General features: G+C 44.9%; 5 protein-coding genes across 20 annotated transcripts in view; 4 read left to right on the top strand and 1 right to left on the bottom strand.

Moving 5' to 3' along the window:
* Positions 1-2,665, top strand: part of LOC128697303 (uncharacterized) — a 69,682-nt gene extending 67,017 nt beyond the window's left edge. Inside the window, exon 7 of one of the 2 annotated variants that reach the window (XM_070104161.1) lies at positions 605-2,665. In XM_070104161.1, the coding sequence (XP_069960262.1) occupies positions 605-752 (148 nt within the window). In that variant the 3' untranslated portion in view covers positions 753-2,665. The remainder of the gene's footprint in view (positions 1-604) is intronic. The other variant, XM_053788935.2, reaches the window with a different exon arrangement.
* Positions 2,666-17,141: 14,476 nt separating this feature from the next.
* Positions 17,142-106,319, top strand: LOC128697257 (uncharacterized). 6 transcript variants are annotated; one of them, XM_070104163.1, is made up of 3 exons: positions 85,833-85,965; positions 100,822-100,949; positions 103,055-103,300. In XM_070104163.1, the coding sequence occupies exons 2-3, from the start codon at positions 100,839-100,841 to the stop codon at positions 103,298-103,300; spliced, it is 357 nt and encodes a 118-aa protein (XP_069960264.1). In that variant the 5' UTR covers positions 85,833-85,965; positions 100,822-100,838. The 6 variants fall into 6 exon arrangements, 5 of the variants coding, with proteins under 5 accessions (XP_069960264.1, XP_069960263.1, XP_069960265.1 ...); XM_070104162.1 differs by having other exon boundaries at positions 85,928-86,012; XM_070104164.1 differs by lacking the exon at positions 85,833-85,965 and adding an exon at positions 85,967-86,012 and having other exon boundaries at positions 100,831-100,949.
* Positions 23,772-78,606, bottom strand: LOC128697302 (uncharacterized). 3 transcript variants are annotated; one of them, XM_070104159.1, is made up of 8 exons: positions 78,484-78,606; positions 51,896-52,080; positions 42,321-42,489; positions 40,578-40,778; positions 38,308-38,552; positions 36,021-36,227; positions 29,761-29,953; positions 23,772-28,813 (listed from the first exon to the last, which is right to left on the bottom strand). In XM_070104159.1, exons 2-8 carry the CDS (start codon positions 52,008-52,010, stop codon positions 28,660-28,662), a joined length of 1,284 nt encoding a protein of 427 aa, XP_069960260.1. In that variant the 5' UTR covers positions 52,011-52,080; positions 78,484-78,606; the 3' UTR covers positions 23,772-28,659. The 3 variants fall into 3 exon arrangements, with proteins under 3 accessions (XP_069960260.1, XP_069960259.1, XP_069960261.1); XM_070104158.1 differs by lacking the exon at positions 78,484-78,606 and adding an exon at positions 60,923-62,401; XM_070104160.1 differs by lacking the exons at positions 36,021-36,227; positions 78,484-78,606 and adding an exon at positions 60,923-62,403.
* LOC128697256 (general transcription factor 3C polypeptide 6) lies at positions 103,499-106,319 on the top strand. The gene has a single exon (XM_053788884.2). It carries the CDS (start codon positions 103,499-103,501, stop codon positions 104,075-104,077), a length of 579 nt encoding a protein of 192 aa, XP_053644859.1. The 3' UTR covers positions 104,078-106,319.
* Positions 106,320-129,903: 23,584 nt separating this feature from the next.
* LOC128697225 (pre-mRNA cleavage complex 2 protein Pcf11) overlaps positions 129,904-131,606 on the top strand; it is a 171,365-nt gene continuing 169,662 nt past the window's right edge. For 7 of the 8 annotated variants that reach the window (XM_053788816.2, XM_053788815.2, XM_053788812.2 and 4 more), the window contains exon 1: positions 129,904-130,173. In XM_053788816.2, coding sequence (XP_053644791.2) covers positions 130,006-130,173 — 168 coding nt within the window. In that variant the 5' untranslated portion in view covers positions 129,904-130,005. The remainder of the gene's footprint in view (positions 130,174-131,606) is intronic. The other variant, XM_053788814.2, reaches the window with a different exon arrangement.

Genomic DNA, 131,606 nt, shown 5'->3' with positions numbered 1-131,606 from the left:
AGTTAATAAAAGTATTAGTCAGAGGGCTGAAGAGGGGTTGTTGAGGTGGTTTGGTCATTTAGAGTGAATGGAACAAAGTAGAATGACTTGGAGAGCATATAAACCTGTAGGGGAAGGAAGGCGGGGTAGGGATCGTCCTCAAAAAGGTTGGAGGGAGGGGGTAAAGGAGGTGTTGTGGGCGAGGGGTTTGGACTTTCAGAAAGCGTGCATGAGCGTGTTATATAGGAGTGAATGGAGACGAATGGCTTTTTGGAACCTGACGATCTGTTGGAGTGTGAGCAGGGTAATTTTTCGTGAAGGGATTCGGGGAAACTGGTTAGCCGGACTTGAGTCCTGGAGGTGGGAAGTACAATGCCTGCACTTTAAAGGGGTTTGGTATATTGGCTGTTTGGAGTGATATCTAAACTGTTGTATCTGGGCACCTCTTCAAAAACAGTGATTATGTGTGAATAATGATGAAAGTGTATCTTTTTTGGGTCACCCTGCCTCGGTGGGAGACGGCCGTCCTGTTGAAAAGAAAAGTGAAACTTATGTACATCCTGTATGCATATTTATATAGTCTCTTATACTCTCTATTACAATGATGTACGTTTTCTTCCCACAGGCACATGGAGCTGTGGGAGACAGTATTGTTATCTTTAATCGCTATTGTGGGGGTTGTGGGTGGGATAACCTCCACAGTCACAGCTATCATTGAAATCATCAACCCAGACTCCCTCAGCACCTCTTGCTTCTCAAATTTCAATCTATAGTAAATTAAAGAAATTAGGTTAAGCAATGCTCGTTAGGAAACAGGACAAGTGTTTCCTGACGCTGATCTTAGTTATATGATGACCCACAGCTGGAGCTTTTGGTCATCTGACAGAGACCTTCCACTGTTAAAGAGATTGTTTTTTTAAAAAATGCATATAATACCCACACGTGTGGTAATGAAAGATGGCCAGGATGTCAGCATAGTTGCTGATCCCCCTTACATGTGTTGTATAGCTTATCTGAGTATTATAGTACCATCCATATGTTTTATATATGTGATCCCTTACTAGGCCTAGTGACTGTGTGATGTCACGTGATGCGCATGTGTGCGCGAGTACCTCTGTAACTTCCTCAGTTCACGGTAATGAAAGAAGGCCAGGATGTCAGCATAGTTGCTGATCCCCCTTACATGTGTTGTATAGCTTATCTGAGTATTATAGTACCATCCATATGTTTTATATATGTGATCCCTTACTAGGCCTAGTGACTGTTTGTGTGATGTCACGTGATGCGCATGTGTGCGCGAGTACCTCTGTAACTTCCTCAGTTCACGGATAGGTCTACAAGAGGCAACACACGGCAGGTTGGGCTCCCTTATCACAGTCTGAAACTATATAGTGTTACCATCCAACAAGTGTGTATATCTTCAACCCTCGTTATCTCCTTTCGAACCCCACGACAAGGATACTAATGTTACGCCCCTGGTGAGGGTGAAAGGTAGCCTCATGAAGAATATTAGATCCAATGAAGAATCAAAAGGCACAACACCATGACTGGAACAATACACAAATATTTCCACGTACGAGACTGAACTTGTGACGACATTTCGGTCCGATTTGATCCATTAATTAATGGACCAAGTTGGAGCTAAACGTCGAAAGTTACAGTCTCCTACATGTGGGTAATTTGTATAAAATATTCAATAACACAATTCACAGTTTTGAGAGACTGGGCAACTTACGATACAGAATCCTTGTGAAAACCACTAATGTTGTAAATAGTGACTAAAATTATACACGAATGTTCAATATTTAAATAGGGACTAAAATTATACATGAATGCTGAGTATTTAATTAGGGATTAAAGGTATACATGAATGCTCAATATTTTAATAGGGACTAAAGGTATACATGAATGCTTAATGTTAACCCACGTGGATACTGTACCAGAGGAAGTTGATTGATCTGCATATTTCTACCCATCATGGACTATTGTCATATCTTGCGTAATTATGTACTGGAGTGCCATAAAATTAATACATAATGTACTGGAGTGCCATAAAATTAATACATAATGTACTGGAGTGCCATAAAATTAATACATAATGTACTGGAGTGCCATAAAATTAATACATAATGTACTGGAGTGCCATAAAATTAATACATAATGTACTGGAGTGCCATAAAATTAATACATAATGTACTGGAGTGCCATAAAATCAATGAATTCAAAGACAGCTTACCCAAATATGTTCAAGATATATCAGAGTATTTTATCCACAGTGGTTTATTACCATATATACCTCTGTAATGTTGAGGTACAGTCCCTGGACCCATTATGTACCTCTGTAATGTTGAGGTACAGTCCCTGGACCCATTATGTACCTCTGTAATGTTTAGGTACAGTCCCTGGACCCATTATGTACCTCTGTAATGTTGAGGTACAGTCCCTGTACCCATTATGTACCTCTGTAATGTTGAGGTACAGTCCCTGTACCCATTATGTACCTCTGTAATGTTGAGGTACAGTCCCTGTACCCATTATGTACCTCTGTAATGTTGAGGTACAGTCCCTATACCCATTATGTGCTTCTGTAATGTTGAGGTACAGTCCCTGGACCCATTATGTACCTCTGTAATGTTGAGGTACAGTCCCTATACCCATTATGTGCTTCTGTAATGTTGAGGTACAGTCCCTGGACCCATTATGTACCTCTGTAATGTTGAGGTACAGTCCCTGTACCCATTATGTACCTCTGTAATGTTGAGGTACAGTCCCTGTACCCATTATGTACCTCTGTAATGTTGAGGTACAGTCCCTGTACCCATTATGTACCTCTGTAATGTTGAGGTACAGTCCCTATACCCATTATGTACCTCTGTAATGTTGAGGTACAGTCCCTGTACCCATTATGTACCTCTGTAATGTTGAGGTACAGTCCCTGTACCCATTATGTACCTCTGTAATGTTGAGGTACAGTCCCTGTACCCATTATGTACCTCTGTAATGTTGAGGTACAGTCCCTATACCCATTATGTGCTTCTGTAATGTTGAGGTACAGTCCCTGGACCCATTATGTACCTCTGTAATGTTGAGGTACAGTCCCTATACCCATTATGTGCTTCTGTAATGTTGAGGTACAGTCCCTGGACCCATTATGTACCTCTGTAATGTTGAGGTACAGTCCCTGTACCCATTATGTACCTCTGTAATGTTGAGGTACAGTCCCTATACCCATTATGTACCTCTGTAATGTTGAGGTACAGTCCCTGTACCCATTATGTGCTTCTGCAATGTTGAGGTACAGTCCCTATACCCATTATGTACCTCTGTAATGTTGAGGTACAGTTCCTGTACCTATTGTGTGCTTCTGTAATGTTGAGGTACAGTCCCTGTACCCATTATGTACCTCTGTAATGTTGAGGTACAGTCTCTATACCCATTATGTACCTCTGTAATGTTGAGGTACAGTCCCTGTACCCATTATGTGCTTCTGTAATGTTGAGGTACAGTCCCTGTACCCATTATGTGCTTCTGTAATGTTGAGGTACAGTCCCTATACCCATTATGTACCTCTGTAATGTTGAGGTACAGTCCCTGTACCCATTATGTGCTTCTGTAATGTTGAGGTACAGTCCCTGTACCCATTATGTGCTTCTGTAATGTTGAGGTACAGTCTCTATACCCATTATGTACCTCTGTAATGTTGAGGTACAGTCCCTGTACCCATTATGTGCTTCTGTAATGTTGAGGTACAGTCCCTGTACCCATTGTGTGCTGTAATGTTGAGGTACAGACCCTGTACCCATTATGTACCTCTGTAATGTTGAGGTACAGTCCCTGTACCCATTGTGTGCTTCTGTAATGTTGAGGTACAGTCCCTGTACCCATTATGTACCTCTGTAATGTTGAGGTACAGTCCCTGTACCCATTGTATGCTTCTGTAATGTTGAGGTACAGTCCCTGTACCCATTATGTACCTCTGTAATGTTGAGGTACAGTCCCTGTACCCATTATGTACCTCTAATGTTGAGGTACAGTCCCTGTACCCATTATGTACCTCTGTTATGTTGAGGTACAGTCCCTGTACCCATTATGTACCTCTGTAATGTTGAAGTACAGTCCCTGTACCCATTATTTACCTCTGTAATGTTGAGGTACAGTCCCTGTACCCATTATTTGCTTCTGTAATGTTGAGGTACAGTCCCTGTACCCATTATGTGCCTCTGTAATGTTGAGGTACAGTCCCTGTACCCATTATGTACCTCTAATGTTGAGGTACAGTCCCTGTACCCATTATTTACCTCTGTAATGTTGAGGTACAGTCCCTGTACCCATTATTTGCTTCTGTAATGTTGAGGTACAGTCCCTGTACCCATTATGTACCTCTAATGTTGAGGTACAGTCCCTGTACCCATTATGTACCTCTAATGTTGAGGTACAGTCCCTGTACCCATTATTTACCTCTGTAATGCTGAGGTACAGTCCCTGTTCCCATTATGTACCTCTGTAATGTTGAGGTACATTCCCTGGACCCATTATGTTCCTCTGTAATGTTGAGGTACAGTCCCTGTACCCATTATGTACCCCTGTAATGTTGAGGTACAGTCCCTGTACCCATTATGTACCCCTGTAATGTTGAGGTACAGTCCCTGTACCCATTATGTACCCCTGTAATGTTGAGGTACAGTCCCTGTACCCATTATATACTTTGTAATGTTGAGGTACAGTCCCTGTACCCATTATGTACCCCTGTAATGTTGAGGTACAGTCCCTGTACCCATTATGTACCCCTGTAATGTTGAGGTACAGTCCCTGTACCCATTATGTACCCCTGTAATGTTGAGGTACAGTCCCTGTACCCATTATGTACCCCTGTAATGTTGAGGTACAGTCCCTGTACCCATTATGTTCTTCTGTAATGTTGAGGTACAGTCCCTGTACGCATTATGTACCCCTGTAATGTTGAGGTACAGTCCCTGTACCCATTATGTGCTTCTGCAATGTTGAGGTACAGTCCCTGTACCCATTATGTACCTCTGTAATGTTGAGGTACAGTCCCTGTACCCATTGTGTGCTGTAATGTTGAGGTACAGACCCTGTACCCATTATGTACCTCTGTAATGTTGAGGTACAGTCCCTGTACCCATTATGTACCTCTGTAATGTTGAGGTACAGTCCCTGTACCCATTGTGTGCTTCTGTAATGTTGAGGTACAGTCCCTGTACCCATTATGTACCTCTGTAATGTTGAGGTACAGTCCCTGTACCCATTATGTGCTGTAATGTTGAGGTACAGTCCCTGTACCCATTATGTACCCCTGTAATGTTGAGGTACAGTCCCTGTACCCATTATGTGCTTCTGCAATGTTGAGGTACAGTCCCTATACCCATTATGTACCTCTGTAATGTTGAGGTACAGTCCCTGTACCTATTGTGTGCTTCTGTAATGTTGAGGTACAGTCCCTGTACCCATTATGTGCTTCTGTAATGTTGAGGTACAGTCCCTATACCCATTATGTACCTGTAATGTTGAGGTACAGTCCCTGTACCCATTATGTGCTTCTGTAATGTTGAGGTACAGTCCCTGTACCCATTGTGTGCTGTAATGTTGAGGTACAGACCCTGTACCCATTATGTACCTCTGTAATGTTGAGGTACAGTCCCTGTACCCATTATGTACCTCTGTAATGTTGAGGTACAGTCCCTGTACCCATTGTGTGCTTCTGTAATGTTGAGGTACAGTCCCTGTACCCATTATGTACCTCTGTAATGTTGAGGTACAGTCCCTGTACCCATTATGTGCTGTAATGTTGAGGTACAGTCCCTGTACCCATTATGTACCCCTGTAATGTTGAGGTACAGTCCCTGTACCCATTATGTGCTTCTGCAATGTTGAGGTACAGTCCCTATACCCATTATGTACCTCTGTAATGTTGAGGTACAGTTCCTGTACCTATTGTGTGCTTCTGTAATGTTGAGGTACAGTCCCTGTACCCATTATGTACCTCTGTAATGTTGAGGTACAGTCCCTGTACCCATTATGTACCTCTGTAATGTTGAAGTATAGTCCCTGTACCCATTATTTACCTCTAATGTTGAGGTACAGTCCCTGTACCCATTATATACCTCTGTAATGTTGAGGTACAGTCCCTGTACCCATTATTTACCTCTGTAATGTTAAGGTACAGTCCCTGTACCCATTATGTACCTCTGTAATGTTGAGGTACAGTCCCTGTACCCATTATGTACCTCTGTAATGTTGAGGTACAGTCCCTGTACCCATTATGTACATCTGTAATGTTGAAGTACAGTCCCTGTACCCATTATGTACCTCTGTAATGTTGAGGTACAGTCCCTGTACCCATTATGTACCTCTAATGTTGAGGTACAGTCCCTGTACCCATTATGTACCTCTGTTATGTTGAGGTACAGTCCCTGTACCCATTATGTACCTCTAATGTTGAGGTACAGTTCCTGTACCCATTATGTACCTCTGTAATGTTGAGGTACAGTCCCTGTACCCATTATGTACCTCTAATGTTGAGGTACAGACCCTGTACCCATTATGTGCTTCTGTAATGTTGAGGTACAGTCCCTGTACCCATTATGTATCTCTGTAATGTTGAGGTACAGTCTCTGGACCCATTATGTGCTTCTGTAATGTTGAGGTACAGTCCCTGTACCCATTATGTGCTTCTGTAATGTTGAGGTACAGTCCCTGTACCCATTATGTGCTGTAATGTTGAGGTACAATCCCTGTACCCATTGTGTGCTTCTGTAATGTTGAGGTACAGTCCCTGTACCCATTATGTGCTTCTGTAATGTTGAGGTACAGTCCCTGTACCCATTATGTGCTGTAATGTTGAGGTACAGTCCCTGTACCCATTGTGTGCTTCTGTAATGTTGAGGTACAGTCCCTGGACCCATTATGTACCTCTGTAATGTTGAGGTACAGTCCCTGGACCCATTATGTGTTTCTGTAATGTTGAGGTATAGTCCCTGGACCCATTATGTACCTCTGTAATGTTGAGGTACAGTTCCTATACCCATTGTGTGCTTCTGTAATGTTGAGATACAGTCCCTGGACCCATTATGTACCCCTGTAATGTTGAGGTACTGTCCCTGTATTCATTATGTGCTGTAATGTTGAGGTACAGTCCCTGTACCCATTGTGTGCTGTAATCTTGAGGTACAGTCCCTGTACCCATTGTGTGCTTCTGTAATGTTGAGGTACAGTCCCTGTACCCATTGTGTGCTTCTGTAATGTTGAGGTACAGTCCCTGTACCCATTATGTACCTCTTTAATGTTGAGGTACAGTCCCTGGACCTATTATGTGCCTCTAATGTTGAGGTACAGTCCCTGGACCCATTATGTACCTCTGTAATGTTGAGATACGGTCCCTGTACCCATTGTGTGCTTCTGTAATGTTGAGGTACAGTCCCTGGACCCATTATGTTTTTCTGTAATGTTGAGGTATAGTCCCTGGACCCATTATGTACCTCTGTAATGTTGAGGTACAGTTCCTATACCCATTGTGTGCTTCTGTAATGTTGAGGTACAGTCCCTGGACCCATTATGTACCCCTGTAATGTTGAGGTACTGTCCCTGTATTCATTATGTGCTTCTGTAATGTTGAGGTACAGTCCCTGGACCCATTATTAACCTTAATATTTGTGACTACTGCCCACAGGACGGGTACGGTGTGTATATTATACATATTAAACTAAACTTCTGGGACTCTGCTGACGAGGATCCCACAAGAGGATCGAAATATACAGATCAATCAACCTCTTGCAGGAGATGCACAAATTAACATTAAGATCGACAACACTCTAATTACCAGACATAATGAGGGCGAATAATCACTCAGTTATTGCCATATTTTTTGACCTTGAGAAGGCATATGACAACTTGGAGGTATAATATTTTGGCCCAGGCCCACTCCTTAGGCCTCCGAGGCAATCTACCATCCTTCCTTAAGAACTTTTTAACTGACAGACATTTCCGTGTTCGGGTCAATAATGTTCTTTCCCCGGACTTCCTCCAAGCTGAAGGTGTCCCTCAGGGATGTGTTCTAAGCACAACACTTTTTCTCCTTGCTATAAATGATTTGGCCTCTGTTCTTCCACCCAATATTTGGTCATCACTCTATGTTGATGACTTCGCTATTGCTTGTGCAGGCGCTGACTGTCATCTTATTGCAGTTTCTCTCCAGCATGCGGTCGACCGTGTTTCCACTTGGGCCACCACACATGGGTTTAAATTTTCAAGTACCAAAACTCACCAAATTACTTTCACTAGACGCTCTGTTATCTCCGATCATCCTTTGTATCTCTATGGCTCCCGTATCCCCGAACGTGATACAGTCAGGTTTCTAGGCCTTCTCTTTGACCGTCGGTTATCCTGGAAACCTCACATAACCTCTCTGAAGGCAACTTGTCACAGCCGGCTAAACCTTCTTAAAACCCTTGCTCATATTTCCTGGGGAGCTGATCGTCGAACTCTGCTTCGCCTACATTCAGCCCTCGTTTTATCGAAACTCGATTATGGTGACCAGATTTATTCCGCGGCCTCTCCTGCTACTCTCTCTAGCCTTAACTCTATCCATCACCAAGGATTACGTTTGTGCCTTGGTGCTTTTCGCTCTTCCCCTGTTGAGAGCCTCTATACAGAAGCGAATGTTCCATCCTTGTCTGATCGCCGTGATGCCCATTGCCTTCGCTACTATGTACGCTCTCACGATCTACACAATCCTTCGCTGTATAGCCCTTGTGGCTTAGCGCTTCTTTTTGATTATAATAATAATACACAATCCTTCCATTTATAGAATGGTCACCGATATTAGTAGACATTCTTTATTCGTTCGCCGCCCCTGTTTGCTCCGTCCCTTTTCTCTTCGCCTACTTTCACTCTTGTCTTCCCTTCAGTTACCACCTTTATATGTTCATGTAGCATCTCACTTTTCCCTACCCCCCTGGGAAGTTCCAGCTGTTCGGGTCTGTTCTTTCTCACTCCCTTGCTCGAAAGCTCAACTGCCTACGGTGGCTTCCCGCTCTCTTTTTCTTGATCACTTCCACTCTCATTCTCATGCCACCGCTGTGTACACAGATGGCTCTAAGTCTTCAGACGGCGTCGGATTCGCAGCAGTGTTTCCGGACAGCGTCGTACGAGGGCATTTACTATCTTCAGCTAGCATTTTTACTGCTGAACTGTATGCCATTCTTGCAGCACTTATTCGTATCGCATCTATGCCTGTGTCATCATTTGTAGTAGTCTCAGACTCCCTTAGTGCTCTACAGGCTATACGAAAATTTGATACATCTCATCCCCTAGTTCTCCGTATCCAACTTTGGCTACGCCGTATCTCTACCAAACATAAAGATATTGTTTTTTGTTGGGTCCCTGGTCATGTCGACGTACAGGGCAATGAACAGGCAGACACTGCTGCGCGGTCAGCAGTATATGACCTACCAATTTCCTATCGAGGTGTTCCATTTCTAGACTATTTTGCTGCAATAGCTACCCACCTTCGCACCCGTTGGCAACAACGTTGGTCAACTCTGCTCGGTAACAAACTTCATTCTATTAAACCGAGCATAGGTTACTGGCCGTCTTCTTGTCATCAGTGCCGAGGTTGGGAGACCACTCTCTCCCGCCTTCGCATTGGCCACACTCGTCTTACTCATGGGTATCTCATGGAGAGGCACCCTGTTCCTCTCTGTGAGCAGTGTCAAGTTCCAGTATCGATTAGCCACATTCTGTTAGACTGCCCTCTCTATCAACGAGCACGCAGAATTTACCTCCAACGTCGTCTTCGTTCTCCTACTCTCTCTTTACCTTCCCTTCTTGCTGATGGACCCTCCTTTAATCCTGACTCTCTCATTGACTTCTTGACAACGACTGATTTACTCCACAAACTCTGATGATACTTTTCACACTCCCCTCAGCCCTTTCTGGTTCAGTCTCTTGCTGCCCTTTACCCTTTCACCATCCACTGCCCCGCTGTTATCCGTAACCTGTTGCTCATCCATCTCCCTTTTGCCACCTGATGCCCTCGCTTCCTTCCTGCCCTGCAGCGCTGTATAGTCCTTGTGGCTTAGCGCTTCTTTTTGATTATAATAATAATAATGCACCCGTTGGCAACAATGTTGTTGGTCAACTCTGCTTGGTAACAAACTTCATTCTATTAAACCGAGCATAGGTTACTGGCCGTCTTCTTGTCATCAGTGCCGAGGTTGGGAGACCACTCTCTCCTGCCTTCGCATTGGTCACACTCGTCTTACTCATGGGTATCTCATGGAGAGGCACCCTGTTCCTCTCTGTGAGCAGTGTCAAGTTCCAGTATCGATTAGCCACATTCTGTTAGACTGCCCTCTCTATCAACGAGCACGCAGAATTTACCTCCAACGTCGTCTTCGTTCTACTACTCTCTCTTTACCTTCCCTTCTTGCTGATGGACCCTCCTTTAATCCTGACTCTCTCATTGACTTCTTGACAACGACTGATTTACTCCACAAACTCTGATGATACTTTTCGCACTCCCCTCAGCCCTTTCTAGTTCAGTCTCTTGCTGCCCTTTACCCTTTCACCATCCACTGCTTCGCTGTTATCCGTAACCTATTACTCATCCATCTCCCTTTTGCCACCTGATGCCCTCGCTTCCTTCCTGCCCTGCAGCGCTGTATAGTCCTTGTGGCTTAGCGCTTCTTTTTGATTATAATAATAATAATCCCAGGTAACCCAGATGTTACTATGTCTATAATTCTCCAGGGAGTTAACTCTCTGTATATACTCCCAGGTAACCCAGATGTTACTATGTCTATAATTCTCCAGGGAGTTAATTCTCTGTATATACTCCCAGGTAACCCAGATGTTACTATGTCTATAATTCTCCAGGGAATTAACTCTCTGTATATACTCCCAGGTAACCCAGGAGTTACTATGTCTATAATTCTCCAGGGAATTAACTCTGTATATACTCCCAGGCAACCCAGATGTTACTATGTCTATAATTCTCCAGGGAGTTAACTCTCTGTATATACTCCCAGGTAACCCAGATGTTAATATGTCTATAATTCTCCAGGGAGTTAACTCTCTGTATATACTCCCAGGTAACCCAGATGTTACTATGTCTATAATTCTCCAGGGAGTTAACTCTCTGTATATACTCCCAGATAACCCAGATGTTACTATGTCTATAATTCTCCAGGGAGTTAACTCTCTGTATATACTCCCAGGTAACGCAGATGTTACTATGTCTATAATTCTCCAGTGAGTTAACTCTCTGTATATACTCCCAGGTAACCCAGATGTTAATATGTCTATAATTCTCCAGGGAGTTAACTCTCTGTCTATAGTCCCAGGTAACCCAGATGTTAATATGTCTATAATTCTCCAGGGAGTTAACTCTCTGTCTATAGTCCCAGGTAACCCAGATGTTAATATGTCTATAATTCTCCAGGGAGTTAACTCTCTGTATATAGTCCCAGGTAACGCAGATGTTAATATGTCTATAATTCTCCAGGGAGTTAACTCTCTGTATATACTCCCAGGTAATCCAGATGTTACTATGTCTATAATTCTCCAGTGAGTTAACTCTCTGTATATACTCCCAGGTAACCCAGATGTTAATGTGTCTATAATTCTCCAGGGAGTTAACTCTCTGTATATAGTCCCAGGTAACCCAGATGTTAATATGTCTATAATTCTCCAGTGAGTTAACTCTCTGTATATACTCCCAGGTAACCCAGATGTTAATATGTCTATAATTCTCCAGGGAGTTAACTCTCTGTATATAGTCCCAGGTAACCCAGATGTTAATATGTCTATAATTCTCCAGTGAGTTAACTCTGTATATACTCCCAGGTAACCCAGATGTTAATATGTCTATAATTCTCCAGGGAGTTAACTCTCTGTATATAGTCCCAGGTAACCCAGATGTTAATATGTCTATAATTCTCCAGTGAGTTAACTCTCTGTATATACTCCCAGGTAACCCAGATGTTAATATGTCTATAATTCTCCAGGGAGTTAACTCTCTGTATATAGTCCCAGGTAACCCAGATGTTAATATGTCTATAATTCTCCAGTGAGTTAACTCTCTGTATATACTCCCAGGTAACCCAGATGTTAATATGTCTATAATTCTCCAGGGAGTTAACTCTCTGTATATAGTCCCAGGTAACCCAGATGTTACTATGTTCTTATGTTCTAATGTCATAAGAACATAAGAATGGAGGAACACTGTAGAAGGCCTACTGGCCCATGCGAGGCAGGTCCTTATCAAAACAACCTCTACCTATGATGAGGACGGGTAGACGATGAAATCATGTGACTCCTGTGTTGTTGGGTTGGTGCTGCTTAAGTATCATGTATGCCATTGTTTTTGAAATTTTGTAGTTTCCAGTGTTGCGTTCTATAGTGTCGGTGACGGCGATTAGTGAGGCTTCTAGGCACCGTCGGCGTCTGAGGTCTGGTTCGGTGAGAACGAGTTGTGCCTCATTCCAGTTCATCAAATGCCCCGTGGAGTCTCTGTGGAGGACACAGGCGTACCTTACATCGTCTCTGTTAGAGGCATTTCGATGCTCATTCAGGCGGACTGCAAGATCTCTGTCTGTCTCGCCTACATATTTCTTGGGACAGAACCCACAGGGAATAGTGTAGACGCCTGCTGTAGAAGTTAGAGGTGTGGGGCTGCGTTTCGTAGTGAGGTCTTTGATAGATGATGTGTTTATGGTGGAAACGTTGATGTTACTCATAGCAAGTGCCCGGCGAGTATTCGTGGCAACATCGCCACATGGGAGTACTATGAACTGTTTAGGGGGCTGTTCCATGGGCGGTTTGTTGAGGATAGCTTGTGCCTTGAGTCTGCAATCTCGGATGAAGAAAGATGGGAACTGAAGACGTGTAAAGGCTTGTGTTATGTAAGTGCATTCTTCTTCTAGAAAACAAGGGCTGGAGATGCGAAGAGCTCTCAAGAAGAAGCCAATGAGGACTCCTCTCTTAGTGCGGGTGTCTTGGTGTGAATAAAAGCGTATAAGATCGTCCTTGTTGGTAGGTTTTCTATACACTTTGAAGAGAAGTTTGTCACTGTCGGGAGATCTGCACAGTAGAACGTCGAGGAAAGGAAGTTTGCCATCATTTTCGAGTTCAAGTGTAAACTTTATTGATGGTTCAACTGCATTGATCTTGTTGAGAAGGGCCTGGATATTGAGACGTCTCGGATAGAAAACTAATATATCATCAACGTATCTTAGCCAGGTAACGGTGTTGGGAATGAGGATGCTGAATTTCTCTGTCTCCAGGTTTTCCATGAAGAGGTTGGCAAGCACAGCACTGAGCGGGCTGCCCATTGCCATCCCAAAGCACTGTTTATAACAGTTGTCCTGATACTTGAAGAAGTTGAAATTAACACAAAGTTCCACTAGACTGATGAAATCTAGAAGAGGTATCTGGAGAGGCACCCTGTTCCTCTCTGTGAGCAGTGTCAAGTTCCAGTATCGATTAGCCACATTCTGTTAGACTGCCCTCTCTATCAACGAGCACGCAGAATTTACCTCCAACGTCGTCTTCGTTCTACTACTCTCTCTTTACCTTCCCTTCTTGCTGATGGACCCTCCTTTAATCCTGACTCTCTCATTGACTTCTTGACAACGACTGATTTACTCCACAAACTCTGATGATACTTTTCGCACTCCCCTCAGCCCTTTCTAGTTCAGTCTCTTGCTGCCCTTTACCCTTTCACCATCCACTGCCCCGCTGTTATCCGTAACCTATTACTCATCCATCTCCCTTTTGCCACCTGATGCCCTCGCTTCCTTCCTGCCCTGCAGCGCTGTATAGCCCTTGTGGCTTAGCGCTTCTTTTTGATTATAATAATAATAGAAGAGGTAAAGGGAGGTCGTGGTTTTCAGTGAGCCTCTGTCTTAGAGATATACACTCCACGGTGTATATACACTGACATATACACTCCTTGGTGTATATACACTGAGATATACACTCCACGGTGTATATACACAGATATACACTCCACGGTGTATATACACTGACATATACACTCCTCGATGTATATACACTGACATATACACTCCTTGGTGTATATACACTGAGATATACACTCCACGGTGTATATACACAGATATACACTCCACGGTGTATATACACTGACATATACACTCCTCGATGTATATACACTGACATATACACTCCTTGGTGTATATGCACTGAGATATACACTCCACGGTGTATATACACTGACATATACACTCCTCGATGTATATACACTGACATATACACTCCTTGGTGTATATGCACTGACATATACACTCCACGGTGTATATACACTGACATATGCACTCCTTGGTGTATATGCACTGACATATACACTCCACGGTGTATATACACTGACATATACACTCCTCGATGTATATACACTGAGATACACTCCTTGGTGTATATACTCTGAGATATACACTCCTCGGTGTATATACACTGACATATACACTCCACGGTGTATATACACTGACATATACACTCCTCGATGTATATACACTGACATATACACTCCTTGGTGTATATACACTGACATATACACTCCTCGATGTATATACACTGAGATACACTCCTTGGTGTATATACTCTGAGATATACACTCCTCGGTGTATATGTACTGAGATATACACTCCACGGTGTATATACACTGACATATACACTCCTCTGTGTATATACACTGAGATATACACTCCTCGATGTATATACACTGAGATACACTCCTTGGTGTATATACTCTGAGATATACACTCCTCCGTGTATATACTCTGAGATATACACTCCACGGTGTATATACTCTGAGATATACACTCCACGGTGTATATACACTGACATATAGACTTCTCGGTGTATATACTCTGAGATATACACTCCACGGTGTATATACTCTGAGATATACACTCCACGGTGTATATACTCTGAGATATACACTCCTCGGTGTGTATACACTGACATATACACTCCTTGGTGTATATACACTGACATATACACTCCTCGGTGTGTATACACTGACATATACACTCCTCGGTGTATATACACTGACATATACACTCCACGGTGTGTATACACTGACATATACACTCCTCGGTGTATATACACTGACATATACACTCCTCGGTGTATATACACTGAGATATACACTCCACGGTGTATATACACTGACATATACACTCCTCGGTGTATATACACTGACATATACACTCCTCGGTGTATATACACTGACATATACACTCCACGGTGTATATACACTGACATATACACTCCTCGGTGTATATACACTGACACATACACTCCTCGGTGTATATACACTGACATATACACTCCTCGGTGTATATACACTGACACATACACTCCTCGGTGTGTATACACTGACATATACACTCGGTGTATATACACTGAGATACTCCTTGGTGTATATACTCTGAGATATACACTCCTCGGTGTATATACACTGACATATACACTCCTTGGTGTATATACACTGAGATATACACTCCTCGATGTATATACATTGAGATACACTCCTTGGTGTATATACACTGCGACATACACTCCACGGTGTATATACACTGCGACATACACTCCACGGTGTATATACACTGCGACATACACTCCACGGTGTATATACACTGCGACATACACTCCACGGTGTATATACACTGCGACATACACTCCACGGTGTGTATACACTGACATATACACTCGGTGTATATATCTTCAGCCTTTAATGTATACAGTGTACAGTATTAGTATGTATTAATATTATGAATAACAATGTATATATAAAATTTGATCTGTGTAATGTAAAGGAATTTATATAATAAGGCAACAAGTAACATTTTTGTATTATAGGCAAAATGTATATTAATGTATGAGTTTTTGTTTTGTTGTATTTATTGTAATTTTTAATAAATGGCGGGATATTTTTTATTTATTTACTTGTTGTGTCTTTGTGGGAACACACACACGGGGCCAGGAGCTAGGACTCGACCCCTGCAACCACACACACACACGGGGCCAGGAGCTAGGACTCGACCCCTGCAACCACACACACACGGGGCCAAGAGCTAGGACTCGACCCCTGCAACCACACACAAGGGGCCAGGAGCTAGGACTCGACCCCTGCAACCACACACACACGGGGCCAGGAGCTAGGACTCGACCCCTGCAACCACACACACACGGGGCCAGGAGCTAGGACTCGACCCCTGCAACCACACACGGGGCCAGGAGCTAGGACTCGACCCCTGCAACCACACACACGGGGCCAGGAGCTAGGACTCGACCCCTGCAACCACACACACACGGGGCCAGGAGCTAGGACTCGACCCCTGCAACCACACACACACACGGGGCCAGGAGCTAGGACTTGACCCCTGCAACCACACACACACGGGGCCAGAAGCTAGGACTCGACCCCTGCAACCACACACACACGGGGCCAAGAGCTAGGACTCAACCCCTGCAACCACACACACGGGGCCAGGAGCTAGGACTCGACCCCTGCAACCACACACACACGGGGCCAGGAGCTAGGACTCGACCCCTGCAACCACACACACACACGGGGCCAGGAGCTAGGACTCGACCCCTGCAACCACACACACGGGGCCAGGAGCTAGGACTCGACCCCTGCAACCACACACACGGGGCCAGGAGCTAGGACTCGACCCCTGCAACCACACACACACGGGGCCAGGAGCTAGGACTTGACCCCTGCAACCACACACACACACACGGGCCAGGAGCTAGGACTCGACCCCTGCAACCACACACACATGGGGCCAGGAGCTAGGACTCGACCCCTGCAACCACACACACACACGGGGCCAGGAGCTAGGACTCGACCCCTGCAACCACACACACGGGGCCAGGAGCTAGGACTCGACCCCTGCAACCACACACACACACGGGGCCAGGAGCTAGGACTCGACTCCTGCAACCACACACACACACGGGGCCAGGAGCTAGGATTCGACCCCTGCAACCACACTCACACGGGGCCAGGAGCTAGGACTCGACCCCTGCAACCACACACACACACACGGGGCCAGGAGCTAGGACTCGACCCCTGCAACCACACACACGGGGCCAGGAGCTAGGACTCGACCCCTGCAACCACACACACACAGGGGGCCAGGAGCTAGGACTCGACCCCTGCAACCACACACACACACACACACGGGGCCAGGAGCTAGGATTCGACCCCTGCAACCACACTCACACGGGGCCAGGAGCTAGGACTCGACCCCTACAACCACACACACACACACACACACGGGGCCAGGAGCTAGGACTCGACCCCTGCAACCACACACACACACGGGGCCAGGAGCTAGGACTCGACCCCTGCAACCACACACACGGGGCCAGGAGCTAGGATTCGACCCCTGCAACCACACACACACGGGGCCAGGAGCTAGGACTCGACCCCTGCAACCATACACACACACACACACGGGGCCAGGAGCTAGGACTCGACCCCTGCAACCACACACACACACGGGGCCAGGAGCTAGGATTCGACCCCTGCAACCACACACACACACGGGGCCAGGAGCTAGGACTCGACCCCTGCAACCACACACACACGGGGCCAGGAGCTAGGACTCGACCCCTGCAACCACACACACACACACGGGGCCAGGAGCTAGGACTCGACCCCTGCAACCACACACACGCACACGGGGCCAGGAGCTAGGACTCGACCCCTGCAACCACACACACACACGGGGCCAGGAGCTAGGATTCGACCCCTGCAACCACACACACACACGGGGCAAGGAGCTAGGACTCGACCCCTGCAACCACACACACACACGGGGCCAGGAGCTAGGACTCGACCCCTACAACCACACACACACACACGGGGCCAGGAGCTAGGACTCGACCCCTGCAACCACACACACGGGGCCAGGAGCTAGGACTCGACCCCTGCAACCACACACACACACACACACGGGGCCAGGAGCTAGGACTCGACCCCTGCAACCACACACACAGGGCCAGGAGCTAGGATTCGACCCCTGCAACCACACTCACACGGGGCCAGGAGCTAATACTCGATCCCTACAACCACACACACACACACACGGGGCCAGGAGCTAGGACTCGACCCCTGCAACCACACACACGGGGCCAGGAGCTAGGATTCGACCCCTGCAACCACACACACACACGGGGCCAGGAGCTAGGACTCGACCCCTGCAACCACACACACACGGGGCCAGGAGCTAGGACTCGACCCCTGCAACCACACACACACACACGGGGCCAGGAGCTAGGACTCGACCCCTGCAACCACACACACACACACGGGGCCAGGAGCTAGGACTCGACCCCTGCAACCACACACACACACACGGGGCCAGGAGCTAGGATTCGACCCCTGCAACCACACACACACACGGGACCAGGAGGTAGGACTCGACCCCTGCAACCACACACACGGGGCCAGGAGCTAGGACTCGACCCCTGCAACCACACACACACACACATGGGGCTAGGACTCGACCCCTGCAACCACACACACACGAGGCCAGGAGCTAGGACTCGACCCCTGCAACCACACACACACACACACACACGAGGCCAGGAGCTAGGACTCGACCCCTGCAACCACACACACACACACACACACACAGGGCCAGGAGCTAGGACTCGACCCCTGCAACCACACACACACACACACACACACACACGGGGCCAGGAGTTAGGACTCGACCCCTGCAACCACACACACACACACGGGGCCAGGAGCTAGGACTCGACCCCTGCAACCACACACACACACACACACACACACGGGGCCAGGAGCTAGGACTCGACCCCTCCAACCACACACACACACACACAGGGCCAGGAGCTAGGACTCGACACACACACACATATGGGGGTCCCAAAACATGGAGAGCCAAGATGTTGGACGTGGTGCTGGAAAACCTCATGCACCAACATGTTAAGGACACTACCAGAGTGAGAGGGGAGGATGAACCAGCAAGATTGGACCTTGTGTTCACCCTGGGCAGTTCAGACATTGAGGACATCACATATGAGAGTCCCCTAGGAGCTAGCGACCACGTGGTTCTGTGCTTTGACTACATAGTAGAGTTGCAAGTGGAGAGAGTAACAGGCGATGAATGGGAAAAGCCTGACTATAAAAGAGGGGACTATGTAGGGTTGAGGAACTTCCTACAGGAGGTTCCGTGGGACAGAGAACTGGCAGGAAAGCCAGTAAACGAAATGATGGAATATGTAACAACAAAATGCAAGGATGCAGTGGAAAGGATTATTCCCAAGGGCAACAGAAACAATAGAAAGACCAGAACGAGAACCTGGTTTACCCGACGGTGTAAGGAGGCAAAAACGAAGTGCAATAGAGAATGGAAAAAGTACAGAAGGCAGAGAACACACGAAAATAGGGAGATCAGTCGTAGAGCCAGGAACGAGTATGCACAGGTAAGGAGAGAGGCCCAGCGACAGTATGAAAATGACATAACATCGAAAATCAAGACTGACCCGAAACTGTTGTATAGCCACATCAGGAGGAAGACAACAGTCAAAGACCAGGTGATCAGATTGAGGACAGAAGGTGGAGAACTCACAAGAAATGATCAGGAGGTATGTGAGGAACTAAACAGGAGATTTAAGGAAGTTTTTATAGTAGAGACAGGAAGGGCTGTGGGAAGACAGCACAGAAGGGAACATCAAGAGGGAATATACCAACAAGTGTTGGAGGACATACGAACAACCGAGGAGGAGGTGCAGAAGCTGCTAAGTGACCTTGATACCTCAAAAGCGATGGGACCGGACAACATCTCCCCATGGGTCCTAAGAGAAGGAGTAGAGAGATGCTGTGCGTGCCCCTAACCACAATCTTCAACACATCCCTTGAAACTGGGCAACTACCTGAGAAATGGAAGACAGCAATAGTCCCCATATTTAAGAAAGGAAACAGAAATGAGGCACTAAACTACAGACCTGTGTCTCTGACATGTATTGTGTGCAAAGTCATGGAGAAGATTATCAGGAGGAGAGTGGTGGAACACCTGGAACGGAACAAGATTATAAATGGAAACCAGCATGGGTTCATGGAAGGTAAATCCTGTGTCACAAACCTCCTGGAGTTTTATGACAAGGTAACAGAAGTAAGACACGAGAGAGAGGGGTGGGTTGATTGCGTTTTCCTAGACTGCAGGAATGCCTTTGACACAGTTCCCCACAAGAGATTAGTGCAGAAGCTGGAGGATCAGGCGCATATAACAAGGAGGGCACTGCAATGGATCAGGGAATACCTGACAGGGAGGCAGCAACGAGTCATGGTACATGATGAGGTATCACAGTGGGCGCCTGTGACGAGCGGGGTCCCACAGGGGTCAGTTCTAGGACCAGTGCTATTTTTGATATATGCGAACGACATGATGGAAGGAATAGACTCTGAGGTGTCCCTATTCACAGATGATGTGAAGTTGATGAGAAGAATTAAATCGGATGAGGATGAGGCAGGACTGCAAAGAGACCTGGACAGGCTGGACATGTGGTTCAGAAACTGGCTTCTCGAATTCAGTCCTGCCAAATGCAAAGTCATGAAGATTGGGGAGGGACAAAGAAGACCGCAGACAGAGTATAGGCTAGGTGGACAAAGATTACAGATCTCACTCAGGGAGAAAGACCTTGGGGTGACCATAACACCGAGCACGTCACTGGAGGCACACATCAACCAAATAACTGCTGCAGCATACGGGCGCCTGGCAAACCTGAGAATAGCGTTCCGATACCTTAATAAGGAATCGTTCAAGACACTGTACACTGTGTATGTTAGGCCCATACTGGAGTATGCAGCACCAATCTGGAACCCACACCTGGTCAAGCACGTCAAGAAGTTAGAGAAAGTACAAAGGTTTGCAACAAGGCTAGTCCCAGAGCTCAGGGGAATGTCGTACGAGGAAAGGTTGAGGGAAATCGGACTGACGACACTGGAGGGCAGAAGGGTCAGGGGAGACATGATAACGACATACAAGATACTGCGGGGAATAGACAAGGTGGACAGAGATAGGATGTTCCAGAGAGGGGACACAGAAACAAGGGGTCACAACTGGAAGCTGAAGACTCCGACGAGTCACAGGGACGTTAGGAAGTATTTCTTCAGTCATAGAGTCGTCAGGAAGTGGAATAGCCTAGCAAGTGAAGTAGTGGAGGCAGGAACCATACATAGTTTTAAGAAGAATTATGACAAAGCTCAGGAAGCAGAGAGGGAGAGACCTAGTAGCGATCAGTGAAGAGGCGGGGCCAGGAGCTGAGTCTCGAACCCTGCAACCACAATTAGGTGAGTACAATTAGGTGAGCACACACACACACACACACACGGTATATACCAACAAGTGTTGGATGACACACAACCGAGGAGGAGATGAAGAAACTGCTAATGACCTTGATACTTCAAAGGTGGTGGGACCTGACAACATCTCCCCGTGGGTGCTTAAAGAGGGAGCAGAGACACTGTGTGTGCCACTAACCACAATCTTCAACACATCCCTTGAAACTGGGCAACTACCTGAGGTATGGAAGACTGCAAATGTAGTCCACATTTTTAAGACAGGAAACAGAAACGAGGCACTAAACTATAGACCTGTGTCTCTGACGTTTATTGTGTGCAAAGTCATGGAGAAGATTATCAGGAGGAGAGTGGTGGAACACCTGGAACGGAACAAGATTACAAACGACAACCAGCACAGATTCATGGAAGGAAAATAATGTGTTGCAAACCTACTGGAGTTTTATGACAAGGTAACAGAAGTAAAACACGAGAGAGAGGGGTGGGTTGATTGCATTTTCTTGGACTGCAAGAAGGCCTTCGACACAGTTCCTCACAAGGGATTAGTGCAGAAGCTAGAGGATCAGGCACGTATAACAGGAAGGGTACCGCAGTGGATCAGAGAATACCTGACGGAGGCAACAACGAGTCATGGTACGTGATGAGGTATCACAGTGGGCGCCTGTAACTAGCAGGGTCCCACAGGGGTCAGTCCTAGGATAAGTGCTATTTTTGGTATATGTGAATGACATGATGGAAGGGATAGACTCAGAAGTGTCCCTGTTTGCAGATGATGTGAAGTTAATGAGAAGAATTAAATCAGATGAGGATCAGGCAGGACTACAAAGAACTGGACACCTGGTCCAGCAATTGGCTCCTCGAATTTAACCCTGCCAAATGCAAAGTCATGAAGATTGGGGAAGGGCACAGAAGACCGCAGAGTACAGTCTAGGTGACCAAAGACTGCAAACCTCACTCAAAGAGAAAGATCTTGGGGTGAGTATAACACCGAGCATGTCTCCGGAAGCACATATCAACCAGATAACTGCTGCAGCGTATGGGCGCCTGGCAAACCTGATAATAGCGTTCCGATACCTCAGTAAGGAATCGTTCAAGACTCTCTACACCATATTCGTCAGGCCCATAGTGGAGTATGCAACACCAGTTTGGAACCCACACCTGGTCAAGCAGTTAGAGAAAGTGCAAAGGTTTGTAACAAGGTTAGTTCCAGAGCTAAGGGGATTGACCGACGAAGAAAGGTTAAGGGAAATCGGCCTGACGACACTGGAGGACAGGAGGGTCAGGGGAGACATGATAACGACATAAAAAATACTGCCAGGAATTGACAAGGTGATATAGACAGGATGTGACACAGCAACAAGGGGTCACAGTTGGAAGTTGAAGACACAGATAAGTTACAGGGATGTTAGGAAGTATTTCTTTAGTCATAGAGTTGTCAGGAAGTGGAATAGTCTAGCAAGTGACGTAGTGGAGGCAGGAACCATACATAGTTTTAAGAAGAGGTATGATAAAGCTTATGGAGCAGGGAGAGTGACTCAGTAGCGACCAGTGAAGAGGCGGGGCCAGGAGCTGAGTCTCGACCCCTGCAAGCAGTTAGGTGAGTACACACTAAAATAGAATCTTGTATTTGTCTCCCTGGAGAGTTAGTGACATGGAAGGTTGATCCGAGGAGAGGGAGAGAAGCTCCAATACAGTGAATCAAGATCCCTTCAGCAGGCGCAATATATATCAGGTTGTTAATAAAGTAATTTACGTATTTTATAAAATGGGAAGAAAACTTGATTAATAATCAAAATTATCAGTGATGATATAACCTAAAATTATTAATTTTATTTAATCCTGTTTGAATTATATTTTGCGGATGCTGCGTTGCCACATCTCCCAGACTTGTCAATATTTATACTGATGAGAAGACGCACAAAGTAATTAAGTACAAACTACAGCAAAGGATTATATATTATAACTACAATAGTAATGTAATAGTAACACAGCAGTTGCAAAAGTAATTAAGATAATGAAGGAGATGAGAGGAAGAGCAACAACGGTGAGTCAACAAAGATGGCGACGGTGGTAACGTCACTCTGGTCATATTTTTATTAATTTAAGTCGTTATAAAGACTTAAATGAGGTCAATACTTTGTGTACATCTGCGTCAACACTGACAGCAACACTACGTCAGTCAACACAACAAGTGGACAATATAACAGGTCAGAAATATATCATTAATGATCCTTGGTGGGATTCTGTTCTCCAGGGAGGTTCCTTGATGCTGGTGAGGGGCTCTTGATCCAAGGAATTTTGATCCGTACTCCCCTTCCTTGGATCCATCCTGAATGTCTTCCATTTCTCTGAGACCCTGAATGACCCCGTACTGTTTTATCGCGTTCCCAGGAATGCAATAATAGGCCTGACGTAAATTATTATTATTATTATTATTATTATAATTATTATTATTTATTATTGTTAATTTATTAATTATTTATTAATTATCTATTATTATTATTACGTTCATTGTGAGCACTAAACCCATAGGGGTCATACACTGCCACGGGGAATGGAAGTCACTCAGGTTTGATCCAAGGAATTGGAGCAATGATCCAATTCCTTTGATCAAAAGCCCTCACCAGCATCAAGAAACCTTCTTGAGGGGAATCAGCACTATAACCCTTACGGGTTTGACCCTTCCAGGTCTTAAAATTAGTGTATAGCCCCTAGGGCTTTAGAGCTCCACCATGAATAACTTCCGTGTTGTAAATATCGTAAAATATAAAATAATAGACCAGTAGTAGGAGTTTAAAACCTATCTACTCCACAATTATCTGGAGAGTGAAGTAGTGGAGGCAGGATCAATACACAGCTTTAAGAAGAGGTACGATAAATGCTTAAGAGGCACCTAAGTTCTCCCGTCTGTTTATTTTTCACGATAGTTTACCTTGTACATAATTAACTGAGTCTCGACACCTGCAACCACAATTAGGTGAGGGGCTCTTGATCTAGGTCCCTCAAGGTAGGTTCCTTGATGCTGGTGAGGAGCTCTTGATCTAGGTCCCTCAAGGTAGGTTCCTTGATGCTGGTGAGGAGCTCTTGATCTAGGTCCCTCAAGGTAGGTTCCTTGATGCTGGTGAGGGGCTCTTGATCTAGGTCCCTCAAGGTAGGTTCCTTGATGCTGGTGAGGAGCTCTTGATCTAGATCCCTCAAGGTAGGTTCCTTGATGCTGGTGAGGAGCTCTTGATCTAGGTCCCTCAAGGTAGGTTCCTTGATGCTGGTGAGGGGCTCTTGATCTAGGTCCCTCAAGGTAGGTTCCTTGATGATGGTGAGGAGCTCTTGATCTAGGTCCCTCAAGGTAGGTTCCTTGATGCTGGTGAGGGGCTCTTGATCTAGGTCCCTCAAGGTAGGTTCCTTGATTCTGGTGAGGGGCTCTTGATCTAGGTCCCTCAAGGTAGGTTCCTTGATGCTGGTGAGGGGCTCTTGATCTAGGTCCCTCAATGTAGGTTCCTTGATGTTGGTGAGGGGCTCTTGATCTAGGGAATTGGATCTGTGCTCCAGTTCCCTGAATCGAGTCTAAATACCTTCCCCCCCAAAGGCGCTGTATAATCCTACGGATTATACAGGGGTCAGTGTTGGGCCCCCTGCTGTTCACAATCTACATAAACGACATAGATGAGGGCATAAAGAGCGACATCAGCAAGTTGGCCGATGACACCAAAATAGGCCGTCGAATTCATTCTGACGAGGACATTAGAGCACTCCAGGAAGATTTGAATAGACTGATGCAGTGGTCGGGGAAGTGGCAGATGCAGTTTAATATAGACAAATGCAAAGTTCTAAATGTTGGACAGGACAATAACCATGCCACATATAAACTAAATAATGTAGATCTTAATATTACGGATTGTGAAAAAGATTTAGGAGTTCTGGTTAGCAGTAATCTGAAACCAAGACAACAGTGCATAAGTATTCGCAATAAAGCTAATAGAATCCTTGGCTTCATATCAAGAAGCATAAATAATAGGAGTCCTCAGGTTGTTCTTCAACTCTATACATCCTTGGTTAGGCCTCATTTAGATTATGCTGCACAGTTTTGGTCACCGTATTACAGAATGGATGTAAATGCTCTGGAAAATGTACAAAGGAGGATGACAAAGTTGATCCCATGTATCAGAAACCTTCCCTATGAGGATAGACTGAGGGCCCTGAATCTGCACTCTCTAGAAAGACGTAGAATTATTGGGGATATGATTGAGGTGTATAAATGGAAGACAGGAATAAATAAAGGGGATGTAAATAGTGTGCTGAAAATATCTAGCCTAGACAGGACTCGCAGCAATGGTTTTAGGTTGGAAAAATTCAGATTCGGGAAGGATATAGGAAAGTACTGGTTTGGTAATAGAGTTGTGGATGAGTGGAACAAACTCCCGAGTATAGTTATAGAGGCCAGAACGTTGTGTAGCTTTAAAAATAGGTTGGATAAATACATGAGTGGATGTGGGTGGGTGTGAGTTGGACCTTGTGCTACCAGGTCGGTTGCCGTGTTCCTCCCTTAAGTCAATGTGACCTGACCTGACTAGGTTGGGTGCATTGGCTTAAGCCGGTAGGAGACTTGGACCTGCCTCGCATGGACCAGTAGGCCTGCTGCAGTGTTCGTTCTTATGTTCTTATGTTCAGCCTTGGAGTTAGTGTTGACAGCATCGTGTTGGAGGAGAATCTGGAGCAAAGGCAAGAAGACTGGCGGTTATATAGGCGTCAGTGGATAAGAACGTGTAGCAGACGAGGGCATAGTCACTGGTAGGCGGGATTCCCCAGTGGAAGTATATAGTATATATAGTTCTACTGTCTTCTAATTATGTCCTAGAATCTGTACTGATAAAGCCACTGGATGGCGAAACGTCTACAATAAAGATATCCAAATGTTGCACATGTGTCTTAACTTTCATATTGTCGGTATTTTATACGTTTCTTGCACAATTTCAAATTTGTGGAGCCACACACGCTAATAATTGTAATTACACGTTCTGTTAATTGGGAAGATCATTCACTGGCTCTAGGAGCAATAGTTACTACTGAGTTCTCCCAGCATCTTGGAATAAGTCAATGGCCCCCAGGGGCCCCTGAGCCACTTAGAATAAGTCATGCCTCCCCCATCCCCACGTTAAGATAGAGATAAGATTTGATCAAATTTTTAACATGTAGGTAGTGTTGAGAAGCCAGGATTACGCAAGAAAAGTCAGTGCGTCATCGAGGACTGTCTGTCTTATTTCCATTGTTGTCCTTCAATCTTGTTCTCCAGGATGCCACCCACACTGGTCAACTAACACCCAGGTACCTACTTACTGCTAGGTGAACACTGACAGCAGGTGTACGGAAACATGCCCAGTGTTTCACCCACGCTGGAGCTTGAACCACGGACACTCAGTGTGTGAGGCGAGAGCGTTACCAACCAAGCCACGGGACGCCATAATGTAAAAACCACTTAATAATAACTAAAACATTCGAAAACGCTAATGCTTAGAAAATGATTCTACTTATGAAAGGTAAGTTAGTAGCTGTCACAAGTCACGTGGGGGTGGAAATACTTAACTCAAGATCTTTCACACTCCCGTGCGTCGTCAGGAGCTATGCTGTGTGCAGCACTTGAGACATTGGAGGGAATTAATGTTGAGCTAAGCTAGGGGTGGATAAACCCAAACCAAATAATGGGGGGTATGGGAACTAAATAATGGGTATGGGAACCAAATAATGGGGGTATGGGAACTAAATCATGGGGGTATGGGACTCAGTCTCTGAACAATTTAAAAAATTTGTTATGTTAGAATAACCAGGTGTTGTGTTGCTAGCTATATGTCAAGTATAACCAAGATATTGACATCTTCTGGAGTCATAATGGTACCTAATAGGACTGGTGATAATTTCCACAGTCTGGTGAAGGAGGTATGGACATATATTGGGCAATTTATTGGGTGTCTATAATATTAAAATCGTCAAGAACACCTGACCTAAGGGAAGACGTTACTGGGTGGACTCATAAGATTGAAGATAGATAATTGGTTCACTAGGTACAGTGGTTGAAGGTTGAAGATAGACAATTGGTTCACTAGGTACAGTGGTTGAAGGTTGAAGATAGACTAATTGGTTCACTTGGTACAGTGGTTGAAGGTTGAAGATAGACAATTGGTTCACTTGGTACAGTGGTTGAAGGTTGAAGATAGACAATTGGTTCACTTGGTACAGTGGTTGAAGGTTGAAGATAGACAATTGGTTCACTTGGTACAGTGGTTGAAGGTTGAAGATAGACAATTGGTTCACTCGGTACAGTGGTTGAAGGTTGAAGATAGACAATTGGTTCACTTGGTACAGTGGTTGAAGGTTGAAGATAGACAATTGGTTCACTTGGTACAGTGGTTGAAGGTTGAAGATAGACAATTGGTTCACTTGGTACAGTGGTTGAAGGTTGAAGATAGACAATTGGTTCACTTGGTACAGTGGTTGAAGGTTGAAGATAGACAATTGGTTCACTCGGTACAGTGGTTGAAGGTTGAAGATAGACAATTGGTTCACTTGGTACAGTGGTTGAAGGTTGAAGATAGACAGTTGGTTCACTCGGTACAGTGGTTGAAGGTTGAAGATAGACAATTGGTTCACTCGGTACAGTGGTTGAAGGTTGAAGATAGACAATTGGTTCACTTGGTACAGTGGTTGAAGGTTGAAGACAGACAATTGGTTCACTTGGTACAGTGGTTGAGGGTTGAAGATAGACAATTGGTTCACTCGGTACAGTGGTTGAGGGTTGAAGATAGACAATTGGTTCACTCGGTACAGTGGTTGAGGGTTGAAGATAGACAATTGGTTCACTCGGTACAGTGGCTGAAGGTTGAAGATAGACAATTGGTTCACTCGGTACAGTGGCTGAAGGTCGTGAAACAAGATTCTTGGAATGAAGCTTCTACGATCTCGTAGATGGTGGACCAGAAGGTTGAAGATAGACAATTGGTTCACTCGGTACAGTGGTTGAGGGTTGAAGATAGACAATCGGTTCACTCGGTACAGTGGTTGAGGGTTGAAGATAGACAATCGGTTCACTCGGTACAGTGGTTGAGGGTTGAAGATAGACAATTGGTTCACTTGGTACAGTGGTTGAGGGTTGAAGATAGACAATTGGTTCACTTGGTACAGTGGCTGAAGGTCGTGAAACAAGATTCTTGGAATGAAGCTTCTACGATCTCGTAGATGGTGGACCAGAAGGTTGAAGATAGACAATCGGTTCACTCGGTACAGTGGTTGAGGGTTGAAGATAGACAATTGGTTCACTCGGTACAGTGGCTGAAGGTCGTGAAACAAGATTCTTGGAATGAAGCTTCTACGATCTCGTAGACGGCAGTTATGGTGGAACACACTCCACCGATCACTCCCACTATAATGATCTCCACCAAGAAGATCCTCTCCCACATGGCCATCGTCCTGTGCCAAATGTAACTATTAGTAACTTGTAGTCAAGACAACTAACACAACACAAGAGTTCAAAACGGATTCACGTATGTGTAAATTGTAGGTGTTTTATGAGTCCTTGACTTTAATATTAGTTCAGAAATGTTGTCCTCCTGCCTGTATATCCAGAGTGTGAGACAAAGACGGTGACATTGTAAGACAGACACAGACAGGGAGAGTGAGACAGCGGCAGACATGGTGAGACAGACACTGACAGGGAGAGTGAGACAGTGACAGACCAATGCGTTCCAGGCTGGTCCTCCCCCACCCATGTTTCCAGGGTCCACTGTGATTATCTGTCAGTCGTAATATAAACACAAACACTTACAGACACAGACAGGGAGAGTGAGACAGCGGCAGACAGGGTGAGACAGACACTGACAGGGAGAGTGAGACAGTGACAGACCAATGCATTCCAAGCTGGTCCTCCACTCACCTATGTTTCCAGGGTCCACTGTGATCATCTATCAGTCGCAATATAAACACAAACACTGACAGACACTGACAGACACACAAAGACCAATACATTCCAAGCTGGTCCTCCACCCACCTATGTTTACTGGGTCCACTGTGATCATCTATCAGTCGTAATATAAACACAAACACTGACAGACACAAACACTGACAGACACAAACACTGACAGACACACACAGACCAACACATTCCAAGCTGGTCCTCCACCCACCTATGTTTCCAGGGCCCACTGTGATCATCTATCAGTCGCAATATAAACACAAACACTGACAGACACTGGCAGACACACAAAGACCAATACATTCCAAGCTGGTCCTCCACCCACCTATGTTTACTGGGTCCACTGTGATCATCTATCAGTCGTAATATAAACACAAACACTGACAGACACAAACACTGACAGACACACACAGACCAACACATTCCAAGCTGGTCCTCCACCCACCTATGTTTCCAGGGTCCACTGTGATCATCTATCAGTCGCATGTACATGAGTGGAGGAAGTACGAAGGTACAGAGGGTAATCAGAGAACCACCAATCAGGTTGAGGATCAGACCGAAGTCAGGAATGGCCAAACAAATCAACATCTGCAGCAACACTGTGACAGATCGAACAACACACCGCCTCCAGTTGAAATCTGTGACGATGACAGGAAATGGTATATCTCATAATGGCTTAGATTATCATCGCCTCCGCGGCCCGATTTAAGACCAGAACTCTTTAATTAGAAAGGAAATATCGCGGAAATAATATTTAGAAATGTGGTGGAATATAGATAAGGGAATGCCGAATGCATGACAGAAATATTCGTAAGTCCAGCAGTAACAGCCTGGTTGATCAGACCCTGATCCACCATGAGGCCTGGTCTCAGACCGAGTCGCGGGGGCGTTGACCCCCGAAACCCTCTCCAGGTAAACTCCAGGTTAGTCTTATGGGAGTGCAGAATTGTACAGGGGTATGGCACCTCTGTGACATACCCCTGTGGGGTGCCCCTGTGACATACTCCTGTGGGATGCCTCTGTGGGATGCCCCTGTGGGATGCCCCTGTGACATACCCCTGTGGGATGCCCCTGTGACATACCCCTGTGGGATGCCCCTGTGACATACCCCTGTGGGATGCCTCTGTGACATACCCCTGTGGGATGCCCCTGTGACATACCCCTGTGGGATGCCTCTGTGGGGTGCCCCTGTGACATACCCCTGTGCGATGCCTCTGTGGGATGCCCCTGTGGGATGCCTCTGTGGGATGCCTCTGTGGGATGCCTCTGTGGGATGCCCCTGTGGGATGCCTCTGTGGGATGCCCCTGTGGGATGCCTCTGTGGGATGCCTCTGTGGGATGCCTCTGTGGGATGCCCCTGTGGGATGCCTCTGTGGGATGCCTCTGTGGGATGCCTCTGTGTGATGCCTCTGTGGGATGCCCCTGTGGGATGCCTCTGTGGGATGCCTCTGTGGGATGCCTCTGTGGGATGCCTCTGTGGGATGCCTCTGTGGGATGCCCCTGTGGGATGCCGCTGTGGGATGCCTCTGTGGGATGCCTCTGTGGGATGCCCCTGTGGGATGCCTCTGTGGGATGCCTCTGTGGGATGCCTCTGTGGGATGCCTCTGTGGGATACCCCTGTGGGATGCCCCTGTGACATACCCCTGTGGGGTGCCTCTGTGGGATGCCCCTGTGACATACCCCTGTGGGATGCCCCTGTGACATACCCCTGTGGGATGCCCCTGTGACATACCCCTGTGGGATGCCTCTGTGACATACCCCTGTGGGATGCCTCTGTGGGGTGCCCCTGTGACATACCCCTGTGGGATGTCTGTGGGATGCCCCTGTGGGATGCCTCTGTGGGATGCCTCTGTGGGATGCCTCTGTGGGATGCCTCTGTGGGATGCCTCTGTGGGATGCCTCTGTGGGATGCCCCTGTGGGATGCCCCTGTGGGATGCCTCTGTGGGATGCCTCTGTGGGATACCTCTGTGGGATGTCCCTGTGGGATGCCTCTGGGATGCCTCTGTGGGATGCCTCTGTGGGATGCCTCTGTGGGATGCCCCTGTGGGATGCCCCTGTGGGATGCCTCTGTGGGATGCCCCTGTGGGATGCCCCTGTGGGATGCCTCTGTGGGATGCCTCTGTGGGATGCCTCTGTGGGATGCCTCTGTGGGATGCCTCTGTGGGATGCCTCTGTGGGATGCCTCTGTGGGATGCCTCTGTGGGATGCCTCTGTGGGATGCCTCTGTGGGATGCCTCTGTGGGATGCCTCTGTGGGATGCCTCTGTGGGATGCCCCTGTGGGATGCCCCTGTGGGATGCCTCTGTGACATACCCCTGTGGGATGCCTCTGTGGGGTGCCCCTGTGACATACCCCTGTGGGATGTCTGTGGGATGCCCCTGTGGGATGCCTCTGTGGGATGCCTCTGTGGGATGCCTCTGTGGGATGCCTCTGTGGGATGCCTCTGTGGGATGCCTCTGTGGGATGCCTCTGTGGGATGCCTCTGTGGGATGCCTCTGTGGGATGCCTCTGTGGGATGCCTCTGTGGGATGCCCCTGTGGGATGCCCCTGTGGGATGCCTCTGTGACATACCCCTGTGGGATGCCTCTGTGGGGTGCCCCTGTGACATACCCCTGTGGGATGTCTGTGGGATGCCCCTGTGGGATGCCTCTGTGGGATGCCTCTGTGGGATGCCTCTGTGGGATGCCTCTGTGGGATGCCTCTGTGGGATGCCTCTGTGGGATGCCCCTGTGGGATGCCCCTGTGGGATGCCTCTGTGGGATGCCTCTGTGGGATACCTCTGTGGGATGTCCCTGTGGGATGCCTCTGGGATGCCTCTGTGGGATGCCTCTGTGGGATGCCTCTGTGGGATGCCCCTGTGGGATGCCCCTGTGGGATGCCTCTGTGGGATGCCCCTGTGGGATGCCCCTGTGGGATGCCTCTGTGGGATGCCTCTGTGGGATGCCTCTGTGGGATGCCTCTGTGGGATGCCTCTGTGGGATGCCTCTGTGGGATGCCTCTGTGGGATGTCTCTGTGGGATGCCTCTGTGGGATGCCTCTGTGGGATGCCTCTGTGGGATGCCTCTGTGGGATGCCTCTGTGGGATGCCCCTGTGGGATGCCCCTGTGGGATGCCTCTGTGGGATGCCTCTGTGGGATGCCTCTGTGGGATGCCTCTGTGGGATGCCCCTGTGGGATGCCTCTGTGGGATGCCTCTGTGGGATGCCCCTGTGGGATGCCCCTGTGGGATGCCTCTGTGGGATGCCTCTGTGGGATGCCTCTGTGGGATGCCTCTGTGGGATGCCCCTGTGGGATGCCCCTGTGGGATGCCTCTGTGGGATGCCTCTGTGGGATGCCTCTGTGGGATGCCCCTGTGGGATGCCTCTGTGGGATGCCTCTGTGGGATGCCCCTGTGGGATGCCCCTGTGGGATGCCTCTGTGGGATGCCTCTGTGGGATGCCTCTGTGGGATGCCTCTGTGGGATGCCCCTGTGGGATGCCCCTGTGGGATGCCTCTGTGGGATGCCTCTGTGGGATGCCCCTGTGGGATACCTCTGTGGGATGCCTCTGTGGGATGCCTCTGTGGGATGCCCCTGTGGGATACCTCTGTGGGATGCCCCTGTGGGATGCCCCTGTGGGATGCCTCTGTGGGATGCCTCTGTGGGATGCCTCTGTGGGATGCCTCTGTGGGATGCCTCTGTGGGATGCCTCTGTGGGATGCCCCTGTGGGATGCCTCTGTGGGATGCCTCTGTGGGATGCCTCTGTGGGATGCCTCTGTGGGATGCCTCTGTGGGATGCCTCTGTGGGATGCCTCTGTGGGATGCCTCTGTGGGATGCCTCTGTGGGATGCCTCTGTGGGATGCCTCTGTGGGATGCCTCTGTGGGATGCCTCTGTGGGATGCCTCTGTGGGATGCCTCTGTGGGATGCCTCTGTGGGATGCCTCTGTGGGATGCCTCTGTGGGATGCCTCTGTGGGATGCCTCTGTGGGATGCCTCTGTGGGATGCCTCTGTGGGATGCCTCTGTGGGATGCCTCTGTGGGATGCCTCTGTGGGATGCCTCTGTGGGATGCCTCTGTGGGATGCCTCTGTGGGATGCCTCTGTGGGATGCCTCTGTGGGATGCCTCTGTGGGATGCCTCTGTGGGATGCCTCTGTGGGATGCCTCTGTGGGATGCCTCTGTGGGATGCCTCTGTGGGATGCCTCTGTGGGATGCCTCTGTGGGATGCCTCTGTGGGATGCCTCTGTGGGATGCCTCTGTGGGATGCCTCTGTGGGATGCCTCTGTGGGATGCCTCTGTGGGATGCCTCTGTGGGATGCCTCTGTGGGATGCCCCTGTGGGATGCCTCTGTGGGATGCCTCTGTGGGATGCCTCTGTGGGATGCCTCTGTGGGATGCCCCTGTGGGATGCCTCTGTGGGATGCCTCTGTGGGATGCCTCTGTGGGATGCCTCTGTGGGATGCCTCTGTGGGATGCCTCTGTGGGATGCCTCTGTGGGATGCCCCTGTGGGATGCCTCTGTGGGATGCCTCTGTGGGATGCCTCTGTGGGATGCCTCTGTGGGATGCCTCTGTGGGATGCCTCTGTGGGATGCCTCTGTGGGATGCCCCTGTGGGATGCCTCTGTGGGATGCATCTGTGGGATGCCTCTGTGGGATGCCTCTGTGGGATGCCTCTGTGGGATGCCTCTGTGGGATGCCTCTGTGGGATGCCTCTGTGGGATGCCTCTGTGGGATGCCTCTGTGGGATGCCTCTGTGGGATGCCCCTGTGGGATGCCTCTGTGGGATGCCTCTGTGGGATGCCTCTGTGGGATGCCCCTGTGGGATGCCTCTGTGGGATGCCTCTGTGGGATGCCTCTGTGGGATGCCTCTGTGGGATGCCTCTGTGGGATGCCTCTGTGGGATGCCTCTGTGGGATGCCCCTGTGGGATGCCTCTGTGGGATGCCTCTGTGGGATGCCTCTGTGGGATGCCTCTGTGGGATGCCTCTGTGGGATGCCTCTGTGGGATGCCTCTGTGGGATGCCTCTGTGGGATGCCTCTGTGGGATGCCTCTGTGGGATGCCTCTGTGGGATGCCTCTGTGGGATGCCTCTGTGGGATGCCTCTGTGGGATGCCTCTGTGGGATGCCTCTGTGGGATGCCCCTGTGGGATGCCTCTGTGGGATGCCTCTGTGGGATGCCTCTGTGGGATGCCTCTGTGGGATGCCTCTGTGGGATGCCTCTGTGGGATGCCTCTGTGGGATGCCTCTGTGGGATGCCTCTGTGGGATGCCTCTGTGGGATGCCTCTGTGGGATGCCTCTGTGGGATGCCTCTGTGGGATGCCTCTGTGGGATGCCTCTGTGGGATGCCCCTGTGGGATGCCTCTGTGGGATGCCTCTGTGGGATGCCTCTGTGGGATGCCTCTGTGGGATGCCTCTGTGGGATGCCTCTGTGGGATGCCTCTGTGGGATGCCTCTGTGGGATGCCTCTGTGGGATGCCTCTGTGGGATACCTCTGTGGGATGCCTCTGTGGGATACCTCTGTGGGATGCCTCTGTGGGATGCCTCTGTGGGATGCCTCTGTGGGATGCCTCTGTGGGATGCCTCTGTGGGATGCCTCTGTGGGATGCCTCTGTGGGATGCCTCTGTGGGATGCCTCTGTGGGATGCCTCTGTGGGATGTGTTCAGGGGAGTTTGTCTGGTAGTCAAGGTATCTGTACAACACTTGGACATACCCGAAATAAATTATTGTTGTCTCGTCTGCCCCACCAATTCCTTTCACTATCTTGTATGTTGTAATTATATCTCCCTAACTCATCTCCGTTGTCATTACTGTGTGTTTATACTTGCCTAAGTTCCTTGACAACTTAGTCCTAACATACGCTTATATATATATATATATATATATATATATATATATATATATATATATATATATATATATATATATATATATATATATATATATATATATATATATATATATATATATATATATATATATATATCAATAACAGCACTGCGATTAACCAAGGACTCGAACCCATGCTGCTTTGGCCTGCCTCATGGTGGGCGAAAACTCACGACGCCTTAATCGACTGGTGTCATGAGTTTTCGCCCACCATGAGGCAGGCCAAAGCAGCATGGGTTCGAGTCCTTGGCTAGTCGCAGTGCTGTTAATGATATATATATATATATATATATATATATATATATATATATATATATATATATATATATATATATATATATATATATCGTGCCGAATATGTAAAACTGGTCAATTAGCAAGAACTCATTTAAAATTAAGTCCTTTCTAAAATTTTCTCTTATACGTTTAAAGATATATTTTTTTCATTAATGTTAATGTAATTTTTTTAAATTTTGCACCAAAAGAATCTTAGAAAACTTACCTGACCTTATTGTAACAAGAACAATTTACTTTAGCCTAGCCCAACTAAATATATTTTAGATTTGTTTACAATAATTTAATACTAAACAAACACAGTGAAATATATTTTTTTCGTTAGGTTCAGAATGATTTTGGCGAAATTATTGCATACACAAATTTTCACTTGTCCTATATGGCAAGATGAACGTTGCTATTTAAGCCAAGATCGCAAGTTCTGCCTATTCGGCACGACATATATATATATATATATATATATATATATATATATATATATATATATATATATATATATATATATATATATATATATATGTATATATGTGGTGGTAATAAGACTCACTGTGTGGAATATTAAGAACATCTTCAATAGTCTGAGAGACGGGGTTGCAAGAGATGATAAAAGTACATAATAAGTTGACAATCTGCAGAGCAATAGCGACGGTGACAGCTGCACTGGAGTCCACAGTCAGCAGGATGTTGTCCTTCACTTGGTCACCGTACATAATGTAGCCAGACAGCGCCACTGGCAGGTACATTGTCTGTATACCTGAAGACAGTCACTCTGTAGTTATTACATGAAGGTTCCACTAGAGGATGTAATATTTAGTATTATATTGATAAATTAGACATGTTTCGCCACGCAGTGGCTTCATCAGTCCTATGCAGAGAAGAATGGTGAAGCAGGACGGGATTATATAGGCAGTAAGAGGAAGTGGTGGTAGTACCTGGAGTTTACCTGGAGAGAGTTTCGGGGGTCAACGCCCCCGCGGCCCGGTCTGTGACCAGACCTCCTGGTGGATCAGAGCCTGATCAACCAGGCTGTTGCTGCTGGCTGCACGCAAACCAACGTACGAGCCACAGCCCGGCTGATCAGGAACTGACTTTAGGTGCTTGTCCAGTGCCAGCTTGAAGACTGCCAGGGGTCTGTTGGTAATCCCCCTTATGTGTGCTGGGAGGCAGTTGAACAGTCTCGGGCCCCTGACACTTATTGTATGGTCTCTTAACGTGCTAGTGACACCCCTGCTTTTCATTGGGGGGATGGTGCATCGTCTGCCAAGTCTTTTGCTTTCGTAGTGAGTGATTTTCGTGTGCAAGTTCGGTACTAGTCCCTCTAGGATTTTCCAGGTGTATATAATCATGTATCTCTCCCTCCTGCGTTCCAGGGAATACAGGTTTAGGAACCTCAAGCGCTCCCAATAATTGAGGTGTTTTATCTCCGTTATGCGCGCCGTGAAAGTTCTCTGTACATTTTCTAGGTCGGCAATTTCACCTGCCTTGAAAGGTGCTGTTAGAGTGCAGCAATATTCCAGCCTAGATAGAACAAGTGACCTGAAGAGTGTCATCATGGGCTTGGCCTCCCTAGTTTTGAAGGTTCTCATTATCCATCCTGTCATTTTTCTAGCAGATGCGATTGATACAATGTTATGGTCCTTGAAGGTGAGATCCTCCGACATGATCACTCCCAGGTCTTTGACGTTGGTGTTTCGCTTTATTTTGTGGCCAGAATTTGTTTTGTACTCTGATGAAGATTTAATTTCCTCATGTTTACCATATCTGAGTAATTGAAATTTCTCATCGTTGAACTTCATATTGTTTTCCGCAGCCCACTGAAAGATTTGGTTGATGTCCGTAGTAGTAGTAGTATTAATGAATAGTAGTAGAATGGTGAAGATCAGCAGTCTGAAGTAATCAGTCCCTCAGCCTGGAGCCGATGCAATCAGTCCATCAGTCTTTTCAAGATTGAGGGACTGATTACCGCAAACTCCTTCTGATCTTCACCATTCTTCTTCGTATAGGACTGATGAAGCCACTGTGTGGCGAAACGTTTCCACAATAGAGATACCCAACAGTTACACATGTGTCTAATTTATCAATTTCTCGGTTATTTGAATCATTTATTTATATTGTATTTATTGTATACATTAATAACTATACCAATATTGAATATTTGACTGACTAAATCGTGATAATACCATCGAAAACAAGCCATAGACCGGGTGGGGCTTGAACCCATGGAGAACAGACAGAAAACTCCAGGCCAGTTCGCTAACAACTCGGCCTGTGACCTTTATGACGTTTCAACTTGTCGGTTTTTTAAGCCATTTACATCAAAGTACTAATTTGCCGTAAGTTCAAACCACACCCATTCCGTGGTATGAAAGTCTAATGCAGCAGAACCCTGTCTATACAGCAGGTTATTGGCTGTATAGGCTACTGCTGTAAAGCGGGAATCGCTGTAAAGTGAAGCGCTGTAAAGCGGGACCTGCCTCTACTTCACCGACATGTTGACATTATTGTAGCGCAGACGTAGTTGTCACTGTGTAATAAAGAGCTATAGAAGGGAACAATAGACGGTGTATTGTACCATTTATAGACAATACATAAACAGCCTGGGTCAGCAACAGTCTGGTTGACCAGGTAAGCACCAGAGGAGCCTGGCCTACGGCCGGGCTGCGGGAGTACAACAGCTCTCGGAACTCATAAAAACTATAGCAGAAAGCTTATGACGACGTTTCGGTCCAGGACCGATAATTTGTGTAACTTTTATGTGTACGTGTACCTAGATAAACCTATTTACAAATGACAATGTAATCACTGTCCTAGGAATATAATCGTGGCAACCTCACCAGTAAATCCAATATAGATGCTCTTCCAGAAGAGGGACCTGTCTTCCATGTCGTTCTGGATGGTTGGGAAGACTGCTGCTCCTCCATAGGCGAAGAGAATGGAACCAAACCCCAGCGAGAAGGAGGAGACGGTGGGGTTGGGATACCTGGGGTGATCAGGGATGGACTCCTGTCCAGCGAAGATCTCTACGATGATCACCACCACAGCTGCTGCTGTTGCTGTCACTGCTAACACTGATGCTTGCCTGTGGTGGAGAGTGAGGTTAGGGAAGCTTGCCTGTGGTGGAGAGAGAGAAAGAGAGAGAGAGAGAGACTTGTCTCTGGTTCATTAACAGAAGGTAAAGCATGTTGGGGACTTGCTTGTATTGGGATGAAGGTCGTGAAGCATCACATTATTCTAAATTTGTATTTATTTTTCCCATCGTGTCGGTATTCTATTGTGAGACCTTTACCCACTCTACCTGAGGTATCCCAGCAAGTGAGCACGTCTCCTGTGTTATCCCAGTACTTAACAGAATAGGGAATAGCATATGAAGGTACAAATAAAAATGGGAACTATGGCTATAGTTTGCTTAATAACATAAAAGGGCTAGAATACAACCTCCCAATGGACATTTACATAATATAACAATTGACCTATGAGATTTATTGCCAGGGGAAAGGTAGATGTTATCAGTAACATGGACTGGTACTCAATCTTAATTCACTGACCAGCTGACCCGAGATTCCCAATGCGTGGTCCACTACACACGCGGCTGTCCAGAGTTCTCGCTCCCCAGACCTGTCACCAACAACCCCTTGCTCAGCTGTTCCCTGGCTAATAATCCTCTAAGCACCCCCTTCCCCATAAGGCGTAGACCACGTGTTACGACCTGACGCTGACATCTGACGCCAGTGACGAACAAACGAGCTGAGACTAAGCCGAAAAGGCGTGGCTCTGATATACGTTTGCCAAGGCAAGGTGTGAAAATTTGTCTGGGCTGCCTCCAAGTGAGTCGCCTACCCTGGCAAGCTCTGTTGACACCGAGCTCTGAGGTCGGTACCTCAGCCTCACAAGTGGCTTATAGGACAGATTTTCACAAATGATTGATGTTGCAAGAAACTCGCCTGCATGCACATTTAAAGGACTAACTTACTCGGTGTTGCAGCATATATCCTGATCTTCAACTTCCCTAAGCTTAGCCTTAGCCCCTTTGGACTTCCCCTCAGAAACCATGTGCAAACGGGAGCCTTAATTCCTGATATATTTAATCGATATTAGTGACCTGCCTGCACCTCAGAAATTCCTATATCCAAGGGGGTGTGTATCCCCTAGTACAACTATGCAGACATGGGCACTAGCTTCTAGATAGACAAGAGACACTGGTACGTACTGAGCATGCACTGCCAGCTGCACACAGGCTTACAGATCAACTCACTCACAATTTTCCCCAGACACTGGCCAGAAATCCTAAGAGAAAGTGGAGGTTTTGTCTTACTGTATGGACCTGATGGAGAAGGTCATCTACGATACATCGAGGTGCCTCTACCAGATTTCCCCAGGTCTCAAATGTGAAGACACGTGGGGGTGCCGTCTGCTGATCACGGCACGTGTTGTCCAGTTGGTGTCTGTCTAAAGAAGGGCACTCTCCTGTCTACGAGACCCGCGCCTCATCGTTCAAACTAGGGCTGCCAGTTCTCCCTAGCAACTTAACCTAGTGCTTGCCTACATGATCGGCCTATTACTACCTATGTTAAGGTCTTAGGTCTACATTATTATTATCTACAGTTGCCTCAATAATCCTACTATTAGTGTACTAACAGTAAAACTGCCTACTTCTTCCCTGAAAGGTAAATTTATAAATTAAATAGTACCTTCCATCCACATTCGACAATCCGGGAGAGAATGCTTTTGTTTGGGTTGGGTGTAAGGGCCCTCGAACTGTGTGTTTTTGTTTTTGGGTGGGTGTAAGGGCCATCGAACGGCGTGTTTTTCCCCGTTGGGACTTCTTGAACTGAATAAGTTCCAACACAAGGTGTGACCATATAATTAGGTCTCCCTAGAGACCTCACAAGCCCAGCTGAACTACATCACATTTCATTTTCCCTATCTCGTAGATATAATAATATTATGAACACACATAACCGGGGATTTTAGAATCATAAATAAGGTAGGATGAGAGAGAGAAGTAGTGTGGACCGTACCAGGCGCCTGGTCACCATCTGGAGAAGACCTGGGCCGGGACAAGACCGGCAAACCTACTACCGTAGGATGGATGATGTCAACTCACCAGAAGTCCTTGGGTGTGCCCAGCCAGGTGAAGGGAATAAGTGCCACACCGACGATGATAACCATTTGACACTTATTGAAGGCACAAGAGTCATCAGAGGTGGCGTACATCAGGAGGCTGGCCAACATCTCGCAGATGAGGATGATGAATACCGTAGCGCTTCCGAAGAGGTTGACTACCACTGTCACCATTGTGAGCTTCCTGTAACAAGAGTGGTGTTACAGTGAAAGGGTGACTACCACTGTCACCAGTGTGATCTTCCTGTAACAAGAGTGGTGTTACAGTGAAAGGTTGACTACCACTGTCACCAGTGTGACCTTCCTGTAACAAGAGTGGTGTTACAGTGAAAGGTTGACTACCACTGTCACCAGTGTGATCTTCCTGTAACAAGAGTGGTGTTACAGTGAAAGGTTGACTACCACTGTCACCAGTGTGATCTTCCTGTAACAAGAGTGTGGTGTTACAGTGAAAGGTTGACTACCACTGTCACCAGTGTGATCTTCCTGTAACAAGAGTGGTGTTACAGTGAAAGGTTGACTACCACTGTCACCAGTGTGATCTTCCTGTAACAAGAGTGGTGTTACAGTGAAAGGTTAACTACCACTGTCACCAGTGTGATCTTCCTGTAACAAGAGTGGTGTTACAGTGAAAGGTTGACTACCACTGTCACCAGTGTCATCTTCCTGTAACAAGAGTGGTGTTACAGTGAAAGGTTGACTACCACTGTCACCAGTGTGATCTTCCTGTAACAAGAGTGGTGTTACAGTGAAAGGTTGACTACCACTGTCACCAGTGTGATCTTCCTGTAACAAGAGTGGTGTTACAGTGAAAGGTTGACTACCACTGTCACCAGTGTGATCTTCCTGTAACAAGAGTGGTGTTACAGTGAAAGGTTGACTACCACTGTCACCAGTGTGATCTTCCTGTAACAAGAGTGGTGTTACAGTGAAAGGTTGACTACCACTGTCACCAGTGTGATCTTCCTGTAACAAGAGTGGTGTTACAGTGAAAGGTTGACTACCACTGTCACCAGTGTGATCTTCCTGTAACAAGAGTGGTGTTACAGTGAAAGGTTGACTACCACTGTCACCAGTGTGATCTTCCTGTAACAAGAGTGGTGTTACAGTGAAAGGTTGACTACCACTGTCACCAGTGTGATCTTCCTGTAACAAGAGTGGTGTTACAGTGAAAGGTTGACTACCACTGTCACCAGTGTCATCTTCCTCTAACACCAGCGTCATGTCTCTGGACTCATTCACTATGTATTTGATTAGTATCCAATACTTTTATTAATAGTTTCAATTTGCCACAAATATTGGTTGGTTCGTTAATGCATTTTAAAAGCTATCAACTATAGCGGGCCCAGTAGGCCTACGTAACACCAAGCAAGAAGACTTAAAATTGGGATTAAAATTCACCCAGCATATATACCCTGAGAAAAATACTTTCAAACCTCTCGATATATACATTATTTTTCCTTTACTGGGCTTAACAGTCATTGTCCTATAGAGAGGCATAGATAACCTGGGCAGAAATACTAGGCATTCTTTGAAGTTTTATTTTTATCTGCTTTTTACGTACTTATTGAAATAAATTATTATTATTGGTATTATTATAATTATTAAGACTCTTAAAGGATTGTAGCTACCCTTTCTTTGTATCGAATATTGTTGCTTCCCATTTCCCCAGGCACTATACGGCCCCTACAGGCTTAACGTATCTCCACGACTACAATAATCTCACCGTCCAGTGCTTCCCATGGATCTGTAAGCAATTTCCATGTAGGGCTGTCTGGCAGGTTCTTTGTACTCTGGCCAACGTTCCTCCAGGATCACATATGACCTGCCCAGCCTGATGGCTGCAAAACTCACACTGAAGCAGAACAACAGCATCATTGGGATGCCCAGCCAACCTGGAGGTGAGAATGACGAGTCAGACTGAAAGGAACTTTACATACAGAGTTTGGACAAAATATGAACATATGAACCCAAAGTATTTCTTTACTTACGCCAAATCAAAGTCGAGAACAACGTCCAGTATTGGGCCCTTACTTAAACAAGATGGGTCCTACACAGATGACAGCAAGGAAATGAGTTAGCTACTCAAGTCCCAGTATGACTCGGTTTTTAGCAAGCCGCTAACCAGACTGAGAGTCGAAGATCTAAATGAATTTTTTATGAGAGAGCCACAAAATTTGATTAACACAAGCCTATCCGATGTTATCCTGACGCCAAATGACTTCGAACAGGCGATAAATGACATGCCCATGCACTCTGCCCCAGGGCCAGACTCATGGAACTCTGTGTTCATCAAGAACTGCAAGAAGCCCCTATCACGAGCTTTTACCATCCTATGGAGAGGGAGCATGGACACGGGGGTCGTCCCACAGTTACTAAAAACAAGACATAGCCCCACTCCACAAAGGGGGCAGTAAAGCAATAGCAAAGAACTACAGACCGATAGCGTTAACATCCCATATCATAAAATCTTTGAAAGGGTCCTAAGAAGCAAGATCGCCACCCGTCTAGATACCCATCAATTACACAACCCAGGGCAACATGGGTTTAGAACAGGTCGCTCCTGTCTGTCCCAACTATTCGATCACTACGACAAGGTCCTAGATGCACTAGAAGACAAAAAGAATGCAGATGTAATATATACAGACTTTGCAAAAGCCTTCGACAAGTGTGACCATGGCGTAATAGCGCACAAAATGCGTGCTAAAGGAATAACAGGAAAAGTTGGTAGATGGATCTATAATTTCCTCACAAACAGAACATAAAGAGTAGTAGTCAACAAAGTCCGAGGCAGCTACGGTGAAAAGCTCTGTTCCACAAGGCACAGTACTCGCTCCAATCTTGTTTCTCATCATCATATCTGACACAGACAAGGATGTCAGCCACAGCACCGTGTCTTCCTTTGCAGATGACACCCGAATCTGCATGACAGTGACTTCCATTGCAGACACTGCAAGGCTCCAGGCGGACATCAACCAAATCTTTCAGTGGGCTGCAGAAAACAATATAAAGTTCAACGATGAGAAATTTCAATTACTCCGATATGATAAACGTGAGGAAATTAAAACTTCATCAGAGTATAAAACAAATTCTGGCCACAAAATAGAGCGAAACACCAACGTCAAAGACCTGGGAGTGATCATGTCGGAGGATCTCACCTTCAAGGACCATAACATTGTATCAATCGCATCTGCTAGAAAAATGACAGGATGGATAATGAGAACCTTCAAAACTAGGGATGCCAAGCCCATGATGACACTCTTCAGGTCACTTGTTCTATCTAGGCTGGAATATTGCTGCACACTAACAGCACCTTTCAAGGCAGGTGAAATTGCTGACCTAGAAAATGTACAGAGAACCTTCACGGCGTGCATAACGGAGATAAAACACCTCAATTACTGGGAGCGCTTGAGGTTCCTAAACCTGTATTCCCTGGAATGCAGGCGGGAGAGATACATGATTATATACAACTGGAAAATCCTAGAGGGACTAGTACCGAACTTGCACACGAAAATCACTCACAACGAAAGCAAAAGACTCGGCAGACGATGCAACATCGCCCCAATGAAAAGCAGGGGTGTCACTAGCACGTTAAGAGACCATACAATAAGCGTCAGGGGCCCGAGACTGTTCAACTGCCTCCCAGCATACATAAGGGGGATTACCAATAGACACCTGACAGTCTTCAAGCTGGCACTGGACAAGCACCTAAAGTCTGTACCTGACCAGCCGGGCTGTGGCTCGTACATTGGATTGCGTGCAGCCAGTAGTAACAGCCTGGTTGATCAGGCCCTGTTCCACCATGAGTCCTGGTCACAGACCGGGCCGCGGGGGCGTTGACCCCCGGAACTCTCTCCAGGTAAAATTAATGGTGTGAATTAGTACATTATCGTCTTAGAAGACAGCGCAAAATAGGACCGGTAACACATTTAAATTGATTATTTAGTCACTGGACAGTTCATTCAGCAAGTGTTTACGTTATTTTCTTCAGCCCCTGTAATAACAGGAACAGAGCTTCTCCCAGTATAGTTCCCCGAGATGACTTCTGCTAGAAGCGAGTTACCGGCGAATCAACCGAGATTTTTTCTTGTTGTGGTTTATAGGGCCTCTGACAGCTTACGCCGTATCTAGCCCTTACAGTGTTAACATTCCCAAATGCTAGTGTACTTACCTATTTGTAGTTTGGGGTAGTGTCTAAGCCTATAGCCCTGAATATTCCCGCGTACCTCTGCTTTCACCAGTTTCCTGCCTCTTGTGCCCTGTCGTACCTATTCATAAAACTGTGTCATCACTTACGTCTTTCCACTTATTGATTACCCTGAGGCTGAGTAACTCCTTCACATCCCCGTCACTTGCTTTTGTAGCATCCATTTGTCTAATTTTATGTTTGTTACTTATAAGGGGGATTACCAACAGACCCCTGGCAGTCTTCAAGCTGGCACTGGACAAGCACCTAAAGTCGGTTCCTGACCAGCCGGGCTGTGGCTCGTATGTTGGTTTGCATGCAGCCAGCAGCAACAGCCTCGTTGATCAGGCTCTGATCCACCAGGAGGCCTGGTCACAGACCGGGCCGCGGGGGCGTTGACCCCCGGAACTCTCTCCAGGTAAACTCCAGGTATATCCTTATACCTGATGCCTTGCTTGTAACTTGTCTTTACCTGGAGTTTACCTGGAGAGAGTTTCGGGGGTCAACGCCCCCGCGGCCCGGTCTGTGACCAGGCCTCCTGGTGGATCAGCGCCTGATCAACCAGGCTGTTGCTGCTGGCTGCACGCAAACCAACGTACGAGCCACAGCCCGGCTGATCAGGAACTGACTTTAGGTGCTTGTCCAGTGCCAGCTTGAAGACTGCCAGGGGTCTGTTGGTAATCCCCCTTATGTGTGCTGGGAGGCAGTTGAACAGTCTCGGGCCCCTGACACTTATTGTATGGTCTCTTTGCCTACATAATCGGTGCCATTTACCGGATACCTCACACAAACATCCCAAATTTCAGCGAGAAATTAAAGTCACTAATAACAAACAGACAAATGAATAAGCACCACCTTCTCTTAGCTGGAGACTTCAACATCAACCTTGGCTTACTAGATGATCAGCCTGTAACTGATTTCATCAACAATATGAACAATACACTTCTCATACCAACAATAACTAAACCAACCAGGCTCACTGAGACAAGTGCAACCATAATAGACCACATATGGACCAATATACTAGCCCCCCTTAAATCAGGGATAATCACAGACAGCACTACTGACCACTACCCTACCTTCCTTTTAACAAACATTAGTAAGCCACCACTCGAATACAACAAAGTTTCATTTAGACTCCATGATGAGGCCTCAATAAGGAAGTTCACAGCTGACCTAGAGACTGTTGACTGGCCTACAGAATTCTCCAAGGCCAATGGTATTGATGACTGGACAGACATTTTTCTTAACAAATTACTTAGACTATACAACAAACATTGTCCTATAAAAATGAAACAGATCACAAACAAACGGCTTGGTTGCCCATGGCTAACCAGCACCATTCTGAAATCCATTGACAAGAAACACCAATATGAAAAGCAATATAGACAGGGCTTAATACACAAAGATATTCTTAAACACTATTCATCAGTTCTCACCAAAGTAATAAAGAAAGCCAAACAACTATACTACTCCAGTAGATTCACAGACACTAGAGGAGATATAAAAAAGACCTGGAAAACACTCTCTCAGATTCTAGGGACCCACAAACTGAAAAAAAAACAAGAATATTGTCCTAACTAAACCTAATGAAACACCACTACATCCCACTGACAAGATAAACGACTTCTTCTCAACCATAGGATCTAATCTCGCCAATAAAATCCCACATACCAATGCCCATGCCGGGGACTACCTAAATGGGAATTTCCCAAATTCCTTCTATCTTGCACCAACTGAGCCCACGGAAGTCACCGAGATTATAAAGTCACTTAAAAATAACTCAGGGAATCTGTCTCATGTCCCACCATTACTGTACAAGCGAGCGGCCCATGTCCTTTCGCATGCTATACACTAGGAATTTTTATTGACTTAAGAAAAGCTTTTGACACAGTAGACCACGACATCCTACTCCACAAACTTGACCATTACGGTGTAAGAGGCCATGCGCTTGCTTATTTCAAATATTACCTTACTAATAGGTATCAGTATGTCACCATTAAAGACACAGCATCAACAATACGGCCACTTGATACTGGAGTTCCGCAGGGAAGTGTCCTTGGTCCCCTGCTCTTCCTCATATACATCAATGATCTTCCAAACGTATCCCAACACCTGAAACCCATTCTCTTTGCTGACGACACGACTTATGTCATCTCTCACCATAATCTTGCCACCCTCAACACCATTGTTAACGAGGAGCTGATCAAAATATCGACTTGGATGACAGTCAATAAACTTACGCTTAACACTGACAAAACCTACAACATTATGTTTGGTAGCAGAGCAGGAGATGCACAAATTAACATTAAGATCGACAATACTCTAATTACCAGACATAATGAGGGCAAATTCCTAGGCCTATACCTTGACAACAACCTGAATTTCAGCACCCATATCCAACACATAACCAAAAAAGTATCCAAAACGGTTGGGATCCTCTCCAAGATACTATACTACGTGCTGCAAAATGCCCTTCTCACGCTATACCACTCATTTATTTATCCATACCTCACCTATGCTATTTGTGCTTGGGGATCAACTGCAGCAACACACCTAAAGCCAATAATAACCCAACAAAAAGCTGCAGTGAGAATAATCACTAAATCCCATCCCTGGCAACACACCCCCTACTCTTCATAGATCTAAATTTACTCCCTGTTCAGTACATCCACACTTACTACTGTGCAATCTACATCTACAGGACCTTAAACTCCAATATCAACCTTGACCTAAAACGCTTTCTTGATAGTTGTGACAGAGCCCACAGGCATAACACCAGACACAAACATCTCTACGACATTCCCCGTGTCCGACTAAACCTTTACAAAAATTCAATGTATGTCAAAGGCCCTAAAATCTGGAACACCCTACCTGAGAACTCTAGAACTGCAGATACATTCATCACCTTCAAAACTACCATTAGAAAACATCTTATCTCCCTGATACACCCTGTCAACTAACTACACGAATACCACCTGGTGGTTCACACTTACACTCACTCACCCATTTGACCATTAACAGAAATATTAATCTCAATCTTAAAATAATGAATTCTGTGATACTCCAATACTGAAACTATGTACTGTGCCAAAACAAAAGCATTCACATTGCTAAACTCACAAACTAGTATTTAGTCACTTAGCCATAATACCAACTTACCTCATAATTTGTAATATTTTAAAATTAAGAATTAAACTAAATCTGCCCGAAATGCCTAGCCATGCTAGGTGTTCTAGTGGTACACTCTGTAATGCCTAGCCATGCTAGGTGTTCCAGTGGTACACTCTGTAATGCCTAGCCATGCTAGGTGTTCCAGTGGTACACTCTGTAATGCCTAGCCATGCTAGGTGTTCTAGTGGTACACTCTGTAATGCCTAGCCATGCTAGGTGTTCTAGTGGTACACTCTGTAATGCCTAGCCATGCTAGGTGTTCTAGTGGTACACTCTGTAATGCCTAGCCATGCTAGGTGTTCTAGTGGTACACTCTGTAATGCCTAGCCATGCTAGGTGTTCTAGTGGTACACTCTGTAATGCCTAGCCATGCTAAGTGTTCTAGTGGTACACTCTGTAATGCCTAGCCATGCTAGGTGTTCTAGTGGTACACTCTGTAATGCCTAGCCATGCTAAGTGTTCTAGTGGTACACTCTGTAATGCCTAGCCATGCTAGGTGTTCTAGTGGTACACTCTGTAATGCCTAGCCATGCTAGGTGTTCTAGTGGTACACTCTGTAATGCCTAGCCATGCTAGGTGTTCTAGTGGTACACTCTGTAATGCCCAGCCATGCTAGGTGTTCTAGTGGTACACTCTGTAATGCCTAGCCATGCTAGGTGTTCTAGTGGTACACTCTGTAATGCCCAGCCATGCTAGGTGTTCTAGTGGTACACTCTGTAATGCCTAGCCATGCTAGGTGTTCTAGTGGTACACTCTGTAATGCCCAGCCATGCTAGGTGTTCTAGTGGTACACTCTGTAATGCCTAGCCATGCTAGGTGTTCCAGTGGTACACTCTGTAATGCCTAGCCATGCTAGGTGTTCTAGTGGTACACTCTGTAATGCCCAGCCATGCTAGGTGTTCTAGTGGTACACTCTGTAATGCCTAGCCATGCTAGGTGTTCTAGTGGTACACTCTGTAATGCCCAGCCATGCTAGGTGTTCTAGTGGTACACTCTGTAATGCCTAGCCATGCTAGGTGTTCCAGTGGTACACTCTGTAATGCCTAGCCATGCTAGGTGTTCTAGTGGTACACTCTGTAATGCCCAGCCATGCTAGGTGTTCTAGTGGTACACTCTGTAATGCCCATCCATGCTAGGTGTTCTAGTGGTACACTCTGTAATGCCTAGCCATGCTAGGTGTTCTAGTGGTACACTCTGTAATGCCCAGCCATGCTAGGTGTTCTAGTGGTACACTCTGTAATGCCCAGCCATGCTAGGTGTTCTAGTGGTACACTCTGTAATGCCTAGCCATGCTAGGTGTTCTAGTGGTACACTCTGTAATGCCTAGCCATGCTAGGTGTTCTAGTGGTACACTCTGTAATGCCCAGCCATGCTAGGTGTTCTAGTGGTACACTCTGTAATGCCTAGCCATGCTAGGTGTTCCAGTGGTACACTCTGTAATGCCTAGCCATGCTAGGTGTTCTAGTGGTACACTCTGTAATGCCCATCCATGCTAGGTGTTCTAGTGGTACACTCTGTAATGCCTAGCCATGCTAGGTGTTCTAGTGGTACACTCTGTAATGCCCAGCCATGCTAGGTGTTCTAGTGGTACACTCTGTAATGCCCAGCCATGCTAGGTGTTCTAGTGGTACACTCTGTAATGCCCAGCCATGCTAGGTGTTCTAGTGGTACACTCTGTAATGCCTAGCCATGCTAGGTGTTCTAGTGGTACACTCTGTAATGCCTAGCCATGCTAGGTGTTCTAGTGGTACACTCTGTAATGCCTAGCCATGCTAGGTGTTCTAGTGGTACACTCTGTAATGCCTAGCCATGCTAGGTGTTCTAGTGGTACACTCTGTAATGCCTAGCCATGCTAGGTGTTCTAGTGGTACACTCTGTAATGCCTAGCCATGCTAGGTGTTCTAGTGGTACACTCTGTAATGCCTAGCCATGCTAGGTGTTCTAGTGGTACACTCTGTAATGCCTAGCCATGCTAGGTGTTCTAGTGGTACACTCTGTAATGCCTAGCCATGCTAGGTGTTCTAGTGGTACACTCTGTAATGCCTAGCCATGCTAGGTGTTCTAGTGGTACACTCTGTAATTCCCAGCCATGCTAGGTGTTCTAGTGGTACACTCTGTAATGCCCAGCCATGCTAGGTGTTCTAGTGGTACACTCTGTAATGCCCAGCCATGCTAGGTGTTCCAGTGGTACACTCTGTAATGCCTAGCCATGCTAGGTGTTCTAGTGGTACACTCTGTAATGCCCAGCCATGCTAGGTGTTCCAGTGGTACACTGTAATTATTATTTTACTACATGTAAACCACACAATAACCAAATTCTGTAAACTCAGCATTGTAATTCTTATAGAGAATAAACTTTGAATTTGAATTTGAATTACTACCTCAAAACTTGTGTGTATCTCGTACGTTGCTATCGTGTGAGTACTCACCTATTTGTGATTGCAGGGGGTCGATTCATAGCTCCTGGCTCCGCTTCTTCACTGATTGCTACTAGGTGCTCTCTCTCCCTGCTCCATGAGCTTTATCAAACATCGTTTTAAAACTATGTATGGTTCCTGCCTCCACTACGTCACTTGCTAGACTATTCCACTTCCTGACAACTCTATGACTAAAGAAATACTTCCTAACATCCCTTTAACTCATCTGAGTCTTCAACTTTCAATTGCGATTCCTTGTTTCTGTGTCACATCTCTGGAACATCCTGTCTCTGTCCACCTTGTCAATTCCTCGCAGTATTTTATACGTCGCTATCATGTCTCCCCTAATCTTCCTGTCCTCCAGTGTCGTGAGGCCGATTTCCCTTAACCTTTCTTTGTAGGACATTCCCCTTAGCTCTGGGACTAGTCTTGTTGCAAACCTTTGCACTTTCTTTAATTTCTTGACGTGCTTGACCAGGTGTGGGTTCCAAACTGGTGTTGCATACTCCGGTATGGACCTGATGTACACGGTGTACGGTCTTCAACGATTTCTTACTGAGGTATCGGAACGCTATTCTTAGGTTTGCCAGGCACCCATATGCTGCAGCAGTTATCTGGTTAATGTGCGCCTCAGGAGACATGCTCGGTGTTATACTCACCCCAAGATCTTTTTCCTTGAGTGAGGTTTGCAGTCTTTGGCCACCTAGCCTGTACTCTGTCTGCAGTCTTTTTTGCCCTTCCCCGATCTTCATGTCCTTCTGTGTGTGTGTGTGTGTGTGTGTGTGTGTGTGTGTGTACTCACCTAATTGTGGTTGCAGGGGTCGAGACTAAGCTCTTGGCCCCGCCTCTTCACTGATCGCTACTAGGTCCTCTCTCTGCTCCCTGAGCTTTGTCATACCTCGTCTTAGAGCTGTGTATGGTTCCTGCCTCCACAATATCATTTGCCAGACTATTTCACTTCCTGACAACTCTATATATATGACTGAAGAAATACTTCCTAACATCCCTGTAACTATCTGAGTCTTCAACTTCCAGTTGTGACCCCTTGTTTCTGTGTCCCGTCTCTGGAACATCCTGCCTCTGCCCACCTTATCTATTCCACGCAGGATTTTGTATGTCGTTATCATGTCTCCCCTCCCCTCCCCCTCCCCTGTGTGAGAGAGAGAGAGAGAGAGAGAGAGAGAGAGAGAGAGAGAGAGAGAGAGAGAGAGAGAGAGAGAGAGAGAGAGAGAGAGAGAGAGAGAGAGAGAGAGAGAGAGAGAGAGAGAGAGAGAGAGAGAGAGAGAGAGAGAGAGAGAGAGAGAGAGAGAGAGAGAGAGAGAGAGAGAGAGAGAGAGAGAGAGAGAGAGAGAGAGAGAGAGAGAGAGAGAGAGAGAGAGAACCCTATTAGAAATAAGTCACTGACTTTCTTAATTATGGTGGTGGGTTATATACACACATGTTACTTACGTGTGATAATTCGTGTAATGCAGTTATGTGTAACTGTACGTAAATAAACTTAGAGAGAAACTGTGTATAACGTACCCACGTCAACCAGCGCATTGGGCAGTGCCAGGAAGCCTGCCCCAGCCATCTGTGCCACCAGAAAGAATGCCGCTAAACCGTAGTGCATCCCTTTCTTCTTCGTTACTTCCTCCATGTTGCTGCCATCGCCGCCGCCGCCGCCACTGCCGCCGCTGCCACTGCCGCTGCCACCGCTGTCGCCAACACTAAACACAAAACATAAATAAACAATGTGTGTGGTGACAACCATTACGACAACTTAAGGCTGAGGGACTGACTACCTCAAATCTACGTTTTCGAGGGTGTTGGACTGATTACATGATCTTAACATCTATTTCTGCCTCCGCTGCATTCGACTGAAGACGCCTACTATGTAGGCGAAACATTTCGGAATACAGATACGCAACTGTTGCACATATGTGTTTATCAACTTAAGGAATCGTGTCTGGCGTCTAAGCTAAGTTTTCCTTTTTCAGTTACGAAAAATTATTTGTGAGGAGAGAGACAATAGTTAATATGAGGAGACTAATACACTACTGTACTAAGATATTAATACACAGGCGCCGTGGCCTGGCTGGCAAAGCTGTCACTTCGGACGCTGAGGGTCCGGGTCGCATCCTGGTAGACAAGATTGAGGGATCTTGAAGACAACCAGGGGTTTCAAAGACAGCCAGGGGTCTTGAAGACAGCCAGGAGTCCTGAAGACAGCCAGGGATCTATTGGTAATCCCCCTTATGTATGCTGGGAGGCAGTTGAACAGTCTTGGGCCCTTGACAATTATTGTTGTCTCTCAGTGTACTCGTGGCGTCCCTGCTTTTCATTGGGGGAATGTTCCATCTCCTGCCGAGTCTTTTGCTTTCATAAGCAGTGATTTTCGTGTGCAGATTTGGTACTAATCCCTCTAGGATTTTCCAAGTGTATATTATCATGTATATTTCTCGCCTGCGTTCCAGGGAATACAAATCAAGGGATTTCAACTGTTCCCAGTAATTTAGGTGTTTTATCCTACTTATGTGTACCCTGAAAGTTCTCTGTACATTCTCCAGGTCTGCAGTTTCACCTGCCTTGAAAGGGGCAGGTAGTATACAGCAATATTCCAGCCTAGAGAGAACAAGCTATTTGAAGAGAATCATCATGGGCTTGGCATCCCTAGTTTTGAAGGTTCTCATTATCCATCCTATCATTTTCCTAGCAGATGTGGTAGATACATTGTTGTGATATTTGAAAGTGAGATCCTCTGACATTATCACTCCCAGGTTCTTCACGTGAATTTTTCGCTCCATTGCGTAGTTGGAATATATTTTATACTCCGATCTAGTTTTTATTTCCTGGAGATTGCCATAGCAGAGTAATTTGTAATCGAAATTTATCTTCATTGAGCTTCGTATTGTTTTCTGCGGCCCATTTAAAGACTTGGTTAATATCCGCTTGAAGATTTGCAGTGTCTTCGATGTATGACACTGTCATGCAAATTCTAGTATCATCAGCAGAGGAAGACACAGTAGTGTGGCTGACATCTCAGTCTTTGTCAGTTATGAGGAACAGGATGGGAGGCAGTACTGTACCTTGTGGAACAGAGCTTCTCACAGTAGCCGCCACTGACTTCACTCTGTTGACTATTATTCTTTGTTCTGTTTGTTACAAGGTTATACATACATCTGCCCACTTTTCCTGTTATTCCTTTATCACGTATTTTGTGTGTTATTACATGATGATCGCACTTATCGAAGGCTTTACAAGGTCGTATTTTGTGTGTTATTACATGATGATCGCACTTATCGAAGGCTTTACAAGGTCTGTGTATACTATACCTGAATTTTGTTTATTCTCCAGTGCATCCAAGACCATGTCATAGTGGTCCAGTAGTTGTGAGAGGCAGGAGTGACCATCCAAGACCATGTCATAGTGGTCCAGTAGTTGTGAGAGGCAGGAGTGACCATCCAAGACCATGTCATAGTGATCCAGTAGTTGTGAGAGGCAGGAGTGACCATTCAAGACTATGTCATAGTGATCCAGTAAATGTGAGAGGCAGGAGTGACCATCCAAGACCATGTCATAGTGATCCAGTAGTTATGAGAGGCAGGAGTGACCATCCAAGACCATGTCATAGTGATCCAGTAGTTGTGAGAGGCAGGAGTGACCATCCAAGACCATGTCATAGTGGTCCAGTAGTTGTGAGAGGCAGGAGTGACCATCCAAGACCATGTCATAGTGATCCAGTAGTTGTGAGAGGCAGGAGTGACCATCCAAGACAATGTCATAGTGGTCCAGTAGTTGTGAGAGGCAGGAGTGACCATCCAAGACCATGTCATAGTGATCCAGTCGTTGTAAGAGGCAGGAGTGACCATCCAAGACCATGTCATAGTGATCCAGTAGTTGTGAGAGGCAGGAGTGACCATCCAAGACCATGTCATAGTGATCCAGTAGTTGTGAGAGGCAGGAGTGACCATTCAAGACCATGTCATAGTGATCCAGTAGTTGTGAGAGGCAGGAGTGACCATCCAAGACCATGTCATACTGATCCAGTAGTTGTGAGAGGCAGGAGTGACCATCCAAGACTATGTCATAGTGGTCCAGTAGTTGTGAGAGGCAGGAGTGACCATCCAAGACCATGTCATAGTGATCCAGTAGTTGTGAGAGGCAGGAGTGATCATCCAAGACCATGTCATAGTGATCCAGTGGTTGTGAGAGGCAGGAGTGACCATCCAAGACCATGTCATAGTGATCCAGTAGTTGTGAGAGGCAGGAGTGACCATCCAAGACCATGTCATAGTGGTCCAGTAGTTGTGAGAGGCAGGAGTGACCATCCAAGACCATGTCATAGTGATCCAGTAGTTGTGAGAGGCAGGAGTGACCATTCAAGACCATGTCATAGTGATCCAGTAGTTGTGAGAGGCAGGAGTGACCATCCAAGACCATGTCATACTGATCCAGTAGTTGTGAGAGGCAGGAGTGACCATCCAAGACTATGTCATAGTGGTCCAGTAGTTGTGAGAGGCAGGAGTGACCATCCAAGACCATGTCATAGTGATCCAGTAGTTGTGAGAGGCAGGAGTGATCATCCAAGACCATGTCATAGTGATCCAGTGGTTGTGATAGGCAGGAGTGACCATCCAAGACCATGTCATAGTGATCCAGTAGTTGTGAGAGGCAGGAGTGACCATCCAAGACCATGTCATAGTGGTCCAGTAGTTGTGAGAGGCAGGAGTGACCATCCAAGACCATGTCATAGTGATCCAGTAGTTGTGAGAGGCAGGAGCGACCATCCAAGACCATGTCATAGTGGTCCAGTAGTTGTGAGAGGCAGGAGTGACCATCCAAGACCATGTCATAGTGATCCAGTAGTTGTGAGAGGCAGGAGTGACCATCCAAGACCATGTCATAGTGGTTCAATAGTTGTGAGAGGCAGGAGTGACCATCTAAGACCATGTCATAGTGATCCAGTAGTTGTGAGCGGCAGGAGTGACCATCCAAGACTATGTCATAGTGATCCAGTAGTTGTGAGAGGCAGGAGTGACCATCCAAGACTATGTCATAGTGATCCAGTAGTTGTGAGAGGCAGGAGTGACCATCCAAGACCATGTCATAGTGATCCAGTAGTTATGAGAGGCAGGAGTGACCATCCAAGACTATGTCATAGTGATCCAGTAGTTGTGAGAGGCAGGAGTGACCATCCAAGACCATATCATAGTGATCCAGTAGTTGTGAGAGGCAGGAGTGACCATCCAAGACTGTCATAGTGATCCAGTAGTTGTGAGAGGCAGGAGTGACCATCCAAAACCATGTCATAGTTGTCCAGTAGTTGTGAGAGGCAGGAATGACCATCCAAGACTATGTCATAGTGATCCAGTAGTTGTGAGAGGCAGGAGTGACCATCCAAGACCATGTCATAGTGATCCAGTAGTTGTGAGAGGTAGGAGTGACCATCCAAGACCATGTCATAGTGGTCCAGTAGTTGTGAGAGGCAGGAGCGACCATCCAAGACCATGCCATAGTGGTCCAGTAGTTGTGAGAGGCAGGAGTGACCATCCAAGACCATGTCATAGTGATCCAGTAGTTTTGAGAGGCAGGAGTGACCATCCAAGACCATGTCATAGTGATCCAGTAGTTGTGAGAGGCAGGAGTGACCATCCAAGACCATGTCATAGTGGTCCAGTAGTTGTGAGAGGCAGGAGTGACCATCCAAGACCATGTCATAGTGATCCAGTAGTTGTGAGAGGCAGGAGTGACCATCCAAGACCATGTCATAGTGATCCAGTAGTTGTGAGAGGCAGGAGTGACCATCCAAGACCATATCATAGTGATCCAGTAGTTGTGAGAGGCAGGAGTGACCATCCAAGACCATGTCATAGTGGTCCAGTAGTTGTGAGAGGCAGGAGTGACCATCCAAGACCATGTCATAGTGATCAAGTAGTTGTGAGAGGCAGGAGTGACCATCCAAGACCATGTCATAGTGATCCAGTAGTTGTGAGAGGCAGGAGTGACCATCCAAGACCATGTCATAGTGGTCCAGTAGTTGTGAGAGGCAGGAGCGACCATCCAAGACCATGTCATAGTGATCCAGTAGTTGTGAGAGGCAGGAGTGACCATCCAAGACCATGTCATAGTGATCCAGTAGTTGTGAGAGGCAGGAGCGACCATCCAAAACCATATCATAGTGATCCAGTAGTTGTGAGAGGCAGGAGCGACTATCCAAGACCATGTCATAGTGGTCCAGTAGTTGTGAGAATCAGGAGTGACCATCCAAGACCATGTCATAGTGGTCCAGTAGTTGTGAGAGGCAGGAGTGACCATCCAAGACCATGTCATAGTGGTCCAGTAGTTGTGAGAGGCAGGAGTGACCATCCAAGACCATGTCATAGTGGTCCAGTAGTTGTGAGAGGCAGGAGTGACCATCCAAGACAATGTCATAGTGGTCCAGTAGTTGTGAGAGGCAGGAGTGACCATCCAAGACAATGTCATAGTGGTCCAGTAGTTGTGAGAGGCAGGAGTGACCATCCAAGACAATGTCATAGTGGTCCAGTAGTTGTGAGAGGCAGGAGTGACCATCCAAGACAATGTCATAGTGGTTCAGTAGTTGTGAGAGGCAGGAGCGACCATCCAAGACCATGTCATAGTGATCCAGTAGTTGTGAGAGGCAGGAGCGACCATCCAAAACCATATCATAGTGATCCAGTAGTTGTGAGAGGCAGGAGCGACTATCCAAGACCATGTCATAGTGGTCCAGTAGTTGTGAGAGGCAGGAGTGACCATCCAAGACCATGTCATAGTGGTCCAGTAGTTGTGAGAGGCAGGAGTGACCATCCAAGACCATGTCATAGTGGTCCAGTAGTTGTGAGAGGCAGGAGTGACCATCCAAGACCATGTCATAGTGGTCCAGTAGTTGTGAGAGGCAGGAGTGACCATCCAAGACAATGTCATAGTGGTCCAGTAGTTGTGAGAGGCAGGAGTGACCATCCAAGACAATGTCATAGTGGTCCAGTAGTTGTGAGAGGCAGGAGTGACCATCCAAGACAATGTCATAGTGGTCCAGTAGTTGTGAGAGGCAGGAGTGACCATCCAAGACCATGTCATAGTGGTCCAGTAGTTGTGAGAGGCAGGAGTGACCATCCAAGACCATGTTATGGTGATCCAGTAGTTGTGAGAGACAGGAGCGACCATCCAAGACCATGTTATGGTGATCCAGTAGTTGTGAGAGACAGGAGCGACCATCCAAGACCATGTCATGGTGATCCAGTAGTTGTGAGAGGCAGGAGTGACCATCCAAGACCATGTCATGGTGATCCAGTAGTTGTGAGAGGCAGGAGTGACCATCCAAGACCATGTCATGGTGATCCAGTAGTTGTGAGAGGCAGGAGTGACCATCCAAGACCATGTCATAGTGATCCAGTAGTTGTGAGAGGCAGGAGTGACCATCCAAGAGCATGTCATAGTGATCCAGTAGTTGTGAGAGGCAGGAGTGACCATGCAAGACCATGTCATAGTGATCCAGTAGTTGTGAGAGGCAGGAGTGACCATCCAAGACCATGTCATAGTGGTCCAGTAGTTGTGAGAGGCAGGAGTGACCATCCAAGACCATGTCATAGTGATCCAGTAGTTGTGAGAGACAGGAGCGACCATCCAAGACCATGTCATAGTGATCCAGTAGTTGTGAGAGGCAGGAGTGACCATCCAAGACCATGTCATAGTGATCCAGTAGTTGTAAGAGGCAGGAGTGACCATCCAAGACCATGTCATAGTGATCCAGTAGTTGTGAGAGGCAGGAGTGACCATCCAAGACCATGTCATAGTGATCCAGTAGTTGTGAGAGGCAGGAGTGACCATCCAAGACCATGTCATAGTGATCCAGTAGTTGTGAGAGGCAGGAGTGACCATCCAAGACCATGTCATAGTGATCCAGTAGTTGTGAGAGACAGGAGCGACCATCCAAGACCATGTTATAGTGGTCCAGTAGTTGTGAGAGGCAGGAGCGACCATCCAAGACCATGTCATAGTGATCCAGTAGTTGTGAGAGGCAGGAGTGACCATCCAAGACCATGTCATAGTGATCCAGTAGTTGTGAGAGGCAGGAGCGACCATCCAAAACCATATCATAGTGATCCAGTAGTTGTGAGAGGCAGGAGCGACTATCCAAGACCATGTCATAGTGGTCCAGTAGTTGTGAGAGGCAGGAGTGACCATCCAAGACCATGTCATAGTGGTCCAGTAGTTGTGAGAGGCAGGAGTGACCATCCAAGACCATGTCATAGTGATCCAGTAGTTGTGAGAGGCAGGAGTGACCATCCAAGACTATGTCATAGTGGTCCAGTAGTTGTGAGAGGCAGGAGTGACCATCCAAGACCATGTCATAGTGGTCCAGTAGTTGTGAGAGGCAAGAGTGACCATCCAAGACCATGTCATAGTGATCCAGTAGTTGTGAGAGGCAGGAGCGACTATCCAAGACCATGTCATAGTGGTCCAGTAGTTGTGAGAGGCAGGAGTGACCATCCAAGACCATGTCATAGTGGTCCAGTAGTTGTGAGAGGCAAGAGTGACCATCCAAGACCATGTCATAGTGATCCAGTAGTTGTGAGAGGCAGGAGTGACCATCCAAGACCATGTCATAGTGATCCAGTAGTTGTGAGAGACAGGACCGACCATCCAAGACCATGTCATAGTGATCCAGTAGTTGTGAGAGGCAGGAGTGACCATCCAAGACCATGTCATAGTGATCCAGTAGTTGTGAGAGACAGGAGCAACCATCCAAGACCATGTTATAGTGGTCCAGTAATTGGGACAGGCAGGAGTGGCCTGTTATAAACCCATGCCGCCCTGGTTGTGTAACTGTTGGGTGTCCAGATTGACGATCTTGCTTCCTAGAACCCTTTCAAAGATTTTTATGATGTGGGACGTTAGTGCTATCACTCTGTAACTCTTTGCAATTGCTTATCACCTTTGTGGAGCTGGGCTATGTTGTTTTTAGTGTGGGATGACTCCTGTGTCCATGACAGGTCACGTGACAGGTGCTTCTTGCATTTCTTCAAGAACACAGAGTTCCACAAGGCTTCTTGCAGTTCTTGAAGAACACAGAGTTCCACAAGGCTTCTTGCAGTTCTTGAAGAACACAAAGTTCCACAAGGCACCGGTGGCCCGGTGGCCTGGTGGCTAAAGCTCCCGCTTCACACACGGAGGGCCCGGGTTCGATTCCCGGCGGGTGGAAACATTCGACTCGTTTCCTTACACCTGTTGTCCTGTTCACCTAGCAGCAAATAGGTACCTGGGTGTTAGTCGACTGGTGTGGGTGGCATCCTGGGGGACAAGATTAAGGACCCCAATGGAAATAAGTTAGACAGTCCTCGATGACGCACTGACTTTCTTGGGTTATCCTGGGTGGCTAACCCTCCGGGGTTAAAAATCCGAACGAAATCTTATCTTATCTTATCTCTCTTGCAGTTATTCAAGAACACAGAGTTCCACAAGGCTTCTTGCAGTTCATGACGAACACAGAGTTCCATGAGTCTGGTCCTGGAACCAGACTCATGGAACATGGCCATCATTTTGTCACCAACTTTTCCAAAGTCCTGCAGAATTAGGTTATCAGAAATTCTTAAATTAGCCAAATTGTGAGTCTGGATCAAAACAAAAATAATTTAGATTATCCACCCTGAGTCTGGTTAATGATTATCCACCCTGAGTCTGGTTAATGATTATCCACCCTGAGTCTGGTTAATGATTATCCACCCTGAGTCTGGTTAATGATTATCCACCCTGAGTCTGGTTAATGATTATCCACCCTGAGTCTGGTTAATGATTATCCACCCTGAGTCTGGTTAATGATTATCCACCCTGAGTCTGGTTAATGATTATCCACCCTGAGTCTGGTTAATGATTATCCACCCTGAGTCTGGTTAATGATTATCCACCCTGAGTCTGGTTAATGATTATCCACCCTGAGTCTGGTTAATGATTATCCACCCTGAGTCTGGTTAATGATTATCCACCCTGAGTCTGGTTAATGATTATCCACCCTGAGTCTGGTTAATGATTATCCACCCTGAGTCTGGTTAATGATTATCCACCCTGAGTCTGGTTAATGATTATCCACCCTGAGTCTGGTTAATGATTATCCACCCTGAGTCTGGTTAATGATTATCCACCCTGAGTCTGGTTAATGATTATCCACCCTGAGTCTGGTTAATGATTATCCACCCTGAGTCTGGTTAATGATTATCCACCCTGAGTCTGGTTAATGATTATCCACCCTGAGTCTGGTTAATGATTATCCACCCTGAGTCTGGTTAATGATTATCCACCCTGAGTCTGGTTAATGATTATCCACCCTGAGTCTGGTTAATGATTATCCACCCTGAGTCTGGTTAATGATTATCCACCCTGAGTCTGGTTAATGATTATCCACCCTGAGTCTGGTTAATGATTATCCACCCTGAGTCTGGTTAATGATTATCCACCCTGAGTCTGGTTAATGATTCACTAAACGGAAGAGGAAAAAGAAGAGGAGAAAGAAGAAAAGAAGAGGAAGAGTTGAGAAAAATACGAGAATCAACTTACCCGCTGTTGGTAAAGATGCTGGAAACCGAACTCTTCTCAGACATTATCTTATTACTCTTGTAAAGTAATTATAATATTAAATGTAATTATCCTGGGATAATTATATTCAGTCTGTTAAAATAATTATATCCTGGGATAATTATATTCAGTCTGTTAAAATAATTATATCCTGGGATAATTATATTCAGTCTGTTAAAGTAATTATATCCTGGGATAATTATATTTAGTCTGTTAAAGTAATTATATCCTGGGATAATTATATTTAGTCTGTTGTTAATGGTATTATGGTGGAATTACAGCCGCTTTTGTTACTTTGAGTTATATGTAAATTGTTAGTTGTTGTTGTTGTTCACTTAGTCTGTGGTTCAGAGGTTCACTTTGGTGTTCAGAGGTTCACTTTTGTGTTCAGAGGTTCACTTTTGTGTTCAGAGGTTCACTTTGGTGTTCAGAGGTTCACTTTGGTGTTCAGAGGTTCAGTTTGGTGTTCAGAGGTTCACTTTGGTGTTCAGAGGTTCACTTTGGTGTTCAGAGGTTCACTTAGTCTGTGGTTCAGAGGTTCACTTAGTCTGTGGTTCAGAGGTTCACTTTGGTGTTTAGAGGTTCACTTTGGTGTTCAAAGGTTTACTTAGTCTATGGTTCAGAGGTTCACTTTGGTGTTTAGAGGTTCATTTTGGTGTTCAGAGGTTCATTTAGTCTGGTGTTTAGAGGCTTACTTTGGTGTTCAAAGGTTCACTTAGTATGGTGTTCAGACGTTCACTTAATGTGGTGTTCAGAGGTTCACTTAATGTGGTGTTCAGAGGTTCACTTAGTGTGGTGTTCAGAGGTTCACTTAGTGTGGTGTTCAGAGGTTCACTTAGTGGTGTTCAGAGGTTCACTTAGTGTGGTGCTCAGAGGTTCACTTAGTGTGGTGTTTAGAAGTTCACTTAGTGTGGTGTTCAGAGGTTCACTTAGTGTGGTGCTCAGAGGTTCGCTTAGTCTGTGGTTCAGAGGTTCACTTTAGTGTTTAGAGGTTCACTTTGGTATTCAAAGGTTCACTTTGGTGTTTAGAGGTTCACTTTGGTATTCAAAGGTTCACTTAGTGTGATGTTCAGAGGTTCACTTAGTGTGGTGTTCAGAGGTTCACTTAGTGTGGTGTTCAGAGGTTCACTTAGTGTGGTGTTCAGAGGTTCACTTAGTGTGGTGTTCAGAGGTTCACTTAGTGTGGTGCTCAGAGGTTCACTTAGTGTGGTGCTCAGAGGTTCACTTAGTGTGGTGCTCAGAGGTTCACTTAGTGTGGTGCTCAGAGGTTCACTTAGTGTGGTGCTCAGAGGTTCACTTAGTGTGGTGCTCAGAGGTTCACTTAGTGTGGTGCTCAGAGGTTCACTTAGTGTGGTGCTCAGAGGTTCACTTAGTGTTCCTGGGTGGAGTGTAAGTAAGCATCTCGTGATAGCGCAGACAGCTCTCTGGTGATGGTCGAGGCGGCTCTAGATAATACTGTAACCTCTCTTAAGATATCTGTCTCCCACCCACCCACACACACAGAATATGAGGGGGGCGGGTTTAGCCGGTACATTGGTCCGGGGCCCAGTTGTGGATCTCTGAAGGGGCCACATGCCCAAGAACGTTTTAATTTTTTCATTTGATTTTTTTTTTCTGGGGCCCCCAGGTCTCAGTAGTAGTACCAGTTCCTAGTAACCAGTTACCAGTAACCAGTGTACCAGTAGATGACTCACTACCAATCGTCTGCATGAATCACTGACTGATTATTCATATTGCTGCTCCTAGGTTCTCTACACATATGCTGCTATGTATGATAATTCTATGTAACTGTATTTGTGTATACCTGAATAAACTTACTTACTCACCATAGCAGGATTTCAAACACCCTCACCCGTAGGCACTATGGGTCAGTCGTAGTTAGGCAGCAGAGAGAGACAGGTCGGCTGTTGGCGCTTTCCATACTTCCCGTTATATATTATACGTACTACCAGCCTACGTGAGTATTTTTACCCATCCACGTATCGAAAACCCACATGACAAATGGTGGCAGCGGTGGGATTGAACTCTTGGATAGACAAGGTCCATCTGGCTAACCTTCCAGTAGGTTGTTTGTTCTGGAATAAAGGTATCAGTGGAGCAGGAAGCGATCTGAAATAGTTTTCACATTTAACTTCCTAAAGTCAATCACTGGGCGCCAAGTACCATCCTTCTTAGGTACTAGGATCAAGGGCGCATTCCAAGGTGAATTGCTAGGTGCAATAACTCTATCATCAAGCATTTGATTGATCAATTCTTCTGTGACAGCAACTTGTGAATGAGGCATTCTGTATGCAGGTATATAGATAGGTCTAGTACCAGGTTCAAGTGGAATACGATGAGACAATAAGTTCATTATACCCATCTTCTCACCTGGTAAGGCAATGGCTTTACGACGTTTGTTCAACAGAGTCAACAAACGCTTGACTTCATCTGGGAAGTCAGTGGGAGCTAAGTCTTTCTCCTCAACTGGTGGAACAGATTGATCCAGTGAAGTGGATGAGGTCTCCCCGGTAGAAAGAGCACCGACCCACTGGTCAGGTGACAACTCATCTTCTACCTGAACAGGGTAAGGATAGTGAACAAGGTCAACAAGATTGATATTTGCTCTGAGACGAACACTGTGACCAGAAGTGTTAGCTAGGAAGAAATGGATCTTACTATCTCTTACAACATGTAAGGATGGTTCAACAAATAGACCTTTTACTTTGCAGGAATCACTGTCAACTAGGACGTTATCACTATCTGGAACACTAGGAACAACAACAGACACTCTAGTGAGGGCACTAGCTGCGACAGAAACGTCTTTCTGCAGACGGCATGTGACATCAACAAGAGATGGCATTACTAGTTGCAAGTAATTGTTTTCCGACAAGGCGTCCCCTGTGGAGAAACTACTACTTGAACTAGCAGACATTGCAGGGATAGGCTCAGCACTCAAGGTAGTCAGAGCGTCCTCGGACACTTGAGGTAACTGGACACTATCTTGCAAGTCTGAAGTTCCAGGAACACAGACAGGAATGACAGGATCATCAGTGCCTGACCGCTTGGGTACGCTACTGGAAAATGCACTGTCCTCTAAGGACTTAATTCGAATGTCGTACTCTGCGGCAGTATGGCAGATCTCGGATCCAAGCTGGTAACCCCAAAATGGTACGATCAAGTCATCAATTTGGGCATGCCATCGATAAGGGTCGAGCACAATGCGTAAGTCTCGCATGGAAGCAAATCCCAGTAGAAGGTCACCAGGGAAAGTAATCTGGTCGACAACAAGGAAGGAAGCAGTGAAGTCTCTACCTTGGATAGAAAAAGTTAGGGAAGTCCGACCTCGGACACGCAGGTGTGAACCAGCTACTCCACTAAGGGAGGACACATGAGTCGGTTCTATGAGAAGGACATGTAACTGCTTATCCCTAAACAAACTAGACCTGATAATATTGACTTGCGCACCAGAGTCCATGAACAAATGAACATGCGCATTATGAACAGATGCTTGCACTATAGGGCCTATGGTTGCATTGGAAGTTATGTGCAAACAAAAAGGTGGATTGTCATCAGCAAAGATTTGTTCCACTTCATCCCCAAAATCATCTACGTCAGAGACATGTGAAGCAACATCATCAGCAGGATTGTCATTCTCGAGACTGCTTAAGGCTTCAAAGGAATTGTGAATGGGGATGGTGTACTCATTATCACCTACTGTCACCATGGGACGGTTTGACTGGGGCGCTCGAATTCCCCCGAATTGGAAGAATGAGCCTGGTTCTGGTTAGTTTGAGAACCACGATGTCTGTTTCCTCTACGGGTTCTGCGGTTGGAACGGCCACGGAAAGACCTAGAGTACTGAAGGTTGTAGAGAGCATTGCACTCAGATGTGTCATGTCCATGTATTCTATGATAAGTACAGTAGGGAAGATCTGACTGGTACTCATCATCAGCACGACGCCTCTTAGGGTGACTATCAGGACAATTAATTGCAATATGGCCACGGAAACCACAGTTGTAACAAGTCCGCTGACGCCGAGCTCTCAGTAGTAGTACCAGTTCCTAGTAACCAGTTACCAGTAACCAGTGTACCAGTAGATGACTCACTACCAACCGTCTGCGTGAATCACTGACTGATTATTCATATTGCTGCTGACCATAGCAGGATTTCAAACACCCTCACCCGTAGGCACTATGGGTCAGTCGTAGTTAGGCAGCAGAGAGAGACAGGTCGGCTGTTGGCGCTTTCCATACTTCCCGTTATATATTATACGTACTACCAGCCTACATGAGTATTTTTACCCATCCACGTATCGAAAACCCACATGACACAGGGGCCCCGGAGCTGTCTTGTTCCGTCTTGTAAAATTTGTCTTGGGCTCCCTACACACACACACACACACACACACACACAGATAGATACCTCAAAGGCAATGGGGCCAGATAACATCTCCCCATGGGTATTGAGAGAGGGAGCAGAGGCGCTATGTGTACCCCTAACAACAATATTCAATACATCTATCGAAACAGGGAGATTGCCTGAGGCATGGAAGACAGCAAATGTAGTCCCAATCTTTAAAAAAGGAGACAGACATGAAGCATTAAACTACAGACCAGTGTCACTGACATGTATAGTATGCAAAATCATGGAGAAGATTATCAGAAGAGTGGTGGGACACCTAGAAAGGAACGATCTCATCAACAGCAGCCAACATGGTTTCAGGGATGGGAAATCCTGTGTCACAAACCTACTGGAGTTCTATGACATGGTGACAGCAGTAAGACAAGAGAGAGAGGGGTGGGTGGATTGCATTTTCTTGGACTGCAAGAAGGCGTTTGACACAGTTCCACACAAGAGATTGGTGCAAAAACTGGAGGACCAAGCAGGGATAACAGGGAAGGCACTACAATGGATCAGGGAATACTTGTCAGGAAGACAGCAGCGAGTCATGGTACGTGGCGAGGTGTCAGAGTGGGCACCTGTGACCAGCGGGGTCCCGCAGGGGTCAGTCCTAGGACCAGTGCTGTTTCTGGTATTTATGAACGACATGACGGAAGGAATAGACTCTGAGGTGTCCCTGTTTGCAGATGACGTGAAGTTGATGAGAAGAATTCACTCGATCGAAGACCAGGCAGAACTACAAAGGGATCTGGACAGGCTGCAGACCTGGTCCAGCAATTGGCTCCTGGAGTTCAATCCCACCAAGTGCAAAGTCATGAAGATTGGGGAAGGGCAAAGAAGGCCGAAGACGGAGTACAGTCTAGGGGGTCAGAGACTACAAACCTCACTCAAGGAAAAAGATCTTGGGGTGAGTATAACACCAGGCACATCTCCTGAAGCGCACATCAACCAAATAACTGCTGCAGCATATGGGCGCCTAGCAAACCTCAGAACAGCATTCCGACATCTTAATAAGGAATCATTCAGGACCCTGTACACCGTGTACGTTAGGCCCATATTGGAGTATGCGGCACCAGTTTGGAACCCACACCTAGCCAAGCATGTAAAGAAACTAGAGAAAGTGCAAAGGTTTGCAACAAGACTAGTCCCAGAGCTAAGAGGTATGTCCTATGAGGAGAGATTAAGGGAAATCAACCTGACGACACTGGAGGACAGGAGAGATAGGGGGGACATGATAACGACTTATAAAATACTGAGAGGAATTGACAAGGTGGACAAAGACAGGATGTTCCAGAGATTGGACACAGTAACAAGGGGACACAGTTGGAAGTTGAAGACACAGATGAATCAAAGGGATGTTAGGAAGTATTTCTTCAGCCACAGAGTAGTCAGGAAGTGGAATAGTTTGGGAAGCGATGTAGTGGAGTCAGGATCCATACATAGCTTTAAGCAGAGGTACGATAAAGCTCATGGTTCAGGGAGAGTGACCTAGTAGCGACCAGTGAAGAGGCGGGGCCAGGAGCTTGGACTCGACCCCTGCAACCTCAACTAGGTGAGTACAACTAGGTGAGTACACACACACACACACACAAACGCACATGCACACAGGCACACATAACAGGAAAGGCACTGCAATGGATCAGAGAATACCTGACAGGGAGGCAACAACGAGTCATGGTACGCGACGAGGTGTCAGAGTGGGCCCCTGTGACAAGCGGGGTTCCACGGGGGTCAGTCCTAGGACCTGTGCTGTTCTTGGTATATGTGAACGACATAATGGAAAGAATAGACTCAGAAGTGTCCTTGTTTGCAGATGATGCGAAGTTAATGAGAAGAATCAAATCGGATGAGGATCAGGCAGGACTACAAAGAGACCTGGACAGGCTACAAGCCTGGTCCAGCAACTGGCTCCTTGAAGTTAACCCTGCCAAATGCAAAGTCATGAAGATTGGGGAAGGGCAAAGAAGACCGCAGACACAATATAGTTTAGATGGCCAAAGACTGCAAACCTCACTCAAGGAAAAAGATCTAGGGGTGAGTATAACACCGAGCATATCTCCTGAGGCGCACATCAGTCAGATAACTGCTGCAGCATACGGGCGCATGGCAAACCTACGGATAGCGTTCCGATACCTCAGTAAGGATTCGTTTAAGACTCTGTATACCATTTACGTCAGGCCCATACTGGAGTATGCAGCACCAGTTTGGAATCCACACCTAGTCAAACACGTCAAGAAATTAGAGAATGTGCAAAGGTTTGCAACAAGACTAGTCCCAGAGCTACGGGGATTGTCCTACGAAGGTTGAGGGAAATCGGCCTGACGACACTGGAGGACAGGAGGGTCAGGGGAGACATGATAACGACATATAAAATACTGCGCGGAATAGACAAGGTGGACAAAGACGGGATGTTCCAGAGAAGGGACACAGACACAAGAGGTCACAATTGGAAGTTGAAGACTCAGATGAATCAAAGGGATGTTAGGAAGTATTTCTTCAGTCATAATGTAGTCAGGCCGTGGAATAGCCTAGAAAGTGACGTAGTGGAGGCGGGAACCATGCACAGTTTTAAGGAGAGGTATGATAGAGCTCATGGGGCAGGGAGAGAGAGGACCTAGTAGCAATCAGCGAAGAGGCGGGGCCAGGAGCTGTGAATCGACCCCTGCAACCACAAATAGGTGAGTACACAGAACAAATGATGGTACGTGGCGGGGTGTCAGAGTGGGCGCCTGTAACGAGTGGGGTTCCACAGGAATCACTCCTAGGGCTTTTAGTTTAATATGTTTATTATGCAGCCCATACCCATCCTGTGGGCGGTAGTCAAAAGATTACAGAGGTACATAATGGGTCCAGGGACTGGGCCCCCAAAGTTTTGATAGCTGAACTAGGTACAAAGGTAATGAATACTGTAAGAATGGTTACTTACGTTTATACATGGCTACAATCATGAACAAATTATACACAAATAACCCGCACATACAAGAGAGAAGCTTACGACGACGTTTCGGTCCGACTTGGACCATTGAGTAATGAGCAATTCACACTTCCACACCCGGTCACAACTGGAATGAGTTATTGGTGCAAATATTGATTGTTGAGTCACACACACACACACACACACACACACACACACACACACACACACACACACACACACACACACACACACACATACACACACACACACACACACACACACACACACACACACACACTCACACACACACTCACACACATGATAACGACATACAAAATACTGAGAGGAATTGACAAGGTGGACAAAGACAGGATGTTCCAGAGATTGGACACAGTAACAAGGGGACACAGTTGGAAGCTGAAGACACAGATGAATCACAGGGATGTTAGGAAGTATTTCTTCAGCCACAGAGTAGTCAGTAAGTGGAATAGTTTGGGAAGCGATGTAGTGGAGGCAGGATCCATACATAGCTTTAAGCAGAGGTATGATAAAGCTCACGGCTCAGGGAGAGTGACCTAGTAGCGATCAGTGAAGAGGCGGGGCCAGGAGCTCGGACTCGACCCCCGCAACCTCAACTAGGTGAGTACAACTAGGTGAGTACACACACACACACACACACACACACACACACACACACACACACACTACAGACCTGTGTCTCTGACATGTATTGTGTGCAAAGTCATGGAGAAGATTATCAGGAGGAGAGTGGTCGAACACCTGGAAAGGAACAAATTATAAATGAAAACCAGCATGGGTTCATGGAAGGCAAATCTTGTATCACAAACCTCCTGGAGTTTTATGACAAGGTAACAGAAGTAAGACACGAGAGAGAGGGGTGGGTAGATTGCGTTTTCCTAGACTGAAGGAAGGTCTTTGACACAGTTCCCCACAAGAGATTAGTGCAGAAGCTGGAGGATCAGGCGCACGTAAAAGGGAGGGCACTGCAATGGATAAGGGAATACCTGACAGGGAGGCAGCAACGAGTCATGGTACGTGAAGAGGTATCACAGTGGGCGCCTGTTACGAGCGGGGTCCCACAGGGGTCAGTTCTAGGACCAGTGCTATTTTTGATATATGTGAACGACATGATGGAAGGAATAGACTCTGAAGTGTCCCTGTTCGCAGATGACGTGAAGTTGATGAGAAGAATTAAATCGGATGAGGATGAGGCAGGACTGCAAAGAGACCTGGACAGGCTGGACATGTGGTCCAGCAACTGGCTTCTCGAATTCAATCCAGCCAAATGCAAAGTCATGAAGATTGGGGAGGGGCAAAGAAGACCGCAGACAGAGTATAGGCTAGGTGGACAAAGACTACAAACCTCACTCAGGGAGAAAGACCTTGGGGTGACCATAAAACCGAGCACATCACCGGAGGCACACATCAACCAAATAACCGCTGCAGCATACGGACGCCTGGCAAACCTGAGAATAGCGTTCCGATACCTTAATAAGGAATAGTTCAAGACACTGTACACTGTGTATGTTAGGCCCATACTGGAGTATGCAGCACCAGTCTGGAACCCACACCTGGTCAAGCACGTCAAGAAGTTAGAGAAAGTACAAAGGTTTGCAACAAGGCTAGTCCCAGAGCTCAAGGGAATGTCGTACGAGGAAAGGTTAAGGGAAATCGGACTGACGACACTGGAGGACAGAAGGGTCAGGGGAGACATGATAACGACATACAAGATACTGCGGGGAATAGACAAGGTGGACAGAGGTAGGATGTTCCAGAGAGGGGACATAGGGACAAGGGATCACAACTGGAAGCTGAAGACTCAGACGAGTCACAGGGACGTTAGGAAGTATTTCTTCAGTCATAGAGTTGTCAGCAAGTGGAATAGCCTAGCAAGTGAAGTAGTGGAGGCAGGAACCATACATAGTTTTAAGAAGAGGTATGACAAAGCTCAGGAAGCAGAGAGAGAGAGGATCCAGTAGCGATCAGTGAAGAGGCGGGGCCAAGAGCTGAGTCTCGACCCCTGCAACCACAATTAGGTGAGTACAATTAGGTGAGTACACACACACACACACACACACACACACCCTCACACACCCTCACACACACACACACACACACACACACACACACACACACACACACACACACACACACACACACACACACACACACATACACACACCCTCACACACACCCACACACACACACACACACACACACACACACACACACACACACACACACACACACACACACACACACACACACAAACACCACCACACCCTCACACACACCCCCACACACACACACACACACACACACACACACACACACACACACACACACACACACACACACACACACACACACACACACACACACACAACCAAGCACGGATTCACGGAAGGCAAATCCTGTGTCACAAACCTTCTGGAGTTTTATGATAAAATAACAGAAGTAAGACAAGAGAGAGAGGGGTGGGTTGATTGCATCTTCTTGGACTGCAAGAAGGCCTTTGACACAGTTCCTCACAAGAGATTAGTGCAGAAGCTAGAGCATCAGGCGCATATAACAGGAAGGGCACTGCAATGGATCAGAGAATACCTGACAGGGAGGCAACAACGAGTCATGGTACGTAATGATGTATCACAGTGGGCACCTGTGACGAGCGGGGTCCCACAGGGGTCGGTCCTAGGACCAGTGCTATTTTTGGTATATGTGAACGACATGACGGAAGGGTTAGACTCAGAAGTGTCCCTGTTTGCAGATGATGTGAAGTTAATGAGGAGAATTAAATCTGATGAGGACCAGGCAGGACTTCAAAGAGACCTGGACAGACTGGACACCTGGTCCAGCAAATGGCTTCTCGAATTTAATCCTGCCAAATGCAAAGTCATGAAGATGGGGGAGGGGCACAGAAGACCACAGAGTATAGGCTAGGTGGCCAAAGACTGCAAACCTCACTCAAGGAGAAAGATCTTGGGGTGAGTATAACACCGAGCATGTCTCCGGAAGCACACATCAATCAGATAACTGCTGCAGCATATGGGCGCCTGGCAAACTTGAGAACAGCATTCCGATACCTTAGTAAGGAATCATTCAAGACACTGTACACCGTGTATGTCAGGCCCATACTGGAGTATGCAGCACCTGTTTGGAACCCGCACTTGATAAAGCACGTCAAGAAACTAGAGAAAGTACAAAGGTTTGCGACAAGGTTAGTTACAGAGCTAAGGGGAATGTCCTATGAAGAAAGATTAAGGGAAATCGGCCTGACCACACTGGAGGACAGGAGGGTCAGGGGAGACATGATAACGACATATAAAATACTGCGTGGAATAGACAAGGTGGACAAAGACAGGATGTTCCAGGGAGGGGACACAGAAACAAGAGGCCACAATTGGAAGTTGAAGACACAAATGAGTCAGAGAGATAGTAGGAAGTATTTCTTCAGTCATAGAGTTGTAAGGCAGTGGAATAGCCTAGAAAATGACGTAGTGGAGGCAGGAACCATACACAGTTTTAAGACGAGGTTTGATAAAGCTCATGGAGCGGGGAGAGAGAGGGCCTAGTAGCAACCGGTGAAGAGGCGGGGCCAGGAGCTAGGACTCGACCCCTGCAACCACAAATAGGTGAGTACAAATAGGTGAGTACACACACCATCACACACACCCACACACACACCCACACACACACACACACACACACACACACACACACACACACACACACACACACACACACACACACACACACACACACCCTCACACACACCCACACACACACACACACACACACACACACACACACACACACACACACACACACACACACACACACACCCTCACACACACCCACACACACACACACACACACACACACACACACACACACACACACACACACACACACACACACACACACACACAGCATACGGGCGCCTGGCAAACCTACGGATAGCGTTCCGATACCTCAGTAAGGAGTCGTTCAAGACCCTGTATACCATTTACGTCAGGCCCATACTGGAGTATGCAGCACCAGTTTGGAATCCACACCTAGTCAAGCACGTCAAGAAATTAGAGAAAGTGCAAAGGTTTGCAACAAGACTAGTCCCAGAGCTACGGGGATTGTCCTACGAAGAAAGGTTGAGGGAAATCGGCCTGACGACACTGGAGGCCAGGAGGGTCAGGGGAGACATGATAACGACATATAAAATACTGTGCGGAATAGACAAGGTGGACAAAGACAGGATGTTCCAGAGATGGGACACAGACACAAGAGGTCACAATTGGAAGTTGAAGACTCGAATGAATCGAAGGGATGTTAGGAAGTATTTCTTCAGTCATAGAGTAGTCAAGTCATGGAATAGTCTAGAAAGTGAAGTAGTGGAGGCAGGAACCATACATAGTTTTAAGGCGAGGTATGATAAAGCTCATGTAGCAGGGAGAGAGAGGACCTAGTAGCAATCAGTGAAGAGGCGGGGCCAGGAGCTATGACTCGACCCCTGCAACCACAAATAGGTGAGTACAACCACAAATAGGTGAGTACACACACACACACACCCTCACACACACCCACACACACACACACACACACACACACACACACACACACACACACACACACACACACACACACACACACACACACACACACATGCACACATGTGGTAATGCTTTATTTACAGCTAGCAGTCAGGGTATTTCTCCAGAATGGTCTGCAATATACCACTGTGGATAAAATACTTTGCCATTTCTTGAACATTTCTGAGTGAGTTGTTTCTAAATTCATTAATTTGATCACACTCCAGTACATAATGACGCAAGGTGTGACAATAGTCCATCTGGCAAAGTTTACATTTCTTTTGGTCTACATCTGGTGGTGGTGATTTAACCTGCCAAAGATACTTGTAACCCAGCCGGAGCCGGGCGGTAGTGACAGCCGGAGCCGGGCAGTAGTGACATCCAAGAGTCTGCTTATCTTGTTGGATGCACCATAGACATGTGGCTCCTCCTGCATGATGGAATGATGATAGATGGACTGACTTGTGTCAATCTCCCTGAGTCTTAAGTCAATAAAGTTCAGTTGAAGTTCTTTTCGTATTATTGTTCTCAAACTGCTAACTGACAACCCAAGATTGTAATCTACTCCCTCTTTGAAAGCATACAGCTTAGCCAATTTATCAGTTCTATCATGCATCTGAAGACCAATGTGAGATGGAATCCAGAGCATGTGCACTCTGACTCCACCGTCCACAATCTTACCATACCTGTGTCTGACTTCTGACACAAGCATGTGCACTCTGACTCCACTGTCCACAATCTTACCATACCTGTGTCTGGCTTCTGACACAAGCATGTGCACTCTGACTCCACTGTCCACAATCTTACCATACCTGTGTCTGGCTTCTGACACAAGCATGTGCACTCTGACTCCACTGTCCACAATCTTACCATACCTGTGTCTGGCTTCTGACAAAAGCATGCCACAATTTATACTTAATGAGTTGAGAGCATTTATGGATGACAGAGAATCAGTTACAAATAAAGTGTCAACCTTAGATACATGGACGCATTTGAGTGCAAGGAGTATGGCAAACAGTTCTGTCTGAAGGGTAGAGGCCCAGTTATTAATGCGTGCTCCAATTTCTTTATGAGAGCCATCACTCTGTATGACAGCAGCACTACCAGCTGCACCAGTGTACGACAACAGCAGCACTACCAGCTGCACCAGTGTATGACAACAGCAGCACTACCAGCTGCACCAGTGTATGACAACAGCAGCACTACCAGCTGCACCAGTGTATGACAACAGCAGCACTACCAGCTGCACCAGTGTACGACAACATCAACACTACCAGCTGCACCAGTGTATGACAACAGCAGCACTACCAGCTGCACCAGTGTATGACAACAGCAGCACTACCAGCTGCACCAGTGGACTGGTGAACAGAACCATCAACGTAAATAATTTGCGAGAGTGTGTGCTGTGTGACTAAGTTATCAATACACCTTAAGGCATCATGTTTGGCTTCAAGGCGAAGTTTTGGTTGTGATTTAAGAAATAGTTTGGGGGGGAAATGGAGGAATGGTAGTTTGGAATGGGATAACATTCCATGGAGCGGAGAAGTGCCGCTGTTGCCTAACTTGACATAGATCATGTATCTGATTCATGCGGAGGTCGGTTCCAGTTTTTTCGATCCATCTGGAGGAGTGTTCACCAGTGCTGAGGAAAGTTTGGAGGGCTTCTGTGCAGGGGTTTGAATGGGCTTGCCTGAGCATATTAACCCCAATTAGGATATTTCTTTCAGTAACACGATCTCTGATGCTTGGAATATCAAGTTCTTTTTGCATATTTAAAATTTTGGCAGTACGAGGGCATCCTAAAATGATCCTCATTGCTTCGTTTTGCAGTTTTTCCAGCCCTCCAAGCTTCCAGTCAGACACGAGTGCAAGTAGTGGCGCCGCATAATCAACCAATGATCTAATATAAGCAAGATACATCATTTTCACAATTTTAACATTAGCACCATACCTGGGATGAAAACCCAGCCACAACTGTAAGTGCTCTCAGCCTTTCTTTGTATTGGCGACAAAGTCTCGTTACAACAGGTCCAAGCAGTGGAACCTCAAAGCCTAGATACATGTATCTGCTTACATATTCTAGAAGAGAGCCATCATGCAACTGGATCTGACGAACTGTGCCTCTCTGTCGAGGAGGACGCCTGTTGAGTATCTTTGTTTTATCAGTAGAGATTATCAACCCCAGGTCCTGACACGAGGCTAGTACATGATCAAGAATATTTTGGGTGTTGGAGAATCCGGTGGTGTGAATCATTTTATCAGCAAAACTAATCATATAATGATGGGGCTGGCTAGGCATAGCATTAAGTAATGCATTAATTAGAACATTGAACAGTGTGGGACTAAGCACACCTCCCTGTGGGGTTCCTAATTCAAAGTCTTTAGTTACACTTCTATGTCCCTGGAACAACACAGACGACTTTCTGTTGAACAGGTAGCCTTTAATCCAGCGGAGAAGCCATCCTCCAACATCCATTCTGGCAAGTTCACTAATGATTACATGTTGGCTGGCTACATCAAAAGCTGATTTAAGGTCAAGGAAGTTAGTGTATGAGCTGTTAGTGTGCAGAGTGAGAAAGGTGGTAATGCAATGATGCACACTCCTTCCATGCATGAAACCATGCAACCGGGGAGACAAAAATTGTTTGATTCTGTACATGAGACGATTAACAATCATTCTCTCAAATGTTTTACACAAGCAGCTAGTAAGAGATATTGGGCGAAATGCATTTTGTTGATTGGGCTTCGGAATGGGAATAATGAGGCTGTTGGTCCATGATTTAGGGAGCTCCCCAGTGACATAACTCATGTTATATAATTCAAGTAAAGGATTACCTGGTACTCGACACAGCAATCTGAGTATGTTGTAAGTAATACCATCCTCACCAGGCGACGTGGAGTTGCCCTTAGTTAGTGCTGCATCAAGTTCATAATTAGTGAAAGGAATGTTGCAGTCATCTGCCTTGCTGAGCATAAAGCAAACAAGTCTCTCCCTTGCATCATATTTGTCCATTAATTTCGCCTGTGTGGTACTGGGAAGACTGTCATAGCTAGATGTAGCAGCCCAAGCACTGACTAACTCATTCGCCCTATGTAAGGGATGAGTAGTATAATATGTTTATTATGCACCACATACCCATCCTGTGGGCGGTAGTCAAAAGATTACAGAGGTACATAATTGGTCCAGGGACTGGACTCCAAAGTTTTGATAGCTGAGCAAGTTACAGAGGTAATGAACTCGCAATTTACAAAGGTAATGAACTCACAATTTACAAAGGTAATAAGGGATGAGGGTGCCCGGCTAAGTGGGGTGTGAGCATTAAGACCGTTGACAAATTTTTCCCAGTCTGTTTGCCGCAGCTCTGTCATACGCTCTCTGGCAGCAGCAAGGGCAGTTTGGAAGAGGCTCAGCATTTCAGGGGTACGATGGTTTCTATAGGCTAGGCCTAGTCTGCGAGCAGTACGTTTCAGTGTACGAAGTTTAGAATCATTGTAATAAGTATGGGTTTTAAAGGAGGTATGATTATTATGGAAGTTTATTGGGTTTAGAGTACCAAGAGGTTTCAGTGGCGGCTCTAATTAGTTCTGAATACTGCTCACAAGGTCATTGTTAAAAGTCTCAACAGAGGAACACTCATAGGAATTATACCAGTCAGTCACATGTGCAACAAAGTCATCATGCTTATCAGTGGGAACATTAAAACGTTTCCGTTTGAATATCCCACCAGGAAGGATAGTATTACCAATATCTAGTGAGGTTAGCCTTGGGAAATGATCAGACGCTATATCTGTTATAATGGAAGACTCACAGCTGGCGGAAGTAATGTTAGTTTTAGTTAGTTTAATATGTTTATTATGCACCCCATACCCATCCTGTGGGAGGTAGTCAAAAGATTACAAAGGTACATAATGGGTCCAGGGACTGGGCCCCAAAGTTATGATAGCTTAACTGGTTACAAAGGTAATAATGTTGAAGCCCAGGCACAGATCAAGGACGCCTCCATAGATATGTGTGGCTTCAAGGTCACCTACAATTTGCACATTATCATGACTGTTTGAGAGTGACAACAGTTGATTACCATTACGATTACCAAACTGAGAGTTTCCAATGCTTTTGTGTCTCGCATTATAATCACCAATAATAAAAGTAGGCTCAGAAAGAGCACAAGTTGGGAGCTCCAAGTAATTAAACTTATCAGCAGGAGCGTACAAGTTAAATATGTTGAGAGCAGAGTTCCCTATATAAATCCTAACACCGTGATACTGTAGCCCCTCTGTTGTCTTATGTGCAAGAAGTTGATGGGGAAGTGATTTTTTAATATATAGAACACAAGAGTTAGTAGATTTGAGATTATATGCAACAAATGATGGTAATTTAGGGGGTTGGGATTTTTCAGGGACTCTGCACTCTTGTAGACACACAACATCAATGGGTTCAGTGGTTACTTTATGATGAAGTTCAGGAAGTCTTTTTCTAAGTGATGCAATATTCCAGCTTAATATAGAAAGTTTATACGAGTTTTGATCCATTACAGAAGTCCTGGGATCTTGTTGAGTTTCTCAGCATAATGAAAAAATTTTTCATATAAATAGAAGAGGTTATCAATGTCAACAGTGTTACCCTTGTCCATGAGTTTGTTAAGTGCACTTCCAGTTGTAAGGCCTCGTGGGAGTCTTTGTTTACTCAGAGCACGACGCCGTTCATGTGTGAATGTATGATAGGTGACACCACCACTCACATTCCCTCCTCCACTAATATTACAAGCATCACTATAACTGTCATCACCAACATTGTGTTCATTACATTTATCAACAGTATTGTATTCAACATTAATGTCAATGTCATAAGATTGTGGAAAGTCAAAGAAGACCGCAGACAGAGTACAGGCTAGGGGGTCAAAGACTGCAAACCTCACTCAAGGAAAAAGATCTTGGGGTGAGTATAACACCGAGCACATCTCCTGAGGCGCACATCAACCAGATAACTGCTGCAGCATATGGGCGCCTGGCAAACCTGAGAATAGCGTTCCGATACCTCAGTAAGGAATCGTTGAAGACTGTACACCGTGTACATCAGGCCCATACTGGAGTATGCAGCACCAGTTTAGAACCCACACCTGGTCAAGCACGTCAAGATATTAGAGACAGTGTAAAGGTTTGCAACAAGACTAGTCCAGGAGCTAAGGAGCATGTCCTATGAGGACAGGTTAAGGAAACTCAACCTGACGATACTGGAAGACAGGAGGGACAGGGGAGACGTAATGACGACGTATAAAATACTGAGAGGCACTGACAAGATTGACAGGGTAAGACTGTTCCACAGGTGGGACACAGAAGGGGTCACAGTTGGAAGTTGAAAACTCAGATGAGTCACAGGGATGTTAGGAAGTATCTCTTTAGCCTTAGAGCAGTCAGGAAGTGGAAAAATCTGGAGAGTGATGTAGTGGAGACAGGATCCATACATAGATTTAAGAAGAGGTACGACAACGCTCTTGGAGCAGGGAGAGAGTGGACCTAGTAGTGACTAGCGAAGAGGTGAGGCCAGGAGCTGTAACTCGACCCCTGCCACCACAAATAGGTGAATACAGACACACATGATCACTAAGCTTGAGAATACCAGACCAACATCTGCACTCACCCCAGGGTGTAACCCGGATCGCTGGATTGTGAGCCACTATTTGCACTCACCCAGGGTGTAACCCGGATCGCTGGATTGTGAGCCACTATTTGCACTCACCCCAGGGTGTAACCCGGATCGCTGGATTGTGAGCCACTATTTGCACTCACCCCAGGGTGTAACCCGGATCGCTGGATTGTGACCCACTATTTGCACTCACCCCAGGGTGTAACCCGGATCACTGGATTGTGAGCCACTATTTGCACTCACCCCAGGGTGTAACCCGGCTCCCTGGATAGTGAGCCACTATTTGCACTCACCCCAGGGTGTAACCCGGCTCCCTGGATTGTGAGCCACTATTTGCACTCACCCCAGGGTGTAACCCGGCTCCCTGGATAGTGAGCCACTATTTGCACTCACCCCAGGGTGTAACCCGGCTCCCTGGATTGTGAGCCACTATTTGCACTCACCCCAGGGTGTAACCCGGCTCCATGGATTGTGAGCCACTATTTGCACTCACCCCAGGGTGTAACCCGGCTCCCTGGATTGTGAGCCACTAGCCTCACACTGCTGAAGGTTATAAGCTGACTCATGTACCAGGTATCTCTACTCCAGCGATGTTTATCACAAGTTTTTAAAATATAATTTTTGTGAGATAAGTAATTAAGTTTGCAGATATTGTTGACTTCTGAGAACTTTTCTGAAGATTACAGATTATTAATGGAACATAATATTGGCTTGTAGATATACAAGGCACTTGTATGTATACAAGACACTTGTATGTATACAAGACACTTGTAGATATACAAGTCACTAGTAGATATACAAGTCACTAGTAGATATACAAGTCACTAGTAGATATACAAGTCACTAGTAGATATACAAGTCACTAGTAGATATACAAGTCACTAGTAGATATACAAGTCACCAGTAGATATACAAGTCACTAGTAGATATACAAGTCACTAGTAGATATACAAGTCACTAGTAGATATACAAGTCACTAGTAGATATACAAGTCACTAGTAGATATACAAGTCACTAGTAGATATACAAGTCACTAGTAGATATACAAGTCACTAGTAGATATACAAGTCACTAGTAGATATACAAGTCACTAGTAGATATACAAGTCCTCATAGGGGACAGGAGCCGTAGTGGGGAAACAAGTGTAGTCAAAGATAAGATAAAACCAATATTGCAAACTAGAAATACCACAGGAAATAGCAAACAAGAGGACTCCACTAGCAATAGTGAGGATATATTACCAAAAACAACTGGTGGGAGCTCCATTGTTGGTGCTAGGGAGGATAGGAATAAGACAGGTAAACATGCACCAACAGGGAATACAGTCACAGAAACCCAAGGCAAACGGAAACCAAGCCTGTGCACATACTATGCACTTGGTATCTGCTGGCATGGGAAATCTGGAAAAACAGATGGGACGTGCAACTATGACCACCCTAGAAAATGCCATGCCCATATGACAACAGGAAAATGCAAACTCCCTTCCTGTAAGCTTTTTCACCCTGAACTGTGTACCTTTTCAGTACAGGAAAGACTGTGCTATAACTTAAATTGCCAGGCATACCATCTAAAGGGGACAAAAAGATACAAAACATCCAGGCCATGGGAAAACCTGGGTAGCCACAGCCACTCAAGAGGGAGAGGCTTTTTAGTGCCAGGAAGGAAAAAAAACTGGCAGGAAATGGCAGAAATCGTACACCAAATCCAGTCATTCCTGGAGTGGAACCACAGTCGATGGCCTCAACTCCAAACCAACAGATACAGATACTAATGCCGGAAAAAAAATCCCCCCCCCCAGTACCAACAATACCACCAGTCCGATGACATTCTTCTTTGCAAATATACAGGGTCTAAAGCCAGCAACAAACAACAAAATACCTTTCATCCGTGGACTGCTTGCAGAGGCAAAGGCAATGTTCGCGGCTTTCACTGAGACCCACATAAAGGATCACTTGGACAACGAAATATGGATCCCAGGTTACAACCTATACAGATGTGACAGAGTGAACAGGCAAAAAGGGGGGGGGGTTGGCCTGTACATTGCAGAGTCACTTGTTTGCACAGAACTGCTTAATGCCTCAAATGATGTAGTGGAAGTTTTAGCAGTAAAGGTCGAGAACCAAAACCTAGTCATTGTGGTAGTCTATAAGCCTCCGGATGCAACATCCCAGCAATTCCAGGAACAGCTGTTAAAAATTGACCACTGTCTGGAAAATCTTCTAGCTCCTGCACCCAACATCTTGCTCCTGGGGGATTTCAACTTAAGGCACCTAAAATGGAGGAATATAGCAAATAATATTGTTGCAGTAATAACACCAGGAGGCAGCTCTGATGAAAACTCACACTCACACGAGCTTTTAAATCTCTGCACAAAATTCAATTTAAACCAGCAAATAATAGAGCCTACTAGACTGGAGAATACACTAGACCTCATCTTCACTAACAGTGATGATCTGATAAGAAATGTCACCATATCAAAAACAATATACTCAGATCACAACATAATTGAGGTTCAGACATGTATGCGCGGAGCCCCAGACTGACATAATGAGACTAGTCACGAGGGAGCATTCACCAAATTCAACTTCAATAACAAAAACATAAAGTGGGACCAAATAAACCAAGTCCTAACCGATATAAGCTGGGAAAATATACTAAGCAACACAGACCCCAACTTATGCCTAGAACAGATTAACTTGGTGGCACTCGATGTATGCACAAGGCTTATTCCTCTAAGAAAAAGGAGGAGTAGATGTAAAATAGAAAGAGACAGGCGCTCCCTTTACAGGCGACGGAAAAGAATAACAGAGCGGCTAAAAGAGGTCAATATATCTGAAATGCGTAGGAAGACACTGGTCAGAGAAATAGCAAGCATCGAACTTAAGCTAAAGGAATCTTATAGGAGTCAGGAATCGCGGGAAGAACTAAAAGCCATAAATGAAATCGACAGAAACCCAAAGTATTTCTTCTCATATGCCAAATCAAAGTCGAGAACAACGTCCAGTATTGGGCCCCTACTTAAACAAGATGGGTTCTACACAGATGACAGCAAGGAAATGAGTGAGCTACTCAAGTCCCAAAATGACTCAGTTTTTAGCAAGCCGCTAACCAGACTGAGAGTCGAAGATCAAAATGAATTTTTTATGAGAGAGCCACAGAATTTGATTAACACAAGCCTATCTGATGTTATCCTGACGCCAAATGACTTCGAACAGGCGATAAATGACATGCCCATGCACTCTGTCCCAGGGCCAGACTCATGGAACTCCGTGTTCATCAAGAACTGCAAGAAGCCCCTATCACGAGCCTTTTCCATCCTATGGAGAGGGAGCATGGACACGGGGGTCGTCCCACAGTTACTAAAAACAACAGACATAGCCCCACTCCACAAAGGGGGCAATAAAGCAACAGCAAAGAACCACAGACCGATAGCACTAACATCTCATATCATAAAAATCTTTGAAAGGGTCCTAAGAAGCAAGATCACCACCCATCTAGAAACCCATCAGTTACACAACCCAGGGCAACATGGGTTTAGAACAGGTCGCTTCTGTCTGTCTCAACTATTGGATCACTACGACAAGGTCCTAAATGCATTAGAAGACAAAAAGAATGCAGATGTAATATATACAGACTTTGCAAAAGCCTTCGACAAGTGTGACCATGGAATAACAGGAATAACAGGAAAAGTCGGTCGATGGATCTATAATTTCCTCATTAACAGAACACAGAGAGTAGTCGTCAACAGAGTAAAGTCCGAGGCAGCTACGGTGAAAAGCTCTGTTCCACAAGGCACAGTACTCGCTCCCATCTTGTTCCTCATCCTCGTATCCGACATAGACAAGGATGTCAGCCACAGCACCGTGTCTTCCTTTGCAGATGACACCCGAATCTGCATGACAGTGTCTTCCATTACAGACACTGCAAGGCTCCAGGAGGACATCAACCAAATCTTTCAATGGGCTGCAGAAAACAATATGAAGTTCAACGATGAGAAATTTCAATTACTCAGATATGGTAAACACGAGGAAATTAAATCTTCATCAGAGTACAAAACAAATTCTGGCCACAAAATAAAGCGAAACACCAACGTCAAAGACCTGGGAGTGATCATGTCGGAGGATCTCACCTTCAAGGACCATAACATTGTATCAATCGCATCTGCTAGAAAAATGACAGGATGGATAATGAGAACCTTCAAAACTAGGGATGCCAAGCCCATGATGACACTCTTCAGGTCACTTGTTCTATCTAGGCTGGAATATTGCTGCACACTAACAGCACCTTTCAAGGCAGGTGAAATTGCTGACCTAGAAAATGTACAGAGAACCTTCACGGCGCGCATAACGGAGATAAAACACCTCAATTACTGGGAGCGCTTGAGGTTCCTAAACCTGTATTCCCTGGAACGCAGGAGGGAGAGATACATGATTATATACACCTGGAAAATCCTAGAGGGACTAGTACCGAACTTGCACACGAAAATCACTCACTACGAAAGCAAAAGACTTGGCAGACGATGCAACATCCCCCCAATGAAAAGCAGGGGTGTCACTAGCACGTTAAGAGACCATACAATAAGTGTCAGGGGCCCGAGACTGTTCAACTGCCTCCCAGCATACATAATGGGGATTACCAACAGACCCCTGGCAGTCTTCAAGCTGGCACTGGACAAGCACCTAAAGTCGGTTCCTGATCAGCCGAGCTGTGGCTCGTACGTTGGTTTGCGTGCAGCCAGCAGCAACAGCCTGGTTGATCAGGCTCTGATCCACCAGGAGGCCTGGTCACAGACCGGGCCGCGGGGGCGTTGACCCCCAGAACTTTCTCCAGGTAAACTCCAGCTAACTCCAGTAGATATACAAGTCACTAGTAGATATACAAGTCACATATTTATTATTTTAAGTCTGACCGAAATGTGACAAGTCACATTCTCCTATGTGTGGATAATTTGTAAGTGTGACTCGTGTATATCTTCAGTGTCGACATGTGTCAGTGTCGACATGTGTCAGTGTGGACATGTGTCAGTGTGGACATGTGTCAGTGTCGACATGTGTGACCCGCTCTGCCGACATCTTCGGTCCATTACAGAGGTGGCTAAGTACAAAAGAAGATATGCGGAGGGAAATACGCGATGGTCAGTCCCTCAACCTTGAGAAATGTTCAGTGTGTCAAGACTGACAGACTGACCACCTCATGTTAGATAAAAGTGCACATGTACAACTCATGCCATATTTTATTGTGGCAACGTTTCGCTCTTGAGTTTCGTTAAGCCATTACACACAGGTTTGACTTGATTGATTCGTCAGGAACTGCGCCCTGCCAAGGGTCCTTATCCTGGGTGGCTAACACTCCCTACCCTGGGTTATCCTGGGTGGCTAACACTCCCTACCCTGGGTTATCATGGGTGGCTAACCCTCCCTACCCTGGGTTATCCTGGGTGGCTAACACTCCCTACCCTGGGTTATCATGGGTGGCTAACCCTCCCTACCCTGGGTTATCCTGGGTGGCTAACACTCCCTACCCTGGGTTATCCTGGGTGGCTAACACTCCCTACCCTGGGTTATCATGGGTGGCTAACCCTCCCTACCCTGGGTTATCCTGGGTGGCTAAAACTCCCTACCCTGGGTTATCCTGGGTGGCTAACACTCCCTACCCTGGGTTATCATGGGTGGCTAACCCTCCCTACCCTGGGTTATCCTGGGTGGCTAACACTCCCTACCCTGGGTTATCCTGGGTGGCTAACACTCCCTACCCTGGGTTATCATGGGTGGCTAACACTCCCTACCCTGGGTTATCCTGGGTGGCTAACACTCCCTACCCTGGGTTATCCTGGGTGGCTAACACTCCCTACACTGGGTTATCCTGGGTGGCTAACACTCCCTACCCTGGGTTATCCTGGGTGGCTAACACTCCCTACCCTGGGTTATCCTGGGTGGCTAACACTCCCTACCCTGGGTTATCCTGGGTGGCTAACACTCCCTACCCTGGGTTATCCTGGGTGGCTAACACTCCCTACCCTGGGTTATCCTGGGTGGCTAACACTCCCTACACTGGGTTATCCTGGGTGGCTAACACTCCCTACCCTGGGTTATCCTGGGTGGCTAACACTCCCTACCCTGGGTTATCCTGGGTGGCTAACACTCCCTACCCTGGGTTATCCTGGGTGGCTAACACTCCCTACCCTGGGTTATCCTGGGTGGCTAACACTCCCTACACTGGGTTATCCTGGGTGGCTAACACTCCCTACCCTGGGTTATCCTGGGTGGCTAACACTCCCTACCCTGGGTTACCCTGGGTGGCTAACACTCCCTACCCTGGGTTATCCTGGGTGGCTAACACTCCCTACCCTGGGTTATCCTGGGTGGCTAACACTCCCTACCCTGGGTTATCCTGGGTGGCTAACACTCCCTACCCTGGGTTATCCTGGGTGGCTAACACTCCCTACCCTGGGTTATCCTGGGTGGCTAACACTCCCTACCCTGGGTTATCCTGGGTGGCTAACACTCCCTACCCTGGGTTATCCTGGGTGGCTAACACTCCCTACCCTGGGTTATCCTGGGTGGCTAACACTCTCTACCCTGGGTTATCCTGGGTGGCTAACACTCCCTACCCTGGGTTATCCTGGGTGGCTAACACTCCCTACCCTGGGTTATCCTGGGTGGCTAACACTCCCTACCCTGGGTTATCCTGGGTGGCTAACACTCCCTACCCTGGGTTATCCTGGGAGGCTAACACTCCCTACCCTGGGTTATCCTGGGTGGCTAACACTCCCTACCCTGGATTATCCTGGGTGGCTAACACTCCCTACCCTGGGTTATCCTGGGTGGCTAACACTCCCTACCCTGGGTTATCCTGGGTGGCTAACACTCCCTACCCTGGGTTATCCTGGGTGGCTAACACTCCCTACCCTGGGTTATCCTGGGTGGCTAACACTCCAGATTAAAAATCCCAACAAAATCTAAGCAAGCTTTCTTCCTACACTAGACCCCTCAAAGAAGGTTCCTTGATGTTGGTGAGGGACTCTTGATTTAGGGAATTGGATCTGTGCTCCAAGTCCCCGAATTAAGCCTGAATGTCTTCCACATCCCGCCCCCCAGGCGCTGTATAATCCTCCGGGTTTAGCGCTAATAATCCTGCACTAGAACTAGTGGCCATTTCAGCGGATGTTCTCTTAGTCTAGGCTAAATAAGTCACGTTATCTGACTATTTTAGGTTATTCCAGGTTCACTACACATATATACTAGTATATATGATCATCTATGTAACTGTATTTATGTATATATGAATAAATTTACAACTTGTTCAACTAGAGTAGTATCCCCTCCAGCAGGTGTTCTGTCTATCTGTGTTCAGTCTGTCACTGATAGATGGTGACACTATCTATCACGAGTTGTTATGTTCCACCATGATCTATCTTTTTAGTTACAACTCTCTTATAAAATTTGGAAAGTTATATCGTAAGGTGGCTCTTTTGTGGTGAGTGAACTGTGGTGAATATTGTGCTGGGTTGAACATCCCGAGTGGTGGGTTTTGTTCATTATGGTGTTCATGTTGGTGGGGAATGTTGTTCATTATGGTTGTAATGGGTGAACAGTGGGTGGTATATATGGGGTAGGATCTCTGGGTGGTATATATGGGGTAGGATCTCTGGGTGGTATATATGGGGTAGGATCTCTGGGTGGTATATATGGGGTAGGATCTCTGGGTGGTATATATGGGGTAGGATCTCTGGGTGGTATATATGGGGTAGGATCTCTGGGTGGTATATATGGGGTAGGATCTCTGGGTGGTGAACAGTGGGTGGTATATATGGGGTAGGATCTCTGGGTGGTGAACAGTGGGTGGTATATATGGGGTAGGATCTCTGGGTGGTGAACATTGGGTGGTATATATGGGGTAGGATCTCTGGGTGGTGAACATTGGGTGGTATATATGGGGTAGGATCCCTGGGTGAACAGTGGGTGGTATATATGGGGTAGGATCTCTGGGTGGTATATATGGGGTAGGATCCCTGGGTGAACAGTGGGTGGTATATATGGGGTAGGATCTCTGGGTGGTATATATGGGGTAGGATCTCTGGGTGGTATATATGGGGTAGGATCTCTGGGTGGTGAACTTTGGGTGGTATATATGGGGTAGGATCTCTGGGTGAACAGTGGGTGGTATGTATGGGGTAGGATCTCTGGGTGGTGAACAGTGGGTGGTATATATGGGGTAGGATCTCTGGGTGAACAGTGGGTGGTATGTATGGGGTAGGATATCTGGGTGGTGAACAGTGATTGGTATATATGGGGTAGGATCTCTGGGTGGTATATATGGGGTAGGATCTCTGGGTGGTGAACAGTGGGTGGTATATATGGGGTAGGATCTCTGGGTGAACAGTGGGTGGTATGTATGGGGTAGGATATCTGGGTGGTGAACAGTGATTGGTATATATGGGGTAGGATCTCTGGGTGGTATATATGGGGTAGGATCTCTGGGTGGTGAACAGTGGGTGGTATATATGGGGTAGGATCCCTGGTTGGTGAACTTTGGGTGGTATATATGGGGTAGGATCTCTGGGTGAACAGTGGGTGGTATGTATGGGGTAGGATCTCTGGGTGGTGAACAGTGGGTGGTATATATGGGGTAGGATCTCTGGGTGAACAGTGGGTGGTATGTATGGGGTAGGATCCCTGGGTGGTGAACAATGGGTGGTATATATGGGGTAGGATCTCTGGGTGGTGAACAGTGGGTGGTATGTATGGGGTAGGATATCTGGGTGGTGAACAGTGGGTGGTATATATGGGGTAGGATCTCTGGGTGAACAGTGGGTGGTATGTATGGGGTAGGATCCCTGGGTGGTGAACAGTGGGTGGTATATATGGGGTAGGATCCCTGGGTGAACAGTGGTTGGTATATATGGAGTAGGATGTCTGGGTGGTGAACAGTGGGTGGTATATATTGGGTAGAATCTCTGGGTGAACAGGGGTGGTATATATGGGGTTAGGATCCCTGGGTGGTGAACAGTGTTCATTGTATATCAGTTTTTTCACTGTACGTTCATCATTTATCATTATTTTTTAAATTTTAAGATTGGCTAAAGTGTACAATTACTAGAGATCTTACATTAATATACTCTGTTCATTACGTACAGTATATATATACCATAGAGTATATTTCATTTGGAAATTTTTATTTTTGGTGTTGGCAATTTAACATCACCAGACTGAGGGACTGACCCCCTCGAACTATTTCTTAGGGGTTGATAGACTGATAACATCTTTACCTTTCCAGATAATACTGCTGCTGTCTCATATTTGTCACCATTTGTTGCACGTGTCTTGCTTGTGGTGTCATATGCCATTATTATATTTACAGTAATACCCCAGTTTACCTCAGTTCCTGATCAGCCGGACTGTGGCTCGTACGTTGGTTTGCGTGCAGCCAGCAGCAACAGCCTGGTTGATCAGGCTCTGATCCACCAGGAGGCCTGGTCACAGACCGGGCCGCGGGGGCGTTGACCCCCGGAACTCTCTCCAGGTAAACTCCAGTTTACCGTGGCCTGAAAATAGCTCTTAATTTTGTTTAATAATTTCCTCGAAGTGGAGAAAGTAGAGAAAATGGCAGTTCTTCAAAGCCTGAGAGAAGCCGTTAATTGCTTCCCATCAGTGAAAATGGTGATAATTCTCCGCTTAATGTGCATAATTTACGAATTAAATTTTATAATATTTATGTATAAGACTTGTATATATTGTTTTGCTACTATCCTCAGTTTCGATATCTGCAGCAGGTCCTTGGAACACATCCCCCGCAGATACGGGGGTCCTACTGTACTTTATTAGTCTTGGTACTTTCCAAGTGTTGACAAGTATTTAACAGTACTGATGGTAGAAGTTGAGTTAAGTTACGTTAAGTTTGGATGGGTTACTATCATTAGGTTAGATTACATTTTGCACCTATATGGAAAAACGGTACAGAATGGGTCACATAACCAGAGACCAAACAAAACGTTACTCGTCAGTCCTAACCAGCTTGATAAGAAGGGCAAAAAAATTGTATTATGAGAAAAGATTATCCAACTTACGAGGTGATATAAAAAAGACCTGGAAAACCCTATCAGAAATTCTAGGAACAAAATAGATATCACGAAATAGCGAAATAAAATTAGCAAAATCAGATGAACCCCAACTCCCACCAACAGAAACAGCAAACAGACTCAATGATTTCTTCTCCACTATAGGACAAAACCTTGCCAATAAAATTCCAAGCTCGGGTACCCCACCAAATGACTACCTCACTGGCAACTACCCGAACACACTGTTCCTGGCTCCGACTAACCCATACGAAGTCTCCCTTATTAACACACTAAAAAACAAGGCAGGAGACTTAAATACCTTACCACCCTTTATATACAAAAAAGTGTCACAAGTGCTATCACCAATCATTGCAACACACTTTAACAAATCCATTGAATCCTCCACCTTCCCTACAGTTCTCAAAATAGCAAGGGTCACCCCGATCCATAAAGGAGGAGACCAAACAGAGTTGAATAACTATAGGCCAATATCCAACTTACACCCTCTCTCAAAAATCTTCGAAAAATTAATTCATTAACGAATCTATTCCTACCTCATCTCCCAAAACATACTCGACCCCTACCAATTTGGATTCAGGCCTAATAAAAATACTAATGATGCTATTATACACATGCTAGAACATATATACACTGCAATAGTGAAAAAAGAAGTCCCACTGGGGATCTTCATTGACTTGTGTAAAGTTTTTGATACAGTTGACCACGACTTGCTCCACATAAAATTATCACACTATGGTATAAGAGGGCACTCCCTTAACTACCTAAAGTCTTACCTCAGCAACAGAAGCCAATGTGTGTACACAAATGGGGCAAACTCTTCCGCACAACCAATTACAGTTGGTGTCCCACAGGGAAGTGTCCTTGGCCCTCTTCTCTTTCTCATATACATAAATGACCTACCAAATGCATCGCAACTACTCATACCCACACTATTTGCAGATGACACTACATACGTCTTCTCTTACCCGAGCCCAGTCACGCTAGCCAATACTGTAAATACCGAATTACAGAAAATATCTACCTGGATGATGATTAACAAGCTTATTCTCAACATTGACAAAACTTACTTCATTCAGTTTGGTAACAGAGCTACAGACGTCCCTCTTAACATAAAGATAAACGGATCACCTATCACAAAGCTAACAGAGGGAAAATTCTTAGGAATCCACCTTGATAACAGACTCAAATTTCAAACACATGTACAACAAATTTCTAAGAAAATTTCCAAGACCGTAGGCATACTATCGAAGATACGGTACTATGTTCCACAGTCAGCCCTCCTGGCCCTTTATCACTCTCTTATTTACCCCTATCTCACCTATGGAATTTGTGCATGGGGCTCAACAACAATAAATCATCTCAGACCACTAATTACCCAAGAAAAGGCTGCAGTCAGAATGATGATAAATTCTCACTACAGACAGCACACTCCACCAATATTCAAAACACTAAACCTACTCACCATACAAAACATCCATACTTATTACTGCACCTATTACATACATAGAACACTTAACTCTGATATTAACCCTCCCCTCAAACATCTTACCAACCTCAACAGAACACATGACCATAACACAAGGCACAGATCACACTTTGATGTTCCTCGTGTCCATCTCACGCTATGCAAAAACTCGATGCACATAAAAGGCCCTAAAATCTGGAATTCATTACCTGTGAATATAAAAGAAACACTGTCTGTTTATAAATTCAAGTCTCTTCTCAAAGATCACTTACTCGCCCACAACTAAATAAATAATGAATAACTGAACCTTATAAATTGTTTATCTTAAATGTTTCTCACAATTATATCACATAAATTTTAAACCTAAGACCCAATCTAACTTTGTTAATTTTTAAATACACTTCCTAACAGAATATTCCATTCTACTGAATGTACAACAATGCATGCAACCATATGACCTGTCTTTGTAATACTCATTTGTGCTTTATAGTTATCTGTTTACAATGTTTTATCACTGATTACATCATTGCTTAGTTAATCTTAAGTTAATTTTAAGCCAGCCCGTAATGCTATGCATATATGTGGCTTTTTCATGCTGCTCTTACCTGTAATTTTTTTTTTTTTTTTTTTTTTTTTTTTTTTTTTTTTTTTTTTTTTTTTTTGTACCTCTGTATGTATGTTCAAATTAATAAATAAATAAATAAATAAATAAATAAATAAAAAAATAAATAATGGTCAAAATATCTGACCCGAGTACTCTTAATATTTTTCAGTTTATACTATAATTGTCGAAATGTTTTGTATAGCAGTCTTGTACTGTTGCTTTTAATATTTTATATCAAACTATATACTTAGTAAAGTATCATGTTATGATGACTTAACCTAGAATATCTTTGTACATGTATTACCTCTTCAAGGGGGGCTCCTTGGCGTGGTGAAGAGGCTCTTGGTCTGAGGAATTAGACCTATCGGTCTTCTTCCTCAGACCGAACCTAATTACCCCCCAATCTCCCCTCCCCTATCCCATCCTCCCCATCCTCCCCTTTTTCCTTTCCTCCTCCTCCTCCCCACTCCTCCCTTTTGCCCTTCCTCTTTTTGTCCTTTGGGATTTCTCCCACAGGCGCGCTAGTTCCTGGGTAGGAGAAAGGATACCGGGGTCCATCCCATTCCGTTGAGGTTCTTAGCGGTGGCGTAGTTTGCCGTGGAATCTGGATCGCCTGGGGATGTCCCGATCCCTCTCCGGTATCCCGGAGTAGCTTTGGGTGTCTTTCAGGCGACGAGTGTATCTCTGGAAGCCACCTTTCGGATTCCGGGGGTGGTGGCCGAAGGAGGTATGCTTTGTGGCGGATATCCGGCCGCCCTCTCTTTTGTCCACCGAGGTAGCTCGGCAGATGTGAGGTTGCTATCCCGGATTGTTAGTTTACTAGCATGATGGGTAGGGTATGGCACGGGTTCCATGCTGCATCTGCGCTACTTGCGGTGCTGAGGTCCTCTTGGGCGCGGAGGGAGATTTCTGGCCCTTTCATTCCTCCTAGGACCTATCCCTCCCCGGTCCCCCCTTTTTTTTTCTTTTTTTTCTTTTTTTCTTTTCTTCTTTCTTTTTTTTTCTTAAAAACAAAAAGAAAGAAGTAACCTAACCATGGCAGCCCTAGTCCATGAACCTGGTACCCCCGGGCCCCTTCTTGATACCGCACCCCGTTCTGACCCCGCCTCGTCTTTGGACCACTCTTCAGACATTCCTCATACCTCTGTACCTATTGCCGGTGCTGTTTCCTCACCCGCTTCAGGTACTGAGGCCTCGACTGACTCCTTCGATTTATCAGACCTTCGCTCTCCTCTGACTATGCTTCCGGTCTCTCCCTCTACGGTGCGGCAATTTTCAAATCGCCGACCCGTTCCACGTCGGACCAACTCTGGTCCCACGCCTAAACGTCAACGACAATTACCTGCTGATGATACTTCTCCACCTTCACCTTCTCGTTCTTCTCAGAAACGATCGACACGTCCTTCACTACCTTTCCACGCTCAGTTTCAGACTGAACAGTGGACTAAATTCTTCACTTTACGACCAACTTCCTCTACTGCCTATCTTTCTGACCATAGTATTGGCAAGGCACTCCTACGCCATGTTGGTAAAGATATTTCTTTTCATGCTCTTAAGAGCGGTACGCGCATCATTACTGTACAGAATGCTACCCAGGCTCGTGAGCTCTCTCATCTTTCCCATATAGATACTGTTCCTGTCACCCTTGAAAAACATCATTCCCTCAATTCTTGTAGTGGTACCGTCATTCTGCCCCATACCATAGTTCAACAAAATTTCCAGACATGTGGCACCGACATTCTAGAACAGCTGGAACTCCAAGATCTCCCAATCCTCAAGGTAGACACTTACGTTCTTCCTGCCCGTGGGCGGAGACGATACCCTAGCAATGTGGCTCGTTTAACTTTTGACAGCCGAGAACTCCCATCCTCAGTTTATATAGCAGGACATCGGTTACAAGTTCGAAAGGTGATCCCTACACCACAACAGTGTAGAAATTGCTGGCGATTTGGCCATCCAGCGAAATATTGCAGATCTATCGCCGAATGCCCAGTCTGTGGTGCCGATGACCATTCTAATACGTCTTGCAATCGATCTCCCTCTTGCCTTAACTGTCATGAGGCTCACCCTTCGTACTCTCGCCGTTGTCAGGTCTATTTAAACGAGTGGGAAATCCGTTACCTCAAAGAGACAGAAGGTCTCCCTTATGCCATGGCAGTTTCTCATCTCCGCCTCCAAGGGAGACTCCCACGTGTTTCTTATTCCCGTGTTTCAAAACGTCCCCCCACTTCTGGTATCCCATCTTCTACACCCACCTCTGTGGTTACCTCTCCCATAATCACTCCTGTATCTAATCCTTTTGCTGTCCTCGGCTCAGACGTCCCTACTTCAACGCCTCGGTCTAATCTCGCTTCTTCGAGTTCTCTCTTACAAGCCTCAGTATCGACGAGACCTCGTACGACACCTCTTCCCAATCGTCCCTCTACTTCTCAAAAGTCAAAAAAAGGTCCGGTAACACCTCCTACCCATCTTCCACCTCCTCATTTTACCCTCCCTGTCTGTCCCTAGTTCTTCCCCTCTCACTGGCTCAGTTACAAATGCAGAGGTTCACCCTCCTCCTCGTAATGTACCTTCCTCCCCTGTTCCCTCCCAAGTTTCTTCCTCTTCTGCCACCTCCCAGGTTCCTGTCTCTTCTGTCCCCTGCCACGCTTCTCCAGTTCCCTCCACCCTTTCGCCCCCCCCTACCTTGGTACAGTCCAATACAGTTCCAATCTTTACTCATCCTCCCCCTACCATTCCCAATATTGTCTCCCATACGACATCTCTGAATTCCGAAACACTTGAAGCAATCTCTGAATATATTGCAGAGACCAAACCATCAATGGACACTGATCCACCTTCCGCTCTTTCTCTCTCCTCTGCTCCATCTGCGCAACTCCTTTCTTCACAGCGCACCGTTCCTTCGCTGCTTGAACATTTTCCACTGCCTCCGCATGTGGACTTTTCTAACCCTTCTAGTCCGTAGGAACCCTTACCTGCGGATTTCAAGTATCTTTATCATTGCCAATCATGGCCTTTTTACAGTGGAATATACGCGGCCTCAGGGGTAATCGGGGTGAGCTTCAGATGTTACTCTCCCAGTTTGCCCCTGTTGGTGTTTGCTTACAGGAACCAAAATTACACTCTGCTGTTATTTCTCACATCTCAGGCTATAATTTATTGTATTCTTCAGATCCTTTTCCTGATGGGACCTTTAATGAAAGTGCCCTTCTTCTCCGCACTGATATTCCGTACCATCAGCTATTTGTTCATACTTCGCTGCATTACACAGCAGCCCGTATCCACTTACATAGGTGGTATACGCTCTGTTCTTTATATCTCTCTCCTTCTCGGGCATTATCCATTCCGGATTTTGCCTTCCTTGTTTCGTCATTACCGCCACCGATTCTGTTACTTGGTGATTTTAATGCCCACCATTTCCTCTGGGGGGGGTCTCACTGTGATTCCCGTGGAATTCAGTTAGAGGCTTTTCTTGCCACCCACCCCCTCCATGTTTTAAATACAGGTACTCACACCCATTTTGATCCTCGGACTCATACTCTCTCTTGCATCGATCTCTCAGTTTGCTCTTCCTCCGCCGCATTAGACTTCACTTGGTCTGTTCTCCCGGACTTGCATGACAGTGATCATTTCCCAATCATTCTTACTTCCCCTTCATATTCGCCACCTCTTCGCACCCCACGCTGGCAATTTAATCGGGCAAATTGGAACCTTTACTCACACCTGACTGTTTTTAAAGAGGTTCCTTCTTCGTCCTCCATCGATGAGCTTTTACACCTCTTCTCGTCCTCTGTTTTCACCGCAGCTTCTCATTCTATACCCCAAACTTCGGGCAGGCATTCTCAGAAATGCGTGCCTTGGTGGTCTCCTGCTTGTGCTCGTGCAGTACGTTTGAAACGCGCTGCATGGGGCAGGTACCGGTACAATAGAACCACAGAGCGACTCCTTGATTTTAAACAGAAGCGTGCGATCGCTCGCCGTGTCATCCGTGACGCTAAACGCACTTGCTGGCGAGATTATGTCTCCACCATCACCTCTGCTTCCTCTATGAGTGCAGTCTGGAAAAAAGTACGAAAACTGAGTGGTAAATATTCTCCTGACCCGGCTCCTTTTCTGCGGGTTGCCGGTGTTGATATAGCAAACCCACTAGATGTTGCCAATGAAATCGGCAATCATCTGGTCCGTATTTCTCAGGGACTCCATCTATGCCCCTCATTTCTTTCCTCAAAGTCTGCCAGAGAGTTAGCACCCTTGGACTTTTCTTCTCTCAGAGAAGAACAGTATAATGTGCCTTTTACACTTCAAGAACTGGAGGCAACACTCTCAGCTTGTCGATCATCGGCAGCTGGGCCCGACGACATTCATATTCGTATGCTACAACATTTACATCAGTCAGCCCTTGCAGTCCTATTACGCCTTTACAATCTTATTTGGTCACAAGGAGTTCTTCCACAGCTGTGGAAATCCGCCATTGTTCTCCCTTTCCGCAAACCAGGCACTACGGGACATGAAACCTCCCACTATCGTCCCATTGCTCTTACCAGTGCAGTTTGCAAAGTAATGGAACGTCTAGTAAATAGACGTTTAATGTGGTATTTAGAGACACACAACAGTCTCTCCACTCGTCAATATGGCTTTCGTAAGGGACGTTCTACCATAGACCCCTTACTGCACTTGGATACGTATGTTCGTAATGCCTTTGCGAATAACCACTCAGTTATTGCCATATTTTTTGACCTTGAGAAGGCATATGACACAACTTGGAGGTATAATATTTTAGCCCAAGCCCACTCCTTAGGCCTTCGAGGCAATTTACCATCCTTCCTTAAGAACTTTTTAACTGACAGGCATTTCCGTGTTCGGGTTAATAATGTGCTCTCCCCGGACTTTATCCAAGCTGAAGGTGTCCCCCAGGGATGTGTTCTGAGCACAACACTTTTTCTCCTTGCTATTAATGATTTGGCCTCTAGTCTTCCATCAAATATTTGGTCATCACTCTATGTTGATGACTTCGCTATTGCCTGTGCAGGCGCTGACTGTCACCTCCTTACAGTTTCTCTCCAGCATGCAGTCGACCGTGTTTCCAATTGGGCCACCACGCATGGGTTTAAATTTTCCAGCACTAAAACCCACCAAATCACTTTCACTAGACGCTCTGTCATCTCCGATCATCCTTTGTACCTCTATGGCTCCCGTATCCCTGAACGTGATACAGTCAAGTTTCTGGGCCTCCTCTTTGATCGTAGGTTATCCTGGAAACCTCACATTACCTCTCTGAAGGCAACTTGTCACAGCCGGCTGAACCTTCTTAAAACCCTTGCTCATCTTTCGTGGGGAGCTGATCGTCGAACCCTCCTTCACCTACATTCCACCCTTATTTTATCGAAACTTGATTATGGTGACCAGATCTATTCAGCGGCATCTCCTGCTACTCTCTCTAGCCTTAACCCCATTCATCACCAAGGATTACGTTTATGCCTTGGTGCTTTTCGCTCTTCCCCTGTCGAAAGCCTCTATGCAGAAGTGAACGTTCCATCCTTATCCGATCGCCGTGATGCCCATTGCCTGCGCTACTATGTACGCTCTCATGATCTCCGCAATCCTTCCATTTATAGAATGGTCACTGATATTAGTAGACATTCTTTATTTGTTCGCCGCCCCTGCTTACTCCGTCCCTTCTCTCTTCGCCTTCATTCGCTCTTGTCTTCTCTTCAACTACCACCTTTCTATGTACATGTAGCATCTCACTTTTCCCTACCCCCCTGGGAAGTTCCAGCTGTTCGAGTCTGTTCTTTCTCCCTCCCTTGCTCGAAAGCCCAACTGTCTACGGTCGCTTCCCGCTCTCTTTTTCTTGACCACTTTCACTCTCATTCTCATGCCATTGCTGTGTACACAGATGGCTCTAAGTCTTCTGACGGCGTAGGATTCGCAGCAGTGTTTCCGGACAGCGTCGTACAAGGGCATTTACTATCTTCGGCTAGTATTTTTACTGCTGAATTATATGCCATCCTTACAGCACTTATCCGTATTGCATCTATGCCTGTGTCATCATTTGTGGTTGTCTCAGACTCCCTTAGTGCTTTACAGGCTATACAAAAATTTGATACACCTCACCCCTTAGTCCTCCGTATCCAACTTTGGCTACGCCGCATCTTTACCAAGCATAAAGATATTGTTTTTTGTTGGGTCCCTGGTCATGTTGACGTACAGGGCAATGAACAGGCAGACACTGCTGCGCGGTCAGCAGTACATGACCTACCAGTTTCTTATAGAGGTATTCCATGTACGGACTATTTTGCTGTAATATCTTCCCACCTTCACACCCGTTGGCAACAACGTTGGTCTACTATGCTCGGCAACAAACTTCAGTCTATTAAACCGAGTATAGGTTACTGGCCGTCTTCTTCTCACCAGTGTCGAGGTTGGGAGACTACTCTCTCTCGTCTTCGCATTGGCCATACTCGTCTTACTCATGGATATCTCATGGAGAGGCGTCTTGCTCCTCTCTGTGAGAATTGCCAAGCTCCATTATCAGTCAGCCACATTCTGTTGGACTGCCCACTTTATCAACGAGCACGCAGAATTTACCTCTGTCGTCGTCTTCGCCCCGCTGCTCTCTCTTTACCTTCCCTTCTCGCTGATGGACCCACCTTTCATCCAGACTCTCTCATTGACTTTTTGACAACGACTGACTTACTTCACAAATTCTGATACTTTCAGCCCTTTCTACTTGAATCTCTTGCTACCCTCTACCCCCGTACTATCCCCTGCCCCGCTGTTTTCTGTAACCTGCTGATCATCCCCCCTCCCTTCTGCCATCCAATTCCCTTGCTTCCTTCCCTACCCTGCAGCGCTGTATAGCCCTTGTGGCTTAGCGCTTCTTTTTGATTATAATAATAATGTACATGTATTAGTAAATAATTGCAGGTGTTTGTGTACAGGTGTTAAGTTTAATCTACTAGTAATTTATTTTTAGGTACTGCAAAATTGTTTACTGACCCTCGTCAAATACAGCCTCTCCTCGCTCAGTGACAGTTACATTCCGAAGACCACGTCGGTAAACAAATTTGTCGTTAATCAAGGAGCATAATATATTGGTCGTGGGTTTGTCATCCATCTTTGATATTGTTTTAATGTCACTTTTTCACCATTTATAAAATTTTTAGTATACGTATTTTTAAATGTTTATACAGTAGTCTACTGTATATTGTAATAAACAGAATAGGTGAAATCAGCTCTAATATACGTTATTTAGGTATGAATACTGGTCAGAGAGCCCATCATAAGTCTGAGTTGTCGGTAAACGAGTACGTCACTGAGTGAGGAGAGGCTGTATGGATTTTGGATTCATATCCTTTCAGAATGTAAGGCAAGGTAGTCTGGGTACACTCTATTAATTTTGTTAAGTCAAATTTTTACTCTTTGGTATAGCATTAATAAAGAATTTTTTCTGTGGTGGCTGATAGTGGCTGATTTTTTTTCTTAATTATTCACTGATTTTCATTTAAAGTAAATGTAGCACTTCGATAAACGGCAAAATTTAAACAAGATACGCTATTTAAAAGTAATTAAAATAAGATTGGTATGCACAAAGTTTAATAGTAAGTAATTTATCTAGCTTTTAGGCTTAGTGCTTAGCTTGATTATATTATGATCCAGCCTTAAATGTTATGGTGTATCTTTTAAAGTGCCTGGGGGAATGGGAAGCATTCAGGTTCAATCCAAAGGGAAGCACAGGTCAAATTCCCTGTGGGTTTGGTGCACATGCCATGAATGTAACTATACCTGTTTGATATGAATATAGTTAGTCTCGAAATGTGCCTGTTAAATTTGCAGTATTTTGGAATAGTATGTAAAGTACTGCACATACGAATTAGTTTGAATTTCATGTTTGGTTTGGTTATATAGAATTTTTTTTTTTCCATCTGATGTGGCTCTATTAATGCATTCTTTTAGATTGCATTTTTAATTTTTTCTTTTAGTCACATAAGAGTGATTTAGTACATGCTGGTATGTCTTGTGAAGGACCCCAATGGAAATAAATCGCTGACTTTTTTTGGGTTATCCCAGGTTCTATACACACGTGCTGCTATGTAAGATAATTATAATCCATGAAACTGTATTTGTGAATACCTGAGTAAACTTGTTAAACATTGTACATACACGGTTTGTTTGTTCTTTTCTACTGCCATGCACGAAAGCCCAACTGCCTACGGTGGCTTCTCATGCCATCGCTGTGTACACCAATGGTTCCAAGTCTTCTTACGGTGCCGGATTCACAGCAGTGTTTCCGGACAGCGTTGTGCGAGGGCATTTATTATCCCTGGCTAGCATTTTACCACTGAATTGTATGCCGTTCTTGTAGCACTTATCCATATTTCACCTGTGCCTTTGTCACCATTTGTAGTCGTTTCAGACTCCCTTAGTGCTTTACAGGCTATACAAAAATTTGAATACACCTCATCCCCTGATTTTTCGTATTCAACTTTGGTTATACCATATCTCTAGCAAGCACAAAGATAGTTTTTTGTTGGGTCCCTGGTCATGTTGACGTACAGGGCAATGAACAGGCAGACACTGCTGTGCATTCAGCAGTACATGACCTCGCAGTTTCATATAGAGGTGTTCCATTCACTGTTTTGCTGTAATTGCTACCCATCATTGCACCCATTGGCAACAATGTTGGTCTGATCTGCTCCATAATAAACTACACTATTAAACCGAGTATAGGTTTCTAGCAATCTTCTTACCAATGTCGAGGTTGGGAGACTACTCTCACTCCAGTCTTTGCATTGGCCACACTTGTCTTACTCACGGGTACCTCATAGAGAGGTGGCCTGTTCCACTCTGTGAGAATTGTCAGGTTCCGGTTTGTTAGCCACATTCTGTTGGGCTGTCCACTTTATCAACAAGCACGCAGAATTTACCTCCATCGTCATGCTCTACTGCCCTTACTTTACCTTTCCTTCTTGCTGATGGACCCTCCGTTAACACAGACTCTCGTTGACATTTTGGCAGCAACTGATATACTGCACATACTCATTATCATCATGATGATACTGCCTCTAGTAATCCTCGCAGCCCTTTCTACCTCAGTCGTTTGCTACCCTCTACCCCTGCACTATCCACTGCCCCACTGCACTCCATGACCTAATAATGATCCCTCTTGCTACCCAATACCCCTGCATCCTACCCTACATGGCAGGGCTGTATGGCTCTTGTAGGTTTAGTGCTTCTTTTTTTTTTATTCTAATAATCTATTGTAAGAAGTCTGCATAACTGAATCGGTATAATTAACCCTTAAATGGTCCAAATGTATATATACGTTTTTTCAACATCTGAAAGTATGTAAAAAAAATGTAGATCTTATTTGTTTTACGTGTAAAAAAAACTTATCTACTTTTTTTTGTTACATTTGAAAATACGTAAAAAAAAAGTAGATCTACTTTTGTAGCTACGAATTTGAACGTCGATCTGTTTGGACCGTTTAAGGGTTAAAAACCACTGCATTAGCAAAATGCTGTAGCAAGTTTGAGTGCTCAATCTGACAGTCCTAATATATCAATGATAGAATTACTGACAAGTACAGTACAGTATGTTATTGAAGACAGTGTGATTTATGGCATTTTAAGATGTTTCTCCCAACATGGACTTAGTTAACTGATAAGGTCCCACATGCATGAAACTTCTAATCAAATGCAATAAACTGACGTGTCTTATTAATAGCTCTTGCTAAGCCATGGCAAGTGGGGATGACCAGACTGGGTGGGTCATTGGTCTAATCCAGGAGGGGGGACATGGACCTGCTTTGTGTGGGGTCAGTAGGCCTGTTGCAGTGTTCCTTCTTTCTTATGTTCTTATAACAGCATCCACTTTTGGGGAATACTGTGGAGATTTGTGTTTCTTGCTTAATGCATTCAATGATTTGTATCCATATTAGTGAATTACAAGCTTTAAATGAAATCATGCTGAAGCTGGTTTAAGAGTTAGTCGTAAGCATTAAAATCCTGCACAAGTAATTCCAGTTCAGTTGAATTTTCTGATGTTTTGCAGGGGTTAAATTATTTTCTAAGAGCATCAGGCCACAGTGGTGATAACTGCATAGAGAACATTATGGATCTAATAGAGGGCAATAAATCACCATCAGCTGCCTTTTAATGGAACCCCTGGTGTGTTTGCTTGCAGGGACCTCAGTGTGTACAATGTCAAAGGAAGACGCTAGTGAAGACCTCGAGTCCTTAAAGCGACAACAAGCGGAGACTCGCTTTAAGCTCAACCTTGCCAATAGACACATCAGTACCTTGTATACTCAGGTGAGCTCTTTAGTTATATTTAATTTTCCCCTTTTTAAAGTTTTATGTTACGACTATTGAAATGTCAACCTCCAACTTGTAGTTGTGAATACTGTTGTAAGTGTTGTATTTTTGATGTTGAGTTGTCACTATTGAATACTGTACTGTACAACCACTAATCCAAATCTGGTCAAGGAACAAGCCAAATATTTTTCATGAACCAGCTGTTGGGTTGTTCTAACCTAACCAATCTGTGATCGGGCAAAATCGTTAATCCAGCACCCTAAAAGTTCCACTGATGGTCGACCTATGCTAGGTCTTGTATTACTGGTGTCGAGTTGTCAGTTCGTCCCTTGGCCAGTCTTCAAAAAAAAAAAAAATTTAGCACTGTTTTAAAAATTTTATTGTACTGTTTATATTAATATATGGTGATGCGTAATAAAAATACTCAAATTTGTTTACCCATGTTTGCTATTTTTCATAAGCTATCTGATCTATTTCTTTAAATTTATAATAAATACTAAATTTCAGTCTCTTTTCATGGTTGCTTTTTATGCCAAAATTACTTTGCCTATGCAGTCCCTCATTTGTCATTCTTCTTGCTCCCATTTATTTATTGGTTGATTATATTCATTAGCTGCAGATTTTTTTCTATCAGAAAAATGTTTAAGTACAGTATTTTGAATTTCTGTAGTTAGCATTTCTTTTATTAGTGTTGCCAGTCCACCAGTTTTATTAACCCTTAAACTGTCCAAACAGATCTATATTGACATGCATAGTGCTCCAAAAGTATATCTACGTTTTTTTATATATTTTCAAATAGTATAACAAAAAAAAAGTAGATCAATGTTTTTTACACATTTTCAAATGTAAAAAAAAAATCTACTTTTTTTTACATTCAAATGTTGAAAAAAATGTAGATCTATGTTTGGACAGTTTAAGGGTTAAATTCTGTTCCTATACAAAGTTGTTCCAATTGACTGCTCCTTCTCTAAAGACCCTTAAACAGTAAAAGGGCCATTCCATATTCAAAGGTTCCCGATTTAGAGAGCGGGAGCTGATTGGGTCGCTCCTTCCCTTTCCTCTAATCTAATTCCGTTATTGGTGTATTTTGTGGAATGTTCGTTTGAATAGCTTGTATTTCGCTATGGCTTCTATAAAGTTAATCATGATCTGTATTACGTGTAATTCTATTATGGCGGCAATACCACTGTCCGAGTAATTTTTTAATTGATAGTCAAATTCAAATACTATTTATTTCTTTGCATAGTTTACACTGTATGATTTACCTATTATGAAATATTAAGCACAGAGAAAGCCACTAACATAGCTGAACATTCCAGGCAGACTAATCATTACTTGCACAATACAGTGGACCCCCGACTAACAATATTATTTCAATCCAGAAGTCTGTTCGGGTGCTGTTATAGACCGAATTTGTTCCCATAAGGAATATTGTGAATTAGATTAGTCCGTTTCAGACCCCCAAAAATACACCTACAAAAGCACTTGCAAAAATACACTTACATAATTGGTCGAGTTGGGAGCTGACCGTTAGTCGGGGTCCACTGTACTTAAAACTAGACATTGGTTATGGAGTGGTAAATCTTAATTATTCATTATTTTATATCATTACAAAAGAGGTAGCCAAAAATTTAAGAAGATTTATAGTGGAGGGATACCAAAAAAAAAAAAATTAGCACAATTTACAATATTACAAGAGTACAGTTTTAAGCATTTACTGATATTTTACTGATTTAGTGGTTCCAATTTTTTTTGCAGGGGGGGGGGGAGGATTTCTTGAGTACGTAGTTTGAAACTGGTTGAATGATTTAGTATAGTGTTGGTATAGGTAAGTTTGGGAGATGTGATTTTTAATTATAGCCCTAAATAATTTGGCAGACAGGGGACCTTTTTGCTGGTTCAAGCAATGAATTTCAGATCTTGGGGGCCCTTTATGTGCATAACATTTTTCCAGTTTTATGCAAAACCTTTATCTGCTGAAGAAGGGCTTTAATTCAGAAAGAAATGCATAAACACTTTCTTCGATATTTGATATTCCATCCATGTAGGATGTAACCATTTCTAAAAATTGCTACAAATTTTAAGATTTATTTTTTTCATAGGTACAAGACCTGGAGGTTCAGTTTAAAACAGCGATCAAACACAAAAAGCACTCTGCACGCTACAACCTCCGCCAGAAACTGGCAGTTATTATGGGTCTGAAAATAGTCTACCTCAACTATTGTTCGGTGAAGTCTCAAGAACTTGAACGTATAAACCAGAAACTTCAGTCATTTACTGGTAGGGAAGAAGAGGCCATGGACACTGACTCCAATGAGGAGCCAAATTTGGCCATATTGGAAATGTAAAAAAGAAATTTGGAGATGGAAAAAAATGTGTGACGCATTTAACGTGGCCAGTTAGATAAGAACGTCAGACTTGCTTCACTGCAGTGTTGTTGTGGTAGGCAGTTGCTGTATTATGTGCGTCTCTCTAGAACAGTAGTGTGTACCTCAACAAACTTGATCCTGTACATATTTTTAATTCAGTAGCTAAGATTTACCAATATGGCGTCTGACAGTGAATATGAAGAGGAAGAAACGCTAGTCATGGTTGAACTAAATGGAGTCATTGACTCTGAGATTTTTGCACAAGATTCTTTCGATAAGTTCAAAATATTATCCATAGACTCTGATCATCCTGTTTTACAAGTAGAAAACTTTGTGTTTTCTGGTGACTATGAACACACAATGGGTACGGCTGTCTTCTTTGAAGAGGAAGATAAAAGGGTTAAAAAGTGTGATCCAGTATTTTGCAAGAAGCCATTAAGGATGCTCAAATATGTTTACAAGACGAATAAAAAACTCACAATGAAGAGAGTGTTTATATCTGACAAGCAGACCCAGGAAGGTGTTTTAAAGGTGGACAACCCTGAGGATGGGGACTATTTTAATGTGGGTTGCAACATTAATGCGAGCGACGTCTCGCCGTCCGACAAGAGCCATCTCAACGAAGATGGCTCTGTGAGTGATCCCTTATCAACGGAAGAGCTTAGTATTGACCGTACAGATGAAGATGGTACCGTAAACGATCCTGCATCAGTAGATGATCCTGGGAATGAAGAAGTTAAAGAGGGTGTGGTTTAAAATAATTCAGGTATAATTAGGTTTTGTTTTGAGTCTTGAGAAGACAAATTTGGTTATTTTGCCCCAAAATAAAATTTCCAGTAGATTGACTTATAATTTTCATAATTAGAATTAAAAAGGATGTCCAAGTTTTTTGACATGTGGTATTAAAAAAAAACCTTATGGTAAAGAACCCTTATATTAATATGTTTTGATTCACAGGAGATCTTTATAAAGTATTGTACTATATAGAATACAGCCTCTCCTCACTTAACAACGTACGTACTCGTTTACCAACACTGTCTTAGGAATGGAACTCTGTCGTTAAGTAAGGAGAGGCGGTATGTACACAAAACATTGGTACATGTAGCATGTGGGAGGTATTGTCAGTGGTGCAATTCTTATATAATATATGTATATATCTCGATACACCACCTCTGCATCACGCTCGAGTTGCATGGCTAGTGCGATGTACAGAAACATGGTGCATATAAGGCATTGGCACATGCATACAAAAAGTATTACATGCCAACACCACTGTACCTGACTTCTCTGATGTGCTATACATACCACTGTTTGTGTACTCCATGTCGTACTCTACTGGTAAAATTGCTACTGGATTAAACAATGCATTAGAAAATTATTTCATTGAAAGTATCTTTTTATTATTGCCACATGCTGATATTTTGTTGGTGAATGAGTGAGTACTAACTTCTGTGGATACAGGGGTTGAGTCACAACTCTTGGCCCCATGCATGGGTGGGTTTGTGGGGGAGGTGGGGCGAGTGTTGGTCGGTACTCGCCTGTATGTGGCTGCAGTGTGCGGTCGAGTGGTGAGGGGTATATTTGTGTGTTTGAGAGGAGACTGAATAATTATAAAGCCATTGGAGTGTGAGGGTAAAGTGACTTTTTTGAAGGAATTCAGGGGAAACTGATTAGCTCGAAGAAGTGGAGATGTTTTAGTAATATCTGAACTGCAATATCAGCACAACTTTGGGAAAATGACAGTTGAATGATTGTTTTCTTTGGGTTAGCTTTCCTTGGTGATGGCCATTTAGGTAAGAAAGTGAACATTCATGTTTTAATGTTAATAGAACTGTCGGTGTTCATGTTGTCCATAGCGTGGTGTAAAAAGAGTAGCTTGTATAATAAGACCAAAGTGAGTGTATGGTGGAATAGGTTCAGGAAGCCATTATAAGGATGATTATACTTGCCTGTTGTATAATAGGTATGCCAGGTATGTGTCCCTCATTTTATGTTATAGATGTGTTCCAGATCCTTGGCATAAGTGCTAAGCTCAGTCAGGTCATAAACAATTATACATAATAAAAAAAATCCTCGGTATGATTTTGGAACTGTGCCGAGTGCGTGACGCAGCCTTAAATTGTGTATTATGAATTACTTCTAGAAATAGGACATGACGTAATAGCAAATTCACATAACATGAATCCACATAAAGCAAGGAAGAGTTATCTTGTAATAAATATGTTTATTGTGGAAAAGACGAACTGCATCAAATCTTATTAGGGAAATTATAATTTTATAAATTTAAACGTTGAGCAGGAATTGTAAGGAAAAGTTTAATGATTGTTTCAACACACACCAGTTAGATCAGTATATAACTGCAAGTAAATAACAAAAAAAAAAAAAAAAAAAAAAAAAAAAAAAAAAAGCACAATACCGTGACTGTAAGGATAGACAAATAACCCGCATATAGAAGAGAGGAGCTTACGACGTTTCGGTCCGACTTGGACCATTTCGGTCCAAGTCGGACCGAAACATCGTCGTAAGCTCCTCTATTCTGTGTGCGGGTTATTTGTGTATAACTGCAAGTGACTGGAGGATCAACATTGATCTTACCCTTGAGTGGAGTGCTTGCTCCAGATGCTAGAATTTTCAGCTACCTGTGGTAAGTTGTTTCACATCTTGATAACTGTGTTTTCAGTGTATCCTTGTGATCATTGGTTTTATAATTTTATTTCGAAGATTTTCTACATTGATAATCTTACGTACTATGCTGTTACTAAAGCTGTTTGCCGACTTAGTGTGTACCATTGTACGAACTTTATAAACAATTGAAATTTTATTTTTCTGTAGCTTGTATTTTCTATGTTTGATCCAAAATGTATTAATTTATTTTATTCCTTGTGATTGAATTCACACTATGGAATTATTTTCACCATTTGCAGCAAATTATCTAATTCATATTATTGTGGAACTTGTGTTTAATGAAGTTTTGAAATAAATGGTGTACAAAAATGTGTGATGGAGAAAATTTATTTTCATTAAGTACCATAACAGATATTGGCAGTTTGGAGGGATATGTTGTGTATCTTTATACGTATATACTTCTAAACTGTTGTGTTCTGAGCACCTCTGCAAAAACAGTGATAATGTGCGAGTGTAGTGAAAGTGTTGAATGATGATGAAAGTATTTTCTTTTTGGGGTTTTTCTTTTTTGGGTCACCCTGCCTCGGTGGGAGACGGCCGACTTGTCGAAAAAAAAAAAAACTATAACAGAGGCGTCATGTCTTGCAGTGCTTAAGAAAGATGTGTACTAGGACTTGTTTATAAAAATTTTTTGGTCCTGGGACCTAGATCACTTCAATGAAGGCAGCCTAGTGTTTGCTGAAGTGTCTTAATAAACCAATTCGGTTTATTAAGACAACGGTATCTATTTCGAAGGTTTATACCATTGTTTACACTAACAAACTGCAGTATATAAGAGGTTTAGTACTGTCCCCATATGGAAAAAAAATATGAAATTAATGCAAGTGTAATGAACACTTCTGTCTGCTAATAACTCACGAAATTGTAATGACACGATTGTAAACAAACCATACCACGGGCTGGATTGCCACTTTACTGGCACAGGTTCCATGCTGCATCTGCACTACTGGCTGCACTGAGGTCCTCTTGGACACAGAGGGGGATTTACAGCCTTTCCATTCCTCCTAGGAGCTATCCTTTCTCCTGGACTCCTTTCTGCTGTGGTGCCTTAACAGGACCATTCCTTGTTATTGGACAATTCTCTGGATCTTTCTAACGTCCTGGTACATTCTGCAGATAACATTTTGTTGCCTGCTCCTTGTACCGAGGTTCAAACGCCTAAAGTCTGGCCATTAACAGACAACACTGCTTCTCTTGCCACTTGCTCTTTCCAGAAAAGATCGACAAAATACTCTCTCCTTACATGCTATGCTTCGAAGCACATGATGGATTAAGTTTTTCACTGCAACAGACATCTCTCACTATCTTTCTCATCATATCAGCAAGGCACTCCTGTGCCATGTTGGTCAAAGTATTTGTTTCATGTTCTTAAGGGATACATATATAGTCACAGTACGAAATGCTGGCCAGGCTCAAAATCTTTACCTGTTTACTTCCATGGGCAATTTTCCTATCACAACTCCCACATTTCTCTCAGTTCTTGCAGTGGTACTGTAATTCTGCCTCATACAACCATTCAACATAATATTCAGACATGAGATGCTGACATTCTGGAGTAACTTGAGCTCCAGTACCTCCCAATTTTCCAAGTGGACACTCGTGTACTACCTGTCCACGGACAGAGATGCTTTCCTTGCAATGTAGCTTTACTTTAGACTGCCAAGAACTTCCGTCCTCGGTTTATATTACAGGACACCATTTACAAGTCAGAGTTGATCTCTACACAACAGTGTTGGACTTGCTGTTGCTAATGCCACCCAGCGAAATACTGCAAGTCCACAGCAGAATGCCCTATCTGTGGTGGTGCTGACCATACAAATACATCCTGCAGCCTACCTTCCTCTTGCCTTAATTGTAATGAGGCTCTCTCATCTTATTCTCGCCGTGGCCAGGTTTACTTGAACAAGAAATCCGCCGTCTCAAAGAAAAAAGTTTCACTTAAGCTGTAGCGGTCACTCATCTCTACCTCCAAGGGGAACTTCTCTAACTTTCTTATTCTGGGGTTACTAAGTGGCCTCCAACCTTGATGTCACCTACTCCCACAAATTCTTTTGTGCTCACAACTTCCATAGCCACCTCTAACTAACTCTCTTGTAGTCCTTGACTCTGAGGTCTCTACCTCATTGCCTCACTGTCCTCGAGTCTTCATCTTCTTGCTCGCATGTTTCTATGTCTACAAGACCTCCCAAATACTTTTCCTTTCCAGTCTCTGTGCCTAGTACATTACCTCTTACTGGCTCTGTTAGGGGTGTGGCAATGCATCCTTTCCCTCATACACTTCTTTCTTCTCCTGTCCCCATCCCAAGTTTCTTTCCAAATTAGCTAACCTCTCATCTCCCCTTCTTTGATAACTTCCATCATATTTCCAGTCTTGACTCACTCTCCTCCTTCTATATCTGATGTATTACTTGGAACTTCCTTATCCTCTGAAATGCTTGACGCTATCTCCAAATATACTGAGGAGACAAAACCAGTTATGGACACTGATCCACGTCCTATCACTCCTCTTCCTCATGACTAGAGAAATTGCAATGACATGATTGCAAACAAGCCACAGTATTCACTGTAGGTTTAATCCCTGCCCGTACTGTGGTTTACTCCTCACTTTCCTAAACAATCTACAAGACTCCTTTCTTCACAGCGTTCCAAATCTTCACTGCTTGCTCGTTTTCCGCTATCTCCACATGTAGACACCTACCGCTTCGTGTTACCAGTATACTTCTATTTGCAAATCATGACTTATTTACAGTGGAATATTCGAGGCCTCAGGTAATCGGGTGAGCTTCAGGTGTTGCTCTCCCAGCTTTCCCCTGTTTGTTTACGAGAACCTAAATTATGCTCTGCTGTTATCCATCCCATCTCTGGCTATATTTGGTTGCATTCATTGGGTCCTTTTTCCTGATGGAACTTTGAATGAAAGTGCACTTCTTGTACATACCAGTATACCACACACTCGGATCTTTGTTCATAATAATAATAATAATATGTTTATTTCTACAAGTACACGTACAAAGGCCTAGCTGACATCAATGACATACTACGTACATAGAAAGCCGCTTGTTATGCAGATCATTTAGGGCGAGTTAGGTCAGTTTTGTCCCAGGATGCAACCCACACCAGTCCACTAACACCCAGGTACCATTTTTACTGATGGGGAACATAGACAAACAGTGTAAAGAAACATGCCCAATGTTTCTACCCTTGCAGTGTGAAGCAAGAGCTTGAGCCACGGGGTACCCTTTGCTGCATTACACTGCAGCCAGCATCTACTCTCTCAACCATTATCTATTCCAGATGTTCATTCCTGGCTTCTTCTTTACTGCCACCTCTTCTCTTATTAGGTGATTTTAATGCTCATTTCCTCTGGGGGAATGTCACTGTGACTCAAGGTGATCAGTTAGAGGCTCTTCTCACTATTCTTTCCTCCATGTTTTAAATATGGATACTCCCACCCATTTTGACTCTTGCACTAAATCTCTCTTGCATTCATCTCTCAGTTTGCTGATCAACCAAACACTACTTTATCTGGTCTGTGCTTCCAGTTTTACATGATAGTGATCATTTTCCTATCCTTACTTCCCATTCATATTCTCGCCCTCCTTGAAGCCCACATTGGCTATTTGAACGGGGAAATTGGGACCTTTACTCGTGTCGAACTGTTTTTAATGAGAAACCTTCTTTGTCTTCCACTGATGAGCTATTACAACTATTGTTGACTTCGATTTTTAACCGCTGCTGCATACTCAGTCCTTCACACCTCGAGCAGGTACTCTCAGAAATGTGTTCATTGGTCTCCTGCTCTTATGTGCAGGTTATTTGTGTATTGTTCCAGTCACGGTATTGTGTCTTTTTGTTATTCTCATGCAGTAAGTTTGAAATATGCTGCAGGGGGCCGATAGCATTACAAGAGGACCACAGAACGACTCCTTAATTTTAAGTGGGCGAAAGTAGTTGCCTCGTGTGTCATCCGTGAAGCTAAATTCACTTGTTTCCTGGATTATGTTTCTACCGTTACTTCAGTTTCCTCTCTTGAGTGTAGTATGGAAAAAATGTACGGAAATTGAGTGACAAGCACTCTCCAGACTTCTCCCATTCTTAGAGTTGCTGGAGTCAGCATTTCAAGCCCTCTTGAAGTTGCCACAGAGAGGGGAAATCATCTTGTCTGTATCCCGCAGGGGCTCCATCTATGCCCCTCGTTTGTAACAGTCTACCAGAGGTAATAATCTGTTAGATTTGGTTTTGTCCAATATGGAAATTCATTAATAATCTTAAGGACACTTGAGGAGCTTGATGGGAGTGATTGCAAATCTGTTAACTTGGATGTTGAAGATCGAGACACTTATGAAACATATGAAAATCTTTATTAAGGAAACGTTTCGCTACAAAGTGGCTTCATCAGTCCAATACAAAGCAGAAAGGGATAAGGAGAGGAGGAGTATGAGGTAATCAGTCTCTCAGCCTGGAATTGATGTGTTCAGTCTATCACTCTTGTAGAAAGTCCAACATATGGCCGGAGAAGTGGCTCATATACTGTAGTCAGGTGAGTCGAAGCAGAAGGAGGCAGGATCACGGTATCACAGTACTGGTCATGATTCTCCATTTCTTTTCCCAATTGGCTATTCTTCATAGCCTCGCATTTGTTTTTTCTATTACCCTTCTATGTTTGTTGATTCCCGAGATGGGGGTAGAAGATACTACGTACGTGGATAACATCATCAGGAAATTGGGTGATGAGGGTAACATTGAATTCAGGTGGGGGAAGATCGTTTAAGTATATATTAAAGAGTATGGGGCTGAGGCACGAGCCCTGTGGCACTCCAGCTGTCAACTTGATGCTAAAGGCCCCTCATGGAAGGTTCCTTGATGTTGGTGAGGGGCTGTTGATTTAGGGAATTGTATCTGTGCTCCAGTTCCCCGAATTAAGCCTGAATGCCTTCCACATCCCCCCCCCGGGCGCTGTATAATCCTACGTGTTTAGCGCTTCCCCCTTGATTATAATAATAATAATTGACACTAAAGGTGGGGATGATGTTTCTTCCTGATAAGAAGTTGTATATGAGCCTGAGGAAGGTCCAGTTGTGGTCAGGAAGGTCGGCAAGTTTGAATATGAGACCGTCGTGCCACAGGCTGTCGAAGGGTTGTGTATGTCCCTAGTTGCAATTAAGGCCAAATTTCCCTGTTTCTTCAGGCTATTTACCACGTCGAAGATAATATTAATAGCATGTTGGGTTTGTCAGTGGGTCCTGAAGCTAAACTGCTTTTCAGTGAAGAGGTGGCTGAACTCCTTATAATAGTTAAGTCGATTGGAGATATTTTTTTCAAAGACTACCAATGACTTCCAGTAAGGAAATAGGTCTGTATTTTTCTAGTTTGCTGTTGTCTTTGTTGGGTTTAGCAATGAATATTATCTTCGCTGTCTTAGAGTTAAGTGCAACAGGGAAGTGTCCAGACACCAAGATGGCGTTACAGATATTAACAAGAGACATCTTGCAGTTGCAGGATAGGTACTTTAATTGTTTTGCTGTTAAGCCTGAGGGGCCTGGTGCCTTATTTCTCATTCTGCATAAGACTTGGTACATCTCCTTGAGAGTAATTGGTCTGGTGAGGTGTTCGATTTCAAGGGTAGCTGTATCAGTTGATGGTATTGGGTGGAAGTCTTCCCAGTTGTCATCCCTCCATTGGTTAACCCACTGGTAGTGACTGTTGTTGAATCTTCTGCTATCATTGTGCGAGAGTATTTTCTCCCACACTTCACATATCAGATTGGCTCACGAATTCATAATGACACGATTGCAAACAAACCATATCAGAGTGGCTTGGTCCTGTGGGTCCTCGATAAGGGTAGTCACTTCCTCACCGTCTACATCAGTGAAGGAATGTGTAAGGAGTTGAGTGAATGTGGGTTTAGCCCCCAGCAGCCAGCAGATCTTACTACGGCCAGCGTTTGTATTGATTAGCCTAGAAGACAAGACATTTCCATATTTATCTTTTATGCTGGATGATTAAGGTGATCAATTCTCTCCTCAGCCTCTGCAGTACAGCCCTTGTGGACTGTCCTGTTTGGTGGTGTCTTCTACACTCAGCTTGGTAATTATTCATGCTGTTCTTAATCTCTCTAGTTGGTTTATACTGCTGGTAGTTCATTGATATTGTTAATTCGCAGCATGCCCAAGTGGAGGGAGCTGATAGCCTCATCTATTGCAGTTGAGGACTGGTTCTCAAGAGAAACAGTATGGTCATTTCCTAGATAGTCCCTGAAGGGGTCAAAGCCTAGTGTTCTTAGGCTGGGTTTCAGGTGGGCAGGTATGCGGAATGAAGAAGTCTGAAGCTATATTATGACAGGAATATGGTCTGACCCAACATTACTGCCTGATGAGACTTTGCAATGGAATAGGTCGCTGTCTCTGTTGGTAAGAACTACATCAGGGGTCATGAAGATCAAGAGAGAGTTTAGGTCAGACCCCATGTGAGGTCAGCTGGGAAGACAGGATAGAAGAAGAATAGCGTTGGAGAGGAGTGTTCACAGACAAAGAAAAAGAGTCGGGCTTAACCCAGCTGCTAGGCGCTAGTGGGACCAACTTGGAGAAAACAGGAAGAGCAAACTGTGTATGCATCCGTCTCGTGGTAGTTGAGGTCTTGAGTTTTGAGAAGCTGACAGTTTCTAGGTCGCAGGAGAGGGCAGGCAAGTAGGAATATCAGAGGGCAGCACACAGGTGTTAGTTATAGGAGTAATTCAGGAGGCAGGTCTGCAGTGGAGACGTTTTCAAACTTTTTTGAAGCTGCTCCTGGAGAGATGGAACGTAGAGGCTTGATGAACTCAAGAACTTGGGCGAGTGTGAAGTGGTGAGTCACAGGTATAATTGACTGTTCCAGCACCGAGGCCTTTGTGGAGCTCAGCGCAGGTCATAGTGTCAACATTCGATGGAGAAGTGTAATTTTAGTTTAATATGTTTATTATGTACCCCATACCCATCCTGTGGGTGGTAGTCAAAAGATTACAGAGCTTTGAACTATAGACCAATAAGCCTAACCTCCATAGTGGGAAAATTTATGGAATCAATAATTGCTGAGGCAGTTCGTAGCCACTTTGAAAAGCACAAATTAATCAACGAATCTCAGCATGGTTTTACAAAAGGGCGTTCCTGCCTTACGAATTTATTAACTTTTTTCACTAAGGTATTTGAGGAGGTAGATCATGGTAATGAATATGATATTGTGTATATGGACTTCAGTAAGGCTTTTGACAGGGTCCCACAACAGAGACTATTAAGGAAAATTAAGCCACATGGAATAGGAGAAAATTTTTCCTGGATAGAGGCATGGTTGACAAATAGGCAGCAGAGAGTTTGCATAAATGGGGAGAAATCAGAGTGGGGAAGCGCCACAAGCGGTGTTCCACAGGGGTCAGTGTTGGGCCCCCTGTTGTTCACAATCTACATAAACGACATTGATGAGGGCATAAAGAGTGACATGAGCAAGTTTGCCGATGACACCAAAATAGGCCGTCGAATTCATTCTGAGGAGGACGTTAGAGCACTCCAGGAAGATTTCAATAGACTGATGCAGTGGTCGGAGAAGTGGCAGATGCAGTTTAATATAGACAAATGCAAAGTTCTAAATGTTGGACAGGACAATAACCATGCCACATATAAACTAAATAATGTCGATCTTAATATTATAGATTGCGAAAAAGATTTATGAGTCCTGGTTAGCAGTAATCTGAAACCAAGACAACAGTGCATAAGTATTCGCAATAAAGCTAACAGAATCCTTGGCTTCATATCAAGAAGCATAAATAATAGGAGTCCTCAGGTTGTTCTTCAACTCTATATATCCTTGGTTAGACCTCATTTAGATTATGCTGCACAGTTTTGGTCACCATATTATAGAATGGATATAAATGCTCTGGAAAACATACAAAGGAGGATGACAAAGTTGATCCCATGTATCAGAAATCTTCCCTATGAGGATAGACTGAGGCCCTGAATCTGCACTCTCTAGAAAGGCGTAGAGCTGTATAGCCCTTGTGGCTTAGCGCTTCTTTTTGATTATAATAATAATAATAGAAAGGCGTAGAATTAGGGGGGATATGATTGAGGTGTATAAATGGAAGACAGGAATAAATAAAGGGGATGTAAATACATGTAGTGTGCTGAAAATATGTAGCCTAGGCAGGACTCATAGCAATGGTTTTAAGTTGGAAAAATTCAGATTCAGGAAGGATATAGGAAAGCACTGGTTTGGTAACAGAGTTGTGGATGAGTGGAACAAACTCCCAGGTACAGTTATTGAGGCTAAAACCTTGTGTAGTTTTAAAAATAGGTTAGATAAATACATGAGTGGGTGTGGGTGGGTGTGAGTTGGACCTGATTAGCTTGTGCTACTAGGTCATTTGTCGTGTTCCTTCCTTAAGTGAATGTGACCTGCCCTGACTAGGTTGGGGCATTGGCTTAAGCCGGTTGGAGACTTGGACCTGCCTCGCATGGGCCAGTAGACCTGCTGCAGTGTTCCTTCTTTCTTATGTTCTTATGTTCTTATGATACCCACATTGATGAGTTTGTCAAGAACATCTTCAGTAATTGTAGAAGTTCCTCTTCTGAGGAGAACAGTAATACTGCAGATCAAATCAGATCAGACTCAGGGGAGACCCACATGTGGGTGAGCGAGGAAATGGGGACAGACGAAGAATAGCCGGTGAGGGGAATGTCTTGAGTTGTAGATTAAGAGCCAGGGCTAAACCTAGCAGCAAGGCAATGTGAAGTAGACGTTTACGACGATGTAGAAAGCACGAGAATATGTTGTGCTGGCTGAAACTTGAGCGGGATGATGGAGACAAGGTAGGGTGACTGCTTCATTCAAATTCAAATTCAAATTCAAAGTTTATTCTCTATAAAGATTACAATGTTGAATTTACAGAATTTGGTTGTTGTGTGGTTTACATGTAGTTAAATAATGATTACAGAGTGTACCACTAGAACGCCTAGCATGGCTAAGCATTTCGGGCAGACTTAGTTTAATTTTTTATTTTAAAATATTACAAATTATGAGGTAAGTTGGTATTATGGCAAAGTGACTAAATACTAGTTTGTGAGTTTAGCAATGTGAATGCTTTTGTTTTGGCACAGTACATAGTTTCAGTATTGGAGTATCATAGGATTCATTATTTTAAGATTGAGATTAATATTTCTGTTTATGGTCAAATGGGTGAGTGAGTGTAAGTGTGAACCACCAGGTGGTATTCGTGTAGTTAGTTGATGGGGTGTATCAGGGAGATAAGATGTTTTCTAATGGTAGTTTTGAAGGTGATGAATGTGTCTGCAGTTCTAGAGTTCTCAGGTAGGGTGTTCCAGATTTTAGGGCCTTTGACATACATTGAATTTTTGTAAAGGTTTAGTCGGACACGGGGAATGTCGTAGAGATGTTTGTGTCTGGTGTTATGCCTGTGGGTTCTGTCACAACTATCAAGAAAGCGTTTTAGGTCAAGGTTGATATTGGAGTTTAAGGTCCTGTAGATGTAGATTGCACAGTAGTAAGTGTGGATGTACTGAACAGGGAGTAAGTTTAGATCTATGAAGAGTGGGGGTGTGTGTTGCCAGGGATGGGATTTAGTGATTATTCTTACTGCAGCTTTTTGTTGGGTTATTATTGGCTTTAGGTGTGTTGCTGCAGTTGATCCCCAAGCACAAATAGCATAGGTGAGGTATGGATATATAAGTGAATGGTATAGTGTGATAAGGGCAGTTTGCGGCACGTAGTATCGTATCTTGGAGAGGATCCCAACCGTTTTGGATACTTTTTTGGTTATGTGTTGGATATGGGTGCTGAAATTCAGGTTGTTGTCAAGGTATAGGCCTAGGAATTTGCCCTCATTATGTCTGGTAATTAGGGTGTTGTCGATCTTAATGTTAATTTGTGCATCTCCTGCTCTGCTACCAAACATAATATAGTAGGTTTTGTCATTGTTAAGCTTAAGTTTATTGGCTGTCATCCAAGTCGATATTTTGATCAGCTCCTCGTTAACAATGGTGTTGAGGGTGGCAAGATTAGGGTGAGAGATGACATAAGTCATGTCGTCAGCAAAGAGAATGGGTTTCAGGTGTTGGGATACGTTTGGAAGATCATTGATGTATATGAGGAAGAGCAGGGGACCAAGGACACTTCCCTGCGGAACTCCAGTATCAAGTGGCCGTATTGTTGATGCTGTGTCTTTAATGGTGACATACTGATACCTATTAGTAAGGTAAGATTTGAAATAAGCAAGCGCATGGCCTCTTACACCATAATGGTCAAGTTTGTGGAGTAGGATGTCGTGGTCTACTGTGTCAAAAGCTTTTCTTAGGTCAATAAAAATTCCTAGTGGATATTCCTTATTTTCCAATGCTGTGTAAAGCAGATCTAGCATTTTTATGATTGCATCATTAGTGCTTTTATTTTTCCTGAATCCAATTGGCAGGGGTTGAGTATGTTTTGTGTTCTTATAAATGAATATAGTCTCCTGTGCACGAGTTTCTCAAAGATTTTGGATAGCAATGGTAAGTTTGATATTGGCCTATAGTTGTTTAAGTCTGTAGGGTCACCACCTTTATGTATTGGTGTAACCCTTGCCATCTTGAGTAGTTTCGGGAAGGTGCTAGTTTCTAGTGACTAGTTAAAAAGTAATGAAATAGCATGCGAAAGGATATGGGCCGCTCGCTTGTACAGTAATGGTGGGACATTAGACAGATTCCCTGAGTTGTTTTTAAGTGACTTTATAATCTCGGTGACTTCTGAGGGCTCAGTTGGTGCAAGATAGAAAGAATTTGGGAAATTCCCATTTAGGTAGTCCCCGGCATGGGCATTGGTATGTGGGATTTTATTGGCGAGATTAGATCCTATGGTTGAGAAGAAGTCGTTTATCTTGTTAGCTGTGTCAGTGGGATGTAGTGGTGTTTCATTAGGTTTAGTTAGGACAATATTCTTGTTTTTTTTCAGTTTGTGGGTCCCTAGAATCTGAGAGAGTGTTTTCCAGGTCTTTTTTATATCTCCTCTAGTGTCTGTGAATCTACTGGAGTAGTATAGTTGTTTGGCTTTCTTTATTGCTTTGGTGAGAACTGATGAATAGTGTTTAAGAATATCTTTGTGTATTAAGCCCTGTCTATATTGCTTTTCATATTGGTGTTTCTTGTCAATGGATTTCAGAATGGTACTGGTTAGCCATGGGCAACCAATCCGTTTGTTTGTGATCTGTTTCGTTTTTATAGGACAATGTTTGTTGTATAGTCTAAGTAATTTGTTAAGAAAAATGTCTGTCCAGTCATCAATACCATTGGCCTTGGAGAATTCTGTAGGCCAGTCAACAATCTCTAGGTCAGCTGTGAACTTCCTTATTGAGGCCTCGTCATGGAGTCTAAATGAGACTTTGTTGAATTCAAGTGGTGGTTTACTAATGTTTGTCAGGAGGAAGGTAGGGTAGTGGTCTGTAGTGCTATCTGTGATTATCCCTGATTTAAGGGGGGCTAGTATATTGGTCCATATGTGGTCTATTATGGTTGCACTTGTCTCAGTGAGCCTGGTTGGTTTAGTTATTGTTGGTATGAGAAGTGTGTTGTTCATATTGTTGATGAAATCAGTTACAGGCTGATCATCTAGTAAGCCAAGGTTGATGTTGAAGTCTCCAGCTAAGAGAAGGTGGTGCTTATTCATTTGTCTGTTTGTTATTAGTGACTTTAATTTCTCGCTGAAATTTGGGATGTTTGTGTGAGGTATCCGGTAAATGGCACCGATTGTTATAGGTGTCTTAAGGTTTTTTACAGTAAAATTAGCAAAAATGTATTCCCCATATTCATCACTAAAGCAAGTGGTGCTAATACAAGATAATTGGTTAGAGTAATAGATTGCAATACCACCCCCAACTTGGTTTGGTCTGCAGTTGTGAATTGCTGTGTATCCTGGTAGAGGGTAGATATCTATTGTGTCCTGCTTAAGCCAGGTCTCAGTAAGAATAATGCAGGAGAAGGGTGTCTTTAGTGACTGAAGGAGTGCCAGGAGGTCATCATAGTGTTTGCTTAAGGACCTGATGTTGTAGTTAAGTACTGATAGACTTTTAGCATTGTTTAGGATAGTGGTGGCTTGTGATGCTGTGTAATAAAGGCAGTTACTTTCCAATAGGTTTTGATTGGGTGTCAGATTATGGAGGTTTAGATCAGGGTCAATGTAATTAATCATCTTCTAGGTTTAAATTATGGTTATTTATATCCTGAGTTGTGTGTTGAGTTCTAGTACTGATATCTGTAGTGGTGGGAAGTTTGGATAAGTATATAGCTAGAGTATTTTGGTCACTATTAGTCACTACTACACATAATGAAGTTGATGTTGTCTATGTGTTGTGCTGGAATGAACTAAAGTACAACTAGGTATAAACTAGTAATATAAAAATACAAATTTAAAATAGAACAAGACTCTCACTTGTAATTGCACTAAGGTCTAATAATGACTTTTGTGGAGTCTATGTTTTGAGCTAGAATGAGCTATAGTACAACTAGGTTTAATCTAATAATATAAAAATACAAATTAAAAATAGCACCAGTCTCTCACTAGTAATTGCAATATGGTCTAATATAAAGAATTTGGTATTGACTATAGTACAACTGAGTTTAATCTAATAATATAAAAAAGGCACAAGACTCTCAATTGTAATTGCACTAAGGTCTTATATAAGTTGTTTACAAGAATTAGAGTATAAGTAGATTTAAATTGACAGGATAAAATACACAAGTTAAGGTAGTAAAAGAATAATAATAAAAAAAATGATAAAAATAAAAATGGCAAGGACTTGGTTATAATTTATTTTATTTATTTATTTATTTAGCAATTTAAGCATACATACAGAGGTACAAAAAATACAGGTAAGAGCAGCATGCCAAAGCCACTTATATGCATAGCATTACGGGCTGGCTTAAAATTAACTTAAGATTAACTAAGCAATGATGAAATCAGTGATAAAACATTAATGTAAACAGATAACTATAAAGTACAAATGAGTATTACAAAGACAGGTCATATGGTTGCATACATTGTTGTACATTCAGTAGAATGGAGTATTCTGTTAGGTAGTGTATTTAAAAAATAACAAAGTTAGATTGGGTCTTAGGTTTAACATTTATGTGATATAATTGTGAGTAACATTTAGGATATACAATTTATAAGGTTCAGTTATTCAGTATTTATTTGGTTTTGAGTGAGTAAGTGATCTTTGAGAAGAGACTTGAATTTATAAACAGGTAGTGTTTCTTTTATATTTACAGGTAATGAATTCCAGATTTTAGGGCCTTTTATGTGCATTGAGTTTTTGCATAGCGTGAGATGGACTCGAGGAACATCAAAGAGTGATCTGTGCCTTGTGTTATGGTCATGTGTTCTGTTGAGGTTGGCAAAGAGATGTTGGCAAGGAGATGCTAGTAAGATGGTAGACAGGATAATATAAAAGTTGTAGTTGAAAATACTAGTTTAAAAAAGTATAGAATAAGATGGTCAATTAAAGAAGTTTACAATAAGTTTGATCAATATAGTTTAAAGCAAAATTGGGCAATAATAGGGATTTTAGAATAAAATTGGGCAATTGAGTATTTCTTAAAGTAGGTAGAATTATTGAGGACAAGTTATGGCTAGTTTATAATAAAATAAATTGGAACAGTGATGCGGTAAGTTGTAAAAAAAGGAGATAGATTCTGTAGATGGTTGAGAGGTATTGGTTACGTTAGGCGAGGTTCGTCAGGAAACAGGACAAGTGTTTCCTGACGCTGTGGTCATCTGACTGAGGCCTTCCACTGGCTTAACGGTCCACCCCTTTAAAAATTATGGTCATTTATAACGATGTATGTAATTAGAGGTATTGGTGTATTGGGAGTTGTAACAATGTTTCACAACTTCAGTGTTGTCGGTATGGGATCCACTTACGAGTTTTTTGACTCTTGAGTTTAGTCTTTTTTTTTTTGCAAGATCTGGTTCATTTGTTGCTTGTTGTATGGCGTGTAGTAGTACTGGTAACGAGCAAAAAAAAAAAAAAGAAAAAAGGCAATTGCAAATAGTACATCCCTTGCCAACTCAGAGTCATGTAGTTATAACTGTGTGCAACTGATGGGTACGTGTTATACCCCATTAAGTGAAACTGATTTCATTAATGACACTACACACACACACATGTACTAAAATGCACCAAAGTGGTTGGGCCATTTACCTTCATTATCCCACCTAACCTCCCTCACCCACCTTTTCTCATATTCCCATTCTTACCCAACGTTTTTCCTTCCCTATGCATTTGTGCATTAGCATAAATGCAATCTAAAATCTCCTCTTTGGACTTCTGGTCATCAGTAACCTGAAGTCTGACTCTTATATTGGGCATGGTGCCCAGTTTATTTATTTATTTATTTATTTATTTAAAAATTTGAGCACACATACAGAGGTACAACAAATACAGGTAAGAGCAGTATGCCAAAGCCACTTATACTATGCATGCATTACGGGCTGGCTTAAAATTAACTTAAGATTAACTAAGCAATGATGAAATCAGTGATAAAACATTAATGTAAACAGGTTACTATAAAGCACAAGTGAGTATTACAAAGACAGGTCATATGGTTGTATGCATTGTTGTACATTCAGTAGAATGGAGTACATGTATTCTGTTAGGTAGTGTATTTAAAAAATAATAAAGTTAGATTGGGTTTTAGGTTTTAGGTTTAACATTTATGTGATATAATTGTGAGAAACATTTAAGATATACAATTTATAAGGTTCAGTTATTCAGTATTTATTTGGTTTTGGGTGAGTAAGTGATCTTTGAGAAGAGACTTGAATTTATAAACAGGTAGTGCTTCTTTTATATTTACAGGTAATGAATTCCAGATTTTAGGGCCTTTTATGTGCATTGAGTTTTTACATAGTGTGAGATGGACACGAGGAACATCAAAGAGTGATCTGTGCCTTGTGTTATGGTCATGTGTTCTGTTGAGGTTGGCAAGGAGATGTTTGAGGGGAGGGTTAATATCAGAGTTAAGTGTTCTATGTATGTAATAGGTGCAGTAGTAAGTATGGATGTTTTGTATGGTGAGGAGGTTTAGTGTATTGAATATTGGTGGAGTGTGCTGCCTATAGTGAGAATTTGTTATCATTCTAACTGCAGCCTTTTGTTGGGTAATTAGTGGTCTGAGATGGTTACTTGTTGTTGAGCCCCATGCACAAATTCCATAGGTGAGATAGGGGTAAATAAGAGAGTGATATAGGGCCAGGAGGGCTGACTGTGGAGCATAGTACCGTATCTTCGATAGTATGCCTACAGTCTTGGAAATTTTCTTAGAAATTTGTTGTATATGTGTATGAAATTTGAGTCTATTATCAAGGTGGATTCCTAAGAATTTTCCCTCTGTTAGCTTTGTGATAGGTGATCCGTTTATCATTATGTTAAGAGGGACATCTGTAGCTCTGTTACCAAACTGAATGAAGTAGGTTTTGTCAATGTTTAGTGTAAGTTTGTTAGTTCTCATCCAGGTAGATATTTTCTGTAATTCGGTATTTACAGTATTGGCTAGCGTGACTGGGCTCGGGTGGGAGAAGACGTATGTAGTGTCATCTGCAAATAGTGTGGGTTTGAGTAATTGCGAAGCATTTGGTAGGTCATTTATGTATAGGAGAAAGAGAAGAGGGCCAAGGACACTTCCCTGTGGGACACCAACTGTAATTGGTTGTGCAGAGGAGTTTGCCCCATTTGCATACACATATTGGCTTCTGTTGCTGAGGTATGACTTGAGGTAGTTGAGGGAGTGCCCTCTTATACCATAGTGTGACAATTTTACGTGGAGCAAGTCATGGTCAACTGTATCAAAAGCTTTACGTAAGTCAATGAAGATCCCCAGTGGGACTTCTTTTTTCTCTATTGCAGTGTATATATGTTCTAGCATGTGTATAATAGCATCATTAGTATTTTTATTAGGCCTGAATCCAAATTGGCAGGGGTTGAGTATGTTTTGGGAGATGAGGTAGGAGTAGATTCGTTTATGAATTAATTTTTCGAAGATTTTTGAGAGAGGGTGTAAGTTGGATATTGGCCTATAGTTATTCAACTCTGTTTGGTCTCCTCCTTTGTGGATTGGGGTGACCCTTGCTATTTTGAGTACTGTAGGGAAGGTGGAGGATTCAATGGATTTGTTAAAGAGTGTTGCAATGATTGGTGATAGTACTTGTGACACTTTTTTGTATATAAAGGGTGGTAAGGTATTTAAATCTCCTGCCTTGTTAAGGTATACCTTGAGAGGGTTCCAGGGGTCAATGCCCCCGTGGCCCGATCTGTGACCAGGCCTCATGGTGGATCAGGGCTTGATCAACCAGGCTGTTACTGTTGGCCACATGCAACCTGACATATGAACCACAGCCCGGCTGGTCAGGTACTGACTTTAGGTGCCTGTCCAGTGCCTTCTTGAAGATAACCAGCGGTCTTGAAGACAACCATGGGTCTTGAAGACAACCATGGGTCTTGAAGACAACCAGGGGTCTTGAAAACAGCAGGGGTCTTGAAAACAGCAGGGGTCTTGAAGACAGCCAGGGGTCTTGAAGACAGCCAGGGGTCTTGAAGACAGCCAGGGGTATTGAAGACAGCCGGGGTCTTGAAGACAGCAGGGGTCTTGAAGACAACCATGGGTCTTGAAGACAGCCAGGTGTCTTGAAGACAACCAGGGGTCTTGAAGACAACCATGGGTCTTGAAGACAGCCAGGGGTGTTGAAGACAACCAGGGGTCTTTTGAAGACAGCCAGGGGTCTTGAAGACAACCATGGGTCTTGAAGATAGCCAGGGGTCTTGAAGACAGCAGGAGTCTTGAAGACAGCCAGGGGTCTTGAAGACAGCAGGGGTCTTGAAGACAGCCAGGGATCTTGAAGACAACCATGGGTCTTGAAGACAGCAGGGGTCTTGAAGACAGCAGGGGTCTTGAAGACAACCATGGGTCTTGACAGCCAGGGGTCTTGAAGACAGCAGGGGTCTTGAAGACAACCATAGGTCCTGAAGACAGCCAGGGGTCTTGAAGACAACCAGAGGTCTTGAAGACAACCAGAGATCTTGAAGACAACCAGGGGTCTTGAAGATAACCAGGGGTCTTGAAGATAACCAGGGGTCTTGAAGACAGCCAGGGGTCTTGAAGACAGCCAGGGGTCTTGAAGACAACCAGGGGTCTTGAAGACAGCCAGGGGTCTTGAAGACAGCCAGGGGTCTTGAAGATAACCAGGGGTCTTGAAGACAACCAGGGGTCTTGAAGATAACCAGGGGTCTTGAAGACAACTGGGGGTCTTGAAGACAGCCAGGGGTCTTGAAGACAACCAGGGTTCTTGAAGATAACCAGGGGTCTTGACAACCATGGGTCTTGAAGACAGCCAGGGGTCTTGAAGACAACCAGGGGTCTTGAAAACAGCCAGGGGTCTTGAAGACAGCGAGGGGTCTTGAAGACAGCGAGGGGTCTTGAAGACAGCCAGGGGTCTTGAAGACAACCAGGGGTCTTGAAGACAACCAGTGGTCTTGAAGACAACCAGGGGTCTTGAAGACAGCCAGGGGTCTTGAAGACAACCAGGGGTCTTGAAGACAGCCAGAGGTCTTGAAGACACCCAGGGGTCTTGAAGACAACCAGGGGTCTTGAAGATAACCAGGGGTCTTGAAGACAACCAGGGGTCTTGAAGATAACCAGGGGTCTTGAAGACAACCAGGGGTCTTGAAGATAACCAGGGGTCTTGAAGACAACCAGGGGTCTTGAAGATAACCAGGGGTCTTGAAGACAACCAGGGGTCTTGAAGATAACCAGGGGTCTTGAAGACAGCAGGAGTCTTGAAGACAGCCAGGGGTCTTGAAGACAGCAGGGGTCTTGAAGACAGCCAGGGATCTTGAAGACAACCATGGGTCTTGAAGACAGCAGGGGTCTTGAAGACAGCAGGGGTCTTGAAGACAACCATGGGTCTTGACAGCCAGGGGTCTTGAAGACAGCAGGGGTCTTGAAGACAACCATAGGTCCTGAAGACAGCCAGGGGTCTTGAAGACAACCAGAGGTCTTGAAGACAACCAGAGATCTTGAAGACAACCAGGGGTCTTGAAGATAACCAGGGGTCTTGAAGATAACCAGGGGTCTTGAAGACAGCCAGGGGTCTTGAAGACAGCCAGGGGTCTTGAAGACAACCAGGGGTCTTGAAGACAGCCAGGGGTCTTGAAGACAGCCAGGGGTCTTGAAGATAACCAGGGGTCTTGAAGACAACCAGGGGTCTTGAAGATAACCAGGGGTCTTGAAGACAACTGGGGGTCTTGAAGACAGCCAGGGGTCTTGAAGACAACCAGGGGTCTTGAAGATAACCAGGGGTCTTGACAACCATGGGTCTTGAAGACAGCCAGGGGTCTTGAAGACAACCAGGGGTCTTGAAAACAGCCAGGGGTCTTGAAGACAGCGAGGGGTCTTGAAGACAGCCAGGGGTCTTGAAGACAGCCAGGGGTCTTGAAGACAGCCAGGGGTCTTGAAGACAGCCAGGGGTCTTGAAGACAACCAGGGGTCTTGAAGACAACCAGTGGTCTTGAAGACAACCAGGGGTCTTGAAGACAGCCAGGGGTCTTGAAGACAACCAGGGGTCTTGAAGACAGCCAGAGGTCTTGAAGACAACCAGGGGTCTTGAAGACAACCAGGGGTCTTGAAGATAACCAGGGGTCTTGAAGACAACCAGGGGTCTTGAAGATAACCAGGGGTCTTGAAGACAACCAGGGGTCTTGAAGATAACCAGGGGTCTTGAAGACAACCAGGGGTCTTGAAGATAACCAGGGGTCTTGAAGACAACCAGGGGTCTTGAAGACAACCAGGGGTCTTGAAGACAACCAGGGGTCTTGAAGATAACCAGGGGTTGTTCCAGATAATGTGCTGGAAAAAAGAACTTTCCTAAGTGCCCTACATTCCTATTTCAGCCGACTTAAGAAGGTAAGCCCCTAACATAGCCTACCCTCGAGGGAGGACCTGCCTAGTATGGACCAACAGGCCTACTGCAGTGTTCCTCCCTTCTTATGTCTTATGTTAAGTGAGGGTGAACAGCGGCCAAGGCAATAATCGACCAGTTTAAAATACCACCCGGGCTACTGGATAGTACCTTACCTTGTTTTAAATCGCCAGAGACGAAGTTGCCCAACAAGATTAGAGATTAGATTAGATTTTGCCACCGAAGTGGCTAGTTTATTGTGCATCCCATATCCATCCTGTGGACGGTAGCGCGAGAGCATATGGATACACAAAAGGCCTAGGAACTAGGCCCCAAAGGGTTAACAGGAATACATATGGATTTATATCTACATATCTATAGTTCACTTATCTGTTACAAGCAAATTTAGGAAATTTGCTTAGTATATCTGGTATCTTATTTTCATTAATAAGATATCTTGACATGTCACATAGGTTATTATACTGTCTGTCTCTGTATTCCTCAATAAGTGGACAATTAAGCACATAGTGTTCAAGAGAGTGACCATATGCCTGATCACATAATTTACATTTAGTTTGATCATCATCTGTGTGTCTCCCAAACTGCCAGAAGTACTTGTAACCAAGCCTAAGTCTGGCCACTACAACATCAGTCAGTACTTGTAACCAAGCCTAAGTCTGGCTACTACAACATCAGTCAGTACTTGTAACCAAGCCTAAGCCTGGCCACTACAACATCAGTCAGTACTTGTAACCAAGCCTAAGCCTGGCCACTACAACATCAGTCAGTACTTGTAACCAAGCCTAAGTCTGGCCACTACAACATCAGTCAGTACTTGTAACCAAGCCTAAGTCTGGCTACTACAACATCAGTCAGTACTTGTAACCAAGCCTAAGCCTGGCCACTACAACATCAGTCAGTACTTGTAACCAAGCCTAAGCCTGGCCACTACAACATCAGTCAGTACTTGTAACCAAGCCTAAGCCTGGCCACTACAACATCAGTCAGTCTGTTCACATTGCAAGTTGCTCCATAAACATACTTATCTACGTTCATGTTATCATAGTGGGTTATAGATCTACTCAGGCTTCTAACTGCATTCCTATAACAATCATTTTCATTATTTACTTCTCTCCTAATATTATTCCTAATGCTAGACACAGTTATACCAAAGTTATATTCTACATTCTCCTTCTCGATACTCTTCTTGGCTAACATATCAACTTTATCATGAAGGAGTAATCCAATGTGTGATGGGATCCATAGCAATTGTACATTAATTCCTTTGTCCCTAATTTTTGAGTATCTATACCTGGCTTCTCCAATGAGCATATTGTTGGAGTCATTATATGAGTCAAGAGCCTTCAATGATGACATAGAATCAGTAATGATGATAGAGTCAAGCTCAGTGTCATAGGTTAACTTTAGCGCCATTAGGATTGCAAACAATTCAGTTTGCAGTGTAGACGCCCAGTTGTTAATTCTTATGCCTAACTCAACAAATTTATTATCGTTCTTAACTAGGGAGGTGGCAACAAGAACAGATGAAGCCCTGCCAGAAGACTCCTGTTTAGATCCATCAGTGTATATAACTTGTGATAACTTATTACTACCAGCTAGGTGAGAAATTTCTTCTTGAGCAGTTGCTCTAACAAGAGATTTAAGGAAGGGATTACTAGCAATGAGCTTCTTGGGAGGGACTTGTAGGTATGTGATATTAAATGAACACATCTTCCATGGAGGGGTGAAATGCTCTTGTTGCCTACAGTGATACAGTTCATGCAGGTTATAAAACTTAATGCAATTGCACGTTTTCACAGTCCATTTAGATCTGTGTGTATTTACCTCTAGACACTTGGTAAGATTCACTGTGACAGTGTCTGGTTCGTTTCTCAACATTCTAATACCGAGTACAGTGTTAATTTCAACAATCCTATCACTGATACTAGAAATACCAAGCTCCTTCCTCATGCTAAGAACTTTTGTAGATCTGGGACAGATAAGAATAATCCTAAGAGCTTCATTTTGCATTAACTCCAAGGGTCGGAGAGAACTTTAGCTAATATCAACATGGGAGCAGCATAATCAATTAAGGACCTAATATAGGCTATATACATCATTCTCACGATTCTCACATTAGCACCATAGTTGGGGTTGTAGCCAGCAACAGCTCTGAGAGCATTTAGCCTAGCTTTACATTTCTTGTTTAGTTGTGGTATAGTGGATTTGTTAAAGGGTACATCTACACCAAGATATCTGTAAGTTTTAACGTAGCTAATGATTTCACCCTGCAAATAGATGGGTGGGGGATGTCGTTTGCTTGTTAATATCTTAGTTTTAGAGGAAGATATTATGAGGCCTAGTCGATTACAAATTGCTTGAACTTCATTAAGAATGGTATTCATCTTCTTATGCCCTGTTGTATGGATCATGATATCATCAGCATAGCTTATAGCTATATGTTTAGGTGAGGCAGGTAGAGCATTTAGGAGAGCATTAATCAGAATATTAAATAGCATGGGACTAAGAACTCCTCCCTGCGGTGTACCTAAAGACATTTCTTTAGAATCACTTCTGAAGCCTTGGTAAAGGACAGAGGATACTCTATTTGACAGGTATCCTATTATCCAGCAGAGTAAGCTACCACCAATATTCATTTTGGCTAGTTCATGTAGTATAACGGTTCTGTTCGCAATATCAAATGCAGATTTTAGATCAAGAAAAGTGGTAAAACTAGTAGAGGTGTGTGCAGTGAGAAAGGTGGAAATACAGTTCTGCACACTTTTACCTTTCATGAACCCATAGAGGTAGGGGGAAAGTTGATGTCTGATTCTGTAGTACAGTCTGTTAAGCATCATTCTTTCAAAAGTTTTACAAAGACAACTAGTTAAGGAGATCGGCCTAAATGTATCAGGCTGTTGGGGCTTAGGGATAGGCACAATGAGACTATTGGTCCAGGAAGTAGGAAGAACGCCCTCAATGTAACTGAGATTATACAGTGCCAACAAAGGGTTATCAGGCACGTGCCTTAGAGTTCTGAGAATATCATAGGTTATACCATCCTCTCCAGGAGCAGTTGATGAAGACTGGAAAAATAGAAGAATGACTTTGTAGAGAATGTGTTTGTTGATCAAGAGCCCCTCACTAGCATCAAGGAACCTCCCATGAAGGGCCTTGGATCAAGAGCCCCTCACCAGGATCAAGGAAACTCCCTTGAAGGGCCTTGGATCAAGAGCCCCTCACCAGCATCAAGGAACCTACCTTGAAGGGCCTTGGATCAAGAGCCCCTCACCAGCATCAAGGAACCTCTTAAGGGGCCTAGATCAAGAGCCCCTCATCAGCATCAAGGAACCTCCCTTGAGGAACCTAGATCAAGAGCCCCTCACCAGCATCAAGGAACCTACCTTGAGGGACCTAGATCAAGAGCCCTTCACCAGCATCAAGAAACCTACCTTGAACCTAGATCAAGTGCCCCTCACCAGCATCAAGGAACCTACCTTGAGGGAACTAGATCAAGAGCCCCTCACCAGCATCAAGGAACCTACCTTGAGGAACCTAGATCAAGAGCCCCTCACCAGCATCAAGGAACCTACCTTGAGGAACCTAGATCAAGAGCCCCTCACCAGCATCAAGGAACATTCCTTGAAGAACCTAGATCAAGAGCCCCTCACCAGCATCAAGGAACCTACCTTGAACCTAGATCAAGAACCCCTCACCAGCATCAAGGAACCTACCTTGATGGACCTAGATCAAGAGCCTTTCACCAGCATCAAGGACCCTACCTTGAGGGACCTAGATCAAGAGCCCCTCATCAGCATCAAGGAACCTACCTTGAGGAACCTATGCTGCCTGCCTGGAGCTGCCAGCATCAAGGATCCTACCTTGAGGAACCTAGATCAAGAGCCTCTCACCAGCATCAAGGACCCTACCTTGAGGAACCTAGCTCAAGAGCCTCTCACCAGCATCAAAGACCCTACCTTGAGGAACCTAGATCAAGAGCCTCTCACCAGCATCAAGGACCCTACCTTGAGGAACCTAGATCAAGAGCCTCTCACAAGCATCAAGGACCCTACCTTGAGGAACCTAGCTCAAGAGCCTCTCACCAGCATCAAAGACCCTACCTTGAGGAACCTAGATCAAGAGCCTCTCACCAGCATCAAGGACCCTACCTTGAGGAACCTAGATCAAGAGCCTCTCACCAGCATCAAGGAACCTACCTTGAGGAACCTAGATCAAGAGCCCCTCACCAGCATCAATGAACCTACATCAAGAGCCCCTCACCAGCCTAAGTGTACGTAATTAGACAAATATATTACTGGTGATTATGCAACATCTGGGAATCTTTAATATAGACGTATCATATATAACATGTGTAAATTACCCACTAAGATAACCTAAAAATGTTAAATAACGTGACTTTTTTCCAGTTATTGTGACATGTTTCCTCTAGCTAAAGTCTGTTTATTTTCCTAATGTCAATATTATGATTGGCTGATCTCGGCGACCTTTTGTTTGTGATTGGTGGAGATGGACTACCTGGTTCCTGCTGAAATTACCTTTTCACTATCATCTTCTGTTGTCTTGGATTATCATTGGTTAAGATTTAGTACCTTAACCTCACTCCTGTATTGTGATTGGTAGGCGAGACAGCAGTTGGATGCTCCCGGAATATGAGTGGCTGAGTTCGGAAACGTTTAGGGAGGAATTTCTCGAGTTTTGATTGGCTGCTTCACGAATCCTGAGGAAAATTTCGGTACTGTGATTGGTTGTCCAGACAGCAGTTGGAAGCTACCTGACAATGGGTGGCTGAGTTTGGAAAGTTATAGGTAGAAATTTCTCGAGGTCTGATTGGTTGGCTTGCTTTGCCTGGGTGAAATTCCTGCATTGTGATTGGTCGAGACATGTGGCGTATAAATGAAGGTGTGCATGACGAGGAGGCTCAGTTGCGCGTCGACCGCGGTGGAGTGTGGATGTGTTGCGCGTGGTGAGGGAAAGTGACCATGTTGAGTACATATTAGTGGAGACATTTAGTGATGATGGCGGCCAGTGACTCAGATGAAGTCGCTGAGGAGTACCGCTCCTCCCTCAAGGACCTGATGATCAACTCTAAGCCTCTAATAACCATGTTAACAATGTTAGCTGACGAAAATAGACCACATGCCGCCGTTATTGTCAAAGTTATTGAAGAACATATCCAGGAGGTAGGTGCCATATTGCTTCATATTTACCCCTTCTCCTGACCAGCATCCTCATCTCTCCACCACCAGCTGCCACATCCAGGGATGCTCAACACACACTGCACCATTATAGAGGTGTGGCAGCGCCATCACACTCACAAAATAATAATAACAACTAAGAGTCAACAGTTGCGTCCAGCCGCCATTTTTATCCCGTCATTAAACACTTCACTTTATTTCACGGTTTTCTATCACTTTTTCTCATTTTTTATGCACCAAATATGTCATTTAATCACCATTACTTATCTATATTAACGGTTTTCCTATATTTAAAGATTTAATTAGTTAAATCCGTGAAAAGTTATATTCTGATCAGTTTTTTCCTCTACAGTTCTTGCACCATTATTACCTTCCCTTGGGAAAATATACACGTTATATTGTGATAAAGTGTGTGGGCGAAACGTTGTCAGCGTGGTCTGGTGGCCAAAACTCGCTTTATACGGTGAGGGTCCGGGTTCGATTCCCGGCGAGGGTGGAAATGTTGTACGTGTTTCCTTACACTGGTTGTTTATGTTCACCATCAGTATAATGTGTACCTGGGTGTTAGTGGACTGGTGTGGGTGGCATCCTGGGTGTTAGTGGACTGGTGTGGGTGGCATCCTGGGTGTTAGTGGACTGGTGTGGGTGGCATCCTGTGTGTTAGTGGACTGGTGTGGGTGGCATCCTGGGTGTTAGTGGACTGGTGTGGGTGGCATCCTGGGTGTTAGTGGACTGGTGTGGGTGGCATCCTGTGTGTTAGTGGACTGGTGTGGGTGGCATCCTGGGTGTTAGTGGACTGGTGTGGGTGGCATCCTGGGTGTTAGTGGACTGGTGTGGGTGGCATCCTGTGTGTTAGTGGACTGGTGTGGGTGGCATCCTGGGTGTTAGTGGACTGGTGTGGGTGGCATCCTGTGTGTTAGTGGACTGGTGTGGGTGGCATCCTGGGTGTTAGTGGACTGGTGTGGGTGGCATCCTGGGTGTTAGTGGACTGGTGTGGGTGGCATCCTGGGTGTTAGTGGACTGGTGTGGGTGGCATCCTGTGTGTTAGTGGACTGGTGTGGGTGGCATCCTGGGTGTTAGTGGACTGGTGTGGGTGGCATCCTGTGTGTTAGTGGACTGGTGTGGGTGGCATCCTGGGTGTTAGTGGACTGGTGTGGGTGGCATCCTGGGTGTTAGTGGACTGGTGTGGGTGGCATCCTGGGTGTTAGTGGACTGGTGTGGGTGGCATCCTGTGTGTTAGTGGACTGGTGTGGGTGGCATCCTGGGTGTTAGTGGACTGGTGTGGGTGGCATCCTGTGTGTTAGTGGACTGGTGTGGGTGGCATCCTGGGTGTTAGTGGACTGGTGTGGGTGGCATCCTGGGTGTTAGTGGACTGGTGTGGGTGGCATCCTGGGTGTTAGTGGACTGGTGTGGGTGGC

This window comes from Cherax quadricarinatus, chromosome 89 (genome assembly GCF_038502225.1).
Source record: "Cherax quadricarinatus isolate ZL_2023a chromosome 89, ASM3850222v1, whole genome shotgun sequence".
NCBI classification, from domain to species: domain Eukaryota; kingdom Metazoa; phylum Arthropoda; class Malacostraca; order Decapoda; family Parastacidae; genus Cherax; species Cherax quadricarinatus.
This window is presented reverse-complemented; position numbering and strand designations above follow the sequence as displayed.

What these genes read in the sequence shown, in the direction of transcription:
- LOC128697302 (XM_070104158.1), bottom strand. Translation starts at nt 60,966, where the DNA reads ATGTCTGAGAAGAGTTCGGTTTCCAGCATCTTTACCAACAGCGG. An exon ending in CATCTATATTGGATTTACTG is followed by an intron (nt 36,228 to 38,307) that starts GTGAGGTTGCCA and finishes GACTGTCTTCAG; the next exon opens with GTATACAGACAATGTACCTG. An exon ending in AGTGGACCCTGGAAACATAG is followed by an intron (nt 28,814 to 29,760) that starts GTGGGTGGAGGA and finishes CATTTGGCACAG; the next exon opens with GACGATGGCCATGTGGGAGA.
- LOC128697257 (XM_053788885.2), top strand. Translation starts at nt 97,971, where the DNA reads ATGGATTTTGGATTCATATCCTTTCAGAATGTAAGGCAAG. An exon ending in CTTTCAGAATGTAAGGCAAG is followed by an intron (nt 98,011 to 100,821) that starts GTAGTCTGGGTA and finishes GTTTGCTTGCAG; the next exon opens with GGACCTCAGTGTGTACAATG. An exon ending in TCAGTACCTTGTATACTCAG is followed by an intron (nt 100,950 to 103,054) that starts GTGAGCTCTTTA and finishes TTTTTTTCATAG; the next exon opens with GTACAAGACCTGGAGGTTCA.
- LOC128697256 (XM_053788884.2), top strand. Translation starts at nt 103,499, where the DNA reads ATGGCGTCTGACAGTGAATATGAAGAGGAAGAAACGCTAGTCATGGTT.